The 144,179-nt window shown below is 39.2% G+C and overlaps 1 pseudogene; it reads right to left on the reverse strand.

Annotated features, from left to right (window-relative positions):
- Positions 1–29,443: 29,443 nt before the first annotated feature.
- On the reverse strand, positions 29,444–108,060 carry LOC129530334 (anosmin-1-like; annotated as a pseudogene).
- Positions 108,061–144,179: the final 36,119 nt, after the last annotated feature.

Below are 144,179 nucleotides of genomic sequence, written 5' to 3' on the forward strand. Positions count from 1 at the left end.
ATCCTGCAGAGTGTTTTCCAACTTGGTTCCATTCTCCGCATCACTTTCAGGTACACCAATGAGACGTAGATTTGGTCTTTTCACATAGTCCCATATTTCTTGGAGGCTTTGCTCATTTCTTTTTATTCTTTTTTCTCTAGACTTCCCTTCTCGCTTCATTTCATTCATTTCATCTTCCATTGCTGATACCCTTTCTTCCAGTTGATCGCATCGGCTCCTGAGGCTTCTGCATTCTTCACGTAGTTCTCGAGCCTTGGTTTTCAGCTCCATCAGCTCCTTTAAGCACTTCTCTGTATTGGTTATTCTAGTTATACATTCTTCTAAATTTTTTTCAAAGTTTTCAACTTCTTTGCCTTTGGTTTGAATGTCCTCCCGTCGCTCAGAGTAATTTGATTGTCTGAAGCCTTCTTCTCTCAGCTCGTCAAAATCATTCTCCATCCAGCTTTGTTCCGTTGCTGGTGAGGGACTGCGTTCCTTTGGAGGAGGAGAGGTGCTCTGCGTTTTAGAGTTTCCAGTTTTTCTGTTCTGTTTTTTCCCCATCTTTGTGGTTTTATCTACTTTTGGTCTTTGATGATGGTGATGTACAAATGGGTTTTCAGTGTGGATGTCCTTTCTGTTTGTTAGTTTTCCTTCTAACAGACAGGACCCTCAGCTGCAGGTCTGTTGGAATACCCTGCTGTGTGAGGTGTCAGTGTGCCCCTGCTGGGGGGTGCCTCCCAGTTAGGCTGCTCGGGGGTCAGGGGTCAGGGACCCACTTGAGGAGGCAGTCTGCCCATTCTCAGATCTCCAGCTGCGTGCTGGGAGAACCACTGCTCTCTTCAAAGCTGTCAGACAGGGACATTTAAGTCTGCAGAGGTTACTGCTGTCTTTTTGTTTGTCTGTGCCCTGCCCCCAGAGGTGGAGCCTACAGAGGCAGGCAAGCCTCCTTGAGCTGTGGTGGGCTCCACCCAGTTAGAGCTTCCAGGCTGCTTTGTTTACCTAATCAAGCCTGGGCAATGGCGGGCGCCCCTCCCCCAGCCTCGCTGCCGCCTTGCAGTTTGATCTCAGACTGCTGTGCTAGCAATCAGCGAGATTCCGTGGGCGTAGGACCCTCCGAGTCAGGTGTGGGATATAGTCTCGTGGTGCGCCGTTTTTTAAGCCGGTCTGAAAAGCGCAATATTCGGGTGGGAGTGACCCGATTTTCCAGGTGCGTCCGTCACCCCTTTCTTTGACTCAGAAAGGGAACTCCCTGACCCCTTGCGCTTCCCAGGTGAGGCAATGCCTCGCCCTGCTTCGGCTCGCGCACGGTGCGCGCACCCACTGGGCTGCGCCCACTGTCTGGCACTCCCTAGTGAGATGAACCCGGTACCTCAGATGGAAATGCAGAAATCACCAGTCTTCTGCGTCGCTCACGCTGGGAGCTGTAGACCGGAGCTGTTCCTATTCGGCCATCTTGGCTCTCCTCTACGCTTTGTGTTTTGCTGGAGCTGAACCTGGTGGCCAGAAAAGGCCCTTTGGCAGAAAGACACAGGTGCTGGGAGGTGGAAGACTGGAAGACCAGAGCAGTGTCCATGAAAATTATACAAATCAAGGAGATATGGGCAAGATATCTATACATCTATATCATCTACCTCTACAACTATAATAGTATCTATATCTATGTCTATAATTATATTTCTATCTATGCATTTGCATTTATTTATTTATTTTTTAGATGGAGTCTTGCTCTGTTTCCCAGGCTGGAGTGCAGTGGCATGATCTCAACTGACTGCTGCTTGTACCTCTCGGGTTCAAGCAATTCTCCTGCCTCAACCTCCCAAGTAGCTGGGACTACAGGCACATGCCCCCATGCCCACCTAATTTATATATCTTTTTAGTAGAGTGGGGGTTTCACCACGTTGGCCAGGCTGGTCTCAAACCCCTGACCTCAAGTGATCCTCCCACCTCAGCCTCCCAAAGTGCCAGGATTGCAGGCATGAGCCACTGTGCCCGACCTGCATTTGTATTTATGGATACATGTTTGTGTGCATGTATTTATACACATGCTGGCTGTGACTTAACCAAAACAAAATCCTATAAAGTAAAATGTCCAGATTTTACAAAACATTTTCATAAACAACAAAAGCTTGGTATCAAGAACACAAAATGACCTCAAATCCCAATCATTTGTAAATTGAGTGATCTACTTGTAAATTTAATAAAAACATTGTCTTAAACAATATTCAGATTAAAGGGAACGTCATAACAGGTATGTCAGTTATCTAGGAAGTAATGAAAGGGCTGATTCTGTACGCCAAAATCTATGATAAACCTGTTTATACTCACAAGCTTTCATTATTAAAATGAAAAAAGACTGAACATAAATGAAATAATTATTCAATATAAGAAACTAGAAAAAATAATTAAAATAGTAAAATAAAAGAGAATAAAGATAAAAATGGAAATTACTAAAATAGTATAAATAGTAGCCAACAGAAATATATCAAAACATCATTTCTCTGAAAATAACTATAAAACAGAAAAAAGTACTAGCATATTAGATTAAGAAAAAATAAGATGGCACAAAGAAATGAATGAGATTATGAATAAAAAGGCAATAAAATCACAGATTTAAAAGATTAAAAGAAATATTATAAGGCATAGTCTATGTACTTCTACGACAATAAATATGAGAATTCTGAAGTGAATGTCTAGTTTCTTGCAAAAATATTCAAACTGGCTTCCCAAAGAGGCAGAAAACTGAATCTACAAATAAAGGAAGGTGTTGAAAATGTAATTAAAGAGATGCCAGGTTAAAAAATAATATACATCAGACCCAGATGGTTTCACAGTTGTGTTCTACTTGAGCTTTAAAGAACAAATCATTTCTATGTAACATAAACTTTTCTAGGCTAAAGAAAAAGCTGGAAAATTGCCCAATTTCATGATGTTAGTGTAACTTTTAAGCTATAACTTGCTGAGTGGAAAATAGTGGAAAAAATTGTAGGATAATTCTATATGCTTATTGTGCATGATTAGATGCAAACATTCTAAATTACAACTCGATAGAAACTACTATATTCAAGAGAATGACCAATAATTTTAATATGGGATGAAAGCATGAATGAATGGCTTAAGATCATTTATTTTATTAAATTAAAGGAGAAAACCATCTGTTTATATTCATGGGAGGTGATGGTGGAAAGACATTTGGTAAATTGCCTAAAAATGTGAGGCTATTCCTAAAAAATCTCTAGGTAAGATAGGATTACAAGAACATGACCATTACTTAACAGCAAATATCACTGGGAAGAAAAAAGCAATTATATATTTCTTTAAAAATCAAGGGAAAAAATAGAGAATGAACACCAGTACCACTCTTACTTAACATGGCTTTGAAGATTCTTGATAAGGCAGAAAGATAAAGCAATTGTTAAATTATTAACATATATTTTAAAGCTACAACAATGTTTAGTTTGCAGATGCTGACATTAAATATCTAGAAAATTGAAAAAAAAATTAAAGGTACTTAAGAATCAGTGAGGCAGATTAGTAAGATGAATGATATAAGCCGTATATGTCAAAATTGTCTTGCATTTTATTCCAATAGAATAAATTTTAAAATTAGATTATATTTTTACTCATAATAGCAGCTAAAACTACACAATAATAAAATAGATTTTAATATACATAGATTTCATACACACCTATATATGTTTTTTCTTTTCATAGTCAATCATGTGTGTGTGTGTGTGTGTGTGTGTGTGTGTGTGTGTGTATAAAAATATATTTCCAGGAACTTTGTGCTTATAGTGAAGGACAAAGCCACATCCTCAATAAATGAAGAAATATAAAATATTCCTTGTTGGGGGAATGAAAAATAGTGGTGCAACCTATTAATTTAATACAATTCCAATGATTTCAAATAAACTATGTATTTGCACAAAGGATCATAGTTATACTTTGATTCCTTAAAAAAAGGGAAAATAACCATGCTTAGAAAATGCATCTATACTTTTCACACAGCAAATGTACTGAAAGATCTTCATTTGATTAAATAATTTTTCATGTTTGAATGGAAACCACAAGATCTGTATAACACACATGTTCTTAGAGTCTAAGAATGCTTCCTTGATACCAGCCAGTTTCAGCTAACATCTAGCAATTCTAGTATTCAAGTCAACTTGCTATAATAACATCAGGATACTTCATAAAGCAATTGTTGAAAAAAAAGTCAAACCCTGTAAAATATTTGAAGAGATTTATTCTGAGCCAAATATGAGTGATCAATGTCCCATGACACAGCCCTCAGGAGGTCCTAAGAACATGTGCCCAAGGTGGTCAACTTGGTTTTGTACAACAAGACTACAACTTGGTCTTGCACATTTTAGGGAGACATAAGACATTAATCATAACATAACATAACATAAGATATATACATCTTATATGTATATTGGTACCTTGGCTCAGTCTGGAAAGGCAAGACAACTAGAAGGTGGGGGGCTTCCAGGCCATAGGTAGATTCAAAAATGTACTGATTGGCAATTGGTTGAAAGAGTTATTAACTAAAGACCTGGAATCAATAGAAAGGAATGTCTGGGTTAAGGTAACAGGCTATGGAGACTGAGGTTTTATCATGCAGTTGAAGTCTCCAGGTAGCAGGCTTCAGCGAGAATAGATTGTAAATGTTTCACAACAGACTTAAAGAGTCTGTTCTATCAGTCTTAAGGTCAGCTGTGTCTGAATTGTAGAAGAGAAGAGGAAATAATGAAGCATGTCCAACTCCCCCTTCTTATCATTGCCTGAACTAATTTTCCAGGTAAATTTTGGAATTTCCTGGGCCATGAACTGGGGTCCCTTCAGATGGTTGGAGGGCTTAAATTTTTATTTTTGGTTTACACTGTATTGTAGCCGGGTATGCTGGCTCATTCCTTTAATCCCAGCACTTTGGGATGCTGAGGCAGGAGGATCACTTAAGGCCAGGGGTCAAGACCAGCCTGGGCAGCATGGTGAGACTCCTGTCTCTACAAAAATATTCGAAAATTAGGCAAGCACAGTGGCATGTACCTGTAGCCCTAGCTACTTGGGAAGCTAAGGTGGGAGGATTGCTTGAGCCCAGGAGTTTGAGGCTGCAGTGATCTATGATTATGTCACTTCACTCCAATCTGGGCAACACAGCGAGACCCTGTCAAAAAATAAAAAAAGAAAGAAAGAAGAAGAAAGAAAAGGAAAGAAGGAAAGAAAGAAAGAAAGAAAGAAAGAAAGAAAGAAAGAAAGAAAGAAAGAAAGAGAGAAAAGAAAAGAAAAAGACCTGCTGTATTGCCTCCGAGTTTATATGTTAATAAGTTTTATGTTCTGAAAATTAAAAAAAAAAAATCTGTCCTAAAAATTATGTCTGCCAAAATCAGGATTAAAAAGATCCTGAAGAAAGACTTCTCACTTTGCTAATATGTGCAGAGTTTGCATTTTATGAGTTCTATTTCATTCATTTACTTGGTTAATCAGTGATTTATGGTTGGCCAATGATTTCAAGATGAGATGAAATTTGTTAAAGTCATGAAAAGGCAAGCCATCAAACTTCAAGGGACTTCCATCTACACAGACCCTGAACATTGTCTTGATCATCTGGTGTTGCAAATGCCCTTTTGGTGGAGCTTAAATAAGATCAGTTGGACTGAGAAAGATTGCTTGATGTAGAGCCATTGAAACAAGCTGAGTGTCTTCCAAGTCAGGACATCCAATCCATCTCAGATGATAACCTTTTGCAAGGCAGGATGTCCAGTCCATCTCAGATGATAACCCTTCAGGCATCCATCCTGGTGAGCATTGTTTAACCTTCCCCTGTGGTCACAGTGCGAGCTAATACTGCTAGCTGCAAAGCTCCGTAAGGGTTGTTCCAATGCAGAGGCTCCCAGGAATTGAGGGATGAGATGAAAGTGGGTTCTGCATAATGGCCCGGGCAGTAATGCTGTTGTGAGAAACTCCACTAAACTTCAGGAGGAGAACAGAGCCAATGTTCAGCGACCTTCTTCCACAAAAGCTGGTGAAAAGTCCTTTTTTTGTTTGTTTTCTTTTTCATGCTACAAATTCACTTTGCATTTAATTCCAACCTCTGTGTTTGTTGGATATCTCTTGTCTACATCTATGGTTATTTCCAAAATAAAAAGTAACATGTTTAAACAATAAGGCACTTTCAAGGAAAAACAGACTTATTTCTACTGAATAAAAATTGTTCCCAGTAACAACCATGCCTAAAGAAGTTATAAATCTGTCTTTAATTTTACAATGATAAATGAAAAATGTTGACTTTTTCAATCAAACAGTTTATTGCAACCACCATACTATCATGAAGAATGAAGTCCCTGGAGAGAGGAAAGATATAGAAAATTGCAGAAAAACATGACCAGAATTTTTATCAATATATGTTTAAATCATACCTTGCCTCTGAAATTTTTGGTTACATGAACCAATAAATCCCATTTATAATTTTAAAAAAAACAAACAAACAGGTAATTAAGATTGTTTATTGTTGTTGGTTGTGTTAAACAATGAATGCAAAAACTAGTTTGCTGTAATATACAGATAACACTTAAATAAATGTGCCATTAATGGAAAAAAGGTGACTTTTTCCCAGGACCAACCTCTTGCCCTCTTCATTTCCATCTGATGTTGTTCAAAACAGTCCACTAGCAAATACAGTTGTTTTGTTGGTGGTGGTTGTTTTTAGAGACTGCCCATGCATATATACCTGTTACTACATGAACAGTTAAAAAAAAATAGGGAGAGAGAAATACTTCTTATTCAAAATAAGCTCTCATTATATTCTCCAGTGGCGTGACTCTTGTTCTTTCACCACGTTTCATAAACCTTCCTGCATGACCATCTTCACATTAGCGTAATTCTTGCTCTCTGTCTTTCCTCCTCCTCTGGATTTCCTGGGCCACAGGGAGAATCAGCATCTTCAATATAGATTAACGCATGTGGCCCTGATTCCATCAGGAGGCAAAGTGAGAACTGCAGGAAATGCCGGTGGTCTCTCCCTTCTGAATTATATTTTAGGTCCCCTGCAACAGTCACTAAGAAATCTATCTCTTTAGCAGGCACTCCATAATAGTGCAGAATGGAAGAGTTTAAAAAAGAAAAGAAAAGAAAAGGAGGAAAAGATGAGTGAGGATCCAAAGCTTTCTGAACAGGACATTAGTTTTTGCTGCCATGCAGTGTCCAGGAGACAGCTAAATGTTACAGCAGGACCAACCTCAGCCCAAACCTGGTTCCATTCCTCAGGGCAGGTCTGGTTCCTGCCGTCTTGAAGGTGAGAACACCCCATCTGGATTATGTAAGATTTCAGGCAAAATTATTTTATCTCCTTATAAATCATTGAGACATTCAACATTATTTATTTGTTAGTTCATGAATCTGATATTTCTGAAATGCTTATTTCCTTGGAGAAAAGGCTGGAGAATTGCATAACAAACAGATACACTGCCCTAGATAATTCTCAGCTCTGTATACTGGAGTTTGGATACTCCGTGGAAATGGAAATGCTACTGAGAGATATTTCCCTTCCTAAAGAAGTGTCTCCTCACACAGGCCTCACTTATCCACAAAGTGAGCTGGAAAATGCTCAAGAGTTGTTTTTATCACCCCCTGGAGGTAATTCCATAGGCAGTCCTAACCTGGCTGTACTCTAGTGATTGTTGTCTCATTTGATGGTCTTCAACGTAGAGTGAGGTTTATAAGAAAACAGATTAGATGTAAGAAGATAGTTCTGGAACTTCCACTCGTATTTATTTCTACCTAAACAGTTAAGGGAGTGATTAAGACATGCTATGGTGATTTGTAACAGTTGGCTTGACGTTGACTGCCCATTTGGTACTATGACAGTCACGATGCATAATTTTCTTGAAATTCGAAGCATCCTAAGGGCACACTTGTAGTCTGTGAACCACAGAGCAGCCTTAACTGGGCTTTTAATATGTTTAGCCCTCAACTTTCAGTGTCCTGTGACATATGCATAGTTAGGCAGATTTGTGCATTATTTCATCTAGGTTTAACTGATCTTGCCGACACAAAAAGAATATGTAGCTTACAATTTTCCTGGGAAAGAACTATGGATTCACAATATTTGTCCATATTTCAAGTCCAAGAGAGAAAGATAATAGCTCAGTTGATTCTTGGATTTAATTCTAATAGCAGATTTTCACGATCCATAGTATGAGGTGAACACAGCACCCATGTAATAAGATGGGCCGAGCAATTGCCTGCGGAATCTGAAGTTATCAAGAGCATTATTTGAAATGGAAATTAGCATCAATGATTGTTAGCCATGAACCTTATACCTCGAGATCATCTCAAACTGTATTATTAAGCCATCATAATTAGCAAGACAATTAGAAGTCAGCCCTCCTGGACAATATCAATGCTAATATATATTTTTAATGAAAACAAAAGGGAATATGTACCATTTGTAAATAAAAATATATGAAGTAATATTTCCACATTATAATTTCATCTCTTAACCTCGTCTTTTTTTCTACTTCTGTGTTGGTTTTACAGTGTAAATTATATGTGAGTACACTAACGCATACCTATACTTTGTAAAGTAAGAAATGCCAACCAATTGAGAATGAATACCTTAAACATTTCTACTGTTGGGAGTAAATGAACAAAAACTTTGGAGTCCAAGGATATGCTTGCTGGGAAACAGTCTAGGCATAGGAAGCCCACCTCCCTTAGTGTTGCACTCCACTAGTCCTGCTCTGTGAAGCTACTATTGCTTGCTTCAAGAGAGCTCTTTTTGGGTTTTTTGTAAAGGTATGTAGAAGCCAATAAATTCCCACAAATGAACCAAAATAATTATTAACATCCTGTACCAAGATTTTCCAAAATCCCCAAAATAATTCCCTGTAATGGTGTCGTTAAGTATTACCAATGCTAAGAATGCATCCTATTAGACAGGAAAACTAATCTGAGCATAAACTTGCATCCTCTTGTAATAAAATTAGGCTTTAGATACCTTAAGAACCTTCACCCACATCTATCCGGCCTCATTTGAAAATGATGGGAAGGTGCTGAAAAAATGGTTAAAAAAACAATCTCTGTTTCTCAGGTATTTAACTAAATTATTCAACCCAAAATAGAAATAGAAACAGGAGCTCCCTTTGTCCAATCTTAGATCTCTCCCTCTGTTCCCACTGCAGCAATCCCAATTCCATTACATAATACACACATCTGCCCCATACAGAGCCACTTAAATTTGACCTTCACACTCATTCCATGCCAGAATTAGAATGCATCCATTCTTGAAGCAAAAAGCAATGAACAGTCAGGCGCGGAGGCTCATGCCTATAATCCAGCACTTTGGGAGGCCAAGGCAGGTGGATCATGAGGTCAGGAGTTTGAGACCAGCCTGGCCAACATGGTGAAACCCCATCTGTACTAAAAATACAAAAAAAAAAAAAAAATGTAGTCAGGCATGGTGGCGCATGCCTGTAATCCCAGCTACTCAGGAGGCCGAGGTGGAAGAATCGCTTTAACCCGGGAGGTGAAAGTTGCAGTGAGCTGAGATCATGCCACTGCACTCCAGCCTGGGTGACAGAGTGAGACTCTTGTCAAAAAAAGAAAAAAAAGCAAAGACCAATGACCAGCATCTCTTTATATGCACCTTTGTTTTTTCTACAGGACCTAAGTAATAAAAGCTGAAAGGCTCTCCCCATAGTCTCACTATCTTTTTTAAAAAATAAGAATCTTTGGGAAACTTCAAGAGGACATTACATTGGGGTTGGAAATTAGAAAGCAATGAAGAACTGTGAGGCTTCAGTTGTGTTCAGTCTTGGACCGGTGAGGAGAGATGGGCCTGAAGCTCCCCGTGGAAAACCTGTGAGATTTTCTAACTATGGAAGCACCCAAAACGAAGATGATACCAAGGGTTATACTGATGGGAATTCCATTTCCCAGGCTCTCCAGTGCTCCCCTCTTATGGGCCAGCCAGTCTCCTAAACACTATTTATAAGGATGCGGTACAGAGAATTGTAACTGGCAGACCTATAGACAGACACTGGTGAGCTATCATTTGAAAGTGTACAATAATCACCTATATTAGTAATTCAACAGCTCAATCATAATACTTCAATGCACTGTTTTTCAGTTGCAAATCAAAACAAAATCATCATTACTGGCTAATAATAGGTGATTATTTTCATTAAACAAACTTAGAGTGTTTTGTTGGTTAACAGACATGGGGATCTCACCACCCACACCTCATGTAATATTTTCTAAACAACATCTAATTAAAAGATCACATGAAAAAAATGTATCTAACACCACGATTCGTCTGTTACAAAAAATATGCATGAGACAAGGAAAGACATAAAACTCTGCAAGTTGTTTTCAAGGTTTGATTTTAAAACAAAACCAAACAAAACCTTTACTCTTGCTTCCATTGTCAAATTGTTGTTGTTTTCTTTCTCTTTTCTTTTTTTTTGCACATTGGAATGTTTTCCACTGGGGGTGATAATGCAGCACAGCCATATTTGGTATGTCTGAGAGATGTGTCTGTCTTTTGTGAAAAACAAGAAGAGTAAATTTTTTCATAAGTGAAGTAGAAAAATAGATGAAGAATGATGTCTACAACATGTTGCATGTTTCAATAAAGAATGTTTTTCATCCTGGAGAAACACCTGTGCTCCAGATTGACAATTGCCAACTTTGATACTAACACCTGGAGTCAACTTGGCTTTATGTTAAAGACCACACTCTGAAGTCACCATACAACTTTGTCACTTGTTGGCTGGAGGAGCTCAGAGAAGCACTCAGCCTGTCTATGCCTCTTGCTTGTCTGTAAAACAAGAATGATGCTAAGACTTACTACATGCAGTGTTATGAGGATTAAATGATGATGCATTTAAAAGAATCATTTTAGCCCAATTCTGCCACATTAAAAATCACAAGGAATATTACCTCTTGTTTGTGTTAGGATTGTGGTCATTAATATTATGATCCTGTAAGGTATCAACAAGAACATCAGATACACATAGAGACAATATTAATTAGAATTTGTTGTTTGAAAGAAGGCATTTCCCAGAGCAACTCTGGGGAATCAGACATAAGCATGGGTCTTTTGGCACCTGGATAATTTTTTGTTCTGTGCAGGAGGAGTCAGTATGAGTTAAAGAAAACTATCCATTATTTAGGATGAAACCAACACACAAGTGCACATTTATGATAATAGTGAGTTAAGGTGGCAGATGGAATTCAAGTTGCTAATAAGCTGACTTTACAGTAGGGAAATTATTCCAGAGTATTTGGGTGGGCCTATTGTAATCACAAAAAGCCTTAAAAGTGCAAGAGGGAAGCAGAAGGGAAATTCAGTATAAGAAGGACTCAACCTGTCAAGTTGGCTTGGAAGATGGAGGAGTCTCCTTGAGCCAAGGAGAGCAGGTCACCTCTACAAGCTGGAAAAATCAAAGAAATGGAATTTCCCCTTAAGCCTCCAAAGGGAGGACAGCCCTGCCAGTGTGAGCTTGTCAGACTGTGTCCAGAAATGTAAGATCATAAAATTGTGTTGTGTTAACTCACTGTTAGTGGTGATTTGTTACTGCAGTATTATGAAACAGATATTAGCACTTATGATGTAATTAAAATCATTGTCTTTGCTGCATGTGGTAATGAAACTGCAAATGATGTAGATCACCTTGGGCTCCCTACTTTTAAGTTCTTACCCATCACACAGTACACACTACTCCTGGGTTTTGTCATAGCTATTTGTATGTATCACCTACGAGCCCCATATCCAGTCTTGGTAAGTCAAGGACTATATCTTTTCAGACAGTATCTCATCCCACCATTTATTAAAAGTATTGAACAGCCACTATGGAGAACTGTTTGGAGGTTCCTCAGAAAACTAAAAATACAACTACCATATGATCCAGCAATCCCACTGTTGTGAATATATGCAAAAGAAAGGAAATCAGTGTGTTGAGGAGATGTTTGCACTCTGAAGTTTATTGCAACACTACTCATGACAGCCAAGATAAGGAAGCAGCCTAAGTGTGTATCAATAGATGAATGAATAAAGAAAATGTGATACCTATAGTCCAGGCATGGTGGCTCACACCTGTAATCCCAGCACTTTGGAAGGCCGAGGCAGGTGAATCACGAGGTCAGGAGATTGAAACCATCCTGGCTAAATGGTGAAATCCCATCTCTACTAAGAATACAAAAAAAAAATATACAAAATATACCAAAAAAAATACATAAAAAACACTGGTCATGGTGGCAGGCGCCTGTAGCCCCAGCTACTCAGGAGGCTGAGGCAGGAGAATAGCATGAACTCGGGAGGTGGAGCTTGCAGTGAGCCGAGATTGCACCAGTGCAATCCAGCCTGGGTGGCAGAGGGAGACTCTGTCTAAAAAAAAAAAAAAAAAAAGAAGTGATACCTATACACAGTGGAGTACTATTCAGCCTTAATAAAGAGTGAGATCCTATCATTTGCAACAATGTGGATGAAACTGAAGGTCACTATATTAACTGAAATAAGCCAGGCACAGAAAGACAAGCTTCTCATGTTCTGACTTACTTGTGGGAGCTCAAAATTAAGACAATTGAACTCATGGAGATAGAGAGTAGAAGGATCGTTACCAGAAGCTGGGAAGGGTAGTTGAGGGGTGTGACAGGAGTGAGGATGTTCAATAGGTACAAAAAATAGTTTAAAAGAATGAATAACATCTAGTATTTAATAGCACAACAGGGTGACTATAGTCAATAATAATTTAATTGTACATTTTAAAATAACTAAAAGAGTATAATTGAATTGTTTGTAGCACAGATGATAAATGCTTGAGAGGATGAATGCCCCATTTTACATAAAATGATTATTACACATTGCATGCCTGTATCAAAACCACTTATGTACCCCATAAATATATACACCTATGATGTACCCACAAAAATTAAAAATTAACAAAAAGGAATGAGATCTTCTCACTTACAACAACATGGATGGAACGCGAGGACGTTTACATTAAGTGAAATAAGCCAGGCACAGAAACACAAATTTTGCATGTTCTCACTTACATGTGGAAGCTAAAAATTAAAACAATGAAACTCCTAAAGATAGAGAGTAGAAGGATGGTTAGCAAAGGCTGGGAAAGGGAATGGGTGTGGAGGGTGGGGATAGTTTGGAATGATTAATGGGTGCAAAAGATAGAAGGAATAAGATAGAAGCAATAAGATCTAGTATTTGATATGACAACAGGTTGACTATGTCAACAATAATTCCTTCTATATTTTTAAATAACGAAAAGAGTGGAATTGGAATATTCCTAACACAAAGAAAGGATTAATGCTTGAGGCGATGGGTACCCGGATTACCCTGGTTTGATTGTTACATATTGCATGCCCATATCAAAACATCACATGTACCCTATAAATATATTCACCTATGATGTACCCATAACAATTAAAAATTTTTAAAAACTAAAATAATTTAAGTATCAAATATGAACACAATTTTATTTCTCCCTTTTTAAAAACTTTTGTGTGATCTCTCCTTTTTTGAGCTAGCTTTTTCTTCCTGCATTGATATTCTACCCATGACCCCGCAATTCTACTATTCTAAATCATATTTCTCTGCTATCCACAGCCTTTTCTGGAATTGACTTACTACTCAATTCTGGATAACACTATTAGTGAGCAAAATGAAGTGAAAGAAAGTTTTCAATGACCAACATTAATGTGGCTGAAACAGGTTCAGAGAATCTGCTCAGATCCTCATCAAATCCCAGGAAAATCTCACAGACCTGGATTCCCCAGCACTGGCCTCAAATCCCTCAGGCTTTCTGGGCTTATTGAATCAGGGGCATTGGTTGTCCTTGAATAAAGTGTATAGCATGTCAACTACCAAATGCTTTGCTGCAGTTAAAAGAAATGAAAAGAGAAAGGGAGAAGTAACTGCAAAAATCCTCTACAATGCCATTCACGGTATAGAAAAATCTACAAGAGCGTGAAGATGTTAGGGGGTGGCAAATATCCAAACTACTGATGGGTCTGATGTGTTAAAATAAAAACGCCAGCCAAATTAAATTTAAAGGAGTTAAATTGAGCAATGAACGAGATTTCAGGGATTCCTTGTCGTCAGAACCAATTTATAGACACAAAAGGGAAGTCATATACAGAAACCAGAAGTGAGATAAAAAAAAACAACTGTATTGGTTACAGCTCAGTGTTTGCCTTATTTGAACACAGTTTGAGCACTTAACAGTCTGTAAGTGGTTGAAGTATGGCCGCTGGGATTGGCCAAGACTCACCTATTGTTACAGGTCGGTACTCCTGAGTTAGGTTTTTAATGTTGTCGACCTACTAAGTTAGGTTGCAGTTCATCCACAAGTACTGAAATATAAAAGTACCAAGTCCTTCTCAGGTCATATTTAGTTTGCTTTAACAGTGGCAACCTCAATTCTTGCCTCCTCAAAAGAAAGAAGAAATTCAACTGAGGGGCATAAGGCAGAAAAAGAGACTGAGTCAAGTTTCAGAGAAGGAGTGGAAGTTTATTAAAATGCTTTAGAGCAGGAAAGAAAGTACACTTAGAAGAGATCCAAGCGGGTGACTTGAAGGGCAAGTGCCCCATTTAACCTTGACTCTAGGACTTTATTTGCTAGCCTGCTTCTGGCATCTTGCACGCCTTTTCCCTCATTCTTCCTTAAGGGTGAGCCACACACATACTTGCCCTGGGAGGTGAGCATGTGCAGTGTGTTTAGGAAGTTGTGGGCATGCTCACCTGAGGCTTTCTTCCCTTTTCCAGTGGAATGCCCCCAGAAGGTCATATTCTGCCATTTTGTCTCCTAAGGCAAATGCCCAAACTCACTCCCAACTCCTGAGATTTTATTGGAAGCTGCAGATTACCAATCTCAACTGTTTGGAAAATTGCTTATCCCTGAGGCCTGTGATCAATTATTACTTTAGTGTGACAACTGTGAATTATCAGGAAATGGTCTCTCCATCGTGGGGCGCTGGCTGCCAATTATCATTTTAAGAGAGGGCCTTGTGATCACTGCCCAACCATCACCTGATGGTTGCCTCACATTCCTGATGGGAAGCACTCTCCTGCCACACTCATGCCTGGCTAACTACCTGCAGCAAAATTGTTGAGAACTTTCATTCTTAAGAAACTTAAGAGGGAGTCCATACAAATTATAAATGGAGTGATACACTAGACACTAATGGAGACACCTGGACTCTGACTTCCTAAAAGTGTTACTTGAGGAATTATTATAGGATTGGATGCCAAGCTCTATTTCCAGATTTACCCCCATGGCCCTGAGTGCCAGCTGAATTTTTAGTAAGCTAGGCCTTCAGGATAAATATGCATGAATCATTCCAACTACAATCCCCGGCCAGTCAACCACTCATCAATAAGCATGGTAGTGAGGACTAAACTTTGACCTCTTTTCATCTTTTGCCCAAATTCCTATCTAAGGGGCCTAAAGTGTCTGCCCTACAAACCATAACGTCTCATCAGAGGGGTTTTGTTTAACCCTGTATAACATGGCCTGCTTTCCATCCTGACTCTGGCATAGCATCACATGATAGATAAGAAAGGAAATCCAAGTATTTTAACCCCAAATGTGTTTATTTGCTGTATCTTGAAATAGCCCTGCAAAGTTGTCTCCTGGGGAAGATCTACATTCTATAGAGAATCCCTTTCTCTTTTCCAGGTCTTTTTCCTGGTCCAGGAGAGAATCAACTAAGAGGTTGACACCCTTCTAAATCTGATAAGAAACATTTACTAACATTTACTATCTACTGTCTCTGATGCCTGCTACCTGGAGGCTTCATCTGCATAATAGGAACCTTGGTCTCCACAACCCCTTCTCTCTCTCTCTCTTTGGTTTTTTTTTTTTTTTTTTTTTTTTTTTTGACAAAGGATCTCACTCTGTTGCCCAGGCTAGAGTGCAGTGGTGCAATGATAGCTCACTGCCGCTTCTTGTCTTAACCCTGACATTTTCTTTCTATTGATTCCAGGTCTTTAGACAAACTCTTTTAACCAATTGCCAGTCAGAAAATCTTTGCATCTGCCTATAACTTGGACACACTCCTGACCCTCCACTTCCAGGTGTCCCACCTTTCCAAATGGAAACAAAGTACATCTTACATGGATTGATTTATGTCTTATGTCCCCCTAAAATGCATAAAACCTAGTTGTATAGTTGTGGCCTGACCACCTTGGGCAGGTGTTCTCAGGGTCTCCTGAGGGCTGTGTCATAGACCTTGGTCACTCATATTTGGTTCAGATTAAATTTCTTCAAATATTTTACAGAGCTGGACTCTTTTCTTCAACAGTGGTCGGCCCTAAGTGCATCTCTAGGTTGGCAAAGCTTTGCTATGGGCTCAGATAAGTCTCCTCCCTTATGGCAGAAGTGAGAGGAAGGCCCCCTCCTAGCCCCAAAGCCCAGGCTTTGTTTCCTGTGACTAAAGGCTCCCAGCCTGAGGATCCTAGATACACATCAAGAGAGCTCCCTTGGAGCCAAGTCCTAAATGTCCTGTGAGGGGTTGGGGGAGGAGAAAAGACAATAACCCTGCAACAAAAAGCAAGCCTAGCACACGATTTCTTAAGCCAGTGAGAAACTAATGTGAAAAACTCTGTATAGACTCAACAGAGACTTCCAGGACATGTCATCCATCTCCCTAAAACACTCATTTCAAGTTCTCCATTGTGTTTTTGGTACTGTAAAATGTATGTTGATTAAAGCTGTTCTCATGTTACACAGTGAGGTTGCTTTTGGCCTCTGTGAGATGCCAAGCACCTTGGCAGGACTCAGAATCCACTCCCTGTGCTACTCCTCAGCATCTTCTTCACTTAGCATAGGTGCTGGGGTTGTCAGCAAATGAATGAAGCTGATGTTTTGGCTTTGGGCCTTGCCACAGAAAGCTGACATTTGTCCAAATGACAATACAACACCTGTAAAGGAACAGAAACAAAGGTACAAAGACGTCGCTATCTGCACAGTGGTGAAGCACCCACACCTGCACTTTGGAGACAGCTGTAGGGCTGGGATTTGCAAATCCTGGCACATGCACAGAATTGGGCTTTGACTTGGGTGTGGTAAAACTTCTGTTAGAATGCTAGGGGAAAGTCTCTTTGATAATGTGGGGTGGGGCATGACAACTCAGTGACATCTTCTCTCAAGCTTGGAACCAGAGTCACAAACCCAGATGTTTTGGTTGAAGGAAGTGTGGTAAGTGGATTTGATAATAAGGAAGGCATGAAAATGCTTTGCATGGCTGGTATGGGAATACTGGGGTGCCTTTTATCAACACTTACTTCTAACCTGACTACCTTTGGGAATTCTTTAGTAGTAAATAATTATTGTCTTAAACCATGGCATGAGATTAATTGGGGGAAACAGAAAATTATCTTCATGTGGAAAAGCAATAATAGCATGTCTTCAAACTACTCAGTCAATAAACATTTCTTATGTTGAGAATAATTATATATATATATTTCACATTTGAGATAGTTCATTCAATAATCACTTATTTCTATAGGAAATATGGTAAGAATATTGGGAAACATTTGCCCGTGAAAAATACCCACAACATGCGTTTTCAATTTATAGCCTAATTTGACCTGGCAGACATTTTGCACTCAGAAGCATGGGATTGAGCCAAATCTAACCTCACCACTTTTATTTTATCAAAACCTGGAATATTTCATCATAGCAAACCTGCAAAAGGGATTTCTTTTTAATTATCTTCTTAAAACATTTAGCGTTACAAATTCATCATGCGGTTGGCTATTTGCCTGGAAGTTATCACACATGGGAAAAATGCCAATATTTGCAAACCCCAGGGTGGTGAATCACTGCAAACAAAACTGATGACTATATAGAATAATTGTTGTCAAGCCTTTGACAACGTCCTGAAAAATGTGTCTCCTGATGTTTTCAAAATGTACTCTGAAATTAAAAAGTACATTTAACTTTCTTTGCAAAATGAAAATGTTTATAAATTATCCCATTACCTAGAGAAGGAAAAGAAGAGAGAAAAAGGAATAGCTTTTGTAAAAGAACTTCAGGGTTGGCTATATTCTTTAACATACATGCCAGTGGTCAATCCTAAGGAGTCTTGCAAGAAAGTTAGGTGTAGCCAAATTGCAGGTCTTCAGTTCTTCATGAAGAGTCTGGACAAAAACACATGGTAGTGATTGTCTCTCCAGCCGCATATTAGAATCAATTCAAAATCTTTCAGAACATCCCGCTGTTCAGATTCTGATGGAATCAGTAAAGTGTAGCTCAAAAAACAAAAACAAAACGGAACCAAAAACATCTCAAAAATATCAAGTCACATTGACATTTAACTCGCTCTCCACCTCTACATAGATAATATATTTAGTATCCTATATATTTACTATCATATACATTTCATATGTATATCAAATTTCATACTTATATGCATAGTATTCCATACATATATACACAGTATTTATACACACATACAACATATTTTATGATATATAATATTCTAATATATATAGTATCTCATGCATATATATAATACATAGTACTCTGCATATAAATAGTATTTCATGCAGAAGTACAGCATATTTCACACATATATCATCTATGCATGTATACAGAATATTTCATACACATATGCATATTTACCCGTACATTTATATACACATATATAAAACCATGTGCTTACTTGCTACAAACTATGTAGTATCTTTTGCTACTTGCCCTTATTGGAGGACAGTCTGACAGGCAGAAAAGATTAACGGTTAACTACAAGGACACTGGAACTCAATGGCCTGGGCTTATTTTCAGGCTCTGCCACTAGGTAGCTATACGACTTTGGGCTACTGTTTTTTTGTGTGTGTGTGTGTTTTTTTTTTTTTTTGACGGAGTCTCGCTCTGTCACCCAGTCTGCAGTGGTGCAGTCTTGGCTCACTGCAGCCTCTGCCTCCTGGGTTCAAGGGATTCTCCTGCCTCTGCTTCCCTAGTAGCTGGGATTACAGGCCACGCCACTATGCCTGGCTAATTTTTGTATTTTCAGTAGAGAGAGGGTTTCGCCATGTTGGCCAGGCTGGTCTCGAACTCCTGACCTCAGGTGATCCACCTGCCTTGGCCTCCCAAAAGTCTGGGATTACAGGCATGAGCCACCACAACCAGCCTGGGCTATTGGTTTAAATGATCTTTGCCTCACTGTCCTCAGCTTTAAAATATGGCCAGCCATAGGGTGGCTGTAGAAATGAATGAAGGAATGTCAGTAATAAACTTAGTGTACCTTACAATTAGTGGTTCCTCAGTAAATATTAGCTGTAGAGTTTAATTCTATTAGTGGTCTCTCAAGTAAACTACAAAAAGCTAAAGGCAGGGCCTTGTGAACCATCCTATGCCATACTGAGGTGGACCACCCTACAAAGGAATGTTAAGATGCTTCCCATTATTCATAATGAAGCCAATTGCATAAGATTGGCTGCTGTTTGAGATGGGGAAGGAAATATAGGGGATGAAAAGGTCAAGTCAGCATCCGTTTTGTATTGCATGATAGTCTGGTGCTGTAAGTATAATGACTGATTAATGCTAATTGGCTGTCTCTGTGACTGCCTTTAAATCACTACCAGCTGCCCCTTGAAAGCTATTTCACAAGGCTCAGAAAAGAGAAGTCGTTTCTACTAATAACACTCTACAGCATCCCAAATTATATTTGCCTAGCCCTATATTTTATCAGTATTTCTCAGGATAAATTCCGAATTATACTCAAAAGAAAATTGAAAGGAAGACGCCTGTGATAGCTCTACCTAAATTTATCTACATGTGTATGTATTTGCATGCATTTTCATGTCTGCATCTACATCTTTATATATAACTTAATCCAGGGAATTTGAGGAGAAAAACTTCAGTGTATTCTGATGCACTGAGATAAAAATGTGATGCTTCAATATGACTTTTTGCTTCTTCAGCTCTGCAAGCAGGAATGTTTCTAACATTTATCATTCAATAGCCTCTCATGGTCTGGAAGAGTGGTTTGCGGCACTGGGCACATATTAGAATCACCTGGGGACCCTTTAAACTAGCACTAGTGTGCAATGTCCGTACTTCTTTCCTGATCTTTAGGTGCCAGAGGACACTGGACTTCTTAAAAGCTCCCCTGGGAGTTCTATTAGGCAGCCAGTTTTGAAAGCCTCTGACCCAGGGTCAGAGTCATGCTAATAATCAGAGTCAATTGTGCAAAACTCAAACTTTAAGTATAACCTTAATCTGAAACTCGATTATTCTTTCTACTTTGGTCAATCTTTAGTTTTCTAGCCAATAAAGGATTTCACTGTTCTTTTTCTTTTCTCAAATCCATGTCTAGACTACAAATGTGCACCAGGATTTCTCTCAGTGAACTCATTTTTCAAATCTATAGATTTTACATACTCAAACATCTTGTTTCCTTGGACAAGATGGATTTTTCTAAACAGACTTGTTATGTGCTCAGCCACTTTATGAAAACAATTCACTGACAGAAATTGAAGATGGCATCACATGCATATTGAGTAGATCATTCCTAGAATGTTAAAGTTAAAATCAGCACAAAGTAAGTTGCACTCAGCCCTAGAGAAATGTGCAAAAATATGCCATACCTCCTGAAAACTAATTTATTTAAGTCATTCTGTGTCCGTTAGAGGTTTATCTACTTAAAACACCATGACTCATTTGTGTAAACAGATTGCAAATAATCTGTGTGTAAAATTGAATAGAACCAGGTACATGCAAACACCCACACACACAGAACTGTGTGTATATCAAACCTATGAGATCTGAATAAAGGATATGGTTTGTATCAATGTCAATTTCCTGGTTGTGATACTATACTGTAGTTTTGAAAGATGTCACCATTGTGGGAAACTAAATGAAGTGTTCAGGATAATTCATAATCTCTATTATTTCTTACAATTGCATGTGAATCTACAATTTTCTCAAAATACAAAGTTAAAAAAAAAAAGAGAGCGGGAGAGACTCCTTTAAAGAAGATTGGCAAATGACATAAGGCTTGGATTTGAATTTAAATTTCACAAAACACAGGGAGCCCTGGACTCCATATTGTTCCTTATCAGTTCTAGTTCTCCAAACTACTTCAATTTCGTATATAGAGTATATGTAACATTTACTCAATAATATTAACTCTACCGTGTTCCCATTTCAAAATTTGCTGTGGCATCTATATGAGACCTCTGGCCCTTAGTTATGATGCAAAAGAATTGTAGTCTTCAGTACTTATGTCTGTGGTTTCATGGTCTCTCCTTCTCTCCCCACCCTTATCTTATTCTTTCTTTGCCTTACTTTCTAAAGGCCCTCTTCATTCTATTTTGTTTCCATTCTTAGATTTTGCTTTTGCAAATTCTTCTCACTGTGTTCTCTGTAGATTAGAACCTTCTATTACACAGATCTTACATAAACTGCTCACTTTCCTCATCTTATTCTAAATTTCATTCCGTCACTGCCAGGGATTGAATATCAAGAAGTGTTGGTACAAATACAAGCAACTCAATTTTCTATTAGTTGCTCTAAATTGTTTTAGGGATTACAAACCTTCCACTCCCCACCTTAGTGATTTGGCATTTTAATTTTTTTATCTGATTAATTCAATTTTCTTTTTCTTCTTTTAAGTTTTATTTTAGGTTCAGGGGTACATATGCAAGTATGTTATATGGGTAAACTCTTGTCACAGAGGTTTGTTGTACAGATTTTTCCATCACCTACGTACTAAGCCTAGTACTCATTAGTTATTTTTCCTGATCCTGTCCCTCTTCCCACCTTCCACCCCCAAGTAGGTCCCAGTATCTGTTCTTCCCCTTTTTGTGTTCATGTGTTCTCATCATTTAGCTCCCACTTATAAGTGAGAACATGTGGTATTGGCTTTTCTGTTCCTGTGTTGGTTTCCTAAGGATGATGGCCTCCAGGGCCATCTATGTTCCTGCAAAGGAGATTATCTTTTTCCTTTTTTGTGGCTGTATAGTATTCCATGGTGTGTACGTACCATATTATCTTTACACAGTCTACCAGTGATGAGCATTTAGGTTGGTTCTATGTTTTTGTGATTGTCAATAGTGCTGCGGTGAACATTTGCATGCATGTGCCTTTATGGTAGAATGATGTATATTTCTTTGGGAATATATCCAGTAATGAGATTGCTGGGTCAAATGGTATTTCTGTTTTTAGCTCTTTGAGGAATTGCCACACTGCTGTTCACAATGGTTGAACTAATTTACACCCCCACCAACAGTGTATAAGTATTCCCTTTTCTCTGCAGCCTTGCCAGTACCTGCTGTTTTTTTCTTTTTAATAAAACACCCATTCTGCCTGGTGTGAGATGATCTTTCATTGTGATTTGGATTTGCATTTCTCTAATGATCAGTGATATTGGGCTTTGTTTTATATGCTTGTTGGCCACATGTATGTCTTCTTTTGAAAATTGTCTGTTCATGTCCTTTGCCCACTCTTTAATGACATTTTTTTCTTGTATGTTTGTTTAAGTTCCTTATCGATGCTGGATGCTGGGTATAAGACCTTTGTTACATGCATAATTTGCAAATATTTTCTCCCATTCTCTAGTTTGTCTATTTACTATGTTGGCAGTTTCTTTTGCTATGAAGAAGCCCTTAAGTTTAATTAGATCCTATTTGCCAACTTTTACTTTTGTTGTGATTGCTTTTGGTGTCTTCGATCTGACATTTTCAGACACACACACACACACACACACACACACACACACACATGGATTTTTCCAAGTACTGTTACATGACCATCTTCACAGTAACCATGAAGTGAGTGGCAAAATCCTTATTAGGTGGGAATATCAAGGCAGAGAAAGGATAGTCAGGTGCACTTTCTGTGTTTCTGCACAAGAGAAGGCACTATTTTTATTTTTATTTTTTTTTAGACAGGGTCTCATTCTGTCATCCAGGCTGGAGCTCAATCATGTGATCATAGCTCACTGCAGCCAATATCTCATGAGCTCAAGCAATTCTCCTGCCTCAGCCACCCAAGTAGCTGGGACTACAGGTGTACACTACCATGTCCAGCTAATTTGCCATTTTTTTTTTTGCAGAGGTGGGGTCTCTTTATGTTGCCCAGGCAGGCACCAAGTGATCCTCCCACCTCAGCCTCCCAAAGTGCTGGGATTGCAGGTGTGAGCCATCATGCTTGGCCTCTTACTCTTCTTTAAAATTTTTCTTGTATCCCCCTACAGCTTTTTCTCCTTTGATACCATGCTCCGTCACTGGGTGGTATATGTAAAAGTTGTCTCCAATTTACAACAAAGCTGTATTCTCAGGACTCATTTGTGTAAAAAAATACCTCCCCAATGGAAACAATACTAAAAATATTTCTTGGGTTTTCAGTCCCTGCCAGGACACTCTACTGGCCCTGAGAAACTGTTTACCCTGTGGTGTAGCTCAAGAAGTAAAAGAACGTGAAGGAAGTTGGATTCTTATTGCAAACTTCAAGCCCGATCTCTGGGTCAGTAGCCCCAGCTTCTCTGATCTTTGATGAAGAATGGAGGTTGGAGACCAGTGTGAGGTGCCCAAGCTGTGCAGCTGATTGGCTGGGTGAAGCCTCAAACAATGAGTGGATAAGAACTCCCAGGAAAACTCCCAGGAAATTCAGTCCTCAGGGACTGGGAAGAATCAAGCCTGGGGCCACTTGCATGGGTGCTCATGCTGTAAGGTGTGGCAGCAGCCATTGAAAGAAATCAAAATATTTCACCCCCAAATAACCCTTCTTTGACATATTTAGAGATGGCTGTTCAGAGGGCCTGAAAATAACAGCCCTACAAAGCTGTCTTTTGTGGGGGAAATTTGCATCTGAAGATGTAGAGAAAATCTGCATTGATGCATTGCTGCAGCCAGGCTTTCTCTGACACCCACTCCCTGCCCCCGTGTCTGGATCTAGGAAAAATTAACTAAAAGCCTGACACCTTTAAGGTCTGAAAGAAACAGTCACCATCTATTTTGTCTAAAGGCTGCGACCTGGGAGCTTTCATCTGCATAAAAAGACCACCTTTGCTAGTCAGGACTTCTCTTCTCTCCCTCCCATAAATTGTGTTGCCAAGATCCGAGCCTCCGTTCTTTCTGTAACCTCAAGATGGCATAAAATTGTCAAGCAATCCTCCACTGATAGCCTTGATAAGCTGCTTCCATATCTCTACTATTGTGAATAGGGCTGTGATAAACATGTATTCTTTTTCATATAATGATTACTTTTTCTCTAGGTAGATACTCAGTAGTGGGACTGCTAGGTCAAATGGTAGTTCTATTTTTAGTTCTTTGAGAAATCTCCATACTGTTTGACATAGAGGTCATGTTAATTTACATTATGACCAACAACATATAGGTGGTCCCTATGTACATAATGGAGTATTATTCAGCCATAAACAAGAATGCAATCATGTCTTTTGCAGCAACATGGATGGAATGGAGGCCATTATCTTAATTGAAATGATGCTGACACAAAAAGACAAATGCCACATGTTCTCATTTACAATTGGGAACTAAATAAAGTGTACACATGGACATAGAATGTAGGATAATTGACAATAAACACTTGGAAGAGTGGGAGGGTCAGAGGCTGAGAGAGTGGGAGGAAAAAGAAATTACTTAATGGGTACAATATTTATAATTTCGGTGAATACCCTAAAAGCCTTTATTTCTTATGCTTTTTTTCCTTAGGCATTTTTTCCAACTCATCAGAAGTTATGGGTCAATTGCATGTCAAAGTGGGGATGTACAAGCCTCTCAAAACTCTGCTTAGGTAATGGAGATTTAAAGGCTTATAGTGTAGTACGTAGTATTGAAAAACAATTGAGTAGTATTGAAATACAGGTGAATGCTTATTGGCATTGCATATATCTGCAATTTTAGGAGTAAATATTGGTGGCAAAAGGAAAACAGCTTAAAATTGTATATCCTTGACTTAATATACCACTGAAACCATCAGGAGTTACAATTGTAAACATGATGATAGAAATCTAAAGTGTTGGTTGTCAAACTCCAATATACTTTCATCAGGATGAAGTGCTGTCTTGTTAACATTTACCAGACCTCAAATTCCATTAACACTGACATGGAAAGAGAGCTTTTGAATCTCCTTGGCAGCAGTAGCTGTCCATTTTTCTTCTTAAATTCAATAAAGTTTCTTTTCTTTTCTTTTTTTTAAGTTTGGAGACAGGGCCTTGCTATGTTGCCCAGGCTGATCTCAAACATTCAGGACTCAAGTGATCCTTCAAATTCAGCCTCCGAGTAGCTGAGACTACAGGTGCATGCCACTTGCCCAGCAAAAATGTTTCTTTAAGAAATAAATGAGTCGACTCCTTGGTCTGGTTTATGGATACTTTATTATTGAACCAGTTTGTACAAACTCTAACATAAAAATTATGAGTCACAGAATATCAAGACTATTTACAATTTTTTTGTTTTTTACAAAACATTTTTACAAGATTACTTCTCTCTAAATAACATGACAGACATACACAAAAATCCAACTTTTTTTATTACATACATAAATAAATATTGACTTTAAATTACCACTGTAAGGAACATGAATTCTACAGATGAAAAGGTAGCAGTTTTGTTATCTGCACACTACAATATAATTAAGTAAAGGGGAAAAGTAACTTTATATAGACCTCTGTTAATCACTCCATAAATCATATAACTCACTAAAATATTCAGTAGAGGTAAGACAGTCATGACGATCCTCTCCATACCTGACACCGAGTCTGGCCATGCAAAATCACAGGTAAGAGTCAACATATTTGTATATCTGTTTATATCTTATAATAAACTTTAAAGTACATGAAACAGATATTTAGCCATTGTGTTCTGCCTATAATAAGAAAGTTTATATAATAAGTTTTAGAGTTATTTGCAACCATAGAAATGAGTAAACTTGAAAACCCATGGCATAAGAAAGGGCATTAAATAAATAAGACAATATCACAAATAACATTTACACATACATAGGGCAAAATTACTATTTGTACTTGTATGATACAGACACGAGTCAAAATTCCATCTTTTAATTAAGTTGTTTAGTGGACATAAAAGACACAGTTGAGGCTTTTGAAGTCAACCATAATAACTTCTTAGCTGTCCCTTAGTTTTTGGGACTTGCTCTAGAAATTTACTGGGTTTCTTATAAAGGGCAAATTCTCATCTATTCAGTAAAGATCATTCTCTAGCAATGGTTCTCAACCAGAGGTACCATCCCTCGAGCAGTAGCTGGCAATATCTGGAGACATTTTTAGTTGTCTCAACTTGGGGCAGGGTGCAGTTGGCATCTGGTGAGGAGAAAGTGTGGATGCTACTAAAAACCTACAGTGCACAAGACAAACTCTGACAACAGAGAACTATCCAGCCCCAAAACTCAACAGTGTTGAGGTTGAGATGAACCTCTGTATACAGTCGGCTATGTATCTAAGGTTTTCAGGACACAGATGTATTTCTAATCTTTGAACTTCGTTTAATACACATTACAAAAAATTACCTGCCATAAACCTTATCTTCTCTACTATCTCATATTAAAACAGTGAATGACTGAAAAGAGCACATGTTGGTTTGCAAACATCATTCTATGGAGTTCCAGGTAGAAAAACAGGGTAACACAGATAAATTCATCATTAAGGAGCAAATGTTGTAAATAAAAATAATGCATGTAACTGCAATGTATATCAAATTAACCACCTGTATTAGATGACAATATTTTTGATGAGCTCAATTTTTTAAACAGTCAATACTATTACTGGATATATTTTTCTCACATTAGAGAAATGAATCTAATTTCAATAAAATATATTACAGAATTAGGCACCAAAACTATGTTTGTTAAAAAGCATATATTTTATCCTTTATTACAGCCATCACATTTTTAAAATTCAAAAAATTGTAACTATATTTTTGATCATTTGAATACTGGAGCTTATTAAAATCCATAAGAGGAACACATTTTTTACTAGCCCATTAATAGCATTTTTCTTCCAATAACACCAATAAAATTTAAATTATTTATTTATATCAAAATTAGAAGCCCATAAGAGATGCTTTAGATTCTTTTAAGGGAGATGTAAGCTTCAGAATCACCATCTGAACTAAAAATATCGTTCCGAGGTCTATTACCCAGACAAAAGAAGCATGATTAAATTTTATAAAATTAAATTTATGTAATAATTTAATAATATTTTGTATCTATGAATAGACTCCCAGCATTTTTAACTATGTAATAGTACAGAAATTTGCTGGCATAAACATTTGGATTTGTACATGACAAGTTCATGCAAAAGATCAATGGATAGCCAATAATGAAAAATTTTAATTTTTGAAATTTTAAGAACTTGAAATTCAGGTGCTGGTAATGACACCAGAATAAAACATAGTTTTAGAGAAGCTATCTATGGTATCCATTTATTCAAGCTTAGGGATGTTTTCAAATGAAGACTGTTTTCTATTTTTGCCACTCAAAAATTCTTAGAACCAGGTAATTTCACAACTCAATGTGATAAATCCATCCCAGCCTGTGACAGGAGCTGCAGCGAACCATTCAGAACCAACATGAACTTTCATTCTGAGGTGTCCAAATTTATGTTACTTGCACAAAGCTGCAAAACATTCCTGGAATATTCACTTTTCAAATAATTTAACACACAGGAAATGGGTTTCAATATCTATTATCAGGTATCCATGTTTATAAATGTGTTTCCTAAAGACATGCATCAACATCAGAAAAGTTATTTTCCCCGCATTTTAATTTGCATCTGCTTTTAGACACTGCAGTGAGGCCCCGTGGAGTACAGTGACTTCTGAGTTATCCACTCTTCCCAGGAATGGCCAGGCATCTGCATGAATTCAGGAAACAATAAAACAACAAGAAGCAAGTACCATTGTCAAAACCTAAGGATAATGTTACTGATTTTCTTCCAGTTTTACTTATGTAGGTAAAGACATGTGGACACCTTTCTTTTACAGTGTTCAATTTGATAAATTGCTCTTTTATCAGAATCAGCATTGATGGGGAAAATATATTATCCTTATAACTTTTAAAAGAGCTGTATCTTTACTCACTATTGGTGAGCTATGAAAACGATTTCTCCAGGGATTCATGCTCAAGGTATATTCATGTATATGCATGTGTCTGTGTGTATATATATGTATATGTACATATATTTGCATATATATATACACATGCATTTATAATTATATAGACATGCATATCTATGCACATTTCAAACCAGGTATGTGAGTATTCCTTCAAGAAAAAATACAGTATTAAATTAAACTTCTCTGCGTTTTAGGTTGTTACAATATACACTGCAACACTCTATATTGATAACATGTTTTGACTTAAGTTCGTGCTACAAGGCACTAACCTGTAGCATAAAACATTTCCAAAAACTAAGATATAATAGATTTGAAAGCATATGGGTGAATTAAATGCAAATAACTGTCCTTCTCTATCAATCAAAGGCTTCTTTTAAACATTACCAATAATATTCTAGCACACAAAGACCTTTCTTTGATTAAGAAAAGGCAAATCTCTGCAAAGATTTAAACAAGCTCAATAGTTGGGATTTTTTCATTTGAAGCAAGAAGTTTTGTGAATTTTCAGATGGTGAAACAAAAGTGCAGCAAAAGCTATTAGCCGCATTGAGGAAAATAAGGGAAAATATAAATATGATAACATATCAGGAAAATCTCTCACAAAATGGGATCAAATATTAAAAGGCATCCCCAAGAAATAATTTTCATTTCTCCAAGGTAAAATCTGGTTAGCGGCTTATTTCATTGAGTTCCTCTGCCTTGGGTGTCTTTTGTAAATCACAATTTGTAGAGGGAACTTTGATTTACCTTTGCATAAGGAGCAGCACAAGGTACTTAAAGTAGGAGCATTTTTAGATTTAAATTCGCTGGTATATTTTAGATTACACATTGTCATTTAAAAATCACCTAAGATAAAAATGATCTTAGGAAAGATTTGAATAAACAAAGCTGTATAATCTTAGTTGATTTTTCATATCGAATCAATAATTTAGTCAAAATATATTTTATTGATTAGATTTATGCTTAGCATTATGTGTGAATTGTGTATCTGTTACTCTACTTTTTGGGGCAGAATTTGGTGCTCCAAATTCAGGGAAAACTGAGCTCTGTTGTAATTCAATAGAAATGAGCGACACCATACATGAAAACAAAATTTAGCATTAAAAAGGTCTATTCTTCATTTTCTCCATGCTTGTAGGGAACTGGTGTCTGTCTTCACCAATCTACTGTTTCTCACTTGTCTCCAGATGCGTCCGTGATTGACAGAAGTTCTTCCTGCACTAAAGTCACATAGGAGAGTCCGGGCCTCTGAGCAGTTCCCACTGCCTCTGGAAGTGTGCATGTCTTGTGGCCGAAGTTCAACAAGCTTACACATCTGTGCAATTTCAAAAAATCGTTTTGAACAGTTTAGTATCTTTCTGGAGAAGGCTTGTAATGATGTGGATGACGATGCATAAGATGAGATCCTAAAAAGTGACAAAATATGTCAGTCACATCCATTTATATGTATCAAATAATTGACAGAATTACTTTTATTTGTAGAAAAAGCACGAGACCCTGGAAAATGTTCCTTCCTATGACCATGTCTTTCCTATTCCGAATCTGAATGTACAACCACACTCCTTCTCTCCTTTTCCTGTTTTTCTCTTCCTCTTTGATGCCTTCCCAAACCATAAAATAACAAGAAAAAGAAGAAAAGCTCCTTTCCTTAAGCTCACACTTATCCAATCAAACCATAATCCTTTTTTATTTGCTCAAACAAGTTTTAAAAATTATCAAATACTTTTGTTAAATGGAATTTCTTTTTTTAAATTTTATTATTATTATACTTTAAGTTTTAGGGTACATGTGCACAATGTGCAGGTTAGTTACATATGTATACATGTGCCATGCTGGTGCGCTGCACCCACTAACTCGTCATCTAGCATTAGCTATATCTCCCATTGCTATGCCTTCCCCCTCCCCTCACCCCAATACAGTCCCCACAGTGTGATGTTCCCCTTCCTGTGTCCATGTGATCTCATTGTTCAATTCCCACCTATGAGTGAGAATATGCGGTGTTTAGTTTTTTGTTCTTGCGATAGTTTACTGAGAATGATGATTTCCAATTTCATCCACGTCCCTACAAAGGACATGAACTCATCATTTTTTATGGCTGCATAGTATTCCATGGTGTATATGTGCCACATTTTCTTAATCCAGTCTATCATGGTTGGACATTTGGGTTGGTTCCAAGTCTTTGCTATTGTGAATAGTGCCACAATAAACATACGTGTGCATGTGTCTTTATAGCAGCATGATTTATAGTCCTTTGGGTATATACCCAGTAATGGGATGGCTGGGTCAAATGGTATTTCTAGTTCTAGATCCCTGAGGAATCGCCATACCAACTTCCACAATGGTTGAACTAGTTTGCAGTCCCACCAACAGTGTAAAAGTGTTCCTATTTCTCCACATCCTCTCCAGCACCTGTTGTTTCCTGACTTTTTAATGATTGCCATTCTAACTGGTGTGAGATGGTATCTCATTGCGGTTTTGATTTGCATTTCTCTGATGGCCAGTGATGGTGAGCATTTTTTTATGTGTGTTTTGGCTGCATAAATGTCTTCTTTTGAGAAGTGTCTGTCTGTTCATGTCCTTTGCCCACTTTTTGATGGGGTTGTTTGTTTTTTTCTTGTAAATTTGTTTGAGTTCATTGTAGATTCTGGATATTAGCCCTTTGTCAGATGAGTAGGTTGTGAAAATCTTCTCCCATTTTGTAGGTTACCTGTTCACTCTGATGGTAGTTTCTTTTGCTGTGCAGAAGCTCTTTAGTTTAATTAGATCCCATTTGCCAATTTTTGCTTTTGTTGCCATTGCTTTTGCTGTTTTAGACATGAAGTCCTTGCCCATGCCTACGTCCTGAATGGTGATGTCTAGGTTTTCTTCTAGGGTTTTTATGGTTTTAGGACTAACGTTTAAATCTTTAATCCATCTTGAATTAATTTTTGTATAAGGTGTAAGGAAGGGATCCAGTTTCAGCTTTCTACATATGGCTAGCCAGTTTTCCCAGCACCATTTATTAAATACGGAATCCTTTCCCCATTGCTTGTTTTTCTCAGGTTTGTCAAAGATCAGATAGTTGTAGATATGTGGCGTTATTTATGAGGGCTCTGTTCTGCTCCATTGATCTATATCTCTGTTTTGGTACCAGTACCATGCCGTTTTGGATACTGTAACCTTGTAGTATAGGTTGAAGTCAGGTAGCATGATGCCTCCAGCTTTGTTCTTTTGACTTAGGATTGACTTGGTGATGCAGGCTCTTTTCTGGTTACATATGAACTTTAAAGTAGTTTTTTCCAATTCTGTGAAGAAAGTCATTGGTAGCTTAATGGGGATGGCATTGAATCTATAAATTACCGTGGGCAGTATGGCCATTTTCACAATATTGATTCTTCCTACGCATGAGCATGGAATGTTCTTCCATTTGTTTGTATCCTCTTTTATTTCATTGAGCAGTGGTTTGTAGTTCTCCTTGAAGAGGTCCTTCACGTCCCTTGTCAGGTGGATTCGTAGGTATTTTATTTTCTTTGAAGCAATTGTGAATGGGAGTTCACTCATGATTTGGCTCTCTGTTTGTCTGTTATTGGTGTATAAGAATGCTTGTGAGTTTTGTACATCGATTTTGTATCCTGAGACTTTGGTGAAGTTGCTTATCAGCTTAAGGAGATTTTGGGCTGAGACAATGGGGTTTTCTAGATACACAATCTTGTCGTCTGCACACAGGGATAATTTGACTTCCTGTTTTCCTAATTGAATATCCTTTATTGCCTTCTCCTACCGGATTGCCCTGGCCAGAACTTCCAACACTATGTTGAATAGGAGTGGTGAGAGAGGGCATCCCTTTCTTGTGCCAGTTTTCAAAGGGAATGCTTCCAGTTTTTGCCCATTCAGTATGATATTGGCTGTGGGTTTGTCATAGATAGCTCTTATTATTTTGAGATACTTTCCATCAATACCTAATTTATTGAGAGTTTTTAGCATGAAGCGTTGTTGAATTTTGTCGAAGGCCTTTTCTGCATCTATTGAGATAATCATGTGGTTTTTGTCTTTGGTTCTGTTTATATGCTGGATTACATTTATTGATTTGCATATATTGAGCGGGCCTTGCATCCCAGGGATGAAGCCAACTTGATCATGGTGGATAAGCTTTCTGATGTGCTGCTGGATTCAGTTTGCCAGTATTTTATTGAGGATTTTTGCATCAATGTTCATCAAGGATATTGGTCTAAAATTCTCTTTTTTGGTTGTGTCTCTGCCCAGCTTTGGCATCAGGATGATGCTGGCCTCATAAAATGAGTTAGGGAGGATTCCCTCTTTTTCTATTGATTGGAATAGTTTCAGAAGGAATGGTACCAGTTCCTCCTTGTACCTCTGATAGAATTCGGCTGTGAATCCATCTGGTCCCGGACTCTTTTTGGTTGGTAAGCTATTGATTATTGCCACAATTTCAGAGCCTGTTATTGGTCTATTCAGAGATTCAACTTCTTCCTGGTTTAGTCTTGGGAGGGTGTACGTGTCAAGGAATTTACCCATTTCTTCTAGATTCTCTAGTTTATTTGAGTAGAGGTGTTTGTGGTATTCTCTGAAGGTAGTTTGTATTTCTGTCGGATCAGTGGTGATAAGCCCTTTATCATTTTTTATTGCATCTATTTGATTCTTCTCTCTTTTCCTCTTTGTTAGTCTTGCTAGCAGTCTATCAATTTTGTTGATCCTTTCAAAAAACTAGCTCCTGGATTCATTAATTTTTTGAAGGGTTTTTTGTGTCTCTATTTCCTTCAGTTCTGCTCTGATTTCATTATTTCTTGCCTTCTGCTAGCTTTTGAATGTGTTTGCTCTTGCTTTTCTAGTTCTTTTAATTGTGATATTAGGGTGTCAATTTTGGATCTTTCCTGCTTCCTCTTGTAGGCATTTAGTGCTATAAATTTCCCTCTACACACTGCTCTGAATGTGTCGCAGAGATTCTGGTATGTTGTGTCTTTGTTCTGGTTGGTTTCAAAGAACATCTTTCGTTGTGCCTTCTTTTAATTATGTACCCAGTAGTCATTCAGGAGCAGGTTGTTCAGTTTCCATGTAGTTGAGCCGTTTTGAGTGAGCTTCTTAATCCTGAGTTCTAGTTTGATTGCACTGTGGTCTGAGAGACAGTTTGTTATAATTTCTGTTCTTTTACATTTGCTGAAGACAGCTTTACTTCCAACTATGTTTGTCAATCTTGGAATAAGTGTGGTGTGGCGTAGTGCTGAAAAAAATGTGTATTCTGTTGATTTGGGGTGGAGAGTTCTGTAGATGTCTATTAGGTCTGCTTGGTGCAGAGCTGAGCTCAATTCCTGGGTATCCTTGTTAACTTTCTGTCTCATTGATCTGTCTAATGTTGACAGTGGGGTGTTAAAGTCTCCCATTATTATTGTGTGGGAGTCTAAGTCTCTTTGTAGGTCACACAGGACTTGCTTTATGAATCTGGGTGCTCCTGTATTGGGTGCATATATATTTAGGATAGTTAGCTCTTCTTGTTGAATTGATCCCTTTACCATTATGTAATGGCCTTCTTTGTCTCCTTTGGTCTTTGTTGGTGTAAAATCTGTTTTATCAGATACTAGGATTGCAATCCCTCCCTTTTTGTTTTCCATTTGCTTGGTAGATCTTCCTCCATCCTTTTATTCTAAGCCTATGTGTGTCTCTGCACATGAGATGGGTTTCCTGAATACAGCACACTGATGGGTGTTGACTCTTTATCCAATTTGCCAGTCCATGTCTTTTAATTGGAGAATTTAGTCCATTTACATTTAAAGTTAATATTGTTATGTGTGAATTTGATCCTGTCATTATGATGTTAGCTGGTTATTTTACTCATTAGTTGATGCAGTTTCTTCCTGGTCTCGATGGTCTTTACAATTTGGCATGATTTTGCAGCAGCTGGTAGCGGTTGTTCCTTTCCATGTTTAGTGCTTCCTTCAGGAGCTCTTTTAGGGAAGGACTGGTGGTGACAAAATCTCTCAGCATTTGCCTGGCTGTAAAGTATTTTATTTCTCCTTCACTTTTGAAGGTTCGTTTGTCTGGATATGAAATTCTGGGTTGAAAATTCTTTTCTTTAAGAATGTTGAATATTGGCCCCCACTCTCTTCTGGCTTGTAGAGTTTCTGCTGAGAGATCTGCTGTTAGTCTGATGGGCTTCCCTTTGTGGGTAACGTGACCTTTCTCTCTGGCTGCCTTTAACATTTTTTCCTTCATTTCAACTTTGGTGATTCTGACAATTATGTGTCTTGGAGTTGCTCTTGTGAAGGAATATCTTTGTGGCATTCATTGTATTTCCTGAATCTGAATGTTGGCCTGCCTTGCTAGATTGGGGAACTTCTCCTGGATAATATCCTGCAAAGTGTTTTCCAACTTGGTTCCATTCTCCCTGTCACTTTCAAGTACACCAATCAGACGTAGGTTTGGTCTTTTCACATAGTCCCATATTTCTTGGAGGCTTTGTTCATTTCTTTTTACTCTTTTTTCTCTAAACTGCCCTTCTCACTTCATTTCATACATTTCATCTTCCATCACTGATACCCTTTCTTCCAGTTGATCACATTGGCTCCTGAGGCTTCCACATTCTTCATGTCATTCTCAAGCCTTGGATTTCAGCTCCATCAGCTCCTTTAAGCACTTCTCTGTATTGGTTATTCTAGTTATACATTTGTCTAAATTTTTTTCTAAGTTTTTAACTTCTTTGCCTTTGGTTTGAATTTCCTCCTGTAGCTCGGAGTAGTTTGATCATCTGAAGCGTTCTTCTCTCAACCAGTCAAAGTCATTCTCCATCCAGCTTCGTTCCATTGCTGGTGAGGAACTGCATTCCTTTGGAGGAGGAGAGGTGCTCTGCTTTCTAGAGTTTCCAGTTTTTCTGCTCTGTTTTTTCCCCATCTTTGTGGTTTTATCTACTTTTGGTCTTTGATGATGGTGATGTACGGATGGATTTTTGATGTGGATGTCCTTTCTGTTTGTTAGTTTTCCTTCTAACACGACCTTCAGCTGCAGGTCTGTTGGAGTTTGCTAGAGGTCCACTCCAGACCCTGTTTGCCTGGGTATCAGCAGCGGTGGCTGCACAACAGTTGATTTTTGTGAACTGCGAATGCTGCTGTCTGATCGTTCCTCTGGAAGTTTTGTCTTAGGGGAGTACCCAGCTGTGTGAGGTGTCAGTCTGCCCCTACTGGGGGATGTCTCCCAGTTAGGCTGCTCAGGGGTCAGGGGTCAGGGACCCACTTGAGGAGGCAGTCTGCCCATTCTCAGATCTCCAGCTGCGTGCTGGGAGAATCACTGCTATCTTCAAAGCTTTCAGACAGGGACATTTAAGTCTGCAGAGGTTACTTCTGTCTTTTTGTTTGTCTGTGCCCTGCCCCCACAGGTGGAGCCTCCAGAGGCAGGCAGGCCTCCTTGAGCTGTGGTGGACTCCACCCAGTTCGAGGTTCCCTGCTGCTTTGTTTACCAAAGCAAGCCTGGGCAATGGCAGGCACCCCTCCCCAGCCTCGCTGCCACCTTGCAGTTTGATCTCAGACTGCTGCGCTAGCAATCAGTGAGACTTCATGGGCGTAGGACCCTCTGAGCCATGTGCAGGATATAATCTCCTGGTGCACTCTTTCCTAAGCCCATCGGAAAAGTGCAGTATTCAGCTGGGAGTGACCCAATTTTCCAGGTGCCGTCTGTCGCCCGTTTCTTTGACTAGGAAAGGGAACTCCCTGACCCTTTGCACTTCCCAAGTGAGGCAATGCCTCGCCCTGCTTCGGCTCATGCACAGTGTGCTGCACCCACTGTCCTGCACCCACTGTCTGGCACTCCCTAGTGAGATGAACCTGGTACCTCAGATGAGAATGCAGAAATCACCCATCTTCTGCATCTCTCACGCTGGGAGCTGTAGACCAGAGCTGTTCCTATTTGGCCATCTTCTATTTCCGGAGAAGAATCTTAAAGCCCTGTTAAATGGAATTTCTATAAAGGAATATCAGAAAAGCATTTATCCGACAAAAATTTTAGAGGCTATCAAGCTCTTCCATTGTGATAGTTTTTGTTTTTCTTCAAATTATAAGCATAACAAATTGTCAATTATAAGCATACCAATCTATCATTTAAAAAAACCAGAGTTAAAACTATGACTAATTCTCAATGTTTTATCCACACACTAATCATCAGACACTTTTTTAAAAAATTTAAGCTAGAAAATAAAGTAAAAGAAGTATATAATTTAAAAATCAGAAAGAGGCTGTTTTGAAAATCTAGGTGACAGTTTTCTTTTTAAATTTTACTTGATTTAGCAATAAAAGGGTGGACTTGGGTCAATCATGAAGAAAATTCATGACATTTATTACAGTAATATCTATGTAACAAGAACATAAGTTCCTTAGTAAAATATTATTTCCTATATTGTGATATTTGAAAATCTTGATTTACAAATATTTCAGATTGATATGTGACTATAGATTTTTTTCCCATATGTGCTTACGGTTTAAAAGACAAGGAAAAAAGCATGCATTATATAGGGAAAAGTGCAAGGAAGGAAAAAAATGAAGGACAGAGGAAAGGAGAAAAGGAGAGGGAAGGAAAAAGGGAGGGAGAGAGGATGGAGAAAGCAAACAAGGAAGGAATAAAGAAGGGAGAAAATGGGGAAAGAGGAAGGGAAGGAGAAAAAAGAAAAATTAAGCATCAACTATGCAATTTATACTACAGGTGCCTGGAATAGAATCTAGTTAGTCAGTACAAACAGGGAGAAAGACTTTCAGATGATGACAATTTCCCTATCTCATAGAAACCTGTAATAGTGTATTTATTTGTTTTCATTTTCTAGCAAGATTTTTCTCTATGTCCACAAGACCTGACAGGATGGCTTAATGCCCTTGCACCCCACTCACTGTGTGCTGAAGAGGGTGGGAGCTTCCACATCTGGAACGTCTTGAGGGTGGCCGGCCCCTCCCCTCCTGGGGTCAGTACTTGCACTTCCAGTCAATAAAGAGTAGATGGTCTCAGATTGGGCACTGTTAGGACATAGTGATCCTAAGGGAACAATATGAAAGAGGATGCTCACCGACAACCTTTCAGAGACAATGCACAGTGCACAGAGAGCTTAGAACAGTTTTTCCCCCACTGGAGAATATCATACAGAGGCAAGTTTGATTGCTTTCTAAAGGCATAGTATAATTTATAGACTATTTCTCATTTGTAGGGGTTCTCTGCCATATGGTTTCTTAGCACCTCACTCAATTCTTGGCAGACTAAGACACTTGGCAGAGTTAAAATATGCTGAGGTGCCAGTTCTTAGGGCTCACTCCTTGGGTTTTATTTATTTTTTTTATTCCTTAACATAATACTTTCCCATGGTTTAAAGTCTTCAGCTGCACATCTTGTGATGTGAACTCTTGATAATCCAAATTTCAGTGAATGAGCCAACTGTTTTTCTTAAAACACAATATCTGTCAATGCCCATAACTGAAAATGTTTATTTTTATGCCAACACATTCTTCTCAAAACTCAATAATACCTAGTATATTTATAGGATAAGTACTCTCTAATTCCATGGAGTTTTTCCTTCTGAGATTTAAGTTGTGTTTCCTTCCCTCCCCACCACCCCTTTTTGGATTTTGTAATGGTAGTTGGCTATTCTAAGGGCATTTTCAGAGAAGTTAAAATCCCACAGATGATTTTTTTTTTTTCTGAAGCCAAGGAATTAAGTGGACTGGGAGACAGGCCAACTCATTACAGCCTCGAGCCAAATTTGAAGTTGAGGGGAAGACAGACAAACAACAAGTTTTTTTTAGCTATTCCCGCCCTCCCCAATTCAACACTTCAAACAGGCCATGCCCACTGGGACCAGAGAGACATGAGGTTAACAAAGATATCAGAAAATGGCTTAATCACTTATATACAAGATAGGGTAAGGTCTTTCCATGAGTTAGCTCTAGCCATCAAACTTTATCTAGATGGCAGCTTATGCTACTTCTTAGCTATGCAGTCACATTTGTGTTGTGTTAATACTTGCAAAAGATACACTCAGAAGAAGAAAATGCAAAAATAAGACTCAATAGTACAGCACACAGAATGACAGAGGTAGCCACCTCTGAAGGTCAGTAAAAAGGAGCAGTAGATACCAATGACATGGACATAGTACAAGAGGTGGGACGTATGGAAGGCAGGATCTGGGACTGTGAAATAATGCTGTTGGGTAGGCTGTTCTGTCTGCTTTCTGTAGTGACCTCAGCCCAAGTCACTTGAAACCCAGTCATGGGCTGATAGAGATTGGCCTTGGCCATCTTCCAAGAAAAGTGACTGGTGGTGTTCACATCCTGGAAGACGAATGAAAGAAAGTTTATCAGGCTTAGCTAGCACCTTAGAAAGAACATGACCTGCAGCAATGCAAGAAGGAAAACCAGGATTAGGCAACTGAAGAAGGTGTGCCCATGGGATCCATTGTAGGAATTTTTGGCAGCCAGTCTATGGGATGATATTAATAGAAGCAACGTGATCTTGTTCTTTAAACATGGGTTCAGACAATCACCCCCTTTGACATATGGAGATAGGTTGAGTAGGAATCTCCTCACTCTGACTTTGTACTAAATGCTCCTTCCAGTCTTTTGGGGATCATTTTTAGAATGCTTTTTTGAAGATGGAAGCAGGAGAGCAGTTTAGACCCTGGCAAGACTTAACTATTTCTTAAAGAATAGCGTTGACTGAAGTGAGAAGGTAAATATTAAAGCTGTTAGAAGAGTTATTAAATTCAAGGGTTTTTTTGTTTTGTTTTGTTTTGTTTTGTTTCAGCTCTTTTTTTATTATACTTTAAGTTGTAGGGTACATGTGCACATTGTGCACGTCAGTTACATATGTATACATGTGCCATGCTGGTGTGTTGCACCCACTAACTCGTCATCTAGCATTAGGTATATCTCCCAGTGCTATCCCCCCCCTTCCCCCCACCCCACCACAGTGCCCAGAGTGTGATATTCCCCTTCCTGTGTCCATGTGATCTCATTGTTCATTTCCCACCTATGAGTGAGAATATGAGGTGTTTGGTTTTTTGTTCTTGCGATAGTTTACTGAGAATGATGATTTCCAATCAGAGGTGAGATCTTGCTGTGTTTCCCATGCTGGTCTGGAACTCCAGGGCTCAAGTGATTGTCCCATCTCAGCCTGTCAAAGTACTGGGATTTCAGGCATGAACTACTATGCCTGGCCAAATCTAGTGCATTTAAAAGAGTTTTTCCCACTGCAAGACAGGGACTTTGGCTAGGAGAGGGGATGGAAGGTACAGATGTGAGGTTTGCTAGGTTGGCATGGAAGGTTGTGAGTATAACCCACACAGCAAAAGGGTGGGGAAAAATGAAATAATTATATCAAACTTTCCCAAAACACAAGCAGTATCTAAATGTTTGCCTTCATTTCCAAAGGGATAACATTGCTATCAAAGGACATCTTTCCAAGGCTGTTAGGCTTTAAAGTAATACATTCATTCCTACATCTCTTCCCTCCACATTGGGCCATCATAGCACAACTTAGAAAGAGAGGCACTTTTGGTATTCATGGTCTTGTGAAACACAGTTTGCCAAGGTTTGCAAAGTGCTGCTGACACCTTAGACCTAGATGTAGAAGTCCTTCAGGTGATAATGTACCTGCTTTGCCCAGGCAGCCAACAGGCTTGTGGCTCCTCCCCTTAAGAGCAGAACATGGTGGAGTAGTGAAGAAAACAGCTCCTGCCTTGGAGTGACCTTTTGGCCGTATTGGTTGGATAGTCACCTTATACTTGCAGGAAAATGACAGATGTTGAAGAATTATATAACTTCCGTAGAGCAAGAGAAAGAGAATTATGCTAGGAATAAATCTCATTAGGGATTAAAAAACACTGGGAAGAATTGAAATCATATTCCATCCAATAAGAATGTTTGCCTATATACTGTGTGTAATATGGCTTTTATAAAAAGTACAAAGCACATACTGTCCACATTTTGATTAATGACAATTGTGAAACACTCCCATGGCTGCGGGATATGCCTTCTAGAATTAAACAGAATTGTAATAATTCCTTATCAAAGCAGGCTACTTCTAAGGTCACAATCAGCATTTTTGAGCTGGTAGCAGTGCAGGTAGTGGTGTAAAGCTGTAAATACAAATCTAACTTTTTTCAGTTAGAAAAAACTAATGCAGGCTTCTCTGAGACATAGAATTAGTTTATATGTAAGTTTTTCTGTTAAAAAATGATGATACTCTTTAGCAATGTAATTTTTCCCTTTTTTTGGAGTGCTGTTACAGTTTTCTGCCATAATGTTGTGATTAAACATAAATAAAAGAAAGAGGCTAAATGGTAAGGAGTCAGGGGCTAAGAATATAACTTTATGTTAATGTCAAAAGATGACATTTCCTGTGATAACTGGTGTGTATCTCTGTTTCTTTCATATTTGGCTAAGTGGCACCTATCCATTCTGTTTTGTATTTACCAATTCTTAATGTATACGTATAAAAGTGCAGATGGATAGCTGGGCATGGTGACTCGTGTCATAGTCCTAGCTACTCGAGAGGCTGAGGTGGGAGGATCGCTTGAACTCAGGAGTTTGTGACCAGCTTGGTCAACATAGTGAGACTCCATGGTTTTTATGTGTGTGTGTGTGTGTGTGTAATTATTTTAAGAGAGAAAAAAAGGTACAGATGGAACATCTCTGGTACTCATTGGATCATGGGTAGGGGATCTTGCTAGAAAGCAGCAGGGTTGACGGGAAAAACATGAGACAAGAATTAAAATCAAAACTGAGGCTTGAGTGATTTACTTAAGTGAGGAGTGGAAGTGGTTGCAGGTGACAGAGCACTGAATGTTCAAAAGAGACCAGGAGTGACCTCCAGGTGTGCTGGCCCTTCATCCAGATGGTGACAGGAGATGGGGTGCACCTGACTCTGCAGCCAGTTAGCACAAACAGTGAATAGGAAACAAATCAATCTGGACAATGCAAGCCCAACCCAAGCCCAAGCCAAGGCCATCATGTCTCTTTGGGAGTCTGAATTGCTTTTCTTTGGAAATAAATCTGCTCTTTATATGGGACTGTACTGGAATCCAAGGTTAGCTATTAAAGATCCTGTTTCACAGATATTTCAAGATTGCTTTCATGTTGCATAGGAGACAGACATCTGCAGCAGTAAGTGAATTAGTGGATGCTCCATTGTAGCATAAAAACAAATTATAATAATTGTATCTATAGGTTTAAAACTAAATACAGATAAGTTCTAAGCCCCTAGAAGGATAATTTTTCTGGAGTTTGATTTTTATTTCTGCTGGATACATTACATCTGCTCAGCAAATAATTGTTACCACTTTCAGAGTTCCTAAAGATGATAAGCCTAGGATTGGGGAATTGCATTGACATAAGCCCAGTTCTGTAAGGTTCTGAGGCACACACATACAAGTAAAACAAAAACCTCACCCCTCTGCCCACAAAAATATTAATAATTCCCGCTTCTGTTTATTGCTTTCTCCGCTTTTCAAATCGACTTCCTTATTTAGAATGTCTGTTTAATTATTTTACTGAAGGTCACAAACATTGGAGCTAATTTAAGGATAAATAAAAGGAGAAACTTTGCTGAACATGAGACAAATTAAGTCCAGTAAAAAAGAAAAAGAAGCTGTGTATTTCTGAAAATCCAGTGACTTGTTTTATCTCACTCTCTTAAAATTATGCCAGCAGGTATGGTTCTTAAAATATTGTTCTTGCTTTAGAAAATGTTCAGAACAAAAATATTCTAGTTATATGTCACAAACCAAAACATTCTATGTTTGGGGACATATTTTTGGATTTTTTAAACTGTCCTGAGGTATTACATATAAATTGCCATAAAAGTGTATTATACACTTTGTATAATACAATGACCTCTTAAACATTTTGTGTTGGTTTGTTGATTCTAATCTATAATTCATGTATTCACCCCAAAATACTTGGAATAACATTTTGGGCAATATTGACAGAGTTACTATCCTCAGAGAGTTTAATGTTCTCTTAAAGTTAAAAGTCAAAATATTGGTGCATGCTATACAGGACAGGGAGATTACTTCACTAACTGAGCTGATGGCAGTTAGGGACATGGTGCTAAATGACAGAGTCACATAGAAATCCACTTGTACAATTACACCTTTAGATCACGGTGACATGTCAAAATTCAGAAAATAATTCAAAGTTTTTGTCCAGTTAAGATGAAGCACACAGATACTCAGACATATTTCCCCCTGAAATATGGAAGTTCTTTAAGAACTGTGTCTTTAATCTCTGCACTTTAGGTTTTGCTCCATGTTGATAACAGAGTAAGCTCCCAGTGCAATGGTGTGAATGGATAAAAGAATGAGTGAATATAATGACCATTCTGCTTTCCACTTCTATCAAGTCATTACTCAATAGCTGATTTGTGGGAATGAGTTATCTGTTTGACATGTCTAGTTTGTACATCCTCCTGTCTAATTATGTTCACAGATCAAGTTGGCCTAGAGATCATGTCCTTATGAGGGTCGTGCCAGATGATGTCTCTGATCCGGTTGTTCTGTTGTGGGCACATGCTTCAGGAAACCATCGCACATGATATCAGTTGACAGTGGGATCTATAATGCCAAAACACACAAACAAAAATAATAGGCTGGATGTTACATTCCAGGCAGCCTGGGGTTCTTTAACTTGAGAGGAGAAAAGGAGAGGAAGTGAAACTCTACAGGTGACCAATAAATGCACAGGTGAGCCAAAGGAGGTGAGATTCTGATTACTTAATAATTATAATAATTAATAATTCTAAATACTTAATCATTAAGAACAAAGTAAGGGAAAAAGGTAATATACTGCCAAGGGAAAATCTGTGTTGAAGTGCAAGTACTAAGTAGAAAAAAAATTAGTAAAGTCATAGCAAAATGATTCCAAAGATGTCTTGAGAATAACCTAGCCATGGTTTTTACAGTAAGCAAAGCCCTACAATGAAAGGCAACACCTAGCAACAGCTCTCGTAATTCCTGTTGTAAGAGACAATCATAAGAAGTTTCTCAACCCTACTTTTTTTTTTGATAAAGATGAGATACTATTGAATCCACAGAAAAACAAAAACATTGCCTTCACACTTGCAGAACTGGCTATCCACATTTATTTCCTGTTACGTATTGCCATAAAGAAGTTCTTTTGTCAAAAGGATAGGGACGTATGCTTCCCACTCTCCCTTAACCAAGTGCATCGTGGCATATCTGTATGGCTGATCCTTACTCAAATATGACTTGGTGTTCTCAAACACAGGCCAGCAGACTGACCTTTTGAACACGTTTATTCTCAGGGCAAGAGGAATATTTTCTCTACATTTCTTTACTTTGGACAATAAAGTGAGGGGAAAAAAGAGAAAATAACGGCAAGCAACTCAATGAGTGTGGGAAAGCAGTCCTTGACAGTCTCGGGTTTATTAATCACCCCAGTGTGTCCGAGGGGTGTGAAATGGCACCAAATGGCACGATTTTGCAGGAGATTTAACATCTTGTCCCCAACATCATGCCAAGTGTTTGATGGGGTTTTTCAGAGGAGAAAACTATTTGATGAAATTGGGTTGATCTAGTGGGAACTTTGCTTTGAGCACTTTGGAAAAAGAAAAGAAGCACTTTAAATCAGAGAAAGCAGATAGAAAAGTGGGCACTCAGGGCATTTAGTTAAAAGAGAAATCATATACTAGAGGCTTTAATTTTTACATAGCAGACATCAAGCTTTTATTTTTTTAAAAAAGAATTATAGGCTATGCACAAGGCTGAAGTAAATCACTGAGTGTGTTCATGTTCTTCCATTCAACAGCAATGAAATAATCAATCACACAGGAGTGGCTGCTGCCCTCCTGAATTTTACATAGTAATGGGGCCAATAATAACAGAGGATAAATACAATACATAGATAAGATAGATATTATGTTAGAAGGTAATAACTCTACATACAAATACAGAAGGTGGCTGGGCACGGTGGCCTGTAATCCCAGCACTTTGGGAGGCCAAGGCAGGCAGATCATGAGGTCAGGAGTTCGAGACCAGCCTGGCCAACATGGTGAAACCCCCTCTGTACTAAAAATACAAAAATTAGCCAGGTGTGGTGGCAGGCGCCTGTAATCCCAGCTACTCGGGAGGCTGAGGCCAGAGAAGCTCTTGAAACCGGAAGGCGGATGTTTCAGTGAGCCGAGATATGCCACTGCACTGCAGCCTGGGCAACAAGAGCGAAACTCCGTCCCCCACCCCGCTAAAACAAACAAACAAACAAAAAACAGAAGGTAAGGGCAGTAGAACGGATTGACAAAAAGTGCTGATTTTATATAAGGCGTCTAGCGTGTGTTCAATTCTGAGTCAAGACTTGAAGAAGGTGTAGCAGTGGGTAGTGGCACTGCAGAGACCTGCGGAAGGGTGTTCTCAGCCAGCCCTGTCCAACAGAACAGGCAGTTGTGATGGAAATATTCGATCTGTGGTAAACACTAGTCACCTGTGCCTATAAAGCATTTCACACGTCCTCTGATTAACAGAGGAATTAAATTCTTTATTCTGTTTCATTTTAATTAATTTAAATTTAAACAGCTGGGGATGGCCATGGTTACAATATTGGGCAGCTTAAATGCTCTAGCAGCAGGGAATACACAGCACGTGCCAAAGTGCTGACATGAGAACGCAGCATGACGGATGACTGAGGGTCTTTGGTGCAGAGCAGTCAGAGGACTTGGGGTGGCTACATTACAGCAATACGAGGAGACTTGGCTGCCCTGCGGATCCTCCATATCCTAAAAATCCTTTACATATTTTACAATGCAATTATATTTTCATAGGAGGCAGCATCAAGAGTGACACATGGGGCACTCCTTTTGGGTTCCCTCCCTTTTGTTAGCCCTAAATCTCACCATGTCTGAGTTCACTGCACTTTCATCTTCTCTGTGTCACCTCCATGAATCACTTCATTGATTCCCATGGTTTGAAAATTTTTTCTGCTGACAGCTCCCAAATGTCTACTTCCACCTGAGCTAGTCCCTTGAAGAGCTGATGCTCCCTCCTTCATCTCCCATGTGGAGGCTTTCCAAACTCAACTTTGCTGTAGCTACCATGTTGATTTCTGCCGGGCATGGTGGCGGGTGTCTGTAGTCCCAGCTACCCGAGAGCTGAGGCAGAAGGATCGCTTGAAGCAGGGAAGTGGATGTTGCAGTGAACTGAGATCGTGCCATTGCACTCCAGCCTGGGTAACAAGGGTAAAACTTTGTCTTAAAAAAAAATAATTAAATAAAATAAATAGCCAAACACTTCCTGAAGGGCTGTATATGAAAATTCTGTGCTAAATGCCCAGTTGATCTGGTTCCTTAGCTTAATTCCTTCCACAAATAAATGACATTACAAAGAAAGTACTTGACAAGTATTTTTAAGTGATAAAAAAATTTTCTTGTAATATGCTTCAACTATGGTTCAAAAGTTAGATGGTCCTAATTTTCTTTTCAAATAGATGTAACTCACAGTGTCTGGCATAAATAAAGGGCTCTAAAATTTTTCATTAAATGTGAATTCCTCAGTTTGCAAAAGTCTAATAACCAAGAATGATAGGGTTATTGACATTAGAGCTCTGAGAAAGAGGTAATCCTTGGGTTCTCCAGAATAATAATTGCTGTAAAAAGAATTGTAAGTCACAGCACTAGGGAAGGGGGCACACACTTAGAGAGGTGTCACAGAATGCCAATTCCATCAGGGTAGGGATTTCTGTCTGCCTCTTTGCAGTGTTTTAGCATCGGAAATGGTGCACTGCATACAGTAGGTGCTCAATAAAGTTTAGTTGAATGAAGTCCTCTCATGGATCAATGCCTCATACTCTATCTGTAAACATGATCTGGTGAAACAGAACTTTCTGATGTACAACTAAAATAAGAATTTTTGAGTATCACATAGGCATTTCTGCTTAAAATAGAAGCATGAATGTTTCCTCTATGTCTGAGCTAACTTTTCACATTTATGTTGTAGAGACACAAAGTCTAGAGCCAGAAAACATCAAGATGCAGTGGCTCATGCCTTCAACCCCAGCGTTTTGGGAGGCTGAGGCTGAAGGATCACCTGAGGCCAGGAGTTTGAGACCATCCTGGGTGACATAGCAAGACCGCACCTCTACAAAAAATATATTTTTAAAAAAATTAGCTGGGCGGCCAGGCACTGTGGGTCATGCCTGTAATCCCAGCACTTTGGGAGGCCGAGGTGGGTGGATCACCTGAGGTTGGGAGTTCGAGACCAGCCTGACCAATATGGAGAAACCCTGTCTCTACTAAAAATACAAAATTAGCCGAGTGTGGTGGCGCATGCCTGTAATCCCAGCTACCTGGGAGGCTGAGACAGGAGAATCGCTTGAACCTGGAAGGCAGAGGTTGCAGTGAGCTGAGATTGCAACATTGCACTCCAGCCTGGGCAACAAGACAGAAACTCCAAAAAAAAAAAAAGAAAAGAAATAAAATTAGCTGGGCATGGTTGTGCATGTCTGTAGTTCCAGCTTCTTGGGAGGCTGAGTCAGGAGGATTGCTTGAGGCCAGGAGTTTGAGGATGCAGTGAGCCATGATCATGCCACTGCACTCCAGTCTGGGTGACAGAGCAAGACCCTGTCTCTATGACAAAAAAAAAAAGAAAGGGAAGGGAAGGAGAAGAAGAAAGAGAGAGAGAGGGAGGGAGGGAGGGAGGAAGGAAGGAAAGGGAGGGAGGGAGGAAGGAAGGAAAAGAAGGAAGGAAGGAAGGAAGGAAGGAAGGAAGGAAGGAAGGAAGGAAGGAAGGAAAGCAGGCGGACGGGTGGGCAGGCCAGCCAGAAAGCTTAAAACACTTGTTTATTCTATTATTACACAGTAAAAATGAACTAATGTAAATGTAGTAGTAAAATTACTAACAAAATTAGCTAAGTGAAATTGTTTTAAAATAATGTTTGTTCTACAAGTGCAATGTTGAAAATATTTATTTTCTCCCAGAGCATTCACTATTATAACCCAACTACTATGTGTATTAAGAAAGAAAGCTAATGTTTGACGTTTAATTCATTTATCTATGAAACTACATGCTACATCCTAATAACTGAAACTGTCTCTGAAAAATTTTGAGGGAAATGAATAGATTTGGGCTTTTAGGTCCCTAACTCCAAGTCCAAAAGCATGATTTTGCCCACCAACACTTTCAGGAAATATGACGTAGAAACTCATTTCTGTTTATAATTAAGTTTTGATTAATGAACAAGATTCTTTTCTTCCTTCATTTGCCAAAAGCATTAAGCCCTTTTAGATTTTCAACTCTATGTGTCCACAATTGGAAATAAATTATCATTCAAAAATATTCAGCTGCTTGTCAAGGAGTTTGAAACCACTTTAGATGGGTCTATTGAGTTTCATACAGAGGAGATAATTTCTCATTTTACAAAGTCAAAAAAATCCAGAAAATCCAGCCAAAGTGTCCTTTCCCATGACAGAAACTGTGCTGATATTCACATTCCATACAGGGCTCCTATGCTAGTAATGCTGAGTCCATTTCAAAGGTCTCCTTTCCTACATGTGTGATAATTATGAATAAGAGCATGTTTTATGAATGTCTGGGGAAACTTTGGTTTGGGATTCTGTAGATCATGTGGTGAGTACATAAAAGTTTTCTGTAAGGAGGAAAAATGTGGAATAAGTTTGAAACACATACTTTCCTCTTCATTGTTCTTTGGACTTCCCAAAGCTTTCTACCACTCCCTTCTATCATGTGTTCAACATCATGAGCTCTGCTACAATTAATATGTTCATTTGGCTTTCAGTTTTAAAATAACAAGGGAAGTGGGAATGGATAAAATTTAAGAAAAAGGACTCTTTGGAAAAATACAAAACTCTAATTAGAGCATGAGCTGTTCTCAGCTCCTAATAGTAAGTGAGTGTGTGATACTATGGAAATCAACTAACATTTGCAAATCCCCTGACAGTAGATTGACCATAGCTCCAGTCAACTCCACTATACTGTCACACAGCTACCTCCTGAGCTACAAGTATGTACTTCTGACTGCCTATGACATTTTCTGGCAATCATGCAGTTATCCCAAATTTGACACATCAAAACCAAATTCTCCATATCATGGAGACATATCCCAGGAAACATATCATAATTCTACTGCTCACAGTCTTTGTTAGTCAAAGTACTGTTAGTCATTCAAGCTAGAAGATAAACACTCCATTTAGATCCATTTCTCTTTTTCTCTTCAGCCAAGTCTTAATATCCACGTGGCCATACATCCTGTCTTTCCTGGGAGAGTTACAGTCTATGTCTGTTGGTGGGGAATAATGTTTACAAATGCCTCCTTATTCTCAGATAAATCCCAGTTCAGACAATAAATTATGTGGTCACTTGTGTAATACTCTTACATAACTCACCAACCTTCCTCCTCTTACTGCTGTCTTTAATTCATGATCTGATTATTTCTTGTCTTGGCTACTGAAATTAACCGACATACCCTCTCTGAACTTTTCCAATCTATTCTCCTTGCACACTTGTTTTGCTAACATCTCCAAGTCCTACTCAGAACTTCCCCTGCTACTTCACATCCCTCTCCTCCATGTAGAACAAAATCCAAGCTTCCTGGCATAATATATAAGCTTCTCCATCACTTGACATTGATCTGTCTCTCCAGCTTCACACAGTCACTTCCTCAACCTCACCAATACTTGACATTCCCGATCTTTCTCCCAGCTGCACCTCTTCATTTCCTGGGCCAGAAGGGTTCATCTTCCCTTGTCAAAAGAAGTAATCCAGCCTTTAAAATGTACCTTAAACTTTACCTCCTCTGTGAAAATTCCTCTGCATACATCAAAATCTCTCTGCTTTCAACTACTTTGGCTGTTTATCCAGACTGCTACGAAGAATAATGTCTTATTATGTGGCAACTGCATATCTGCCTAAGCTTCAGAACTTCAGGTTCCTTAAACGTAGGAAATCTCTCTTATCCATCATTGTATTCCCATCACGTGGCACACAGCCTGGCATAAAGTCGGTAATTTGTGTCCATTTGCAAAAGAAGACAAAAAGTAAATGGAAGTGCACTCATTGATATCTAAACTAATCCAAAGGTGTTTTTTGTTTGTTTGTTTGTTTGTTTTTTGTTTTTGACGGAGTCTCGCTCTGTCACCCAGGCTGGAGTCAGTGGTGCGATCTTGGCTCACTGCAACCTCCGCCTCCTGGGTTCAAGAGATTCTCCTGCCTCGGCCTCCCAAGTAGCTGGGACTACAGGTGCACAACCCCTTGCCCGGCTAATTTTTGTATTTTTAGTAGAGACGGGGTTTCCCCATATTGGCCAGACTGGTCTCGAACTCCTAACCTCGTGATCTGCCCGTGTCGGCCTCCCAAAGTGCTGGGATTACAGGCATAAGCCACCGTGCCTGGCCAATTCAAAGTTTTAAAACTTCACATTTTCAAATGAAAGTTGAACATACCATTTTTGGATGTATTAAAATGCTCATCTAAAGACTTTACTGTTTGCAATGTTTACTGTATATCTGAAGGATTAACTTAAAAGAGCAACCAGACCTTTCTTCCCTTTCTTTTTTTTCTATATTTCCTTCGTCACTTTAATTGAAAATGAAAAGATTCTGCCACCAGCTGTCAGACACATGATTTTTGTAGGAAAATTAAGCTCTATTTGTTTTTACACCCTATTATTTTGGTAAAGGGCTTAGCATACTCAGTAGAGTCATAAGTATTCTGTCTAGATATTTTTACACAATGTTCATATCAGATTCCAAACTCTTTGGGAGGAACTTCCTAAATAAGGTAAAAGCAAAATGCCAAATTCCATATTTTTGCCATCCTTTTGAAGGGAATCCATACCAAGTGTTTTCAAGAACTTCCTATCACTTCAAAGAAAGTTTTAGCATGAATACGTAGAGAGGGCATGAGTTGAAACGGCAGGGAGCAGATGCGTGGTCTACAAAAAAATCCACAGAACAAATCCTGACATGTCACTAAAGATGTAGAATGAATCTCTAGCTCTTGAGTAAGCGGTAAAACTATAGCCACAATAGTTTTGACTGGATGCTACAGTGTCAACTGTTGAAGGCCACTGAACAGAACATTCTCTTTTGGAAATATACTTGACATCAGTTATATCTTTGGAATCAAGGTTTTGGCCAGCCACAAAGAGTGTTCTCTGGCCAGCATGGGTATGTACTTATTAGATGATGGCTTAATGTTGGTCTGCAGTAGGTAGCATTCCTGGATGTTAATGGAGCTCAAAGGCTGGAAATGGGTATGAAGAAAACAGATTGAACACTAACTGACTGCGAGGCATTTTGATTCATGAAACAAGTCATTACCGACAAATAGAGGCTAGTTTACCTCTGTCACAGGAGCTCATCACTCCCAACTTCTCATTTGTGGCCTAGGGTCCAAGTCACTAAACATCAGTCAAGTCAGCATCACTTTTGGAACCCAAATCAAAGTCACTCCTTGCCTTTGGATCTTGTCTCTTGTATCAAGTCCACAATTTCACGCATCATAAATTGGATAATACTATGGACTCTAATATTGATTAATAAATATTGACACAATTCTCTGCTTATGGTTTCCTTAAAGATTTTGGTATTTGAGAAAACCACGGATATTCTTCACATTTATTTCTAACTTTGAGTTATTAAAAGTAATGCGTGTGTATATATGCATATATGTGTGTATATGTGTACATATCTATGCCAACAACCATGTTTCCTATTTGTCATGCATTGAAATCATTATTGTATGGGAATATTGGTCATATTACTGCCTGCTGATACAGTGCAGTGAAGGTGAATCCCTTTTCTTCTGCCAAATTTAATAAGATGCCTAAATTTTGTAGCACCTGTATTGCAAATTGGACAATTAAATCATATCTTAAAGCACTGCTCCTTGTTTTTCACAAAGGAGAAAACATTAAGAGTCAGTCCTAAAGCAACAGCAAGCCTTAAAAGGCTGGGCTCAGAGGCTCTTTATGTCTGTCCTGACATCCTGTCCTCTCTCTGCACTACAAGCAGTGCCGTAAGAATCCTCACACTGAAACATGTAAGGTGTCTCCTTTGTGTCAGGCACCGGTCCAACCAATCTGGATGTGTAATCTCATTTATTCCTCACAACAGACCTAGGAGGTGATCTATAATGTATCCTCTAGTTCATCATGTTAATATAATAAAGAAGAAAAATGTAGATCATTTCACTAGATGAAGTAAGAATATTTGATAAAAACCAGTATCCATTAACAACAAAAACTTTGCAAGTAAGAAAAGTAGGGGATGGTATTAATCTGACCAGGGATGTCTTCAAAAACCTTACACTTAAACATCATGCCTAATATCATTGCTTTTAGTCACCATTGTACTGAAAGTCTTTGCCGGTGTTAAGGCAAGGGAAAACTTAAGGTGTCAAAGATCTGGAAATGAAAATATAAAATTCTTATTATTTACAGACTAGGTGGTGGTTTTTGTAGAAAAAATGCAAATGCATCATCAGACAAAATGTTGTAATTAACAAGATACTAAAACAATATTGCTGGATTCACAGTCAATATATGAATATAAAATATATTTACAATATAACAACAACAAAAATCAGAAAGTAAAAGTGAAGAAAAAGTATGTCATCTACAATAGGATAAAAATAAATAAACACAAATAACTTGGAATAATCATATTATAAAGTGTCATACTCTATATCCAATATATTATGTAACATTATTGAGAGAAAAATTTAAAAGTAACACACTATGTTTGCAGATTGGAAGATATTTTTAACATCCAAATTCTTCATGGATGAATTGAAATCTCAATAAATATCTCAGGAGGCTTTTGTGAAAATTGAAAAATCAATTCAAACATGTATATAAAAATGCAAAGGGGCAAGAATAGTTGAGACAATTTGAAAAAGAAGTAAAAACTGGAGGACTATCATTAGAAATATTTATAAATCTACAGTAGTTATGTTAGTAAAGTATTGCTGCAACAGTGTAAAAATATTCCAAATGACTCCATAGAAAGTCCAAAAATTAACTTGCACATATATGCATTAATTAGGGCAAATGACACATAGTAGAGCTTTGGGAAAAATAATCATTTTTAAAATATACAGTGAGATAATTGGAGAAGACAAAAAGAAAAAAAAAAAAGAACATTGACCCTCTACAACAAAAATCATCTCTGGATAAAAGAGCCTAAGAATAAAACGTGATATGATTTGACTGTGTCCCCACCCAAGTCTCATCTTGAGTTGTAGTTCTCATAATCCCCGTGTGTCATGAGAGAGACCTGATGGGAGGTAATTGAGTCATGGGGACAAAAGTTTTTCCATGCTGTTCTGGTGATAGTGAGTAAGTCTCATGAGATCTGATGGTTTTATAAAGCACAGTTCTCCTGCACATGCTCTTTTGCCTACCACCATGTAAGGTGTGCCTTTGCTACTCCTTTGCTTTCTGCTGTGATTTTGAGGTCTCCCCAGCCATATGGAACTGTGAGTCCATTAAACTTCTTTTTCTTTATAAATTACCCAGTCTTGGGTATTTCTTAATTGCAGTATGAAAATGGACTGACACAAAAGGTGAAACAGTAGACAAGAAGACAAGAAAGGAAAATATCTTTGTGACATTTGTATGAAAAAGGATTTCCTAATGAGGACACAAAGAACACTAAACCTAAAGGAAACAAAATGACAAATTGCTCATCTCTAAAATTAAGAACTACTAAGAAAGTTAAAAATTCAAGAGAGGATCAGAATGGAAGAAAATATTTATGAAACCAACAAATGATTCATACATACAACATAAAAAACACTTTTGCAGGACATGTTAGCTAAATAGTTGAAAGAGTCCTTCAAATAAGATAAATGCAATTGCCAGGAAACTTACAAAAAGGTGCCCAACTCCTTGGAGATCAGAAAAATGTGGATTCAAATAACCATGGGGTATCACTACACACATACCAGAATGGGTAGACTTACAAAGATGGAAAATACCACATGGCAGAGAGGATGTGGAGCACCTGGAACCATCATACCCTACTGGTGAGAATGTAAACATGTAAACTGGTACAACCATCTTGGAAAACAATGTTTTCTAAAGCTTGTCCTACCTTACAATCTAAGAATCCCACCTCTATGGAAGAATACGCATCAAACAACATGTGGTCATAGGGCATTCACAGCAGTACTGTTCTTTTTTGTTTGTTTGTTTGTTTTTTCAGATGAAATCTTGCTCTGTCACCAAGGCTGGAGTGCAGTGGCATGATCTTGGCTCACTGCAAGCTCCGCCTCCTGGGTTCACACCATTCTCCTGCCTCAGCCTCCCAAGTAGCTGGGACTACAGGCGCCTGCCACCATGCCTGGCTAGTTTTTTGTATTTTATTTTTTGTGTGTGTTTTTAGTAGAGACGGGGTTTCACCGTGTTAGCCAGGATGGTCTCAATCTCCTGACCTCGTGATCCACCTGTCTTGGCCTCCCGAATTGCTAGGATTACAGGCATGAGCCATCGCGCCCAGCCAGCAGTACTATTCTTAATAGCTCCACCTGGGAACAAGTAAATCCATGGCTGTAAAGATACATAGATCGAGGTATATTAGGGACATCCAGGCAGCACTGTCAAATAATGAATTATTGCTTCACGCAACAAAATGCACTAATTTCTCATAAAATTCTCATGGCAAGAAGACAAATACAAGTATAAATTGTATGATTCCATTCTGATAAATTTTAAATATAGGCAAAAGAAATCTTGACTTTTAAAAGTCACAATGGTAATGGTTACTATTTACTTTTTTACTTTTTCAATAGCACACTTTTACATTTTCATTACATTAGATGTTTAAAATTTTAATAGTATTAATAAAACATGTTATATTTTTTTAATATGAATATATTGATACATAATTTTAATCAATCAATACAACTTATCAAATAATTTTCTTATTTAATATTGATATTATTAATTATAACATGGACATATAATATTAACATAATCTCAATGCAATAAATATTGAATAAACTAATTTTAATTAACATTATAGGAATAAAATATGTTAATATTAATAATATTATTATTTTAGTTGCAGAATGGATTTCAGTCACTTGAAAGAGAATTCTAGAATAGGAACCACTCCACCACTAATACCGCTTATGGCACATGGCCTATCAATAACTTAAGTAAAAGAGAATTTCAGAACAAGAAGAATTTGAAAACCTAACTCTTAAAACAATCTATTCTGCTTATGTTTTTTAAAAGGCATAAGAGTGAAAAATAAAAAAAATATGTTCAATAAATTCTAAAAGTACTACCTCAATAATAGAAAAATAAATATTCTAAGACCAAAAGAAACAAACAAAAAGAATTCATGCTAAACATAAATGTTCAAACAAACAAAATCTATCCTAAGGATAAATACATTCAAACCTTAATTAGAAAATAGAAATTCTACAGGAACCAAAATGTTTTATTGTACTGGAATAATGACATGTTGTGATATTAAGATATACCCATACAAAGTAGCATTTATAAAATATTATGAAAAATGCATGACAATATAGCAATTCAAATAATGTTACACAGGAATATGTGTGTATGATTTACACACACACACACACACAGTGAAAGACAGATGCATAGAAAATTTCTGAAAGGAAACCTACTACAGTGTTGTTTCAGGAAATGACATTTAGCTTCTCCTATTTTCTAAATTATTTGTATTATGGATCTGTTATAAAAATAAGAAATAATTTATAAGCAACTCAAAATATGCAAAAATAATTTTGCAACTTAAAATAATGAAGATTTTGAGTGTTTTGGATATAAAATCAGCCAATCAGCCCTCTGGGAAAGAAATGAAGACAGGCTAATATCCCTGAAATGAAAAATTTAAGTAACTGACTGTTGTGGATTTCAAAATATGAGAATTGTCAACAAATTCAGACTTAAATAGATCATGACATTAAAAAAAATAGTGTTTCACTGTTTTGTTCAAAGACTGTTTGCCTTAGTATCAGTACTGTGGCTTGATAATTATTTCTTCAAAGTCTCTACATTACTGTGCTGTTTAAAGCAAGTAAGAAATAAGTAAACGATGTTTATGTATCTTCTGTCTTCTTCTAATAGACTTTAACTTTCATTTGGCCATCCTGATAAAAGAGAGCTCTGATTTCCAGAAGGCAAGCGGATCATTGTCTTTGAAAAGGGGGCTGTGTTTGAATTTTATCTTTTCTAGTTTTTGCAAGCTGTTCTTCTACAACAAAGTACAACATTCTAAGTTACCTGTTAAAAATAATTATATAACCTGATATTAGTCCCAGTGTACTTCATTTTGTCCTGTTATTTATTAATATTCAGGGTCTGTTTTTTTTTAAAGTAAAAGATAATGTAACTGCTTATTCTTTCATGTTCGAGTTAATGAACCTCCGCTTGGAAATCCACTGGAATACTGAAAGTATATTACATGTAATCCCCAGAATTTAAATTGCTAAGTAATATGCATTCACCAGGCTTGAAAGATGTTCTGACATAAATCATAAGTATAAATAATATTTCTCATTATAGACTTTGTTATAGTTATGAGGAAAATAAAATAATATTACAATACCATGTCATGAAAACAGTGGATAGGTTTTCATGGAAAACCTATATGCAATATGGAAGTATGAGCATTATACATCAACACTTGGTATGGGGCTCTAAACAGAAATATGATTCAATTTTGTCAAATAATAAACAGCAAATTGCATCTACTCAGTTGACAATGCCCACTTCAGCTTCGGCACTCAGCAACCAGTCTGTGTGCCATTCAGATTAGTTACAAGACATCCAAATTCTGACAGACATTAAAGTGAAACTTTAAAATATCCAGCAAATGAAATGAAATGCAATGGCAGCAGTATATCAAGTTAAGCAATGGAGTGTAAGAATCCATTCTTTCATTCATTATATCATTCTGTCAGCAATTCTGAGCACTTCCCAAGAGCCAGGCACTGAGCTAGGAGTTGCAGAGATAAAGATATTGTACCTGAGAGGCTCTCAAAATACCACCAGACAAATCTGCTCTAATGATGGTGCGCCGGCAGTGAGCTTGACCAAAGGCACCTGCCCAGTGGAAGAGCATCAGTCTGACCAGTCAATTTCTGTTCTTAGAAAAAGTGGCCACAAGTTTTCTGAGGAATTAAGTCATGGCAGTATAACTGCTTCCATATGACATGGTATTTTGTGAAGACACCAGGAAAGATGAGGTGAGGGATGTTCACATGTTCATTATTGCTTGCTTTTTAAAAGCATAAAATTGTTTTTCTCTATTGTCCATTTAAAAATGTATTCAACACATTTGTTGCAATGCTAGGACAACATAAAATTGAAGAAGGATTTGAAGCCCTGTGTATCTCATATCCAGTGGGAGAAAGAGACATGCTACTAAAAATCAAAATACCATTAAATATTTCTTTGAATCAGACATTTCAGTCCATGCTTTCATTCTAACTATAGGACATTTCTTACAGTATTGTTGTGTAGGGTTATGATCCGACTCTAGTTTTCATTTGCTTTTTATTATTCTGTTTTAATTTAGCTGTATCTTTCTCCTTAGTGCCATTCCTTATTCCCCAAATCTGCTGGTTTTCTTTGTATTTGTACTTCTGATTGCTTTAGCTCAGAATGCACCAGCACTGAGTTTCTTTCAAACTACTTTGCCCTTGTAAACTTCTCAGAAGCTCTCCTTGGTGAACATGTTCCAAAGTAAATCAAAACACACCACTATTTTGTGCTCCTGTATTTTTCAGTTTTAAGTATTCTTTTTTTCTTTAATTTGTTCCTCAAACTCAACCCAGAAGTCGTCTACAAAATGAAGCTCACCCTAACCTTCCTTGGATGGCCACTGCCTAGCTCAGAAAACACACACATGGTAGCTGCCTAATGTGTATTGGATGAAATGAAATGAATAAATCTATGAATTGATGGTTCTTTATACCAAATATACCAAATGCTCATTTACCTGGGGCTATTTGGGATGTTTTATTTATGCCGATACAGTAATCCTTTGACATGAGCTTCAAGCATGTTGCAGGAAGGGCAATAAACCTCACCTTTTTTGTTGTTTGTTTTAAACAGAATCTCACTACATTGGTGGCTCCCGTGATCCTCCTGCCTGAATGCCCTAAGTTGTTAGGAGTCTAGGCACATGCCACTACACCTGACTTTTGACTCCAGGTGTGTTCCTTGGGGGCTTGGTTGGGGTGGTGAATAGTGAACACTAATTTATATTCATAGAGCCATTCTATAAAATTAAGCAGGGGTCAGTAAACTTTTCCTAAATGGCCAGATAGTAAATATTTTAGTTCTGTGGATCATACAGTACATGTTTTTGGTTTTGCAGACACATCTCTCTCCCAACTACTCCATTACTGCTCTGCCACCAAAACAGCCAGAGATTATATGTAAACAAATGTGACCCTGTGCCAATAAAATGTCACAGATTATTAAAATCTTATTTTCAAAACTAGGCAGGGCCTGGATTTTGTCTGTGGGCCATACTTTCCAGACCACTGAGAAAGAGGGATTAGCATACACTAAAGATGAAAAAATCAGCACTCAAAAATACTAAGAACTGGTCCAGTTTCACATAATTTAAAGAGTGAAGGTTAGATTTAATCCCAGGGCCATCCGATGCCAAAGTTCTGTTTCCATCACCACGTACTGAGTCTTACAGAGTACCCATTTATATGGTTTAATAATTAGAACATGAAAAAATTCCCTAGTCCCAAATCTCTCCCTCAGTTACTCCCTGAATTTAGAGGTTGCATACATGGAAATTCTGCCCTTTGATGCAAGACTTCTCTGCTTTCTGAATTCCAAATGGCCCTCTGAGAGATAAAAGGGTAAGCTGTGTTTATTTTATGCCTATAAACAATGTGTTATTGAAACTCTTCTAATAAAAGCAGTGAGGTTTGCATTTTTGGGCAGGTGAGAGGAAGACAGAAAGATGAGATGGGGAGAACACGTCCAACCCGGGGTAAGAAAAGATCAGTCAAGGAAAGCTGTGGACCCCAGAAGATAATCTACATCACCTCAATTTTTCCTGACACTGGCATGCCCAGTGAATTGTCTGTCCAATGGACCAGATGAAAGGAAAATAAAAATGCACATTTGTTTGATTTGCATTTAGGCTATTTTAGCTTAAAGAGGTCAAATCAATGTGTGGATAACTGAGAATCATTTACTAAGTTGCTACTTTTTGAGAGCCAGTGTAACCAATAACATAAGAAGCTTAGAACCCAGGAAAAGAGATAAGAACCAGCCATAGAAAACTCATAATTACCCTAGCCAAAGTCCATCACTTTCTCAACACCACCGTGGAGTTAAGGAATCCTCTTAGTTGTACCCAAAGTCTTCATGATATAACTATCTTTTTCTTTTCTTTTAAGGGTCAGGGTCTCTCTCTGTCTCCCAGGCTGGGTGCAATGGCACCATCATGGCCCATTTAAACATTGAACTCCTGGGCTCAAGTGATTCTTCTGCCTCAGCCTTCCAAGTAGCTGGGTCTATAGGCATGTACCACCAAGCCCAGCTATATTTTTTTCCTAGAGACGGGGTCTCACTATGTTGCCCAGGCTGACCTCCGACTCCTGGCCTCAAGCAATCCTCCCATCTTTGACTCGCAAGCTGCTGAGATTACAGGCATGAGCCACTGTGCCCAGCCAGGATCAGCAGTTATGTTCCTAATGATCTGTGATATTGAGAATTCACCAGCAGATAACTAAGATAGATATCGAATTTAGATGAATACTAAGTTTTCATACTATGTTTAACCTCACTGTATATCTCGTCTTCCTACTTGCTAGACAAATTTTAATCTTTAATTATAGACATAAAAACATATTTCTATATGTCTCAAGATTGAACCATTGTTGCTTTACTAAAATGATTCAAGAGGAGAAATCCACTAAAAATTAGTGTTGCTGACACATGCAAGGAAAAAAACAGAAAAACTACAACATAAGGAGTATGACCCTGACTTTATAAGAATGTCTCATCTACTTTCAGTAATAGGCAAAAATGGAATAACATCATAGCTACTATATTCTGAAAAAGTTACGACATCTGACTTATACTCTTTGATAGTCATAAAAATTAAGAAAATCAAATATGTATACTATTTTTCAAACATCCAAATTTTGATTAATTTTATAGATCATCAAGAGATTCATAGTATTTTCTCTCCCATCCATTCTTGTTTTGGAGAGCCAGAAAAAACTTCCAGTACCATGAGGCAACTATAAGATACCTGGAACCTGTCAAACTTGAAAATATTCCTCCTGCCTCCAGAAAAACAAGATACCTTTCCATTAAAGATAGTGTTATATCATACTTCCTTCAAGGGACTCTTTCATAAAACTGCATTAACATTCAGCCTTTTCTTGCATAATAATGTTTATCATTAAAACACCTAGTAACCTGCAGACCTGGAAAAATATAAGTCAGAAAGCAATTTATATACTGACACTTACTACTCTTCTTCCTATAAAATGTAATTTCCCTTGCTTATACTACAATGTTGTAATTATCCTTTACTTCTAGTTGCTTCATGATGAAATATATAATGTTCTTATAAAAGTAATAGACTAGGGTTTATGAGATTATATATCAACATTGGGATATAAAATCCTGTCACACATTCAACTGTATCCTACATAATCTGTTGTAAAGTCAGTCTCTGCTGTGGAATCACCTGAGACACAAACAGTACGTGTTACTATAGGTACTTTGCACTATGGCTTCTTTTTTAAAAAACTTTTATTACTTTTTTGAATCTACGTAAAAGGAATTAGTCCTTAAAATAAAGTGGTCTTTGATAGGTTAGCTATCATATCTCTTAATTGGTCAGGTAAGGTATTACCTAGTTTTAAAAGATAATTAGCAAAGGACCTTAGCACAGAAAATCAGCCAGTCAAATAGATTTCTTTCATTTAACTGCCTATTTCATTCATTTCACTGCCATAATTCTAGCGTCTCCTCACCTGGCTAAAAACTCCCACTGGCAAAAACAATTCCTCTGGAATAGTCAACCAAGTGAAAACACAAATTCTGGGAAGACACAGTTAACACATGCAAATGGCTTACAAGCGATGGCCAGTCTTGGTTGTTGCAAAATAAGAACAAAATCCATTTCCTTCTCTCTTCTCCTTTAGCATTTATGACCTCAGCAGATGAAATCTTAAGAAAGCTGTAGTGTTAGAGTGTGGCATAGAGCTGGTGGAATGGAAAGACAGTTGCATTCAGCTGAGTTACAATAAATTTACTGAGCTCTTACTATGTTCCTGGAAGATTCAAGAAAGCTGTGGGTCTTGAAAAAATTTGCAGGACCTAGAAACAAACTGAAGTGAATAGGAAGTGGTAAAAGGAAGTCTCCCAAGTTTCTAGTCAGTAGCAACCTCAGGGGAGACAAGAGATGCATGGGAACAATAGGCTTTGTAAGTGGAGGGATTGAGTTCAAGTTGGAGTATGTTGAGTCTGAGATGCCTGTGTGACATTCAAATACAGTGACCAGCTATAGATATCTGGTATTAATGGAGAAGTCAAGGCTGGAGCTGAGTCATTGGGAAGGGACGATGAGTAGGTAGTAATTAAATTGTCAGAGCAGACAAAATAGAATCCTGGAGAGCTCCAATGTCCAGAGCTGGATGGAGGCAGGAGATCCTACAAGGAAACTGAGAAGAGGTACAAGAAAAATAAAACATCTGGGAGTCAAACATACAAAGGTCAGGATGTAACAATGGGGAAAGCATAATTAAACAAAGACAAACTCAGCAGGAAGGTTCAATATAATTATAATGGAAAACATCCACCAGGCTTAGAAATTAGTATGGGCAGATTTGGTGGAAAGTGACATTGAAAAATAGATTGCGGAAACTTGAGAAAAAAATATAGGAAAGGGGAAGATAAGACAGTAGCTAGAATGAAGCCAGCATCAAGGAAAAGGTTTGCTTTAGAACTGGAAGCTGAGTAGATCAAGCCAGTGGAGAGAAATAGGTTGCGGTTGTAAGCAAATGAGGAGATAACTAATTAACTTGGTTTCAAAAATATTTTTGTTGCAGTGTTTGTATGCCAGGGATTATGATGGATGCCATGACCACATATATAGATAATCCATGGTCTCTGATGTAGATGAGATTTGACTTCAGTGGATGCAGGTATCTGAGTTGGGAAGGAATGGGTCTAGAAACTACATGGTGAAGTCCACCACAAGCAGAAGGAAGGATGCCTCCACCTTAGAATACAGAAGACAGGAGAAGATAAACATGGACATAAGAATAGATATGTTTATATTTATGGGGAACTGCATGGCTTACTGAGAGGAAGGGATTCAGACTGGACTGTGCACTCCATGTAATACATATGTTCATATTTATGGGGAACTGCATGGCTTACTGAGAGGAAGGGATTTAGACTGGACTGTGCACTTTATGAGCAATGTGGCTTAAAGGAGAGAAAAAGCTTTATAATCATACTTGACAGGGTAGAAGAAGGAGCTAATTAAAGAAGATCTCCCCAAGCTAACAGGGTTGTGTGGGGATACCCCAGGAAGAGTGAAAAAACTGTGAATATGATACAGAGATCCAGAGTTCCATAAAAGTTTTGTCTGTGAGCTGGACCATGACCGGGCTCTAGACAATGTAACCTCAACAAGGACAAGTAGAGGTTGGACTTCTTTTCTCCTTGCTCTTGGTTCTGGGAATAAGCAAATATGGTTATGGGAATTTGCAATCCCTACCAGTTTCTAATGGGGAAAGAATGTTGTTTATTGGAAGAACCAGGAGGCTAAAAAGCATACAATAGTTGAAATCCCCACCACCAGTAGAAAAAGACAGCACTTGCATTTAGCTGGAATTTAAAGAATTTTGGCTAAGTAGGGGATTGAGAAGGAATATGGAATAATGTAGTGAAGGATCAAGTTTTGGGGAAAGTAAGAAGTGAAGATAACTGGGTAACTGTCTTGAAAATGGCATTCCAAAAAGAGAGAGGTCTATCATCAGATTGATATTTTCTAAAAATTACCTTGCTCTCTAAAGAATGGATATTTAAGAAAGAACAGAAACATAAATACTGATTAGGAGACTATTTTAATTTACAGGAAAGAGAGGACAATAGATTCAACAAGGGAAATGATGGGACAGCTCCTGCAAATAATTTAAAATTAGAGAAAAGTGGACTTCCTGAAGAATTGGGTTTCTGGAGAGAAACAACTCAGAGAATAATGAAGAATGACTTCTGAATGTCTGGGTTGAGAAAAAGGGTGAATCTTGGTGCCATTTATTGATATAGGAGAGCCCAGGGGAGGAACGGGTATGGGTGAAAATCCAGAGCTCATGCATGAACATTTTATTTGAAATATCTACCATCAAAGTGGAGATGTTGAGTGGATGTCTGAAGGTAGGTCACTGGAGTTTAAAGAGTGGTTAGGGTGAGAGGGCAGGGAGTCATCAGATGGTGGTTAAGCCTCTGCAATTTAGAGATGAATGACAGCTGAAGAGGAGAGACTGGCCGCCCACCCACCTTCATTCTTTCCTGGTGCTGAGTTCTCTGCCCATGCAATGTGCTTCTCTAACTCTCTACGCTCATCCATGCTGCGGCATTGTGTGGAATGTTGTCTATTCCTTGTGAGCCCACAGGTTGCTTACTCTTCAGGACTTCATGAAGGGTGATGTGACACTCATTCTCCACCTTCTTGTTGGTCATTTCTGCTTCCACCGTTTCCTGTAGTTCTGTCTGTATGCAACACACAGATCTTTGTTATTATTTTACATATTTATCTCTCAAATTCAAAATCAGGCACTTTTAAGGTAGGGTGAAAATGTATCATAGTGCTGGAAATAATGTATATGTTTCTATACGTGTGTGTGTGTACATTTGTATAGGTATTTGAGTGTTCAGGTGTATTTGTAGACCAGTGTATGTATGCATATGTGTACATATATAATACACCTATGTACACTCTATATTTATAGAAAATTATGGAACATATATGCTATACTATATATATAGTCTATATAGTATATTACAGCATACAGTGTGTACATATGTGTAATATAGTATAGTATTCCTAGCATTAGACACACTGATGTCATAATTCACAGATCCACAATTTCAATGTGATAAGCAGATGGATGAGTGGATTAAAAATGAATGATGTTACTAAACACACAAATATTTCCAAGAGAACTTTTAGGTAAAAGCTACATTGTACCGAGACTCACATAAAAATTAACCATTTCAAATCCATTTAATCTCCAAAGAGACCATTTCTCAAACAGATAGAAATCTTTGGTTCTAGACCATTTTGGGAAGCATTATTTCAAATAAACCTGCCTATTTGGATACTACATTTTCCCAGTGGTGGAAGGTAATTATAAGCAAAGCCTGTGCCTCACGTTGCAGGGCCATCACTGCCTTTCCTAAATTCAGACAAATGTTTAACATATTCCCTTCCCCTTCTGAATGAGGCCCACTACCCTGATCAAAGGCAGCTGCAATGACAGGGTCCTGCTAGCCTAAAAATAATCAACATCAAAGAAGCCCCTGAGACAAATGCCTCCTCCCTCCTACTCTCATTTAATTTGTCCCGGTTCCCCAAAACCTTATCAGGAGCCTCTACATGGCAGTTCTAACCAGTATCCACATCAAGCCAAAAACATCAAGAAACTTATTCTCTGACTTAGGTATGAGTGTCATATAAGACTCTTCTTTTGTTTTGCTTAGTTCCCAGGAAACATACTAACATATTAGGTCTGAAAAAAAGAAACAAGCAAAAGAAATATGGGAAGGATTTATTAACTTCACTCAATGGAATATTAGATAACATTTCAAGCAAAATTTGACCAGTGTAGTATTAAGAAAAACAGGCATGCCACATGTTTTGTGGCTCCCTCTCCATACCTATATACACACACACACACTATTCTCAGTACTATGAAGTATTTTAGTCTCTGGCTGTAAAGTACCCAATTTTAATTTGGGAGGTAAATATGTAAAATAATTGCACAAAGATATGTGTATTGTATACATAACTACAGAAACAGTAGAAGCAGAAATAACATCAACTTATAACAGTTAAACTGTACACATTCTCCTTAAAAACAAGTATGTATATGTACAAGTCATGTAAACATAAAAATAGTCAATCTGTTAGAATAAGATATCATAAATTTTCTTAAATTTCCATTAAAACAGCAAAACTGAACCTACAATAGAAAAAAAACCATAAGAAATAACTCAAAAGTCAAACTGTTTTGTATGTCGTAGTTTAAATACTATAGTCACATGCATGTGGGTAAGAAGATTTGCCATGTAATTATTCCAAATCAAAAACTCACTCTCCCTCCATTGTGCCCTGATATAATATTGTGCCTGTTAGGTCATGATCAGCTCAAACAACATAACACAGTCACTCACTATCGTTGGCTGCATGTGAGGATGTGAAGTGAAGGGACACCTTTGCACTCTTCAGCTGTGTCTGTTCCCAGTACGTTATGGTCTGCAATTCCACAATGTAGTCACAGTCTGGCTGAAGTTCTCCAGGATCACAGAATTTTGAAACTAGAAATTAAGAGAATGTACCCAAACTGTATTACAACCTTCCACATCTCTCATCTTCATTGCAAAATCTCATGTGTCATTATGAAACATATCAATTTCTGATTTATCTTTTACTAACTTTTCTTTATGTTCGGAATGTGAAAATCCAATTTTACTGATGATCAAAATAACCTCAGGCCAGGTGTGGTGGCTCACTACTGCAATCCCAGCATTTTGCCAGGCCGTGGCAGGAGGATCACTTGAGCCCAGGAATTTGAGACCAGCCTGGGCAACATAGCAAGACACCGTTTCTACAAAAAAAAAAAATTAGCTGGGCACACTTAGCTGGGCATGGTGGTGTGCATCTGTAGTTTCAGCTACTTAGGAGGTTGAGGCAAGCAGACTGTTTAAACCCAAGGAGGTTGAGGCTGCAGTGAGCTGTGATTGCACTACTGTACTCCAGCCTGGACAACAGAGTGAGACCCTTTCTCAAAAAATAGAGTAAAATAAAAAATAAAAATAAACTTCATGGAACGGCCAAATGTATTTTGAAAATAATGTTTTGAAAGCAACTATTCCATCCTCTGAGATAGTATTGAAATGAATCATTTTGAGCCCTCTCCTCTATGAAACATTACTTCTCAGAGAAAAGACAGCTGTTTAGAATAAAGTAACAGAGGTTTATGTTGCCACATACCTGGAAAAATTATGAATTGGCATTAATTGTAATTCTTTGATATCTGTTTTGAATTTACTAAGAGCAAATTTCCACCAAAAGCTATAACAAAAAAAAAAAAATCAACCTGAAAAAATCCTTCAAGACTTTCTTTCATAATGCACTGGGAAGGGGCCTGGAGGGTGGGACCTATCAGCATTTCATCATGTCACTTTTTGTTCTAGATGCCTAAGTGATTTCCCTAATTTCAGCTCTTTCAGCTCATGAGATAAGTGTTCACTACCATTGTCACTTGTAGCAAAATCCTTCAATATGAAAGATGGAACTGTCATAAAATTTTGTAATAATAAAGTGAAAATAGTATAATGGCTAAATATCAACGATATGGACTTTTTGAGACATGTTTTATAGTTCTAAAGGGAATAGATATTTAAATCTTTACAGCAAGAAATAGTCTTGCTATCTTTGTATTTCTAAACATTTATTTATCTATGGAATTCAACTTTACATGTGATGGGAAAAGGTGTTTTTGTAAATTTTATAACAACAACATAAAGGAATGTATAATAAAAGGAATCCAAATAACTATTTTTATGCAGTAAGCATTCCAAATGATAAAAGATGTTTGCTATCATAAGAGTCTCATTGAATAAAATGGTTCAATGAAAATTTTATTTCTTGGCATCTGATGAATAAACCACTCTAGAACCCCTTAACCAATGAGAAGAACACATTGTGAGACATGTCCTCCCTACAGTGTTTACTGCCCAGTGATTGGATTACAGATGGAAACACCTCACAACAGAAAAGCCTAAACATTTGCTCTTCCGTTTATAAGGATCTCTCTCTCAAAAATAAAAAGAAAGAAACAAAACCTAAAAGTAAAAAAGTAAAGCACATTTTGCATGTATCATTTTCTATGAACAGATAGGTAAGATGGGGATCATTTAAACAGTTCCTTTGATTTCCAGAGTTGTGTCTGCCATTTAGATAGGAGTAGGTCAATGGTCTTGTGTCTGGAATTGGTGGGTTCTTGGTCTCGCTGACTTCAAGAATGAAGCCACGGACGCTCGTGGTGAGTGTCACAGTTCTTAAAGGTGGCGTGTCCGGAGTTTGTTCCTTCTGATGTTCTGATGTGTTTGGAGTTTCATCCTTCTGGTGGGTTCGTGCTCTTGCTGGCTCAGAAGTAAAGCTTCAGACCTTTGCAGTGAGTGTTACAGCTCTTAAGGCGGCGCATCCAGAGTTGTTCATTCCTCCGGTGGGTTCATGGTCTCACTGGCTTCAGGAGTGAAGCTGCAGACCTTCGCAGTGAGTGTTACAGCTCATAAAGGCAGTGTAGACCCAAAGAGTGAGCAGCAGCAAGATTTATTGCAAAGAGCAAAAGAACAAAGCTTCCACAGTGTGGAAGGGGACCCAAGCAGGTTGCCACTGCTGGCTCAGGCAGCCTGCTTTTATTCCCTTGTCTGACCCCATCCACATCCTGCTGATTGGTCCATTTTACAGAGAGCTGATTAGTCTGTTTTGACAGGGTGCTGATTGGTGGGTTTACAATCCCTGAGCTAGACACAAAAGTTCTCCGTGTCCCCACTAGATTAGCTAGATACAGAGTGTTAACACAAAAGTTCTACACATGCCCACCAGAGTAGCTAGATACAGAGTGTCAATTGGTGCATTCACATACCCTGAGCTAGACACATGGTACTGATTGGTGTGTTTACAAACCTTGAGCTAGATACAGAGTGCTGACAGCTGTATTTATAATCCCTTAGCTAGACATAAAGATTCTCCAAGTCCCCACCAGACTCAGGAGCTCAGCTGACTTCACCCAGTGGATCCTGCACCAGGACCACAGGTGGAGCTGCCTGCCAGTCCTGCGCCACACGCTCACACTCCTCAGCCCTTGGGTGGTCGATGGGACTCAGCACCATGGAGCAGGGAGCAGCACTCATCCAAGAGGCTCAGGCTTGGCAGGCTGCAGGTCCCAAGCCCTGCCCCACAGAGAGGAAGCTAAGGCCCGGTAAGAAATTGAGCACAGCAGCTGCTGGCCCAGGTGCTAAGCCCCTCACTGCCTGGGTCTTGTGGGTGGGCTGGCCACTGCAAGTGCAGGGCCTGCTGAGTGTATGCCCACCGGGAACTTGTGCTGGCCCACAAGTGCCCTGCACAGCCCTGGTTCCCAGCCGTGCCTCTCCCTCCACACCTCCCTGCAAGCTAAGGGAGCTGGCTCTGGCCTTCATCAGCCCAGAAAGGGGCTCCCACAGTGCAGTGGTGGGCTGAAGTGCTCCTCAAGCACAGCCAGAGTGGGCACCAAGGCCGAGGAGTTGCCAAGAGTGAGCGAGGGCTGTGAGGGCTGCCAGCACGCTGTCACCTCTCAATCCCCCCTCTAAACAGGACACCCCAACTGCTGTTGGGAATTTGGCTGATGACCATTCTAGCTACTTCCTGCTGGACAGGAGTGATGAAGGGGCCCTGCAGTTGTAGTGTCCTCCAGAGGGGAGCTCTCCAAGCCAGTAAAAGTGCCAGGGGGTCGGTCCAGGGGTCCTTGGTAGAAGTTGTTAGTTGAACTCCTTTGGGGTTCCATTTGTAAGACCATCTGTAGCTTGATGGCCTCAATTCTAGAGGAAACAAATTTGACAAGCAGGTTAAAAATACAGGGTCCAAAGGCAAGTAATAGCAAGACAGCTGCCATGGGATCTAGAAAGGGGAGAAGTCATGATGCCCAACTCCAGAGGTTGGTATAAGAGTTTGAAAGACATTGTCTGATTTCAGAAGCCTTTTCCTGTAAACACCAGGTGGCATCTCGTACTATCCCTGACTGGTTAGTGTAAAAACAACACTCTTCCCCTAAGAAGGTGCAGAGTCCTGCTTTCTCAGTAGTGAGGAGGTATAGGCCTCAGCAGTTTTGGAGAGTCACTGCTGCCAAAGAGTCTATTTGGGATTGTAAAGTAAGAATAGGTTTTGTTATTTCTTGCAAACTGTCTGAGAAATCCTTTGAGAGTGTGTAGTAGCAGAATAATGAAGTAGATAAACCAGCTATTTCAGTTCTGGTAGCAGTAGCCATTCCTAACCCTATAAGCAGGGGTATTGGTTGTATGGCTCTGTGCTGACGGACTTGAGCTTTGAGGGGTACTGATAAGTTCTGATTTCCTGGGGCAATGTTAATGTTGGGACTTAGAAAGACTAAGGTGCAGGTGCCTGTCCAGTTAGTGGGGAGGCAGATATAGGTCAACATTCCACATAAGAAGAATATGCCTTGGCTGGGTAGACAGAACTGGTTATGTATGTTAAAAAGGTGTGTGAGTTTGTTTTCATTTTCCCATACTCCTAGAGTACTTGCCAAGGTAGCTCCAGTGAGTGGCTGGAAAGGGGTGTTGGGAGAAAACTGAGTGGCTCCCTGAGTTCTATTTTCCCATTGGAGAAAAAAAAGTTTTGTATCCACTAGGATCCATTTGAGAGAGTGATTGAAAGAGGGAATGAGAAGGCATTTACTAGTGGTGGCGGCACTGCTGCAGGGAAAACGAGATCATTTTATCTAGTCTGAGTTAGAGGTAGGAGTAAATTACTGTCATGAGGAAGGAAGACAGAAAGAAGGTTGATGTGATTAGGATTTTCATTCTGTCAGGAGCTAGAGTATATAGTCCTACCACAAAGAGTATGGTTAGTGTGCTGTTTTCCCTTAACTTTTTTAAGGAGGATGGGGTCTTTCCTCAGGATCAGTGATAGGAGCCTTTTTCATCTGGGATGTTTCCTTCCGAAATAGGAGGTGCAAGTCCTCCAACGGTTCACAGGTGTATCGAGGCTGGTCTGGCTGATCTTGGGACTGCTGAGCTGATGATCCCACAGGTTCCTCAGGGGATGTCCAAAGTTTAACTCAGGAGTGGTGAATCAAAGATTCCACTCCTGCCACGTTAACTGCAGTGGGAGTAGAGAGGATTACCAAGTATGGTCCTTCCCACAAAGAGTCCAGAGATGGGGAGGTAGAGGGAAGAGATTTGACCAACACTAGATCTCCTGGTTGAAACAACTCTGTTCCCTTTTCTCTGTGACAACCTTCAGGTAGGTTTTTAAGGTTTTTGTTGATATTTTGCCAAAGAAGTTATATCTTTCCCCAAGTTGGCCATTTCCTGATCAAGTAGGAGGTCATTTGTGAGAAAAGGTCGCCCATACAGCATTCCATACGGACTAAGCCCTATTTTGTGGGGAGAATTTCGGATTCTCAATAGGGCCATAGGCAAAAGAGTAAGCCATGGGAGGTGAGTTTCTTGTGTTAGTTTTCTTTAGTGCCTCTTGAGCATTTCATTTGCCTTCTCGACTTTCCCTGAGGATTGTGGCCTCCAGGAGCAGTGAAGATGATATTGTATCCCTAGTGCCCTGGAGATTCCCTGAGTTATCATGGCTTTAAAAGCTGGACCATTGTCACTCTGTAAGCTTTGGGGAAGCCCAAATCTAGGAATTATTTCATGAATTAGGACTTTAATCACTTCCTGAGCCTTCTCTGTCTTGCAGCAGAAAGCTTCTATCCAATTTGTAAAGGTATCAACACAGACCAACAAGTATTGAAATCCCTTTGACTTAGGCATATGGGAGAAGTCTAACTGCCAGTCGTTTCCAGGATAGAAACCTATTCTTTGTTCCCTCAATGGGGCCTTATCATGAACCAAGGGATTATTCTTTTGGCACACCTCACAGGCTTTGACTACCTGTTGGATGGTCTGGAGGAGATTTGGTCCTGTAAATAGGGATTTGGCCATTTGATTAGTGTTTTCAATACCTATATGAAAAGTTTGGTGGAGGGTTTTAAGTATTTTCCACTGGCTGGCTGCAGTTATAAGTACCTTTCCTTCTTCTGTTACCAACTACCCTGAAGGAAGAAAATTATGCCCCTGTGAAAGTCCCCATTCTGTTTCAGTTAGGGAATACTGGGGCTTAATCTCTTGGAGGGGGTTGTTCCATACCAAAGGTCCTTCTGTAGGTATTTCTAATAAGGGGTTCCACCTGGTAGCAATATTGCCTCAGCATCTGCCCAACGGTTTCCTTCTGCTTTCTTTCCTTCATCTTTCTGATGGCTTTGGCAGTGTAAGACTGCCAGTTCCTTGGGTTTTTGCACTGTGTGCAATAACTCTATAATTTCCTTGTGGTATTTAATGGGGGTTCCCCCAGAGGCTGGGAACTCCCTCCTTTTTCATATTGCATCATGGGCATGTAGGATTAGATAAGCATACTTGCTATCTATATACACATTTATTCTTTTTCCCTTTCCCAGTTATAAGGCTCAGGTAAGTGTCACTAGTTCTGCTAACTGGGCACTGTTTCCTAGGGGAAGAGGCTTACTTTCAAGTATGGTTACATGGCTAACTATTGCATAACCTGCCCTTCATACCCCATTCTCCACAAGTGAACTTTCATCAGTATATAGGTTAAGATCAGGATTAGTTAAGGGAACTTCTAAGAGATCATCTTGGGCAGCATAAGTCTGGACTATAATTTGTTCACAGTCATGCTTAATCGTTTCCCCATCCTCTGGGAGAAAAGTGGCAGGGTTGAGGGCCATGCATGTGCATATTTGAAGCACTGGTCCCTCAAGGAGTAGCACCTGGTATCTAAGGAGGCAGTTGTCTTATAGCCATAAACTTCCTTTGGCACCTAGTATGCCATTTACCTCATGAGTAGTCCAGACAGTGAGATCCTCTCCTTGTATTATTTTGATAGCCACTGACACTAAGAGGGCCACTGCGGCAACTACCTTTAAACAGTGAGGCCAGACTTTTGCTACTGCATCTATTTCCTTACTTAGGTATGCCACTGGTTGTGGGGTTTTCCCACGAGTCTGAATAAGGTCTCCAAGAGCTATCCCTGCTCTCTCTGTGATGTATAAAGAGAAGTTTTGTCCTGTGGGAAGGCTTAAAGCTGGAGATTGCACCAAGGCCTGCTTTAAGGTTTTGAAGGCTGTTTCTGCCTCTGGTTACCATTCTACAAGATGCCCTCTGGGTTTCTTTACTTACAGTATAGAGGGGCCTGGCTATCCTGCTGTATCCAGGGATCCCTAGTTGGCAAAAGACGGTAATTCCAAGGAACCCCTGCAACTGTTTTAATGTTTTAGAGTGAGGATAAGCCAATATAGGCTGTATTCATTCCATGCTGAGGGTCCTGGTCCCTCTGCCTAAGATTAGGCCTAGATATTTGACCTGCTGTAGGCAAAGCTGGGCCTTCAACCTAGACACATTGTACCCTTGATTAGCTGGAAAGTTCAAGAGATCTAGAGTAGCCTGCTGGCATGAGGCTTCCAAAATGGTAGCCAAAAGCAAATCATCCACATATTGAAGGACCAGAGTGCCTGGACTTGAGAGGTGGCCTAGATCTTGGGCCAGTGCCTGACAAAACAGATGAGGGCTATCCTTAAATCCTTGGGGTAAGATCGTCCATGTTAGTTGGGATGTGTGGTCTGTGGGATCCTTAAAAGCAAAGAGGAACTGGAAGTCAAAGCAAAGAGTGCAGGGGAATACAGAAGAAGGCAACCTTGAGGTCCAGAACCGTCAACAATTCTGCTTCCTCTGGTATTTTAGAGAGCAAGGTATAGGGGTTTGGTACAACTGGATATAGAGGAATTACTGCCTCATTATTGAGTCTAAGATCTTGCACTAGTCTCCACTGACCATTCAGTTTTTGTACTACTAGAATTGGGATGTTGCAGGGACAGCTGCATTTCCTTACCAAGCCTTGAGCTTTCAAATATTTAACAATATTCTGTAATCCTTTATGAGCTTCAGGCCATAAGGGATATTGCCTTTGGTAAGGAAAAGTGGTGGGATCTTTTAACCTGATTTGGACTGTGTGGGCATTTTTTGCCCTTCCAAATTGTCCTTCCAATGCCCAGACTTCAGGGTTGATTCCCTCCTCAAGTAGAGGACAACAAATGTGTAACTTGTTCCCCATATTCATGTAGATAATAGCTCCCACCTTGGCTAATATATCCCTCCCTAATAAGGGTGTGGGACTTTCAGGCGTAACAAGAAAGGCATGTGAAAAGAGCAAAGTCTCCCAGTTACAACTGAGGAGGTGGGAGAAACACCTGTTTAAAGGCTGTCCCAGGATTCCTCAGATGGTAATGGACCTTGAAGACAGTCGCCCAGGACAGGAGATTAATACTGAGAAGGCCACGCCAGTGACCAGGAGGAAGTCAATTTCCTGGCCCTCAATAGTTAAACACACCTGGGGCTCAGTGAGGGTGATGACATGAGCTGGCACTTGCCCTGGGCACCCTCAGTCCTGTTGTTGGATCATCTGGTTGGGGGCTTCTGACCCAGGGAACCTTCATCCTTTGGGGTAGTGCACCTTCCAGTGATTGCCTAGGCATAGTGGACATGGACGAGGGGGCAGCTTGTTTCTCATTGGACAATCTTTTTTAAAGTGTCCTAGTAAACCACACTGATAACAAGAACTACCAGGTGATTCCCCTGCTCCATTTTCTGTCCTCTCTGAACCACCAAGGTTCGTTTGTCTGAGTGCCTTGACTAAGGCTGCAGCCTTTCTATGATCTCACTTTTCCTTTTGGGCCTGTTCCTCTTGGTCCCTATTATAGAACACCAAGGTTGCCAGGTTTAATAATGTCTCTAGATTTTGTTCAGGGCCCAGGGCTTGCTTTTGGAGCTTTCTCCTGATATCTTCAGCTGATTGGGTAATAAACATATCTTTTAGAATCATTTGACCCTCGAGTGATTTGGGTGACATGGAAGTATATTTTCTTAAGGGCTCTCATAGCCACTCAAGGAAGGCAGAAGGATTTTCTTCCTTTCTCTGAGTTATGGTGGACATCAATGAATAATTCATGGGCTTTTTCTAATTCTCCTGTCCTTCTGGAACACAGGTCAACAGATAGTTATGACTCCAGTCCCCATGATCTGAGTCAAGGTCCCAGTGGGGATCCATACTGGGGATGGCTTGCTGACCAGTAGGGAATTTGTCCCTTTCTTCGGCTGTCATTCTATCATTTACTTGACTAAGATACCAGGTATCTCCAAACTCTCAGGCTGCAGCTAAAGCCACATCCTTTTCATTAAAGGCCAGGGTTTGATCTAACAGTAGCATGACATGTCTCCAAGCGAGGTCAAAAGTTTGCCCTAGACCCTGTAGGACAACTATGTACCTATCAGGATCATCTGAAAATTTCCCCAGGTCTGCCTTGATCTGCTTTAAATCAGAGAGGTAGAAGGGGATATGTACCCAGGTTGGGCCAAATTCTCCTCCTCCTACAGCTTGAAGGGGACATAACTGATAGCCTGGGGGTTTTTGTGGTCCTTTGGAGATTTCTTTTCTTATTTCCTTCTGGGTAGGGGAGATTAGAGGAGGATTATCATTAATAGGAATGTGAGCTATAGGGAGGCTAGGATATGGGGGTAAGCTGAGAGGTCCTCCTGTGGGATGTAAATTGTAAGCTCTGCATAGTTGTGTATTCTCCCTCAATGAAAAGAAAGCTTGGACATAAGGTGTTTCACTCCATTTGCCTTCCCTCTTACAGAAAAGGTCAAGCTGCAGGATAGTATTGTAATTTGTACTTCCCTCAGGTGTCCATTTTTCCCCATCAGAGAGAGAATATTGGGGCCAAGCTGTAGTGCAGAAAAAAATCAGTCACCTCTTTTTCAGGGTTTGTGGGTCAAATTGGTCCAATGGCTTAGGATGCATTTCAAGGGACAGCCTATTGCTGCCTGAGTGTTTCCCATCTGAAAGACAAAACCACCCATGGTTTTGGTTTGTTTTGTTTCTTCCCCTGCCCAAGAACCCACAACGGTCCCTGGACCCTGCTGATTGGAATAGCTGTATTCACCGATGCAGCAGCAGAAACAACCCCTGCCCAAGAATCCACAACGGTTCCTGACCATGCTGACTGGAATAGTTGCACTCACCAACGCAGCAGCAGAAACACTAGTTTTCCTCCCAGACCAGATGGAGGACCAGGGAAGGTCGGATTTAGCAGCCCTTACTGACACATTCTCGAAAACCTGCACCCTTGCCTGTCCTCCTAGACCACAAGGAGGACCAACCGAGAAAAATCGGATTTAGTCGCCCTTACCGACATATTCTCAAAAACCTGTTAGAGTCCTAAGCGTTCTCCTGTTAGTATTGGGACTTTACCCCTGTCCTATAAAGATGTTATGCCCCCAAAATGAAGTGGAGGACCATACCTTGAGGGAGGGAAGGGATCTCCAGGGTTGGAAGAGTGACAACTTTTGTCTTCACTTGTATGAATAGGAAGGATACAATTTCTGAGGCTCCCCATATCCTAGCTTCAGGAATAGCTTTCATTAGGCCTGTTAGTCTGAGGAGGGATCCTAAAATTCCAGGTAGTCCCCACTACGATGGGGCTTTGGGCAAAAATTATGTCTTCTGACTGGTAAGCCTGGGTGCCTAAAGAAGGTAACAGAGTCCTGGAGTTTATACTAGAAATCATTCTTATAGGAGAAACTAGAAAACCACCAGAGACAGGTAACAATTTTTAGAAGCAGGACTAACCTCGGAGAAGAGAGGTGAGAGGAAGTTTGTCTGGCAAGCATTAGGGCCCAGAGGGCAAGGGTCAGGACACATAGGATAGATGGGTGAGTCTCGCTTGGGCGACATGCTTTGAGAGTTCCGCTCATGGCCGCAGGGTCAACCAACTTGTTGTCGGGACCCTGGAGCTGCATGGCTTTCCTCTCTATCGACCCTCAGCGCAGCCCAGAAGTACAGGAAGAGCAGAAGCTGGTTCTGAGCAAACCAACGGTCCCAACTCCGAAAAGTCTGGGGGTCGTTAGAGAGCCCTTTCCCAGAAAGCATGACACCTGTGTCTTTAGTCCAGCGGCCATGCTAGTCACTTTTAACTGGCTGACAGGTGCCCGGTATTTAGTCCCCGAATTCTAAGGAAAAATAGGACAGAATAGCAAGCAAAAGGGGTCTGACAGTACTCACTGCATGGCGAAAGGCAATTGTCTCACCGCTCAGCAACAGGTGATGGTCTCACTGCTCGGTGATAGTCTCACCGCTTGGCGATTGGTGATGGTCCCTTCGTGGTCACCAAAATCTGTCCAGAATTGGTGGGTTCTTGGTCTCACTGACCAAGAAAGAAGCCGCAGACCCACATGTTGAGTGTCACAGTTCTTAAAGGCGGTGTGTCCGGAATTTGTTCCTTCTGATTTTCAGATGTGTTCGGAGTTTCTTCCTTCTGGTGGGTTCACGGTCTTGCTGGCTCTGGAGTGAAGCTGTAGACCTTCGCAGTGAGTGTTACAGCTCTTAAGGTGGCACATCTGGAGTTGTTCATTCCTCCTGGTGGGTTTGCCGTCTCACAGGCTTCAGGAGCGAAGCTGCAGACCTTCCCAGTGAGTGTTACAGCTCATAAAGGCAGTGTGGACCCAAAAAGTGAGCAGCAGCAAGATTTATTGCAAAGAGCAAAAGAACAAAGCTTCCACAGTGTGGAAGGGGACCCAAGCAGGTTGCCACTGCTGGTTCAAGCAGCCTGCTTTTATTCCCTTATCTGGCCCCACCCACATCCTGCTGATTGGTCTATTTTACAGAAAGCTGATTGGTCTGTTTTGACAGGGTGCTGATTGGTGCGTTTACAATCCCTGAACTAGACACAAAAGTTCTCCATGTCCCCACTAGATTAGTTAGATACAGAGTATCAACACAAAAGTTCTCCATGTCCCCACCAGAGTAGCTAGATACAGAGTGTTGATTGGTGCATTCACAAACCCTAAGCTAGACACAGGGTGCTGATTGGTATGTTTACAAACCTTGAGCTAGATGCAGAGTGCTGACTGGTGTATTTACAATCCCTTGGCTAGACATAAAGGTTCTCCAAGTTCCCACCAGACTCAGGAGCACAGCTGGCTTCACCCAGTGGATCCTTCACCCGGCCGCAGGTGGAGCTGCCTGCCAGTCCTGCGCATGTGCCCACACTCCTCATCCCTTGGGCAGTCATGGGACTGGGCACCATGCAGCAGGGAGCGGCACTCATTGGGGAGGCTCAGGCATGGCGGGCTGCAGGTCCCAAGCCCTGCCCCGCGGGGATGCAGCTAAGGCCCAGCAAGAAATTGGGCACAGCAGCTGCTGGCCCAGGTGCTAAGCCCCTCACTGCCTGGGGCTTGCAGGCAGGGGCAGGCCACTCCAAGTGCCTGGCCCACCGAGCCCACGCCCACCCTGAACTTGTGCTAGCCCGCAAGTGCCCTGGGCAGCCCTGGTTCCCACCCACGACTCTCCCTCCACACCTCCCTGCAAGCTGAGGGAGCCGGCTCTGGCCTCGGTCAGCCCGGAAAGGGGCTCCCACAGTGCAGTGGGGGGCTGAAGGGCTCCTTAAGCATGGCCAGAGTGGGCTCCAAGGCCGAGGAGGCGCCCAGAGCAAGCGAGGGTTGTGAGGGCTGCCAGCATGCTGTCACCTCTCAGTCTAAATGCAGTTGCTTCTACCTAAAATATAAAAGGTGAAATAGGTGGCATGCCCCCTGCATTCTGTGAACTTCCTCGGTAGAAATGAATGGGAGGGAAGCTTTCCTGCATCCATGGCATCTCTCAGTTTCGCAGAGGCCTCTTTTCAGGCCAGTTGCCTTGAGTGGAAATACCCTTTGTGAGAAGAGCATTCCTTCCTCCAGTTCCCACTCACCCCATCCGTAGTCTTTCTCCGCTTCTTCTTTGTTCGTACAAGAGACTTACTGCTGATTGTCCAGCTCCAAAAGACATTGTAGTGATGCACAGGGATGTCCGGCTCCTCAGGGAGATCCCAAACTATAGTGACGGTCACACTCCCATCACTGTTGACGGTGGAGTTGGCCAGCCGGAGGTTAGCCGGCACTGGTGGGGCAGATGTATCTGAAATCCCAGAACAAAGACACATCATATGACTCCACAAAACTAACATCTTTGGACATGTAATGACTACATGGTCAACACGTGAAGCGTTGCTTTTTATAAGTAGAAAAGCTGAAAACAGCAGGGGGCATGATGGCTTATGTCTATAATGCCAGCACTTTGCAAGGCAGAGGCGGGCACAATCTTTTGAGTCTAGGAGTTTGAGACCAACCTGGGCAACACAGTGAACTCTGTCTCCACAAAATATAAAAATATTAGCTGGGCATGTTGGTGCATGCCTGTGGTCCCAGCTACTCAGGAAGCTGAGGCAGGAGGATCATTTGATCTGAAAAGGTTGAGGCTGCAGTGAACTGTGATTAGCACCACTGCATGCCAGCCTGGGCAAGAGAGTGAGACACAGTCTCCAAAAAAGAGTAAAAGAGAGGTGAAGCTGAAAACAAGTTATTAAGTAAGATCTTCTTGTTCAGCCTCAAATAAAAAATCTAAAAAATGGTAAGATAAATTTGTCTGGTCCAAATTTGTAATCCAGAAGGATCATTTTAAGCGTTTCCATACCAAGACAACCCAGCCAAATTTTTAATGTGCTGAAATTGATACCTTTTGGTAAAATACAGTAAAATTCAATGTGGGTGAATTGACATTAAATAGGTAAGCAACAGAGAATCACCTTTGAATACTCTAAAAAGGAAAAGAAATTCAGCTCACACAAATAATTGTGTTCACCTTAGTGGCCCTGTAGCTAGTGATTTTTGCATCAGCTAAGAGTAATAGAGATCAGAAAAAAAACTGCACCATTTTTTATCCACACTGCACACTGGAAGACTTACCAGTAGCATTCATTTTTCTGATTGTACCGTTTCTGGTTTGTCTCATAAATGAAAACATTTTCAGATGTCAAGAGAAAGGTGAGGTGCTGGAATTACCACCTCACAAATCTCCATTGAAAATACGTATTTGAATAAGACTAAATATAGCAAAGCTGGAGGGTTTTTACTTCATTTTCTGTTAAAAATTGAGCAAGTGGAGATGCTTCTCACCACCAGTGATTTACAGAGGGTTTCATTTCAAGACACTGTCACAGGAAGATGCTGTCAATAATTCTCATTATAACAGCATGTGTGTTGGGGATTCAAAAAAGTCATATCTAACTTGATATAAATGAAGAAGACTGGAGAAAAAATATCCCATGTTTTTACTTTCAGTAGTTTGTAGTTTTGAAATGATGGAAACATAAGTTATTTTTTGAAAGTTCTTGCTTTCCTCTATGAAATATAATGTGTGGACATTTAGTTAGGTTACTTCTTTTATTTTCTAGAAAAGAAAGCTTCATAGTTTTTTTTAGATAAGAGGTTAATTGAAAGCATATTATGTGATACTGTTAGTCAAGTCACTCTCTCTCTTTCTCTTTTAATTAACTTTTAAATTCCAAGGTATATTTGCAGTCTATGCATGTTTTTTATGGAGGTAAATGTATGCCACGGTGGTGTGCTGCACAGATCAACCTATGACTTAGATGTTAAGCCCAGCACTCATTAGCTCTTCCTGATGCTCTTCTTCTCCCACCCCCATCCCCAGCGGGCCCTACTGAGTGTTTCTCCCCTCCATGTGTCCATGTGTTATCATCGTTTAGCTGTTCAGTTCCCATTTATGAGGGAGAACATGCAGTGTTTCATTTTCTTTTCCTGCATTAGTTTGCTGAGGATAATGGCCTCCAGCTCTATCCATGTCCCTGCAAAGGACATGATCTCATTCCTTTTTATGGCTGCATAGTATTCCGTGTGTCTATGCACCACTTTTTTTTTTTTATCCAGTCTACTGTTGATGGACATTTGGGTAGATTCCATATCTCTGCTATTGTGAATAGTGCTGCAATGAACACACATGTGCTTGCATCTTTATAGAAGAATGATTTACATTCCTTTGGGTATATACCCATTAATGGGATTGCTGGATCAAATGGTATTTCTGAATCAACCTGTTCTTATTCAATAACAGGAATCTCTGGAATGTCCAACACTTATACTGAGATATGCTGATTCCCTGAGTGCAGGTGGGACCCAGGAATATTTCATATGAAACACACAGGTAATACTGAGGTAGATGACCTAAGAAAACTCATCTAGTAGGGTCAAAAGTAGACAAGTACTACATCAAGTGGCTACAAACCATGAGGTCTGAACATCACAATGTGTAAGGACGAAATATTTGTTCCTATTCTTATTAGGACTGGAAGCACCCCAACCTGGAAGTTTGGCAGTGCCATCTGAGGACTCCCTCAGTCATCAATATTGACAACACTGATCACTTTCTTCTGTTAAAAATGCAGGCTTCACTTGGTTTTCAGGACACTAATAGATTTTCATTCAGTTTCAATGGAAGCTACTTCTCAGCTCCATGCTCCATGATCTTTAACATCCCATCTTCTCTAGATAGGAGAGTGTTCTGCATCTGAATTCAGGGGTCTCTCTCTTCTCATCTACACTCATTCCCTAGGGATCTCATCAGATGTCACACTTCTAAAAACATCTTTGTGCTGATGACTTTTAAACTGATATCTTCACTATAGACCATGCCCCTGAATGCAGATCTAATCATTCAAATATCAATACTCAAAAAATATCTTCCAGCAGCTCTATCTGGAGGTCTCAGAGGCATCTCAAAACTAATGTGTCCCAAAGCAAAATCACGATCCCTATACATAGCCCACCACTAATACATAGCCCACCACACACAGCCCACCACTGACACCAACTCAGTACATGGGAATTGCTCTTTCCAGTTGCTCTGGCCCCAACCCTTGAAGTCATACATTTATTTTGCAGTCACATCCCTTGAACAAATTGTGTTAGCACTACCTTCAAAGTGTAACAGAAATTTAACTGCCTTTCACCACTGCCAATGCCCTGGGCCAAGCCAACATCACCTCTCCCTGATTACTGCCAAAAGCTCCCCACTGCCTCCTTAGAGGTTTTTCTGAATACAACAGCCTGATGATTCTATACTGCAAGAGACCATCTCATTCCTGTGCGCAGAAGTTCCTTACTTGGAGTAAAACCACTAGGAGTCTCCTGAATGCCCTACAACCTGTGCCTCAGTTACCTCCCAGAGCACCTTTCATTTTATCACCTCTGCCCCTCAGCCCAGTCACACTGGTTCTTGGAAAGGAAAACCATGATGCTGCTGAAATTTTCCTGTCTATTTGCCTAAATGCTTTCCCTGGTGTCTCCATGACTGGCTCCTTTTCCTGTTGAAGGTCTACTAAATGTGACCCTATTTAAAATAGCTACATATGCTTTGTTCCATTTACAAAAAAAAAAAGTCACCATGATGATGCCTTGCTTCATTATTCTCCAACCCCTTATTACTCACTGTTACGGTAAATATTGAGTGTCAACTTGATTGGATTGAAGGATCCAAAGTGTTGATCCTGGGTATGTCTGTGAGGATGGTGCCATGGAGATTAACATTTGAGTCACTGGACTGGAAAAGACAGACCCTCCCTCAGTCTGGGTGGGCACCATTCTAATCAGCTGCCAGTGTGGCCAGAATAAAAGCAGGAAGAAGAAGTGGAAACTTTAGACTGGTTTAGTCTTCTGGCTTACATCTTCCTCCCATGCTGGATGCTTCCTGCCCTCGAATATCAGACTCCAAGTTCTTCAGCTTTGGGACTCAGACCTTTGAATGCAGATGGAAGGCTGCACTGTCGGCTTCCCTACTTTTGAGGTTTGGGGACTTTGACTGTCTTCGTTGCTCCTTAGCTTGCAGATAGCCTATTGTGGGACCTCACCTTATGATTGTGTGAGTCAATACTCCTTAGTAAACTCCCCTTTATATATACATCTATCCTATTAGTTCTGTCCCTCTAGAGAACCATGACTAATACACAAACTGACTTATTAGGTACCTTGTTTGCTGTCTGCTTCTACTCACGATAATGAAAGCTCCCTGAGAGGAGGAATGTTTGCTTGTTTTTTCACATCTGTATCTCCAGAGTCCAGAAGAGTACCTAGAACACAGTATGTGCTCAGTAAGCAATTGCTGAATGAATAAATGAAGGACAGGCTTCTAAACGTTAGCTTTGATTTGTAATGTGATATTTCAGTTTCAGGTTCAAACCCTTTCAATCAGAATTGCTAAATCACAAGATCCTAAAGTGAATTGCAAAATCAAAGGAGTGTTCTTCCCAGTTTGAAATAAAATAATTAAATCAACGCCCCTTCCACTGGTGTAGGAGTTAATCTTTAATCTACAAAAGGGAGCTACCAACCTTCCTGGGAGGGAATGAACTTACAAGTGAATCATCACTTCAAGGCAAGAGAAGAATTAAAATGTATAAAGATAATAACAGCCATTTGTGTTCTCAGCAATGTACCTGGATATCTACATGCTGAAAATAAGTAGTCACATGATTTTTCCAGATATTCTAGGTTCATAAGGAAAACCTCAAAATCATATCCTCTTCTAAAGAAACTCCAATATTTAAGAGGGTCACTGTTACTAGGAATTTAATCATCTTCTTTAATTTATTTCATTCATTACATCATTTCCTGCCCTGGAAAATTTTGCTTATTGTAATAACCCAGAACAATGTCATCTAGTTTATGAAACATTGTAAAACACGAAATAAAGCAATTTATGAAAGCAACTTTGAGAAAACAATGCTTTCAAAGATATGAATTAATAATATTTTCTTGTCATTTTCTCAAAAGGAAGGCCCATTTTGAGTTGATAATACCAAAATGGCACACTTCCATTACCAAGATGACGCACTCCCATCTCTTTCTCCCTCAAAATAATCACTATAAAATTATAAAATCAGGCCAGGCATGGTGACTCATGCCTGTAACCTTAGTGCTTTGGGAAGCTGAGGCAGGAGGACTATTTGAGGGCAGGAGCTCAAGACCAGCTTAGGCAATAGCAAAAGACCCTGTCTCTACAGAAAAAATAAAATTAGCTGGGCTTGGTGTCATGTGCCTGTGGTCCTAGCTATGCAGGGGGCTGAGGCAGGAGAATGGCTTTAGTCTGGGAGTTTAAGGCTACAGTGAGCTATGACTGCACCACTGCCCACCATCCTGGATAACAGATGAGATTCTGACTCTTAAAAAAAAAAAAGAACAAAAAGAAAACAAAACCAAAAAAGAATGATAGAGATCAGCTGTTTATTGCTGCGATCCTCCTCTGTAAACCAGCCATTCATTTATCCACTTATTCACTATGGGGTTCAGGTGAGACAGGGTCAATCCAGTTTCTCTAATCAGAAGCATTTTACTCAATCCTAACAAGTTTCTATATTTAAGCCATTCTCTGCCTTAAGAATTGGTTCCCTACATTATGAAACAAGGTATATTCATTTGACTGAATTATACAGAATGTTTTCTTTCATTATGCATTATGTTTTAATTGTTTTAGAATTTTGAAATGTAGTTGGAGATTTCCATGTGAAATTTATATATATATATACACACACATACATATACACACACACACATATATAGATATACATATGCATAAATAGACAGTGGCTGATGAAAGCCAGAGAGCCAGGGAGGAAACGCTATATTCTATGTTATTATAAAGCCCTAAGAAATTTTACAACTTATTTCACATGTTTTTAACTGGTGAGGGCTTTAGGGGTCAGAGAGGTAAACAGATATGTCCAAGATCATTCACATCATTGATGGCAGAACAAGGAGAGTGACAACAAAAATGAGAGAAAGATGGGGTGGAGGGTATAACAATACACAACTCTAGGTGCCACACTCTACATGTGTTATATTCCACTGTCATAATGAGGAACAATGTCCCTATAGAATGTAAAAATTCTAAGCCTTTTAATGGGAAAAGTGTCTGTTACAATAGTCTAGTGCAGGCATTGATATAGGCTTTTTCCAGAAAGGGCCAGATAGTAAAGAGTTTAGGCTTTGTGGACCATATGGTCTCCGTTACAATCACTCAACTCTGCCCTCACAGCTCAAAAGCAGCCACAGACAATATGTAAACAAATGAGGGTGGCCATGTTCCAATAAAACTTGATTTGCAAAACTAGGTTGCAGGCCAAATTTAGACCCTGGGCCACCGACTGCTCTCCCCTGATTAGGAAAATTACAGAGTGTGATACTATTAGGTTTAGGAACCGATGTGAGCACTGTTTATTCCTAATTTTACAAACATACAGTTGTATTTTGTCTATTAAATGTTAACATTATTGTCTTCATTTTAGAGATGGTGAAATTGAGGATCATAGTTTGATTCACTACTTCAAGAACAGAGTTTGATTTTACTACCTCTTCAAGTGAGAGGATGGGAGTCACACCACAAGACCAGTGCTCTCCTAACCCTTCCTCTGAGTCTCAAATATGGGCATTTTCCCCCATCTCACTTCTCTTTCTGTTTGATGCCATCTCCTTCCTTATGAACTTCACAATTATCTGCAGAAACACACTGCAGAGAGCAAGAATATTTTCAGAGATAACTGAAATAGAAAGGCTGTATTAGCTCCTTCTATGCTATACAATTTGTGTGATTACCAGTGTAAAATATGCTACATATTTAGCATGTATACCCAATTTCAGCCTTGAAGAAAAATAGTTCCTTTTATTGACGATCATTTGTGGTGCTTTCAGCAGCAGAGGATAAAACATTGGATTTCAGAAAGATAAATTTCAGGTTTCATCACTTAACCTCTTGTGTTTCATGACACAAACAGGCAAAGTAATGAGCATGAAGGTTTGACACGATGGAAGGACTATAAGTCTATGTTGCATAAAAGTGATAATAAAATCACTTATCACCCTTGGAGAAATGCAGGCCTATTAGTGCCCTGACATGGAATCTCATGGGAGAAGACCACTTCTGCTTGTCCCAGGAGAAATGCCATCACTTTTTCTGCAGGAGGCTCCTCTGGATTTTTGAGATAACACTATTTGTTAAATACAGGAACCCATGCCTGCATATTAAAAAAACAACTAGGTAGCATGCAAACGAGGCTATAAAGAGGGCAACGATTACAGATCATCAAACAGAAACATGCACATGCACACACAGAGAACAATACCCATTTCAAAAAATGAATGTGGACTTTACTTATTTCATTTCTACCAATAATGTCTATAGATTAAACTTCCCACTGAAATGCATCATAAGAATACCTTACAAGGTATATAACTTTTGTTAAGTGTAGTTATATTTTAAAAACAATAATATAACTGTGTCGCATAGTTTTAAACTAAATACAAGTTTTGTTCTAATAATATTTAACCTTTTCTTTTTTCTTTCCAAACTTAGCAGTTGGGGTAGTATTCCTTCTCCATTAAAAAAAAAAAAAAAAAAAAAAAACTTAGCAAAACTGCTGAAGCTACACTGAAGGCAAATTTCCAACTATTAAATAGTTTCAAGACATATGTACAGCCAAGCCTTTTGCCCATTGGAAATAGTACATCCCAAGCCACTGTGGAACAGAGTAAAAAGTCGTGTGCCCCCACAGGGCAACATGGAACTTTATTACCACCAGTGACATCTGCTCTAGTTTTGCTGACACAGTAACGCATGTGTGGAGTTACATCCATGGGATACTTATATGCTGTGAAAACAATGCTGTCTGCCTCCTTTTCCTTTGTAATGTATCCTACATACATAGGGAAATAAGGAGAAAAAGATAGATGAAGAACTTGGGATTTGAAGAGAAATGAATATGATGACTAAGATATTATGCTAGGTTAAAGAAAATTTAAGTTAGATTTTTACATGTTTCTTCATAAGATCCCTTAAAAGTGTGTTATTTTGTTATGTCAAATTGATAACTAATTTCAAATGAACAAACATGTTTGCCTGCTTTTGGCAACATACCAAAAAAAATGAATTTGGATTTTCCCTTGTACAATCCACCAAATTGCTACTCTTCCTTCTTTTACTACCCATATTGACACAGAAATGTGATCATGGTAGCCAGAAACAAACACATTATTTCCCAAATTCAGCAAACTAGTAAATACTATTTTTTACTAGGTAGCAGCTACTTCACAATATATACTTCCAATACTAAGCATGCAATGTATGTATTTTTTTACTCATTTAATAAGTATCAACAACATCAAGGAAAGGTTAAACACCAATTTACTGAAAAAAGATAAGCAACTGCAACATGAAGCACACAGTATTTTTGTATGTGTAACCCTGACTCCAAACTGGTTATTCATAAAGTTTGAGCTCTCTATTGGTTAGACATTAGTGGTCTTCTCATTCCAAGAAGTGGGCAATAATGTAAAGCTTGTCAAATGTGGGGAAATGAGAAAGGTGAAAAACAAAAAAAAGAAACTAGAAAGGGATGCCTGTTTGATTACCTCTGTACCTCCTTAACTAACATTGTGTCTGGGCTCGGGGCAAGATCTGCCAGCATGCAAACAGGATACACTAGGAACAGCTGCAGACAGTGACTGACTGCACTGGTGCTAGAACACCATAACACTATTAATCCCCTCCAGTGAGGAGCTCTGAGGTGTTTGTGTTTCACAAACAAGCTTTCTATATTAGGCTGACACATCCCAAAGGCAGTAACAGGCAAAGCCCAGACCCAGGCGAAGTCTTGATAACATTATCAAAGAAGCCAGGGCTCAAAGGATTGTGCTGTGGAGACTCCCAGCACTCCCTCAATATAGGGAGAAGAAAATAAATTTTCCTTTCCCCCATGATATGAGTAAACGTATGAGTTTATACATTCCTGTTTTCTGTAACTAGTAACTTCAAGTATTCTGTTTTACCTAAGCAGCAAGGTGAAGGTTATAAGACATGCCTGAGCAGGCCTGGGCTGTGCTCATCTAGGCACCATATTGAAGGTTATGAGACAAACCCATACAAGGCACTAGAGCAAGCCTAGGTAACAGCCTTACGGACTGCACAGCAAGAGTCACTTGTAATTCTGAGTTATGAACCTGTTACTATTTGATTAACGGCCTTTGTTCTGCCTCTGTATCCTTGCTTTCATATCACTACACTTCATGCCACTGTAAGCTTGTTTCAAGCTAGCCCAGCCACTTTTTGAAGTGTGTATAAAAGTCAAGCGATGTCTTTGCTCTAGGCCCAGTTTTTTGGATGTTAATCCGCTGGGTCTGAGCGCATTCAATTAAATTATCCTGTTTCACCCCATGGTCTCTTTGGACCTCCTTCATTCCAGCAACACTTCTACACCCTGCTCTGCTTCCCTTCTTACCTACCACATTCCTGGATCACCTCCTAACTAACGTGCTCACACTCAAAGCCTTCACTTGGATCAGCTTTTGAAGGTGTCTTAACTTTGGTGGGCAATCTTTATTTGTCAGACATGCATTTCAAAGCGGCAAATATCAACTTACATAGGAATATGCAGACACATTAACACCTTGTGCTCAGAGGATTTATGCTGTTTGTTCCAAATGGAATGGGACAGAAAAGTTTAGGTAGACCCTAGGATCTGGCAGGACTGATGGCTCAGGAATGACCTGTGAAGGTAACTTACTTGGTACAAGGAAGTAGTCCCACATTCTTAATAAAGAGATGAAAAGTAGAAATGAGAACTAGGCATTAATCTATTAAACTATTATTCATTTTTAATTTTGAAGCCAGTTTCCCTTCTCAAGTACCAGGAGGAAATACAGTATAGTTAATTTAAATAAGCAAATATAAAAATTATCTGAAACTCTTACAAAAATTAATGATTTTGCCCATTCTATATTCATGCATTTCTTCTGGTAGAGAGTTAGCAATAAAAATATTCAGAAATGTTATTCACCAAGAAGAGGAAAAGCATGAAACTAATTTACCAACCTATGAATAACTTAGAATTTACTATAAAAACAGATGAGTTAGGTCTAAGTTATGTGCAAATAAATGGGTTAAGAAAAAATTAAATAGCCAATCCATTTTGGCAAACATAGACTAATTTTGTATTTTAAAATAACTATAAGAAAGATAAGGACAAAAAGTCTGGCTTTTCTCTGAAAATCAGCTTTATAGCTCATGAATCCCAAGCAGTGAATCTAAACTAAATGGAACTCATTTTATCTATTTTTTTTTGTTTAATTTTACTTTTATTTGCTGAGGTATTCATAGCAGATGAAAACAAACAAACTAACAACACACACACACACAAAACCCTTCCCCCTTTCCTTGACACAGCCTGAAGTTGTCAAGCCTGGCTCTCTATCTAAATCAAATACAACAGAAAATTGCTTAGGCTTTGCACAGATGGCTACATTGGAAGTGGTCATTGTTTTTTTAAAGTAATTATAAACCACTGGAAGACTGGCACAGTTTTAGGTCTGGAGCAAACAGGTATAAATGGGCATTTATTGGATGAAAATGCACCATTTTTTGAAACATAGCAGTCATTGCAGTCATCATTAAAATGTTCTAGCTCTTCAGGTGGACAAATACTCAAAATTTACATTTCCATATGTCTCAATTTGAGGTGCATCCCAAGTGTTAGTTCTTGTACTCTTATATATCAAAAATGTAAGCACTGAATTCATAGTAGATTCTGTTTTCAGTAAAGATGCATCACAGAATGATAGGAATTTAATGAATCAATAAAATGGTGGAAGACACTCCCTCCAGTATATGTCTAAAGGAGACTTAACCACTTCACTAACAAGATGGTGGCACCTCTTCCTACCTTCCTCAAGCTCATCAAATGTAGAAAACAGCCTCACTGGGAAAAAAATGTCTTTAACAACTTTTTTGAAATATGTAATTTTCATACTATAAAATTGTCTCATCTTAAGTGCTCATTGACTTTTTAGTACTTACTTTGTTGTGTAGCTATCACCATCACTGGGTTCTAGAATGAGTCCATCACCCCAAAAAGATCAATCCTTCATGCCTTATTAATAAAATTTAAAGATAGAAACAACAACAAAATTTTCTGCCTTTACCTTTTCTTTTTATTACTCATGTTTCATTTCCTCATATATTGAACAAAGATTTGTTGGGCAGCTACTATGTGTCAGGTACTGTTCTAGGCAGTGGGAATAATAAGTAAAAAAGAAAACACATCTGGTCTTATGAAACACAGAAACAGACACACACATTCATCCTAATTGGATGCAAGGAGAAACAGTGGACAAGATTAATAAGCAAAATACTAAGGCAGGGTAGACAGTCATAACAGAAAATAAGAACAAAAATACAACACGGGAAAGTGGACTTGTTTGCTTGTTTGTTTATACATATAAGTAGCATGGCTAAAGATGGTTTTGCTGGAAAAGAGGTATTTGTATAAAGAAGGTGAGCCAGACAGCCTTTCAACAAGCTGAAGGAAGAGCATATCCCCAGTCCAGGACCAAGCAAATGCCAATATCCTGAAGCAAGGGAAAGATTATAGTATTCAGAGAACACAGAGGAGCCTAGCATGTTGAGCAGGAAAACAGGGAGGGTAGCGATGAAGTCTAAGAGGAAGGAGAAAGGGGGGTCAACTGGGTCGTAAAATCCATTGTAAAGAACACAGCTTCTACTCTGAGTCAGATGGGGGAAGCTGCTGGGACATGTTGAGCAAAAAACTGACGGGAAGTGGCTCAGATTTTAGAAGGATCACTCAGGTGGCTGCGTTGAGAGAGGACTAAAAAGGAGGGGATCCAGAAGTGGAAATCCGGAAGCAGGGATGAGAGGCCTGGGTCTGAAAGCCAGGATCCGGAAGTGGGGATCCGAAAGCAGGAATGAGGGGCCAGGATCAGGAAACAGGAATCCAGAAGCCTTAAGGCAGAAGCCAGGAGGCAGAAGTGGAGATGTGATTAGGAAGCTAATACAATTCCCAGTTAAAGACAGAACTGAGCTGATTAGGGGGAACATGGCAGGTGAATTAAGGCAGATCTGAGGATTTGCGGTGGCTTGCAGAAAATGTTTAGAATCGAGAATGACTGCAGGCCTCTTTTGCCACAAACTGCTGCAAGAGCAGCATTGCCGATTACTCAAATGGAGGCTATTGAGAGAAAGAGTGCTTAAGGGGATGCTCCTATTTCCCAAAAGGGAGTAATCATTTATTGATCACTGTGACTGCTATGCTTTTGGCCTTTTTAAAAAAAAAAAAAAATTAGGTTTTTCTAAGAAATAGATTAAGCACCAAACTGCAGGATACTCCCCGTCCCATGGGATTGCAGTTCAGATACATGGGTAATAAAGGAAGCTAAAGACACAAAATTAACTTTATTTCTAACTTTAAATTTTCCCAGTAAGGTATAAAGGGCATTATTGGGGTGATGGACTCATTCTAAAACTAGATGATGGTGGCCGAGGCGGGCGGACACGAGGTCAGAAGATCAAGACCACCCTGGCTAACACAGTACAACCCCATCCCTACTAAAAATACAAAAAATTAGCCAGCCGTGGTGGTGGGCGCCTGTAGTCCCAGCTACTGAGGTGGCTGAGGCAGGAGAATAGCGTAAACCCAGGAGGTGGAGCTTGCAGTGAGCTGAGATCGCGACACTGCACTCCAGCCTGGAGGACAGAGCGAGACTCCGTCTCAAAAAAAAAAAAAAAAAAAAAAGAAATAGAAAAAACAGAAATTAGATGATGGTGATGGTTGCACAAGTCAGTAAATACTAAAAGTCACTGAACTGTACATTTGAAGATTATCGGGGGACCTGCCCCGATAATCGCGTAGGTTCTTTTCTATTTTCCTAAGCGTCAGCTGGCTTGAGAAATCAAGAGACAGAGTACAAAAGAGAGAAATTTTAAAGCTGGGCGTCCGGGGGAGACATCACACGTAAAACCAGCAAGTTTTTATTAGAGAGTTTCAAAAGGGGAGGGAGTGTACAAATAGGTGTGGGTGACAGACACCAAGTACTTAACAGGGTAATAGGGTATCACAAGGCAAGTGGAGGCTGGGCGAGATCACAGGGCCTCAGGACTGAGGCAAAATTAAAATTGCTAATGAAGTTTTGGCACCATTGTCATTGATAACATCTTATCAAGAGACAGGGTTTTGAGATCAACCAGTCTGACCAAAGTTTATTAGGCGGGAAATTCCTCTTCCTAATAAGACTGGGAGCGCTATGGGAGACTGGAGTTTATTTCACCTCTGCAATCTCGACCATAAGAGACAGGTATGCCCTGGGGGAGCCAGTTCAGAGACCTATCCCTAGGTGCACATTCTCTTTCTCAGGGGTTCCATGCTGAGAAAAAGAATTCAGCGATATTTCTCCCATTTGCTTTTGAAAGAAGAGAAATATGGCTCTGTTCTGCCCGGCTCACCGGCAGTCAGAGTTTAAGGTTATCTCTCTTATTCCCTGAACAAATTGCTGTTATCCTGTTCTTTTTTCAAGGTGCCCACATTTCATATTGCTCAAACACACATGCTGTACAATTTGTGCAGTTAATGCAATTATCACATAGTCCTGAGGAAACATACATCCTCCTCAGCTGACAGGATTAAGAGATTAAAGTAAAGACAGGCACAGGAAATCACAAGGGTATTGATTGGGGAAGTGATAAGTGTCCATGAAATCTTTACAATTTATGTTTAGAGATTGCAATAAAGACAGGCATAAGAAATTACAAAAGTATTAATTTGGAGAACTAATAAATGTCTATAAAATCTTCACAATCCACCTTCTTTCTTCTGCCATGGCTTCAGCCGGTCCCTCCATTTGGGGTCCCTGACTTCCTGCAACAGAAGATAAGTGAATTTTATGACATAAAAATTATATTTCAATAAAGTTATTTAAAGCATTTTTCCCAGTAAGGATCTTTCGACATTTGGTAAAAATGAGAAACAGATGTGGCCCCACCTTGTTAGTGGTTAAGTTGGCTTTAGAGATCATAAAGGGAATGTCTACCACCTTTTGTCTGATATGTTAAACCTGTCATTCTGGGATTTTCTATATTTAAAATATAATGGAATCTTCCATTAATTCTGTGCAGACATTTTTTGGTTTGTAAGATTTGAAGAACTAAAGCTTGGAATGTTCCTCACAATGAGATACATGGAAGTGTGAATTTTAGGTGTATTTGTAACAGTGACAGAACAACATTTTAATGATAACTGCAATAGTTGCATTTTCCTTAAATAAAAGTCCACTTAAATTTGGGAGATACAGTTCCCATTCTAGATTATTAAGTTGCTCCGATATACCAGAAAGTGTCAGAACAGCTTGACCTTCCTACTCTCCCCCAGATCCTGGCCCTGCCAAAAGATCTCTGCCCAGATCATGAGAATAGCAAGGCTGTATAATGAATCATGGGAGCAAAACCACCTGCTCACCTTCATTAGACAAGAGGTGCCACCACAACTCTTACAGGAAATTATTACAGCATCTGTCTCTAGAGGCTGGGAACAGCTTCCATCTGATGTCTGAATTTGCAGTCTTGTTCATAGAGCACCAGCCCAAACCCTGCAGGCAACTGAACAGATGGTAACGCATTTTGACCACAACATGTCTGGATCACATTTGAACCATAAAACTTAAGGTGATGCATTCTGAAACTTTTTATTGATTACTGCCTACTAACCCACAATTAATTACTTCACATGCCTCATTAAATTTTCAGATCAGTTGGAGACAGAGTCTTAAGACAGGGTTTGATGTCTTCATTCACAATTTCACTTTAAAGTTTGCTTGGTTCATGAATCTGCCTCCTTAGGAGGAAAAGAAAAAGAAGCCCCCCCCCCCCCAACATTTTTAAAGGCTTTTAAATGTAAACGGTTACATTATTTATTAATGTCACCATCAATAAATTTATGTAAAATAAAACAAATTTAGTTTCTGCATAAGAAGATAACTTGTGATTAGTGGGAGAACAAGATAACTAATCTATATTTGTGAAACCAGATCCTTAGAAATTAGTCAAGCAGATGTCTAAATTTGGAAGGTACACAGCCATATGGACACAACTAGAAAATAAACCTGCTTCAACTGTCACAGATTAACTGCAAATGTAACACACTGTTCATTTGTTTCCACAGAGATTTTAAAATATCATTGCAGTCAGAACTGAAAAAAATTATAGCAATGATTAAATTACTCGGGAGGGGTTTAAATTCTAAGTGTTATGAAGCAAAGGGAGGAGTCAAATTCGCTCTCAATTTAACAATCATTTCAAGGAAGACTATTTTGTCTAGAATAGCTTAAATTCAGTCTTTCTCTTTGAAAATCAACTGAATAGTGCTTAATGCAAAATATCTTTAACCAAAAACTCAACAGATGTTGATAATGAAAACCCCCCGCCACTTCAAAGTTTTTAAAAAAAAAACTCCCTTATGTTATCTTCTGTGACATACTGCAGGCAAAATTCCAAGTTGTCCTTAACCATAAATGTGCACAGTACCTTCAAACACATCTGGTCCCATTCTTTAAAACAGCAAAGCCACCTGTTGAGTCTTAAGACAGGGTTCATAAATATGAACATGGTGACAGTGAATCTATATTCCATGTATGTATGTATTTAAGACTGACCTTTGGAAGAATGGAAGTGTTTGCTGGGGGCAGTGAAGCCTCGAGTTCCATGCACATTCACAGCAGCCACTCGAAACTGGTACCATCAGTTGGGTTTTATGTCAGTCAGTTGAACTCGCTTGTCTGTGGTCTGAGGGGACATTTCACAGAGCACAGGGAACATGTCACTTTTTATTCTCACATGTTGGTTGGATCTGTTTAGAAAAATACACTAACCTATCAGCCAGTGCAGCTGAGCCTGTTTTCCTTCTGATAAGTGCTGCTTATCATGCCCAGTTATGAAGAAAGCTATCAGGGATCAAGGAATCACTTATATTTCACCCAAAAGAATTAAACATCTCTTGAAGTCAAAATCTCATGACAAGAGCTCGGGCTATTTGTAAATCTGGTGATTAATTACAGCATTTGAGAGATTCAATCAACAGAGAATATTTATGAGTAGCCATTGTTACATTATAGACAAGAAGATGAAATCACCTCCAGGTTACAGAAAGAAAATATTATTTTAACTCACATGCCAAATATAATTATAAAAATAGCTATAACAACCCACATGCTTAAAGACCACTAACAATTTCTGGAAGTAAATTATAAACTGAGCCACTGTTTAAAAAAACCTTTGAGTAAATCACGTAACGTCTGTGAAGAACCAGTCTTGATCATAAAGGGTGAAATGTGTTAGCATGTATTTGTTCAATAAAATGCCCAGAAGGGGAAAAAAGACACTGGGGAAGATCAGTAGGTTTTGCTGTCTCTAGTGCTACAATTTTAAGATATCAAATAACTTTAATAGTCTTCATAGTATATACCTGCTTTCAACAATGTTCCGTGTTTAATTTCCATTGGTAGGATCTTGAAAACCTTTGCCTTGAATTCCAAAAAATAACCACCTACAGTCTGTGCCTTCATCTACACCAGGTGCTGAACTCAACTTGCTCTTTGGATGAAACTAGGGAAACAGGATTGGATGTAAACATTCCTACACTTCTGTTTATAATAACTGAGGTTATAACAACCTCAGCTTATAAAAACATGAAAACGACTGTCATGTTTACATCAATATCTAAAATAACATTTCTGAGAACAAAGGAAGAATATGAACTCTTACATGTAACTTTCTACCTGCTTTGGCAGACTTTGAGAAAAGAGTTTCAACTTCATCATTTAGAGTTTCAGCTGTGAATTTAAAAAGCTTAAAGTCGGCATGGTATCTACAGTGTTTAGCAGACAAGGAGGTATTACATGTAGCATTAACAGGATAAAATAATAACAACAACAACAATAAAAGAGCTTTTGTCTTTCCAAAAATCTTTTGGAGACAAAAGAGATTATCTTATTTTCAGTTATTTTCATAAATCTTCAACTAATTTGGAGAAATTTCAAATGAATCTGTACCATGATTTAGGAAAGTATGGCATGTAAATCAAATGGAATTTCAGGCTGTATTCTGAGTAGCTTTATGTTTTATTGAAGCAAAGTTTTTTTATAAAATAAGTATAGAATAAAATTACTGGGCCGGGCGCGGTGGCTCACGCCTGTAATCCCAGCACTTTGGGAGGCCGAGGCGGGCGGATCACGAGGTCAGGAGATCGAGACCATCCTGGCTAACATGGTGAAACCCCGTCTCTACTAAAAATACAAAAAATTAGCCGGGCGTGGTGGCGGGCGCCTGTAGTCCCAGCTACTCGGGAGGCTGAGGCAGGATAATGGCGTGAACCTGGGAGGCGGAGCTTGCAGTGAGCTGAGATTGCGCCACTGCACTCCAGCCTGGGCGACAGAGCCAGACTCCGTCTCAAAAAAAAAAAAAAAAAAAAAAAAAAAAAGAATAAAATTACTGGATTGATTTGACCAGTTTTTTTTTCTAATTTAATGTTGTTGTTGTTTTACATCAAACTTCTTACTTATTTTGGGGTTTTTACATTGTTTTATTTTAGTGCTTAACCCCTTTGAGATAGTGCTATTTAGAAAATATTCTTCTTGCAAACACCTAAATAATGACATTTATTTTTCATTTACTAACAACCATATAAATGACCTAATCAACTTAAGGTGACAATTTTTTCCTATAGACATAAATGTGGGAAGGCATTTTCATTGTCTAAATGCATGGAACAGTTTCATATTCAGAATCTGTTACTTTTTACATCCATGTATGGTTTCTTGTGTGTGTGTGTGTGTCTGTGTGTGTGTGTGTGCATGTGGTGGGAGGCAGCAAGTAGCAGCTGGTTGTGCTTTTAACGGCTCGTAAAATGAAGAAAATAAAGAACATTTCGCTTTTCTCATCAACAAGACAGAAGACAAAGACGCAGTGTTAAGATAAACTCTGGGAGTGTTGCCATGCAGATGGTGTATCAGTTTTTAAGCTGACTAAGACAAAGAAGAAATCACTGGTGAAGGTTTATGGGCTGCTGGCTATGTCCCAATAAGTAATTTTGTAATACAAATCTTACCGCATGCTCCTTAAGTCTGGGTGGGATAAAGGAATAAAGGCAGGAGAAACAGAAGAGAAGGCATTTAGATGATTACATGTCAAATTAGTCCTCATAAAGTTTCATTTCCCTTACTCTAATTGGCTTTGAGTTTGGCTGAGGGAAATGTGGTTCTTGGAGAAAATACATGTGAACAGATTATAAAATTATCTACCTTCTATGTATATTTTGGAGAAATTATTCCAATGGTTAAGCCTCTGAGCATATTCGTTTGTATCTGTGAACCTCATCCTCTCTTTAGCAGACCTTTATATTGTTTATTCCCTATCTGAGTAAGTAATTTCTGTAGTCAAGCTATTTTGAGGCATAGCAAGTTAATTTTATGTGCGGAGGTATGTAGCAGACACTACCTCCAGGATGAAAATCAAAGTCTATATGAAGCTTTTACCTGTACCACTGTCTGCCAGTGAGTGACATTGTCTTCTCCAGGATGGATTCCATAATTCCACCTTCTTTGTACCACAAACATCACAGCCTCAATAGGAATATGGAATTTGGAGGACCACTTATCTCCAGCTGTCCAGATGGCAGTTCTATAAATCGTAACCCTTCTCTGGGCTTCAGGGGGACACCTGAAACAGGATCATATCAATTAAAACAATCTGCATGTGACTCAAAGTATAAGCTGAGGAAGAACAAATCTGGAAGAGATGAATCTGATCTAATGACAACTGAGATTTCCTTTCATAAAAGTGGCCTCTTCATACAGGGTTTCACTTCTGAAGTCTTCTGACACTCCATTCAGCTATTTGCTCCTTTTTGTTTTAACTTTTTTTTTTTTTTTTAGAGAGTATAAACTGATTCCTGATTCTGAACAAGTGATTTATTCCTTGGTAATCTCTACAGTAGTCATTTCATGTGCATTCTTCTGAACAAATAATGTTATAAGGTTGTTTCACTTGAGGTTAACATGGAATTCACACTATGAGATCATTATAAAGCATTTCAAGTCATTTTCCCATTTTTTAATATGCTCTGTGTCTACTGATACATTCTAAGGTCATTATAACGTGGTTTCCAGATTTGATCTTCCTTCTTTCTCAGGGAGTTTTCCATTTAAGGAAAGAAAATGCTGCAAAGTGAAATCTCTTCATGTGAAATCTACTGAGTGATTTTCAAAGCTCAAGTCTTTTAGATTCTGCAATGACTGCTCAAGCACTCCATCATAGTCTTAATGGAAAATAATGAATTTATAATGTTTGGATTTTGCATGAGTGAGTGCACTGCTCCAAAAGTTTCTCACAGGTGTCTCATTTTAAAGTAGTTAATCATTCTGATTTCTTTCTCACCTTCTGTACATGCAAGTTGTCTGGCAACTGATATATCGAAGAACCACAGTTCAAAATAGCAGACATTTCCGAAAGGGAATTTGTTAAGAAATTGGTAATACTAATAGACTATGCAAAACTAACTGAATAAGATAGAATCTATGTTACCATGATGGTGAATGCCATCAACAACAAGAACACCAATTACCATTAATATCATTTTCTGTCCACAATGGTCATTTGCTGAAAGCACTGAAAACTCATTTGAAAGGCTAGTTAACAATGCTTGATTTCTTCTTCTATTTTGTAAGTTTAAGCGCAGAAGAAACTGGAAAATGTGCAAACACAAAATGCAAATAATGTTTGATACATGCTGGTGACATGGCTGAATTTCAACTCCTCTTTCATTTTGATCTTAATTCATGGTAAGCCTGGTTTAGAAAAATTTTAAAGTCATCAAAGATTTAGATGGATGGAGTTGAATAATTTTTAAAAAGCATATTTATATATGGTCAAAGTCGCTGATTTTCAAAAAATATTTTTTAGAGAAAATGTTTACCATGCTTACTGCATTCTCCTTTTTTATTGCTGATGGGTCATGGCTGAGTAGCAACCTTTAATTTACAATAAATTTGTCTCTCCTGATCCTTACTGTGAATTTGCGAAGTGGGTAAAAGCTTAATTATCTACTTATTGAATGGGAGATATTTGAGTCTAAGGAAGATTAAATAAGTTGCCTGGGGCTACGATCTGATCTCAGTTTTCTCTCTGAAATACCTGCTTCTTTCTACATTTCATAATAGAAAAGGCCACACAGAGAGACAGAAGAAAGAGATGGTTTTGATAGATATGCAAATCCTTTGGATATTTTTCTTCTAAGATCCTCAGCTTTCTTGGTGGATCTGGGACTTCACCAAGTCAATCTTTGACTCCTATTCTGCCATGACATGCATTTCTTTCAAGCTTGTATCCTAAACTTTTCTTCTCAGTGCATAATCATAGCAATGGGGGTACCTTGACTTGGATGATTAGCATATTGCTGCTAAGCAAATGTTTCTCCAATCTATCCCTAATCCCTGGCTAAGCTGCAGACCATCTTTTCCACCTGCCTGCTGAATTTTTCTGTCCCAGATATGTCTTTTCTACTGGGATATCTATCTTTATGACAACTTTATTCTTTAGGATAGCTAAGGGATCTTAGAATCTTTTTGATTTATTCTTGAAGCTAACAACATTTAGTTGTTTTATTGTATAATACATTTTCAAGAATCCACAAATCATTGTGTCGCCATGGTGGTCACCCAACTTTACTCCCCTCCTTGTTCCGACCTTCACAACAGCCTTTCAACCTATTTCCCTGCACCTGAATCTCTTTTACTAATGACCCCTTATTGGTACTTTGTGGTTATTTTTCTAAAGTAGAAGTGAGGTTCTCTCCTTCAGTTTCCCAAACTCTTTCATTGTATCCTATTCTCTACAGAATGAAGAGAAACATCTTGACATCCCCTTCAAGGCATCCATCTTCATGATTGGCTAGCATTTTATTTGTCAGTCTACCTCCCAGTATCTGTTTAATTTTTGTCACAGATATTATCTACAAACCCAGCTTTCCTAGAAACACATTGCCAGGTACTTCATAAAACCATGGGCTGTTTGTGGTGTTTATTTTTTTTCACTCTGAAATGTCTTGCCTTCTGCTTTCTAACTAAAGACCTTGAATATTTCCAGGCTCAGAAAAAATGCCACCACTCTGTGACACATCCCCTAAATTTCTCAATCAGAAATAAAGGCTTTATTCTTTTGACCACTTCAATGCTGAACCTCTAACTGTCAAGACATGCATTTAACTGCTTCTTGCTGCAGCAAAGTCATTTAATGATGCCAGTTTTCCCATTAAGCCATAGCCCCCATAGGTCAAAAACCATGTCTCCTTCATTCCCACACCTCACAATGTCCCAGAAGAGAAACTTCTGCAATAGCAAATGTTCAATGAACAGCCTATATTTTACTGAACAAATAGCAAAACTCACTTTCTTACTCTTCCTCCAAGAATATGTGGAAATAAGAGCCTAGTGCAATATTTATGCTAACCATTGCAAAAATGATAATCCCTACTTTGCTTGAAAGTCACCAAGGGAAGGGTGAAGATTTATCATAGTTATTTTGTACTGCCGTATTTATCATACATTGTTTCAAGCAACTCAGATCTCTTTTCCAGCGTGGTCCTGTTACTCACATGTACATTCGCTCTGCTTTTTACAAAAATAAATACCAGAAAATAAAGCAATGCCAAAATGTTTACAAGATAGAACATTTTTATTGCATTGACCATAGACTAACTCATTACAAAAATAAATAAAAGATCAATTCCTGATAGGATAGAAATCCCAAAGTTAATTGATTATTGGTTTTAATAGAAGTAGCTCTCTATATTTTGTGTCAAGAAAAAAGCCATCAAAATTTGTTCAGAGTGATGAAAAACAAATCTTAACAAAGTGATCATTTAGTATCATTCTTGCATTGAAGGTTGGCCAGCAGATGCCAGACAAATAGTTCTACAGAAGGGGTATGTGGATAAGAAGAGAGAGAGTAGCCTCAGATAACATTTCATTATTTCCTTGATTCTTTGGTGTACAGTAAAAAAAAAGATGACCAGTTCTTCAAACTAATAGAGCACATTCTCTGAGACTTCCGAATTTACTTTGCTCTTTGGCTTTCCCGTGTGTAATCCTCTAGAGTAAATACAGCTACAGTAAATACTCTAGCCTATGAAGAAACCTTAACTCACCAGAAGCCAGCCCAAGCAGCCCAATCCCCTCGCAGTAAGGTTTTAATCTTGAATGGCACTTACGGACCAACAGCCTTAAACAAATGTATTGAGCACAAGGGTGATGTCTGTTCAAATTTCTTCATTTAAAAATCTCTTTAATTACAATGAAGCATGACCCTGAAATACGCATGTTAAGAAATGGTCCACCTGCTTTGCAAAAAGGTCAGTTGGCTCCTTTGATTGGAAGTAGCTCTGGCACTCTGCTAGAATTGTGAGCAGATGAGGCTCAGCCCCTCTCAAGACCTCCAGCCCTCACTGCCGGTACACACAGTACTCAATGGCTGAACCAGCATCCCAACTGCATAACCAGATGTGTAGACTGGATCTCTTCTCAATATATTTTCTATTATGTAAATGATTAGCATTTTTCTCTTTAAAATTATTTTTCGACAAATTAGTCATCTGAAATCTAAACTATTCTGTTGAAAAATTTACAAACATTATTATATGGCACGTGCAATATGTAACATCCACTTTTTTTTCTTTAAAATGCAAAAAAAATTCTGTGAAATCAAGAGCAGAAAGCCAATGCTTTTTAAAAATGCTGAAAATATATGAATAGAAAAATCAATTAGGATAAGCAATCCACAGTTGCATACTCATTGTGAGATTTTACTATTACTATTAATTTTTTATCATGGGTCTAAATGATATTAAAATGTAGCAAGATCCATTGTTACAGTGATTTAATCACCACTTGATATCTCTTATAAAGATAATTAGAACCTAGAATTTGTATTTATAACACATTAAGGTATTGGGCCACTTAATTCAAAATTGTCGAAAATTTATTGGTGAGAAGTTATATAAATCCACTTATACAATTGGATTCATTATACAACTGAATCTATTTATACAAATGAAGTTTAAATATTTTACATATTGATTATTTGTGGAAATATTAAATAAACTCTATGATCAGGTCTGTTTGAAAATAAACAGATTGACATCAAAGGAAGATATACATAACTGCAAGCCACAAATTAGTCTCAATCTTTATATTTGTAAAATTTTTTAACTTTTCTCTCTCCCTGCCCAAACCATTTTTGCCACAGTTAGAAGCCAAGGGAGGCCATGGGATTTGGCAGCAAAATAGTAAAACACACACCCTCTAGAAGAAAGATTGTCTCACCAAGCCATAAAATAGACTTAGAAAGTAATAGAAATAGAAAGGAAAAAGGAAGTGCCCCCAAATGCACTCATTTGTGTTCTACCTGTAGAAGATAAGCCTTTTAAACTTTCTACAACTATATGAAGGTTTGCATTTCATAGAACTAGTACCAGCAGGCATCTCCAATTGTGTTAATATTTCCAACCCTTCATTTTGATGCTAATAATTTTATTTAAAAAGTAAAAGAAAGGATCTCTGCTGTTTATTTTAAACTATAACACTAGTCTATGAAGATTAACTTACTTCCAGCCATCGGTCAAGCGTGGTTCTTACAGCGTAACACAAACTCAGTGCTCAAATATAATAGGAGGCTGGGTGCAATGGCTCATGCCTGTAATCCCAGAACTCCGGGAAGCCAAGGCAGGTGGACTACTTGAGATCAGGAGTTCAAGACCAGGCTGGCCAACATGGCAAAACCCCATCTCTACTAAAAATACAAAAATTAGTCAGGTGTGATGGTATATGTCTATAATCCCAGCTACTTGGGAGCCTGAGGCAGGAGAATCACTTGAACCTAGGAGGCTGAAGTTGCAGTAAGCTGAGATTGTGCCACTGCCCTCCAGCCTGCACAATGAGAGTGAGACTCTGTCTCAAAAAATATGTATATGTTTATATACACACACACACATACATACACACACATATATATAATATGGAATTTTGTTGATCATCATTTCAAGACACTCATTGCTTTTAAAAACTCAAGAGACCAGTATATAAAGCTCCTGAAGCTATAAAATCAGTACTTTCCATTTACCCTTTGTAAACTACAGCAGACTAAACAGAAAGTATGTATGGGTTTTTATAATTTAAAAATATTTTTAAATATTAATTCAATGAGTAATAAAAGTAAACACAGTACAGAGGTCAGTAAATGACAATATATTTAAAGGTTAGGAAAACAATTTGCCCACTTAAAGAGTATTGTGCTAATGACAATCTCAGTAATAAACTACTGGACCATGTGGAGGCTGGTGTCACATGTATACTTGCACCCCAATGCCAATTACAGATGACAGCAAATTGTAGGCACTCCATGAACATGTATTCAACTGAAATGCGCCAATACTTCTCCATGTATGTGATAGCAGCCCCTTTTAAAAGTAAACCGGTGGGTGGGCATGGTGGCTCACACCTATAATCCCAGCAATTTGGGAGGCTGAGGTGGGCAGATAAAAAGGTCAGGAGTTTGAGACCAGCCTGGCCAACATAGTGGAACCCCATCTCTACTAAAAATACAAAAAATTAGCCACGTGTGGTGGTGTGTGCCTGTAATCCCAGCTATTCAGAAGGCTAAGGCAAGAGAATCACTTGAACCCAGGAGGCAGAGGTTGCAGTGAGCCAAGACTGCACCATTGCACTCCAGTCTGGGTGACAGAGCAAGACTCTATCTCAAAAAAACAAACAAATGTAAACCAGGGAAAATGTTAAGAAAATGTTATTTTGAATCTCCAAACAGCACTATTCAACAACACTTTAATACATGTTAATTAATGAATGAGAAGCTAACGAGGAACTTCAGGTTTTCAATCTGTCCCATAGAATTTGGTTCTCCATATAGCACACTCTGTATCTAGTTTTATACACTTCATCTCTACAATGTAAAACAATCCCACATTATTCACTAGCCTAAAATGATTCAGAAAGTAGTAATTTTTTAGATTAAAAATATTCTATATTGACAAATCTTTTAGTTGGCCTATTAGAGAGACAGATATGTAATAGATATAGATATATTTTGGGACAAGGTCTCACTCTGTTGCCCAGACTAGAGTGCAGTGGCATGATCATGGCTCAGTGTAACCTCGAATTCCTGTGCTCAGGTGATCCTTCCATCTCAGCCTGCCAAGTAGCTATGACTACAGGCACATGCTACCATGCCTGTTTAATTTTATTATGTTTGCAGAGATGGCAATGTCTTGCCAGCTTGCTCAGGCTACTCCTGAACTACTGCCTCAGCCTCACAAAGTGCTGGAATTAAAGGGGTGAGCCACTGTACCAGACCTTAGTTGGCCTATTATATAATAATGCAATGATGCTCAGTGAATGTTTTCATTAGGGCTCCATAGATTCAAAATAAAAATGACAGGAGAGCTAGCCCAAGTAAGAACAGATAGATGTTAAATCTATTTCTGCTGCCTACTACCAAAATCACTTAGGCATAGCCTGCAACCTCAGTTTCAGCAGCTGTGAACAGAGAGCAGGACTAGTTAATCTCAACACACCATGACTCTCACTCTTACCAAGGAAAACAATTACACAGACCTAGCAGAGACAGAGAGAGTGGGGGAATCTTATTTCACATTAGTTTGTTTGGAGCAATAAGAAGGCATCTTGGAAGTAGGAAAGACAGTGATCACGAGTATCCTAAGATTGCAAGATTGGTTTCTGCGATGACTGCGCACAGGTTTTCTCCTCGCAAAGCCAAGCGATGGGTTGGAATGGACATATTCCCTGGGGCTTGGGGATATCTGACCTCCTCTCCTCTTCTGAGAGTGAAGAAGCAGCTGGACTCCAGGTTGGGAATGGCAACAGGGACTTCAAGTGGCTCATTAGCTAAGATGGTGAAGGAGTTGTTATGGGCTCTATTTGCCCTCGTTTTACACAAACTAACGTATTCAGAGCCACTGTCAAAGGTCCTAGGACATGAAAATCAGCCTTCCTTGAGGGGCTGCTGAAGAAAGCAAGAGAAAAATATCTACCTGCACATATATATCTTTTTGGCAAAACAACAATCTATTGACTTGATGGTCTTCATTACGCAAAAGTCATTGTCAGGTCAACAGTCTGTTTATTCTATTTGTAGCTGATTCCCATTGATTATCTCTCTCTCTCTCTCGCCACAAAAATCTAAGAGCTAATTTGTTGTAGAAGAGTGACTTCAGTACTTTAACAAAAGTCCATCCAGTTTTGTTAAATGTAGTTTTACACTGAAAGTGTCTTTTTATACTTAATCATTTATTCTGGTCCTTTCTACAGTATTCCCTTTATTTTCAAGTGAAACAGGCAGAATTGAAATTCATACTAACTCTTCAATCCTTTTATAAACATGCATATTTTAATTTATATTATCTCTTTAAAACACTACAGGTTTTACAACTGGTTTTAAAAAGACCATTCCAAAAGCATCCTATTTTTATGGTGAATGCTACTCATACATAGCATAATCTTTAATGACAAATAAGATTTCATAATGAGAGATGCTTTAGAAGTTAGATGGTTTTAAATTTTGCAAAAGTGATTTGCTGTAGTTTAAAGAAAGAGGCATGAACACAATAAAACTTTAAAACTATTAAAGAAATATTACTTGGTAAGAAGAGAAAAGCAGCGATTATTTAGAATGTGAGACACACTACTTATGGCATGTTTCCAATAATAAAGAAAAAACACTGGATGAATTACATGGATTTCAGAGAAGAATATTCCCAAGTGAGAGCTAAAAGAAGATGGGATAAATACCTAACTTCTAAGAGATGTGCATGAGTGTTAGAGTAACACGGACTTCCAAAAATAAGCAGTCAGCACATAACTCAAAGCTGGTATTGATGAATACTGTTTTACACACATTTTTTAAAAGACTACCAGTATTTAGAAACAATATGGATTTGGCATACGTGTGTGAAAGACACAAAGAGGGAAAGGTATCTATTAATCTCTGTACTTTAATGAATACTGCCTGCTGACTGACTCTATATTAGGGGTCCCCGGCCCCTGGGCCTCTGAGTAGTGGTCTAACAGTCTGTGGTCTGTTAGGAACCAGTCCACATAGCAGGAGATGAGTGGTGGGTGAGTGAACAAAGCTTCATCCATATTTACAGCCTCTTCTCATCACTCACATTACCACATGAACCTCCTGTCAGATCATCAGTAGCTTTAGATTCTTACAGAAGCGGAAACTCTATTGTGAACTGCACATGTGAGGGATCTAGGTTGTGTACTCTTTATGAGAATCTAATACCTGATGATTTATCATGGTCTCCCATCACCCCCAGATAGGACCATCTAGTTGCAGGAAAACAAGCTCAGGGCCCCCACTGATTCTATATTACGGTGAGTTGTATAATTATTTTATTACATATTACAAGGTAATAATAATAGAAATAAAATGGACAATAAATGTAATGTGTTTCAATCATCCCAAACCATCCCCTGCCCCCTCCCCCCATCAAGGTAAAATTGTCTTCTAAGAAACAAGTCCCTGTTGCCAAAGAGGCTGGGGACTGCTGCTCTATATTACTCTTTATGAGACCCAAAAAATTAACAAAACGTTATATGTCATAGTGTATTTTGATTGTATCTCAAACTATACATAATACAATGGAATCAGCTTGGCTTTTAAAAGACCTTAGTCCTGGCCAGATGTGGTGGCTCACACCTGTAATCCCAGTACTTCGGGAGGCTGAGGCGGGCAGATCACTTGAGGTCAGGAGTTCAAGACAAGCCTGGCTAACATTGTGAAATCCATCTCTACTAAAAAAAAAAAAAACAAAACAAAACACACACACACACACACACACACACACACACAAAAACTTAGCTGGGTATGGTGGGGCATGCCTGCAGTCCCAGCTACTTGGCAGGCTGAGGCAGGAGAATCTCTGGAACCTGGGATGGGGAGGCTGCAGTGGGCTGAGGCTGTGCCACTGCAGACTGCACTCTAGCCTGAGAGACACAGCAAGACACCGTCTCAACTAGAAAAAAAAAGAGGTTAGGCCAGGCACGGTGGCTCATGCCTGTAATCCCAGCACTTTAGGAGGCCAAGGAGGGTGGATCATGAGGTCAGGGGATCGAGACCATCCTGGCTAACACAGTGAAACCCCATGTCCACTAAAAAAACAAAAAATTAGCCAGGCGTGGTGGTGGGTGCCTGTAGTCCCAGCTACTCAGGAGGCTGAGGCAGGAGAATCGCTTAAACCTGGGAGGTGCAGCTTGCAGACAGCCCAGATCGTGCCACTGCACTCCAGCCTGGGCAACAGAGTGAGACTCCATCTCGGGAGAAAAAAAAAAAAAAAAGAGCTTAGTCCCACTTACAGAAAATGACAAGTAGCACTTGATATTAAGGAGCTAAGTGCTCTAGAAATGGCTTTTGAATATAAACTATTGCATCTGCTAAACTGTTTGATAAATTGAACTCCATTGTCTAGAACCTCAAGGTACTAATCAAAATATTTAAGATCTGTACAATGACACTAGGGTTCTTGGATTCTATCAGCAGAAAAAGCACAACACCATTATATTTATAGTGCATTTTTCAAGTGTGCATCTCCCAGGCTATTTTCCAGGGATTTCAATCAATTTATTACTCCAATGTACCCAGTAGAGCTTACTTGAATCAGTCTGACTGGAGAAAAGACAAATAAAGACAAAAACCTTCCTGAATTGTTGCTGTCCATCGCGTATGTCAAATTAAAAAGAATTAATATGAATGACTTGCTCTACCCCAAGTCGAGTTAATATCGCTAATATTTATGGGTCCATGAATATGTTAAGATGTCTGTATATGATATAAAATACATTTTCCTAAGATTTTATGTTTTGTGGACTTTTCACACTTACAATGGACACCCTTCCCTAGGCACACACAGATTTCTCTGGCACTGCATGTCTCTTCACACCCCCAGTAATGCCCCTTATCTTTGTACAGAGTCTTGGGTACTTGGTAGGTGGGTCCACACCCATTCAAAGAACATTTCTTGATCCCAGAGCACTCATTGTCAACTTCGCAGCTTTCAACGCAGGTAGCCACAAATCCACTGGCTTTCTCAGGAGCTGGACAGTCCCCCTGCTTCACCAACAGGGTGTATTTGAGGAACTCACAACTGGTAAAGCATTCATAGTTCTCCTTGGGGGAGAGAGGCTAAGTCAAAGAAGAATTTTTTTAAAATATTCCATTAAAGACACAAAGTCTGATTTCCAAGGCATCTGAAAGGAAGTTCTACATTTTTTCCCCATCAAGCTTTTGCTTGAATGTTTGACAAAATACATATATTGGTTTTCTCCTATCAAAGTGACAATTTATGCTGATTCCTCAAAGGAATATAATCCATAAGTGATTATTTTATATTGTATGCCAACACACACACACTGTGTATATGCACTCACATTCACAGATCACATATTCCACCTTGGTTCCAAGATGTTTGTCAAAAAAACTGATTATAAATAACCTGTTCAGTACAACTTGAGGGCCCTTTTTGGATTATATACACTACATATATTTTCATTTTATAACAAGCCGCTCTCCCTAATTTTTTCTTTCTTTTTTTTTTTTTTTTTTTATGGATAAGGTCTCGCCTTATCACCAGGCTGGAGTGCAGTGGTACAATCACAGCTCATTGCAGCCTTGAAATCCCAGTCTCAGGGAATCCTCCTGCCTCAGCCTCCCAGCAAAATAGAACTAAAAGCACAAACCACCATCCCAAGCTAATTTTTATTTTTCATAGAGATGAGGTCTTGCTATGTTGCCTAGGGTGGTCTCAAGTCCTGGCCTCAAGCAATCCTCATGCCTAAGCCTCCCAAAGCCATTGGGATAACAGGCATGAGCCTTCATACCTGGTTATTTTTTCATATATATTAATATTCATCAAAATAACAGTAGTTCTGTAAAACTTTACAGTTCTCACAATGGTAACATATTTGTTGGGATTATATAGTAGAGTTGTCTAGGCCTCCTAATTGAACATATTTCAATAATTTCCAGTCTTTATTGTTAATATGAAATTGTCAATCAGTTGTGCAGTAAAACAATGTGAATCTGGTTTAAAAATCAGCCCACACCTATGTTATCTGTAAAATAGTTGGGATTTGAACAGCATCTTGCTGAGGACATTTTGGTTGAGCCCAGAATCTATCAACCATTAGTGAGAATAGCATGCCCTGGACTTATTAGAGGAATGTATTATTTAAAAAGTCTGAGTAATGTCAAAGAGCCATTTTTCAAATGCCTCTTTTTCATTAGGAAAAAGTTATCCCTGCAATCAGAAGATAATGGCTTCTTTCTGCCACGGAATGGAGGAGTTGCTGAGACTTCTAAAAGCTGCCCCACCCAGGGAAAGAAAGAGGAAAGATGCTCTCTGTGCTCTTGCCCTCTTTTTTCCTTAAGGAAGACAACAGTCAAGACAGCTCCACAAGCCCCAGCCCTAACCTTAACTACCTTTTTGCTTTATAGAAGATAGCAGAAAAGATGAACGCCATAACTTTAACTTTTACCCCAAGCCTCCTTTTATCCTTACGGGAGATGGTTTCCATGATAACTACTATTCCATTAAAGACACATGAAGTCTTCTTGAATGTTTGACAAAATAGATGTGTTTGCTTTCTTTTATCCCATCAAAGTGGCATTTTCTCCTATCAAAATGCATTTTCATGTGGAACATCTGTGCACAGCCAGGTTAAATTTCACTGCCTTTCTTCTACCTAGGGGTGGCCATGTTGTCATGAATGGAATGTAATCAGCAAACTTCTGTGCCACTGTGGGCCAAGGCTTGCAGGTGGTAGGGGGTGGCACCCCCATGTTCTTATTAGCAAGATGTGGGTGGCACCACAGCTGTAGAGACTGGTGGGGCCACAAGAGGAGAGATGCCAGGATGCTGTCTGCCCGCATGGAGGAAGACAGCACCCTGCCGGGAATTGTGCCTTAAAGTGCTCCATGGGCAAAAAAGCAAGTATGCATGTTTTGAACAATTGTACATGTCAAGCTCCATTTGTGACAACAATTCAGGCTACCTGAACCAATGCAAATGCCATGGTTCCCCAACGTTGGAAGTGGAAGTTGAACAAGGAGGACACTTTCTGTTTGTGTGATGTCACAACAGGTTTAGGAATATAAGAAATAAATGTGGTGGCTTTGGTGAACAGAAGTCCAGGGGGAGAATAGGAACATCATGCAGCTCACCACCAGCATTCTGAATGATGCTCCACAGTGATCCCTAACCAGGGCTTATTACTGGTAACATCTGGAAACACATGGGTTACACCTGAAAAATACCTGGGAACACTCGCCTGTGTGCTACCTGCTGCTCCTCCCTGATGACTAAATATGGCTCTGCACCATCATGACACCTGGGTAACACTGGGTCATCCCTACCATTGCCTGGTAATGCCTTGGCAACACCTGGAAAACACCTGGTAAGTCCTGCCCATGTATTGCTGCTGCTTCTCAATAGTAGTTGAATATAACTCCCTACCACCAGGTTACACTTACTAAACCTGCCAGCATGCTGTCAGCTACTCCTCACTGCTAAATGAGCATGACTGTTTAGTCAGATAGGTGTCTGGTGGCACCTAGGTACCCTGGAGACAGGGGGTTATCTAGGAAAGACATGGTGAAAGATTTGCGATATTAACCAGAGTATTTCACACAATGGTAGAGGTATATTAATTAAACAACAAAACAAGGCCATGCATGGTGGCTCACATCTGTAATCCTGGGTGGCAGCACTTTGGGAGGCCGAGGTGGGTGGATCACCTGAGGTCAGGAGTTCAAGAGCAGCCTGGGCAACATGGTGAAACACTGTCTCTACTAAAAATACAAAAATTAGCTGGGTGCAGTGGCACCTGTCTGTAATCCCAGCTACTCAGGATGCTGAGGCAGAAGAATTGCTTGAGCCCGGGAGGTGGAGGTTGCAGTGAATTGAGATTGCACCATTACACTCCAGCCTGATGACAGAGACTCCATCTTAAAAAAACAAAAAAACAAAAAAAAGGAAAAAAGAGAAAAGAAAACAAAAAAGAACAGCAGAGAAAAGAAAACAGAAAAGAAAAGAAAACCACCTCACCATTATCAAAGTCTCTAATGGGAGGTGGGAGATTGGGAGGACAAATGTTTCTAACTCTTTTCCAAAAAGATAGCTAGTTCACTAATTTTAGTCTATGATTCTCATGTTCATGATGACTGGAAATGCCACTGAAGACTCAAAACATAACTTCACAAGGGAATATCCCAGCAATCCCAGGATAACTTCAATTTCAATGTAAATTATTCTCCACAGTCTCACATGGTTCTTTTTCCCAAACAATGTTGAATTAAAATATATGTAAGAGTTAAGACAGCAAATGTTATATTATTTGCATTTTACCAGAATTAAAAAAATAAATAAAATGGACAGAAAGTTTTTATACTATGAGAATGTGTGCAACACCAAATACTATTGTTTGGTAGTGACAATAATCTTTCTGACATTGCAAATTTAATGGATGACAAAGCAACAGTACTTCATTACAAGTTAAATACAATTAAATGCCTGTTCTTTTCTTAGATTAATTAACAAAAGGAAAATGGCAGAAATACTAGCTAGAAAAAGTATAATTTCAAGTTTTGAATTGGAATTGTAGGTATAAGATAAAGATGTTTGTTAGTTATTAATCATTTATAAAATGTGAAAATAACATGAATTGGCTGTACTAAAATTACTTTTCAATTTAAGAACTTTAAGGTAAAGCTTAGAAGAAAAGTCATGGTGTCATTATTGAGTTATGACAAATTTGCAGCTAAGTAATTAAAAAGAAACTTTACAAGCATTTAAAGCATCATCAATTCTCAAGGCTTTTTCTTGTACTCTCTTTTACAGTTCATTTTTCTGTTAGCTGTTAGATGTGTTTTACTTCACTGAGTTTTGAAGCTCTAAATTTAGTTTCAAATATAAGTAATCAAAGAAATATGCTAACAGATTTATGACAATTGTGTAGTATTTGCCAACTTTCTTCTTTCAACAAAACGTACACATTATACCCACTGAAAGAAAATACTTAGTTTCCAAAATCACTGGCCACTGCCTCAGGGCTGAGATTTCCAAGTAGAAATATTTGTTTCCTGCTTGGTAACTTGGAAATCACAAAGACTTAGTTTGCATCACACATAATGAAATCAACTCAGTTCATAATTCTTCACCTATGAAAATAGAGCATGAGTCAAGAGTCAGATAAAGTTTGGATCCTCTATTCATAGGTTATTCTAATTATCTATATGCCAACTGCCACACCCTTGAACTTTGAGAGACAGGAAAACAGAAGCTGTGCTTCCTTATCTTCGTTACTCACTGAACTACTGGGGCAGATGTAAATACAAAAAATAAACAAAGACAGTGAGCTAGAACAGTTATGAAGTGTGTGTTCCCAATGACCAGAAAAGGAGAATGATCATAATTAGCCCAACAATTTAGATCTTCTAGTCAATATGAGAGTTGTTTTGTACGGATATTCATTTTTTTCCTTTTTGGTAAGAATTTGAAAATGTTTTTATGATTATTTTGGGGATCATAGAAACAAATATGTTCATCTTTGCACTCAAGGTTTATGGACAGGTATATAATCTTGAAATAATACAGGTTACATTATGAATATTATATGAAGTAACACACACAAAGATTTAGAGACTGTTGTGCATAGTTGGCCCACAATACACACTCAATAAGAGTTAAGTAATTTGTGTCTTTTTTTCACTGTTACAAGTTTACCCTTGAACATTTCAAATTTCTTCTGGCATACTGACAAAATTTTTAAGAGATCCAAAGACAGAAGGTATTATCTACATTTTTCTGCAGTGTGTCCAGCCACTAGAATCCAAACTACTATTTCCAGATTAAGCACTGGAATCTGCATCTAAGAAATTGCAACACATAATTAAATGAAGTTCATCTTAGAGTAGTGTGGATTTGCTACAGGAATCTTACAGAGGAGCTTTATTTAACTGTTCTTTGTTTATTTGTATCAAAGGCAAATTTTGATGCTGTCTATTAATTATCTTCCATAATTCTCTTGGATTAGGTTAAAAAATATTATTTGTCAGGATATAAATTAGAGAACATATGATATGTGTACACAAGGTCTCTCTCTAGGTCATTAATCATAGTTTAATGAGAATTTACTAACTGAATGGAATAAGGAGAGAAATGTGCATAGCTCAGAGAAAATGCTGTGTGAATATTAATACTCTAAATATAAAGAAAATGTATAAATCGGCCTCCAGTAGGAAATCCTGTGAACAAAGATAATTTAAGTGTCATAAAAGTATGATCATTAAGCATGTAAAATTTCATGTAATAATAAAAGTTAATTATTTAGAGACAAGAGGAATGTGAAAATATTGGAAAAGGACTTATTCAAATCAGTATGCATGTACTACCCATCAATTTTATGGTAAATAAAGACATGTGTGACAAGAGATATATATGTGGTCCATGTTCTATTTCCTGCTAGTACAATTATATATAACAGCATGAAGACAAGATAGTAAGACAATGAAATGAGATGAAAGGGGATAGAAGAGAGTTAAAAACAAAAAATGTAAAATATGAAAAAAACCATAAAGTTAAGAAATAAACTAGAAATATCAAGGATCACTTGCGGTCAGGAGTTCAAGACCTGACTGGCCAATATGGAGAAATCCTGTCTCTACTAAAAATACAAAACTTAGCTGGGCATGGTGGCACATGCCTGTAATCCCAGCTACCTGGGAGGCTGAGATAGGAGAATCACTTGAACCTGGGAGGCAGAGGTTGCAGTGAGTTGATATTGCACCACTGCACTCCGGCTGGGTGACAGAATGAGACTCTGTCTAAAAAAAAACAAAAAAAAAAAAAAAAGAACTATCAAGGAATTACACAGAAAAAACTATAAACAAATAAACAAAGAGCAGGTTATGTTCTAGGAATAATTGAAAAGAACAAGCAACACTGGAATGTATCTTGTGCTTCTGAACTCCAAAGGGAAAACTGTCATTTTTCAGGCATCCAGGTAAAAAAGGCAAACTGATTATGGGAAAGAAAATATGATTGCTACCAAATGTCTCCCTACTAAACTTAGTGTATGAAGCTAACAAAGAAATGTCTATATAATTCTGAGGAAAATAAACTCTGTGAGAGTGTGTGTGTTTTTTGGGAGGAAGGGCAGGGGGCACTATGTAACATGCAATGGCAAAATCTGGCCATTCCACCATAAACAGAAAACAAGAACAAATGGGCTAGTACCATAGTAAAATAAAGTAATACTTACACAAGGAAGAAAGTTGTCCACTCCAAGTATACTTCAGATATAACTGTAGGTAAAATTTCTCATGCACAAACTGAAAGAAAACACTATCTGTAGATCCTTTTTGAAAGCAAAGATACAAATTAAATTTACAGGTAGTCCCAGCAACTCAGGAGGCTGAGGCAGGAGCATGGCCTGAACCCAGGAGGCAGAGCTTGGAGTGAGTGGAGATTGAGCCACTGCACTCCAGCCTGGGTGACAGAGTGAGACTCCTTCTCAAAAGAAAAAAAAAGATGGGGGGAGGAGTCAAGACAGCCGAATAGGAACAGCTCTGGCCTACAGCTCCCAGCATGAGTGATGCAGAAGACTGGTGATTTCTCCATTTCCATCTGAGGTACGAGGTTCATGTCACTAGGGAGTGCCAGACAGTGGGTGCAGGACAGTGGGTGCAGCGCACCATGCACGAGCTGAAGGAAGGCGAGGCATTGCCTCACCTGGGAAGCACAAGTGGTCAGGGAGTTCCCTTTCCTGGTCAAGGAAAGTGGTGACAGACGGCACCTGGAAAATTGGGTCACTCCTACCCGAATATTGCGCTTTTCCGACGGGCTTAGCAAATGGCGCACAAGGAGATTATATCCTGCACCTGGCTCAGAGGGTCCTATGGCCAGAGTCTTGCTGATTGCTAGCACAGCAGTCTGAGCTCAAACTGCAAGGCAGCAGTGAGGCTGGGGGAGGGGGGCCCACCATTGCCCAGGCTTGCTTAGGTAAACAAAGCAGCCAGGAAACTCGAACTGGGTGGAGCCCACCACAGCTCAAGGAGGCCTGCCTGCCTCTGTAGGCTCCACCTCTGGGGGCAGGGCACAGATAAACAAAAAGACAGCAGTAACCTCTGCAGACTTAAATTGTACCTGTCTGACAGCTTTGAAGAAAGCAGTGGTTCTCCCAGCATGCAGCTGGAGATCTGAGAATGGGCAGACGGCCTCCTCAAGTGGATCCCTGACCCCTGACCCCTGAGCAGCCTAACTGGAAGGCACCCTCTAATACGGACAGACTGACACCTCACACAGCCGGGTACTCCTCTGAGACAAAACTTCCGGAGGAACGATCAGACAACGGCATTCACGGTTCATGAAAATCCACTGTTCTGCAGACACCGCTGCTGATACCCAGGCAAACAGGGTCTGGAGTGGACCTCTAGAAAACTCCAACAGACCTGCAGCTGAGTGTCCTGTCTGTTAGAAGGAAAACTAACAAACAGAAAGGACATCCACACCAAAAACCCATCTGCACATCACCAGCATCGAAGACCAAAAGTAGACAAAACCACAAAGATGGGGAAAAAACAGAGCAGAAAAACTGGAAACTCTAAAAAGCAGAGTGCCTCTCCTCCTCCAAAGGAACGCAGTTCCTCACCAGCAACGGAACAAAGCTGGATGGAGAATGACTTTGATAAGTTGAGAGAAGAAGGATTCAGACGACCAATCTACTACAATCTACAGGAGGAAATTCAAACCAAAGGCAAAGAAGTTGAAAATTTTGAGAAAAATCTAGATGAATTTATAACTAGAATAATCAATAGAGAGAACTGCTTAAATGAGCTGATGGAGCTGAAAGCCAAGACTCGAGAACTACGTGAAGAATGCAGAAGCCTCAGGAGCTGATGCGATCAACTGGAAGAAAGGGTATCAGTGATGGAAGATGAAATGAATGAAATGAAGCAAGAAGAGAAGTTTAGAGAAAAAAGAATAAAAACAAATGAACAAAGCCTCCAAGAAATATGGGACTATGTGAAAAGACCAAATCTCTGTCTGATTGGTGCACCTGAAAGTGACAGGGAGAAAGGAACCAAGTTGGAAAACACTCTGCAGGATATTATCCAGGAGAACTTCCCCAATCTAGCAAGGCAGGCCAACGCTCAGATTCAGGAAATACAGAGAATGCCACAAAGATACTCCTCGAGAAGAGTAACTCCAAGACACATAATTGTCAGATGCACCAAAGTTGAAATGAAGGAAAAAATGTTAAGGGCAGCTAGAGAGAAAGGTCAGGTTACCCACAAATGGAAGCCCATCAGACTAACAGTGGATCTCTCAGCAGAAACTCTACAAGCCACAAGAGAGTGGGGGCCAATATTCAACATTCCTAAAGAAAAGAATTGTCACCCCAGAATTTCATATCCAGGCAAACTCAGCTTCATATGTGAAGGAGAAATAAAATACTTTACAGACAAGCAAATGCTGAGAGATTTTGTCACCACCAGGCCTGCCCTAAAAGAGCTCCTGAAAGAAGCACTAAACATGGAAAGCAACTGGTACCAGCCACTGCAAAATCAAGCCAAAATGTAAAGACCATTGAGACTAGGAAGAAACTGCAGCAACTAATGAGTAAAATAACCAGCTAATATCATAATGACAGGATCAAATGCACACATAACAATATTAACTTTAAATGTAAATGGACTAAATGTTCCAATTAAAAGACACAGACTGGCAAATTGGTTAAAGAGTCAACACCCATCAGTGTGCTGTATTCAGGAAACCCATCTCACATGCAGAGAAACACATAGGTTCAAAATAAAAGGATGAAGGAAGATCTACCAAGCAAATGCAAAACAAAAAAAACGCAGGGGTTGAAATCTTAGTCTCTGATAAAACAGACTTTAAACCAACAAAGATCAAAAGAGACAAAGAAGGCCATTACATAATGGTAAAGGGATCAATTCAACAAGAAGAGCTAACTATCCTAAATATATATGCACCCAATACAGGAGCACCCAGATTCATAAAGCAAGTCCTGAGTGACCTACAAAGAGACGTAGACTCCCACACAATAATAATGGGAGACTTTAACACTCCACTGTCAACATTAGACAGATCAATGAGAAAGAAAGTTAACAAGGATGCCCAGGAATTGAACTCAGCTCTGCACCAAGCAGACCTAACAGACATCTACAGAACTCTCCACCCCAAATCAACAGAATATACATTTTTTTCAGCACCACACCACAACTATTCCAAAATTGACCACATAGTTGGAAGTAAAGCTCTCCTCAGCAAATGTAAAAGAACAGAAATTATATCAAACTATCTCTCAGACCACAGTGCAATCAAACTAGAACTCAGGATAAAAAATCTCACTCAAAGCCGCTCAACTACATGGAAACTGAACAACCTGCTCCTGAATGACTACTGGGTACATAACGAAATGAAGGCAGAAATAAAGATGTTCTTTGAAACCAATACGAACAAAGACACAACATACCATAATCTCTGCAACACATTCAAAGCAGTGTGTAGAGGGAAATTTATAGCACTAAATTCCCACAAGAGAAAGCAGGAAAGATCCAAAATTGACACCCTAACATCACAATTAAAAGAACTAGAAAAGCAAGAGCAAACATTCAAAAGCTAGCAGAAGGCAAGAAATAACTAAAATCAGAGCAGAACTGAAGGAAATAGAGACACAAAAAACCCTTCAAAAAATTAATGAATCCAGGAGCTGGTTTTTTCAAAGGATCAACAAAACTGATAGACCGCTAGCAAGACTAACAAAGAAAAAAAGAGAGAAGAATCAAATAGATGCAATAAAAAATGATAAAGGGGATATCACCACTGATCCCACAGAAATACAAACTACCATCAGAGAATACTACAAACACCTCTATGCAAATAAACTAGAAAATCTAGAAGAAATGGATACATTCCTCAACACATACACTCTCCCAAGACTAAACGAGGAAGAAGTTGAATCTCTGAATACACCAATAATAGGCTCTGAAATTGTGGCAATAATCAATAGCTTACCAACCAAAAAGAGGCCAGGACCAGATGGATTCACAGCCGAATTCTACCAGAGGTACAAGGATGAACTGGTACCATTCCTTCTGAAACTATTCCAATCAATAGAAAAACAGCGAATCCTCCCTAACTCATTTTATGAGGCCAGCATCATCCTGATACCAAAGCTTGGCAGGGACACAACCAAAAAAGAGAATTTTAGACCAATATCCTTGATGAATATTGATGCGAAAATCCTCAATAAAATACTGGCAAACTGAATCTAGCAGCACATCAAAAAGCTTATCCACCATGATCAAGTGGGCTTCATCCCTGGGATGCAAGGCTGGTTCAATATACACAAATCAATAAATGTAATCCAGCATATAAACAGAACCAAAGACAAAAACCACATGATTATCTCAACAGATGCAGAAAAGGCCTTTGACAAAATTCAACAACCCTTCATGCTAAAAACTCTCAATAAATTAGGTACTGATGGGACGTATCTCAAAATAATAAGAGCTATCTATGACAAACCCACAGCCAATATCATACTGAATGGGCAAAAACTGGAAGCATTCCCTTTGAAACCTGGCACAAGACAGGGATGCTCTCTCTCACCACTCCTATTCAACATAGTGTTGCAAGTTCTGGCCAGGGCAATTAGGCAGGAGAAGGAAATAAAGGGTATTCGATTAGGAAAACAGAAAGTCAAATTGTCCCTGTTTGCAGACGACATGATTGTATATCTAGAAAACCACATTGTCTCAGCCCAAAATCTCCTTAAGCTGTTAAGCAACTTCAGCAAAGTCTCAGGATACAAAATCAATGTACAAAAATCATAAGCATTTTTATACACCAATAACAGACAAACAGAGAGCCAAATCATGAGTGAATTCCATTCACAATTGCTTCAAAAAGAGTAAAATACCTAGGAATCCAACTTACAAAGGACGTGAAGGACCTCTTCAAGGAGAACTACAAACCACTGCTCAATGAAATAAAAGAGGATACAAACAAATGGAAGAACTTTCCATGCTCATGGGTAGGAAGAATTAATATCATGAAAATGCCCATATTGCCCACGGTAATTTATAGATTCAATGCCGTCCCCCATCAAGCTACCAATGATTTTCTTCACAGAATTGGAAAAAACTACTTTAAGGTTCATATGGAACCAAAAAAGAGCCCACATCACCATGTCAATCCTAAGGCAAAAGAGCAAAGCTGGAGGCATCACATTACCTGACTTCAAACTATACTACAAGGGTGCAGTAAGCAAAACAGCATGGTACTGGTACCAAAACAGAGATATAGATCAATGGAGCAGAACAGAGCCCTCAGAAATAATGCCGCATATCTACAACCATCTGATCTTTGACAAATCTGAGAAAAACAAGCAATGGGGAAAGGATTCCCTGTTTAACAAATGGTGCTGGGAAAACTGGCTAGCCATATGTAGAAAGCTGAAACTGGATCCCTTCCTTACACCTTATACAAAAATCAATTCGAGATGGATTGAAGACTTAAATGTTAGACCTAAAACCATAAAAACCATAGACGAAAACCTAGGCATTACCATTCAGGACATAAGCATAGGCAAGGACTTCATGTCTAAAACGCAAAAGGAATGGCAACAAAAGCCAAAATTGACAAATGGGATCTAATTAAACTAAAGAGCTTCTGCACAGCAAAAGAAACTACCATCAGAGTGAATAGGCAACCTACAAAATGGGAGAAAATTTTCACAACCTACTCATCTGACAAAGGGCTAATATCCAGAATCTACAATGAACTTAAACAAATATACAAGAAAAAAACAAACAACCCCATCGAAAAGTGGTCAAAGGATATTAACAGACACATCTCAAAAGAAGACATTTATGCAGCCAAAAGACACATGGAAAAATGCTCACCATCACTGGCCATCAGAGAAATGCAAATCAAAACCACAATGAGATACCATCTCACACCAGTTAGAATGGCAATCATTAAAAAGTCAGGAAACAACAGGTGCTGGAGAGGATGTGGAGAAATAGGAACACTTTTACACTGTTGGTGGGACTGTAAACCAGTTCAACCATTGTGGAAGTTGGTATGGCGATTCCTCAGGGATCTAGAACTAGAAATACCATTTGACCCAGCCATCCCATTACTGGGTATATACCCAAAGGACTATAAATCATGCTGCTATAAAGACACATGCACATGTATGTTTATTGCGGCACTATTTACAATAGCAAAGACTTGGAACCAACCCAAATGTCCAACAATGATAGACTGGATTAAGAAAATGTGGCACATATACACCATGGAATACTATGCAGCCATAAAAAATGATGAGTTCATGTCCTTTGTAGGGACATGGATGAAATTGGAAATCATCATTCTCAGCAAACTATCGCAAGGACAAAAAACCAAACACCGCATGTTCTCACTCATAGATGGGAATCGAACAATGAGAACCCATGGACACAGGAAGGGAACATCACACTCTGGGGACTGTTGTGGGGTAGGGGGATGGGGGAGGGATAGCATTAGGAGATATACCTAATGCTAAATGACGAGTTAATGGATGCAGCATAGCAGCATGGCACATGTATACATATGTAACTAACCTGCACATTGTGCACATGTACCCTAAAACTTAAAGCATAATAATAATAATAATAAAGAAAGGAAATAAATGAAAAAAAATATATTTACAAAATAAAGAATAAACAAATTGGAAAAGAATTAGTAAAATCAGTAATCACATTTATACACACATAAATATGAAACTGAAATTAAATAAAATAAGAATGATGGCTAGGAGAGAGAATTTGCTGTAATAAAATTAAGAATTTTAAAACAATAATATGTTAGAAAAACTGATAGGTGGAAAGAGTGGTGGGGAAAACCTATGCATGTGACTTATCATGAACTTAATATTAAAACATTAGTAAATAATAAAACAAACATGGAATTCAAAGAGTAAGAATTCCAACCTTATAATGTCTTTTATAATCTTTTCTAATATTTTGGGGCTCTTTGTCTTCTCTTGCCTTCAAGTAATATTAAACTTTAAGCATTTATTTGAAACTAGTGTGCACAAAGCTTCCAGGAGCTGTCCTGTGGCCAGCCATTTAAGTAGGCATTAGGATTGCAGTCTTGGCCTTGCTGTGTTAACACTTTCCTGTCTGGTAAACCATGGCTGTTTCTATGTGGTAAATCTGGAGTGATGGTTTGGTTTTACTTTTCGGTGCAGTTTGTTTTATTAATATTTAATGGGCATGTATAGTTTCTATTAAAAACAAAATAGTATACTTGGCTGGGTGTGGTGGTTCATGCCTGTAATCCTAGCACTTTGGTAGGTCAAGGCAGCCAGATCACTTGAGGCCAGGAGTTTGAAACCAGACTGGCTAACATAGCAAAACCATGCCTCTACTAAAAATACAAAAAATTGGGGGAGGAGCCAAGATGGCCGAATAGGAACAGCTCCGGTCTACAGCTCCCAGCGTGAGCGACGCAGAAGATGGGTGATTTCTGCATTTCCATCTGAGGTACCGGGTTCATTTCACTAGGGAGTGCCAGACAGTGGGCGCAGGCCAGTGGGTGCACGCACCGTGCGTGAGCCAAAGCAGGGCGAGGCATTGCCTCACCTGGGAAGTGCAAGGGGTCAGGGAGTTCCCTTTCCGAGTCAAAGAAAGGGGTGACAGACGCACCTGGAAAATCGGGTCACTCCCACCCGAATATTGCGCTTTTCAGACCACCTTAAAAAACGGCGCACCACGAGACTATATCCCACAACTGGCTCGGATGGTCCTACGCCCACGGAATCTCGCTGATTGCTAGCACAGCAGTCTGAGATCAAACTGCAAGGCGGCAGCGAGGCTGGGGGAGGGGCGCCTGCCATTGCCCAGGCTTGCTTAGGTAAACAAAGCAGCCGGGAAGCTCCAACTGGGTTGAGCCCACCACAGCCCAAGGAGGCTTGCCTGCCTCTGTAGGCTCCACCTCTGGGGGCAGGGCACAGACAAACAAAAAGACAGCAGTAACCTCTGCAGACTTAAATGTCCCTGTCTGACAGCTTTGAAGAGAGCAGTGGTTCTCCCAGCACACAGCTGGAGATCTGAGAATGGGCAGACTGCCTCCTCAAGTGGGTGCCTGACCCCTAACCCCCGAGCAGCCTAACTGGGAGGCACCCCCCAGCAGGGGCACACTGACACCTCACACCGCAGGGTATTCCAACAGACCTGCAGCTGAGGGTCCTGTCTGTTAGAAGGAAAACTAACAAACAGAAAGGACATCCACACCAAAAACCCATCTGTACATCACCATCATCAAAGACCAAAAGTAGATAAAACCACAAAGATGGGGAAAAAGCAGAACAGAAAAACTGGAAACTCTAAAACGCAGAGCTCCTCTCCTCCTCCAAAGGAACGCAGTTCCTCACCAGCAACGGAACAAAGCTGGATGGAGAATGATTTTGACGAGCTGAGAGAAGAAGGCTTCAGACAATCAAATTACTCTGAGCGACGGGAGGACATTCAAACCAAAGGCAAAGAAGTTGAAAACTTTGAAAAAAATTTAGAAGAATGTATAACTAGAATAACCAATACAGAGAAGTGCTTAAAGGAGCTGATGGAGCTGAAAACCAAGGCTGGAGAACTACGTGAAGAATGCAGAAGCCTCAGGAGCCGATGTGATCAACTGGAAGAAAGGGTATCAGCAATGGAAGATGAAATGAATGAAATGAAGCGAGAAGGAAAGTCTAGAGAAAAAAAAATAAAAAGAAATGAGCAAAGCCTCCAAGAAATATGGGACTATGTGAAAAGACCAAATCTACGTCTGACTGGTGTACCTGAAAGCGATGCGGAGAATGGAACCAAATTGGAAAACACTCTGCAGGATATTATCGAGGAGAAGTTCCCCAATCTAGCAAGGCAGGCCAATGTTCAGATTCAGGAAATACAGAGAACGCCACAAAGATACTCCTCGAGAAGAGCAACTCCAAGACACATAATTGTCAGATTCACCAAAGTTGAAATGAAGGAAAAAATGTTAAGGGCAGCCAGAGAGAAAGGTCGGGTTACCCTCAAAGGGAAGCCCATCAGACTAACAGCGGATTTCTCGGCAGAAACCCTACAAGCCAGAAGAGAGTGGGAGCCAATATTCAACATTCTTAAAGAAAAGAATTTTCAACCCAGAATTTCATATCCAGCCAAACTAAGCTTCATAAGTGAAGGAGGAATAAAATACTTTACAGACAAGCAAATGCTGAGAGATTTTGTCACTGCCAGGCCTGCCCTAAAAGAGCTCCTGAAGGAAGCGCTAAACATGGAAAGGAACAACCGGTACCAGCCGCTGCAAAATCATGCCAAAATGTAAAGACCATCGAGACTAGGAAGAAACTGCATCAACTAATGAGCAAAATCACCAGCTAACATCATAATGACAGGATCAAATTCACACATAACAATATTAACTTTAAATATAAATGGACTAAATTCTCCAATTAAAAGACACGGACTGGCAAGTTGGATAAAGAGTCAAGACCCATCAGTGTGCTGTATTCAGGAAACCCATCTCACGTGCAGAGACACACATAGGCTCAAAATAAAAGGATGGAGGAAGATCTACCAAGCAAATGGAAAACAAAAAAAGGCAGGGGTTGCAATCCTAGTTTCTGATAAAACAGACTTTAAACCAACAAAGATCAAAAGAGACAAAGAAGGCCATTACATAATGGTAAAGGGATCAATTCAACAAGAGGAGCTAACTATCCTAAATATATATGCACCCAATACAGGAGCACCCAGATTCATAAAGCAAGTCCTGAGTGACCTACAAAGAGACTTAGACTCCCACACATTAATAATGGGAGACTTTAACACCCCACTGTCAACATTAGACAGATCAACGAGACAGAAAGTCAACAAGGATACCCAGGAATTGAACTCAGCTCTGCACCAAGCGGACCTAATAGACATCTACAGAACTCTCCACCCCAAATCAACAGAATATACATTTTTTTCAGCACCACACCACAACTATTCCAAAATTGACCACATAGTTGGAAGTAAAGCTCTCCTCAGCAAATGTAAAAGAACAGAAATTATAACAAACTATCTCTCAGACCACAGTGCAATCAAACTAGAACTCAGGATTAAAAATCTCACTCAAAGCCGCTCAACTACATGGAAACTGAACAACCTGCTCCTGAATGACTACTGGGTACCTAACGAAATGAAGGCAGAAATAAAGATGTTCTTTGAAACCAATGCGAACAAAGACACAACATACCAGAATCTTTGGGATGCATTCAAAGCAGTGTGTAGAGGGAAATTTATAGCACTAAATGCCCACAAGAGAAAGCAGGAAAGATCCAAAATTGACACCCTAACATCACAATTAAAAGAACTAGAAAAGCAAGAGCAAACACATTCAAAAGCTAGCAGAAGGCAAGAAATAAATAAAATCAGAGCAGAACTGAAGGAGATAGAGACACAAAAAACCCTTCAAAATTTAATGAATCCAGGAGCTGCTTTTTTGAAAGGATCAACAAAATTGATAGACCGCTAGCAAGACTAATAAAGAAAAAAAGAGAGAAGAATCAAATAGACACAATAAAAAATGATAAAGGGGATACCACCACCGATCCCACAGAAATACAAACTACCATCAGAGAATACTACAAACACCTCTATGCAAATAAACTAGAAAATCTAGAAGAAATGGATACATTCCTCGACACATACACTCTCCCAAGACTAAACCAGGAAGAAGTTGAATCTCTGAATAGACCAATAACGGGAGCTGAAATTGTGGCAATAATCAATAGTTTACCAACCAAAAAGAGTCCAGGACCAGATGGATTCACAGCCGAATTCTACCAGAGGTACAAGGAGGAACTGGTACCATTCCTTCTGAAACTATTCCAATCAATAGAAAAAGAGGGAATCCTCCCTAACTCATTTTATGAGGCCAGCATCATTCTGATACCAAAGCCGGGCAGAGACACAACCAAAAAAGAGAATTTTAGACCAATATCCTTGATGAACATTGATGCGAAAATCCTCAATAAAATACTGGCAAACCGAATCCAGCAGCACATCAAAAAGCTTATCCTCCCTGATCCTGTGGGCTTCATCCCTGGGATGCAAGGCTGGTTCAATATACACAAATCAATAAATGTAATCCAGCATATAAACAGAGGCAAAGACAAAAACCACATGATTATCTCAATAGATGCAGAAAAGGCCTTTGACAAAATTCAACAACCCTTCATGCTAAAAACTCTCAATAAATTAGGTATTGATGGGAGGTATTTCAAAATAATAAGAGCTATCTATGACAAACCCACAGCCAATATCATACTGAATGGGCAAAAACTGGAAGCATTCCCTTTGAAAACTGGCACAAGACAGGGATGCCCTCTCTCACCACTCCTATTCAACATAGTGTTGGAAGTTCTGGCCAGGGCAATCAGGCAGGAGAAGGAAATAAAGGGCATTCAATTAGGAAAAGAGGAAGTCAAATTGTCCCTGTTTGCAGACGACATGATTGTTTATCTAGAAAACCCCATTGTCTCAGCCCAAAATCTCCTTAAGCTGATAAGCAACTTCAGCAAAGTCTCAGGATACAAAATCAATGTACAAAAATCACAAGCATTCTTATACACCAACAACAGACAAACAGAGAGCCAAATCATGAGTGAACTCCCATTCACAATTGCTTCAAAGAGAATAAAATACCTAGGAATCCAACTTACAAGGGATGTGAAGGACCTCTTCACGGAGAACTACAAACCACTGCTCAATGAAATAAAAGAGGATACAAACAAATGGAAGAACATTCCATGCTTATGGGTAGGAAGAATCAATATCGTGAAAATGGCCATACTGCCCAAGGTAATTTACACATTCAATGCCATCCCCATCAAGCTACCAATGACTTTCTTCACAGAATTGGAAAAAACTACTTTAAAGTTCATATGGAACCAAAAAAGAGCCTGCATCGCCAAGTCAATCCTAAGCCAAAAGAACAAAGCTGAAGGCATCACGCTACCTGACTTCAAACTATACTACAAGGCTACAGTAACCAGAACAGCATGATACTGCTACCAAAACAGAGATACAGATCAATGGAACAGAACAGAGCCCTCAGAAATAACGCCGCATATCTACAACTATCTGATCCTTGACAAACCTGAGAAAAACAAGCAATGGGGAAACGATTCCCTATTTAATAAATGGTGCTGGGAAAACTGGCTAGCCATATGTAGAAAGCTGAAACTGGATCCCTTCCTTACACCTTATACAAAAATCAATTCAAGATGGATTAAAGATTTAAACGTTAGACCTAAAACCATAAAAACCCTAGAAGAAAACCTAGGCATTACCATTCAGGACATAGGCATGGGCAAGGACTTCATGTCCAAAACGCCAAAAGCAATGGCAACAAAAGCCAAAATTGACAAATGGGATCTAATTAAACTAAAGAGCTTCTGCACAGCAAAAGAAACTACCGTCAGAGTGAACAGGCAACCTACAACATGGGAGAAAATTTTCACAACCTACTCATCTGACAAAGGGCTAATATCCAGAATCTACAATGAACTCAAACAAATTTACAAGAAAAAAACAAACAACCCCATCAAAAAGTGGGCGAAGGACATGAACAGACACTTCTCAAAAGAAGACATTTATGCAGCCAAAAAAACACATGAAAAAATGCTCATCATCACTGGCCATCAGAGAAATGCAAATCAAAACCACTATGAGATATCATCTCACACCAGTTAGAATGGCAATCATTAAAAAGTCAGGAAACAACAGGTGCTGGAGAGGATGTGGAGAAATAGGAACACTTTTACACTGTTGGTGGGACTGCAAACTAGTTCAACCATTGTGCAAGTCAGTGTGGCGATTCCTCAGGGATCTAGAACTGGAAATACCATTTGACCCAGCCATCCCATTACTGGGTATATACCCAAAGGACTATAAATCATGCTGCTATAAAGACACATGCACACATATGTTTATTGCAGCATTATTCACAATAGCAAAGACTTGGAACCAACCCAAATGTCCAACAATGATAGACTGGATTAAGAAAATGTGGCACATATACACCATGGAATACTATGCAGCCATAAAAAATGATGAGTTCATGTCCTCTGTAGGGACATGGATGAAATTGGAAACCATCATTCTCAGTAAACTATCGCAAGAACAAAAAACCAAACACCGCATATTCTCACTCATAGGTGGGAATTGAACAATGAGATCACATGGACACGGGAAGGGGAATATCACACTCTGGGGACTGTTGTGGGGTGGGGGAAGGGGGGAGGGATAGCATTGGGAGATATACCTAACGCTAGATGATGAGTTAGTGGGTGCAGCACACCAGAATGGCACATGTATACATATGTAACTAACCTGCACAATGTGCACATGTACCCTAAAACTTAAAGTATAATAAAAAAAAATACAAAGAATTAGCCACGTGTGGAGGCACACACCTGTAATCCCAGCTACTAGGGAGGCTGAGGCAGTATAATAGCTTCAACCTGAAGATGGAGGTTGCAGTGAGCCAAAATTGTGGCACTGCTCTCCAGCCCAGACAACAGAGTGAATGAAACTCCACCTCAAAAAAAAAAAAAAAAAAGATAGTATACTTTTAAAAAAGTAAGCAAAATGGCCAGGTGTCTCTTTCAAAGAAGGCATCTAAACACTAAGTAGGCATGAAATTAAAAAAAAAAAATCCATTCAAATATTACTAATTTATGCTCAGAAATGTTAGTATAATTTGCCTGGAAACCCAATTATAAATACCATTTTGTTAGATGTGATTGCAATTAATTGGATTCCCAGGCAAATGATAGACATTGGCCATGAATAATATAAAATTAGGAGAAAATCAGAAACATGCATATTAGGGAAGTCACTTTTCTACAAGTACATACCCTCTTCTTTCAATTATAGTAATCTTTACTTATGTTTATCTTGGCTTCCTTCTTCTTGGCCTAGCTTTTCTATTTATTTTGAAAACAAATGTGTCAACTTGTATGAGTCAGCAACACTTCAGAATCTTACTGAAAGATTTCTAGAATATCATGAGGCACATAATAGTTCAAGAAGTTCACAAATCCCAGAGAATTAGGGATGGTTTGGGTACTTTAGTTAAACTATGATTTCTTTCCTTCCCCTACTTTCTGCATTTGTTAGTAGTAATTATCAAAATGCCAATGCAATGTTCAGCCCACTGAACCATTTGTATATTGTTATAGACCAAACTGGCATTCTAGGTACTAGGTACTAGGAATCTAGTGGTGAACAGATAAAACTGTGAAAATGATGACCCGCTATGCTTATAGTTTACACATTTACTACCAAACAGGTAAAAATTATATAACAGTTTAGTTTGCATTATAATAATCGTACATGTGGGAAGTTACAGATATAAGCATGAGATCAACAAATAATTATATAAACAAAAAGTTTAAAGAAGAGTCATAAATACTGAAAATGATTTAAGGAGGTAAAAGTGATGTGGAAAACTGAAGAAAGATGGAACAGAAACAAAGAACAGAAATAGCAAATGAGAGGGAACAGAAACAAATACAGCATGTCCCCTTCAGAGCAGGACAAATTCATAAGATAACTGCTATATAATTTAGAGGCCAAATTAATTTTGCAAGTGTAAGTTTCTTCAAATATAAAAGGAGGATAAAATATTATCCTAAGCCTTAAATACATCGTCCAAAACACGTAGCACAGATACTAGCACATAAGAAAGGTGCAATATAAAGGTGCAATCAGTGCTAGCCACCTTTATTAGCATCAGAATTTTTTAAAGACAGTTGTAGAAATTTTACAAGAAATAATGAGAATATATATAAATTAATTATAGATGGCCTAAAATCCTCAGATAAGTAATTTCTTTTAAAGAGGAGTAAATTATAAAGTTGTCAAATATACTTGTTTACTCTTTGATTCATATTATTCAGTTTCAAATAGGTTACCATCTCAAAAAATTTCACAAATACGGTCAAATTCTACAAACTCATCACATCCATCCAAGTTACAAAAAGAAAAATGTTTCATATTTTACCTTCTTAGAGATCTTCCTTGAAATTTCTTATTTCTTTGTTTATACACTACTGTATTATATCACTATTGGACTGGTTGGATCATCACAAAATGAAATAGAAACTAATTGACATGGCTGGGCTTTGAGTTCCCACCCAAGTCTCATCTTGAATTGTAGTTCCCATAATCCCCATGTGTCAAGGGAGAGACCAGGTGGAGGTAACTGAATCATGGGGGCACTTTCCCGCATGCCGTTCTCATGATATTGAGTTCTCAGATCTGATAGTTTTATAAGGGCTCTTCCCCCTTCACTTGGCACTTCTCCTTCCTGCTGCCTTGTGAAGAAGGTGTCTTGCTTCCCCTTTGCCTTCCACCATGATTGTAAGTTTCCTTAGGCCTCCCCAGCCATGCTGAATTGTGAGTCAATTAAACCTCTTTTCTTCATAAATTATCCCGTCTTGGGCAGTTCTTTATACCAGCATGAAAACAGACTAATACTCTAATGCAAGTGGAACATCCTGATGTTCCCTTACATGAACAAGTAAGGGAAAGTGCAAATTCCAAAAGTTAAGGGACTGGTTCCCAGGGGACTTTACGTAGTATCTGGAGACATTTTTATCCCTCACAACTGGAAGGAAGGTGTTATTGGGACCTAGTGGGTATGACCTGAGATTCCAAAATAGATGTTCCTTTATCAACTGAGAGGTACGCTAAGGTTAAATAACCCAAGTTACCTATGGGTAGACGGTTCAGGGCCTGGTTGCCATGTTACATTTCTAAGTTCCTACAGCTGAACTTGTCAACAATTGCAGCTATCGTAACTCTAGTTTACAACTCAGACCTCTACAACTCTCTAATTGGACAGAAGACTGGCCTTACAAAGATTATTTTCTGATAAGCAAGTGCAGACCATAAGTCAGTTTCAGTTAACTTATAGAGGCTGTGCACAAACTTTGTATAGTCTTATAGTTCACCTTTCAATGTAATGAGCCAAATTCCATCTCATTTTAATACTAAAACTTTGCACAAAAGTGAACATTGGATATATGTTATTTGAGAGTATTTTAAGAGAGTTAGCCAAAGCTTTAGAAGAAAAATGCCCAAGGAAGCTTCAAGAGGGAGCCCTTTTCTACCACAATAATGCCCCTGCTCATTCCTCTCATCAAAGAGAAGCAATTTTGCCAGAATTTCAATGAGAAATCATTAGGCATCCAACTTACAGTCCTGATTTCTCTCCTTCTGACTTGTTTTTGTTTCCTGTTCTTATAAGAATCTTTAAAGGGTACGTATTTTTCTTCAGTGAATAATATTTTTCAAAACCTACATTGACATGTTTAAATTCCCAGAACACTCAGTTTTTTAGGGATGGACTAATTGACTGGTAACATCAAAGCTTGATGGAGCTTATGTGGGGAAACAAAGTTTATATGTTTTATTTTTAGCTTTTGATTACATTTTTCCATGAACTTTCTGAAGGCCTCTTGTGTGCAGCCACTTTCTTCAGACATTGGACAATAGTTGGCACAAGACAAGAAAACCTAAAAAGACACAAATGGATGAATTTCAATTTTGCCAAAAAAATGAATGATTTTGATGCAGTTTCAAATCTACAGTGCAAGGAAGGCTGATCCCAAGATAGTTCTGCCATATTTTCAACTTGTGGAGAAAGAGACTAAAGATTGAGGCTGAGATGGCCAGCTCTTGTGGGTAGACTATCAAGCAGGATGATACTGCATGAAGAGAGAAACCGGGAGAGGTTCAGAGGGACCTCTTCATTTTTAGCTGAATACTGAGCTTAACATGCATGGCTTCAAACTGCATAAGTCTAGGGAAAGAACAACCAGACATCAGTAAAGGAAACCGTTCTAACCACATTTCAAACAGTCAACGTGGAGAGAATGCACAACTCATGAAGCGCTGGCTAGAATCCTCAGAAGGATATCACTTTAGTAATGGGATAAATTAGGCGTGGTCTAAAGGCTACTCTAATCTTACCCTAAGGAACTTGAAAGAAACCTCAAAATAAAAAAAAAAAAATCATCTCAAAAGGAACTTAATTACATGCTACAACAAAGTCTAAAGCTTTCTAGAAAGATATAGCAAAATTCAAAACCCAAAAATTTCAGATCCAACCAAAAGTAATTCACTGTGCAAATACGAAGGAAATTGTGGCACATAAAGAAAGTGGGAAAAATAAGATCTACAGAAGCAGGACAAGACATTATAGAGGTGATAAAATTAACAGCAAAGGACATTTAAAGGCTATTATAAATATGCTCCATATTCCCAATAATGTAGAGGAAAACATGGACATAGGGAGGAAAGGAATGAAAGATACAGAACAGAGCTGTGTAGAACTTCCAGAAGTAAAAAGGAAGAAATGAAAAACATGCCAAATGGGATTTTTAAAATATTAGACACTATAGAAGATAAGATTACTTAAAAGAAAAGCAAAGACACAATGATTAAAAAAAAAAAAACTATCAGAATGGGCTGGGTGCAGTGATTCATGCCTGTAATCGTAGCACTTTGGGAGGCCAAGGTGGGAGGATCACCTGATGTTGGGAGTTCGAGACCAGCCTGACCAACATGGAGAAACCCCTTGTCTACTAAAAATATAAAATTAGCTGGGTGGGGTGGTGCATGCCTGTAATCCCAGCTACTTGGGAGACTGAGACAGGAAAATTGCTTGAACCTGGGAGGTGCAGGTTGCGGTAAGCAGAGATCACGCCATTGCACTCCAGCCTGGGCAACAAGAGCAAAACTCCATCTCAAAAAAAAAATAAAAAACCATCAAAATGAAGCAGAGGGTGGAAAATGACCAAAAAGAAGCAAACAAACAAACAAACAAAAAGATCATAGACTCATTGACCCATGAAACAAAACAAGCTGGTCTAATATGTATCATTAGAGTCCCAGAAGGAGAGAAGAGAGAAGACAGGACAAATAAATAATATTGAACAATAAATTAAAAATTTGATTAAAATGTTATGTCTATAGTTAGAGAAATCTCAGTTACCCCTAAGCAGAAGAAACAAAGATAATTCAATCAAAGTATATTTAATCATATTCTTCGTATGCCAGATACAGAAAGAAAGTCTTCAAAGCAGATAGAAAAGTAAAAGACACTTCATAAACAGTAAAACAAGAATAAGAATGTGAAAGATTTTTCAGAAAATATGCATGACAGAAGAAAATGAAACTATATCTTTAAAATACTATTTAAAAAAAAAAATCAACCTGAAATTTCATACTCACAAAATATCTTTAAAACCTGAAGATGCTGAGGCAGGTGGATCACGAGGTCAGGAGATCAAGACCATCCTCATTAACACTAACCTTCTGCTAAAAATACAAAAAAATTAGCCAGGCTCAGTGGCAGGCCCCTGTAATCCAGCTACTTGGGAAGCTGAAGCAGGAGAATGGTGTGAACCCGGGAGGCGGAGTTTACAGTGAGCCGAGATTGCACCACTGCACCCCAGCCTGGACAACAGAATGAGACTATGTCACACACACACACACACACAAAACTGAAGATGCCTTAAAGACTACCTCAGATATACAGAAGGCGAATTCATAACAGCTACCCTGATTACAAGAAATGTTAAAAACAAAAGGAAAATGATAACAGATGAACGCTGGGGTCTACACAAAGAATGAATAGTTAGTTCGAGAAATAATAAATACATGATTATATTAAAAAGATGACTTTTCTTGTTTCTATATCTCTGAAAGAAGATAAATTTAAAACACAAATGATAAAAATGTGATGTGGAGCTTGAAACAAATGTAGAAGAATGATTTATGACACTAATACAAACGAAGGTAATAAACAATGGAAGTATACATTTATAACAGGTTTATATTATGTATGAAGTCATTCAAGACCAAATATACTGTGTTCCAAATAGCAATTCTGAAAAAATTCAAAAAGATAGAAATCTGAAGTATTGTCTTAATAAAAGATAACCAGAAATCAATAGAAAGATATCTCTAAAATTCTTCAAATATTTACAAAATAAACCATACTTTCATGTGAAACTCAAAAGATGGAATCACAAAACTAATTAGAAATTTTACCCGTGTAAAAACAAAAACATGCTATAACACAAAATGTAGGTTTGCATAGGGGAAAATTTATAGCATAAAGTTCTTATATGTGAAATGAAAATAAGAGCTCAACTATCTAAGTTCCTACAATAAGATAGTATATAAAGGTCAAACTCATCAAAATTAAGCAAAAGTAAAAAAATAAATAAATAAAGACCAAAAATCAACAGCATAGAAAATGACCAAAATGAAGAAAAGCAATAAAAGAAAAAGTTATTTTTTAAAAGAGCACTAAAATTGACAAAATTCTATCCAGATGAATCAAGAACAAAATAGAGAATACATAACTTATTGATGTCAGTATTGCAAAAAGGTTCATCACTACAGACCTAATAAACATCAAAATGCTAATAATAAAGGTGAATTAGGCAATATGAACTAACTTATTTTTATTAATGCCATAACTTGCTTCAAACAGTTCACTTTCTACAAAGCCTCAGGCTATAAATGCTACTAAAAAAGAAATAGAAAACATTAATAGCCTTATGTCTACTAAAAAATTGAAATAACATATAAAAGTCTCAATAAGTAGACAAACTTTAAGCCCATATAGGAGCAAGAAGGAAACCTCTCCTCCTACTTTTTTTATGTGTGTGTGATGGTATCTCACTCGGCCGCCCAAGCTGGAGTGCAGTGGTGCAATCTCGGCTCACTACAAGCTCTGCCTGCCAGGTTCACACCATTCTCCTGCCTCAGCCTCCTGAGTAGCTGGGACTGCAGGAACCTGCCACCATGCCCGGCTAATTTTTGTATTTTTAGTAGAGACAGGGTTTCACCGCATTAGCCAGTATGGCATTGATCTCCTGACCTCGTGATCCGCCTGCCTTGGCCTCCCAAAGTGCTGGGATTACAGGCGTGAGCCACCGCGCCCAGCCAAGAAATATTTTCTACTTAGTAAGAAATATCTTCTAAAGGTTGTTGTTTCAAAGGAAATTTTTTCTCATAATACTTAATATAACATTTCTTTTAAATTGGCAGCATTGGGCTATTTTTTTGTATACTCTTCTACAAATGATAAAGTGAAAATGCATTGTATTAAATATATGTCTATATGTATGTACACATTTGTATTGTTAAGTTGGGTCCTTATCTCAGTGAATCCAGCAGCACTAGGATACATCCAGTTTAATCACTCCATTAAAATACATTGACTAAATCTGTTAGATTCTGACATGAGAGTTTCATAACAGAAAATGAAGTTTACTTAAACATACATGCATATAACTTATTACTATATACATTCTAATTAATGATACTACCCAGACTCCATTGTTCAAGAATGACTGTAATAATAAATACTAAGATTGTTGAATAAATGAACTATATACACAAATAATATATAGCTATATATAGTATATATAATATATATACACACATAATATATAAAGTATATATAGCATGTATGTACATATGGGATATCTGTGTGTGCCTGATTGACAGTAGCTATACCTCATGGTTGAAAAAAAAAATGTTACATTCATTTGCATGGAGATTTGATTGTCAAAATTATATTTAATGCAAATTGTAATTGTAAACATGAATGAATAGTCATGTATAGTCAAATGTCAGCATCTAATATAGGCAGGGCCCTAGCTCTCATACATTCATGATTATTTTCATTATATGTTTATTCTAATAATGAATTTCATTATTTATATTCATTGTTGATAAATTTTCCAATTACAGTAGAAATTCCCAGTTAAATTTCAGACATATATAATGTAGAATTCAGGATATACAGTGTACCAACACTACTTTTTCACCATATTTTAGTAAGCACCTCCTTATTTTAAAATACAGTTATAGTTAGAATACACACTGGAAGACTCTACGAAAAAACTTATTTTCAATATCCATTGCCAATTTTTTAAATCAAAGATATGTATGAAACTAACTGTCCCTGTGCCAACTGTCAATTCTGTATAACAATACTGCTCAAAGTATGATCAGTGACTGGTATTATGGGCACCTCTTGGAGTTTATTTCAAATGAAAACTCATGGGCCTTCTTCTCAACCTACGATGAGAGTCTCTGGGATCAGGGTTCAGAAATCTCTCTTAACAAGTTCTACTGAAAATTCTGATGCTTACTAACCTTTAAAAAGAACTGCCATCAAGTTTGAAACACAATGAACATTTTCTTTATGGAATAAATATTTGTTGGATGTTTCTTGAGTGGAATGACAAAGACTTACCTTGCAAGTAGCTGAATCTCTGCCCATGAACAATCCCCAGACCATTTTCTTTGGAGTAATGTGTCTTCTTGTTTTACATAAGTTTCATTAATAACATATATTTCTTATGATAATATTTTAGATTCTATAGTCAATAATGTTGCATATGAACAATCCATTTTTAATTATTTTAATTTTCAAAATTTTGAGCTCTTTAATTTTTTTCCAAGATATGTGAGCCTGTCCCAATTTACAGTGCTTACCTCTCCAAAGCATGTTCAAAAACAAGTTCTTTACCAGTATAGCAACACCAAAAGAAAGCCAATTTTCTAGTAGCAGTGAAACATTGTTTAAAAACTTATCCAACTTACATAACTTGCGAGTTCCTTAAAGAGTTAATTTTGTTACTTATGGCATATCGACTTTGCTTCAAGGCAAAAATATTTAGTGGTTATTTAATAAGTATGCTTAGACCTAAATCTTCCCCAAGACCATCTGAAGTGAACACATGGCACTCCTGCCACTGGCAAAGTAAGTCTTTATCATTTCACTCAAGGAACAAACATTTATTCCATAAAGAAACTGTTAAATGCTGTGTGGCTAACAATGTCTGAAAATAGGCGTGTGATTTTTGTTTTCTCTCACTGCTAAAAATATACATTATAAAAATATGCTGCTACATGAGTACACAGGTGCATTTTCACAACTGTAGACATCAGTGCAGAAAAAGTCTCAGGCCTTTGAAAACTCCATGATCCCACATAGCCAAGGTCCTGACAGCTTGTGGAACAGTCAAATACCATACACAAAACAAATATCACTTACAAAAATAGGTATATTTCTCGAATGCTAATCAAAGCAATGCATAACACACTTGTTTTGCTCTTAATCTAGAATCTCTGGCTGCCAAGTGTAGCATCGGTATATGTAATTCATTTAAAGCTCTAATTTAACTGCATGCCTGCTTCACTTCCAATAGCTAGTAATCAGCAGTATCTAAAGACATTTCTGAAAATGTTATTAATGAAAGCCAACATTTTCTTTTAATAATCCTCCATGAAATCTCTCTGACAACACAACCTATATGCAATCATCTGAGTAAATGTTTGCAGGCTAAGTTTGCCAAAAGTCTATTTCTTTCTAATACACTGGCCATTAAAAAGAAAAAAAAAAGATTTCAAGAAAATCTAAAGTGATGCAGGAGAAAACAATGACACACTTTCTCTCACACTTCGCATGGAAGAAAAAACTTCCTATTTCTCCAAACAATTAAAAAGATACATAAAAGACAGAAGCCCTGCCAGAGATGTTAGAACCCAAAGGACTATATCTTTAACAGGGGCTGGGTAAAATGTGGCCAAGACCTGCTGTGCTGCATTACCAGGAGGTTAGGCATTCTTAGTCACAGGATGAGACAGGAGGTTGGCAGGACTGGTTTCACGAGATACAGATCACAAAGACCCCACTGATGAAACAGGATGCAGTAAAGAAGCCAGTCAAAACCCACCAAAACCAAGATGGCAATGAAAGGAACCTCTGGTTGTTTGCATGCTCATTATGCACCAATCATAATGTATTTGCATGCTAAAAGACACTCCCACCAACACCATGACAGTTTACAAATTCTATGACAAGGTCTAGAAACTACCCTATATGGTCTAAAATGGGAAGGAACTCTCAGTTCCAGAACTCCCCACACCTTATCCAGAAAACTCATAAATATCCACCTCCTATTTAGCATATGATCTAGAAATAATGATAAGTTTACTCAATCAAGCAGCCCATGCCATTGCTCTGCCTATGGCATAGCCACACTTTTATTCCTTTACTTTCTTAATAAACTTGCTTTCACTTTACTCTGCAGCCTTGCTCTTGAATTCCTTCCTGCATGAAGCCAAGAACCCATGTGGCCTCTCCGGTTGAACTTCAATTTTGGAGTTCACCTTGTGACAACCCCACATATCTCTTCCATAAGAGAAGTGAATATTAGACAAATAATACTACCAGTCAACAATTACTTTAGAATTTGTTACATATCACACATATAGGTGCTATGATCAGGTACTGCCTACAACTACCCAAAATAGTAACCAAAGTTCATATTTTTAGCAAAGGTTTCAGGCTTTTAAGTTTTAGGATGATGAACTAAAATCATTACTTCTGAGGCTACTTCGATTCCAATGAAGAAACAGTTTAAATTTGAAAGAAAAACTTGTAGATTGAGAGAACTAATCACATAATATATAATCATTTGGCAGGTAGATACTAAGTATGTTTTTACTTAACCTAGAACCTTCACAGATTATGGACCACTTTTACAACTATTTATCTAATGTAGTCTGATCACAACACATCTATGAAAGTATGTAAAATAAAGCACTACTGGCCAGGTACAGTGGCTCACGCCTGTAATTCTACCACTTTGGGAGGCTGAGGCAAATGAATCACTTGAGCCAGGAGTTCAGGACCAGCCTTGTCAATATAGCAAGACTTTGTCCCTACTAGAAAGCAAAAACATTACCTGGGCATGGTGTCAGCCCCCCAAATTGTTGGGACTATAAGTGAGTGCCACCACAACTGGCCAATTTTTATATTTTCAGTAGAGATAGGGTTCGCCATGTTGGCCAGGCTGGTTTCAAACTCCTGGCCTCAAACAATCCACTTGCCTCAGCCTCCCAAGGCGCTGAGATTATAGGTGTGAGCCACTGCACCCAGTCTTTCTGTCCCTAAACGCAAAAACAAAAAGCAAAAAGAAACTGGATGGCAGGCTGGAGGAGAGACACTTTCACACTTTGGCCAGGCTTTCAAGAGTGGCAGAGGTAGGCAGAAATGCCCTAGAATGTCATGGAAAATATGAACAAGAGCAGACATCAGCTTCATACCCACTGAAAACAGGGGAGCCAGCATGGAGGGGAAGGGGCTGCATTCCTGCACACAGCATGAAATCCATCCCTGAAAATGACTTCCAAGATAGCTCTCTGGGTAACATTGTCTTGGTCCACACACAAAAAAAGGTCTCAAGTGGACACACCTGGACATCGTCTTTGGGAGACTGGCTTAGGTTTGTTGGTGCATTCCCCATTCCTCTACCTTCTCCTGACTAGGCATCAGACTGAAGTCTGAATGGCCCTTGCACATACTTCTACTTGATGAGTTATTAATACTAACCTTTACTTGCGCCATGAACTTTAATGACATGCCCAAGGTCATCCAACTTGCCAGACTGGGACTAAAACCCACCTCATTCATTTCATCCTGGCTCCATTCTCTACTTCCTTCTCTCCTACAGATAGTTCTTATGATCAAGAAATATGGCCAGGGATGGTGGCTTATGCGTGCCATCCCAGTCCTTGAAAAGGCCAAGGTGGGAGGATTGCTTAAGGCCAGCGGTTCAAGACCAGCCTGGGCAACATAGTGAGACCCGGTCTATAATTTAATAAAAAGTTTTTTAAGAGAGATGTATATAGACTTTAACCCAAAACTATGCTGTAATCTTTAGAACACAAAGACTGCTTCATGCTTCATATGCAAACATGCCCTAAAGAATGTATACAGTATCCTGTAAGTAGCCTGTCTTTGATATATATTTATCACAATAAATAAAACTTTAATGGCCCAGAGAGGGCTACAGGCCAGGGCAGGTCTAGAAGCAGAACAGCAAACAGGAGGACAAGAGAACCACAGCAGTGCAAACTAGAAGACATTTTGAAGTAATACACTGCAGGTTACAGGAGTATACAGATCAGCCAGGTGAGAAATTATGAGAATATAGATGGATGGGTTAGTTTTCTAGCAATGCCACAACAAAATCCCATAGATTGGGCTGCCTAAACAACAGACATTTATTTTCCCACAGTCCTGGAAGCTGGAAGTTCAAGATCCAGGTGTGGGCAGGGTGGTTCCTCCTGATGCCTCTCTCTTGGGCTGTAGACACCATCTTCTCCGTGTCCTCACCAGGCAGTCCCTCTGTGTATGTCTGTGTCCTCATTTCCTCTTCTTATGTAGTGTTTTAGTGCATTTTGGGCTGCTATCACAGAATACATAGACGCAGTGCCTTATAAACAACAGACATTGAATCTCCCACAGTCCTGGAGCCTGAAAGTCAAAAATCAAGATGTGGGCAGGACTGGCTTCTCCTGAGGACCCTCTCCTGTACTTGTACACTCTGTCTTCTCCCTGTGTCCTCAAAAGGTCATCCATCTGTGCATGTCTGTATCCTCATCTTATAAAGACACCAGTCCTGTTGGATCAGGGCCCACCTTATTCACTTCATTTTATTTTATGACTTTAAAGACCATTACTCCAAATACAGTCACATTCTGAGCAACTGGGGGTTAAGACTTCAGCATCTGAATTTGCAGGGAAGACTGACTATAGCCCATTAACAGCAGATTTTTGGAATGTTATTGCCTGTTTGATTTTAATGAGGAAAGAAGACTATTTTGTAGAAGTGCAGTGAGGTCTGAGCGACTGCAATATGCTGATGAGTTTCAAGTGTCAGGCACACATAAGCTCGTTTTTTAAAAAAACATTTTTATTTCCATAGGTTATTGGGGAACAGGTGATATTTAGTTACATGAGTAAGTTCCTTACTGGTGATTTGTGAGATTTGGGTGCACGCATTGTGTCTGAAATTAGTGGGTTCTTGGTCTCACTAACTTTAAGAATGAAGCCACAGACCCTTGCAGTGAGTGTTACAGTTCTTAAAGATGGTGGGTCCGGAGTTTGTTCCTTCTCATGTTCGGATGTGTTCAGAGTTTCTTCCTTCTGGTGGGTTAGTAGTCTCACTGGCTTCAGGAGTGAAGTTGCAAACTTTCACGGTGAGTGTTACAGTTCATAAAGGCAGTGTGGGCTCAAACAGTGAACAGCAGCAAGATTTATTGCAAAGAGTGAAAGAACAAAGCCCCCACAGTGCAGAAGTGGACCCAAGCACCTTGCAAATGCTGGCTTTGGCAGCCCGCTTTTATTCCCTTATCTGACCCACCCGCACCCACATCCTGCTGATTGGCCCATTTTACAGAGCGCTGATTGGTCCGTTTTACAGAGAGCTGATTGGTTCGTTTTACAGAGGGCTAATTGGTCCATTTTGACAGGGTGCTGATTGGTGCATTTACAATCCCTGAGCTAGACACAGAGTGCTGACTGGTGTATTTACAATCCTCTAGCTAGATGCAAAAATTCTCCAAGTCCCCACTAGATTAGCTAGACACAGAGCACTGATTGGTGAGTTTACAAACCTTTAGCTAGACACAGAGTGCTGATTGGTGCATTTACAATCCTCTAACTGGACATAAAAGTCCTCCAAGTTCCCACCAGATTAGCTAGATACAGAGTGCTGATTGCTGCATCCACAAACTCCCAGCTAGACACAGAGTGCTGATTGGTCCATTATACAATCACCCAGCTACACATAAAAGTTCTCCAAGTCCCCACCCGACTCAGGAGCCCAGCTGGCTTCACCTAGTGGATCTGGCACTAGGGCCATAGGCTACCTGCCAGTCCCACATGGCCAGCCTGCACTCCTCAGCCCTTGGGTGGTCGATGGGACCGGGCAACGTGGAGCAGGGGGCAGTGCCCGTCAGGGAGGCTGGGGCTGCGTGGGAGCCCACTACAGGGGGGCTCGGGCATGGCAGGCTGCAGGTCCCGAGTCCTGCCCCATGGGGAGGTGGCTGAGGTCTGGCAAGAATTCGAGCATGGCGCAGGTGGGCCGGCAGTGCTGTGGTACCCAGCACTCCTTCCCCAGTTGCTGGCGCCAGTGCTAAGCCCCTCACTGCTGTGCCGGGGGTGGCAGCTGGCTGCTCCGAGTTCGGGGCCTGCGGAGCCCACGCCCACCCAGAACTCACGCTGGCCCTCAAGCGCTGTGCACAGCTCCAGTTCCCACCCACACCTCTCCTTCCACACCTCCCCGCAAGCAGGGAGCTGGCTCCAGCCTCAGCCAGCCCAGAGAGAGGCTCCCACAGTGCAGCAGCAGGCTGAAAGGCTGCTCAAGCACAGCCAGAGTGGACACCGAGGCTGAGGAAGACCCGAGAGCAAGCAAGCGCCCTAGCACGTTGTCACCTCTCACCATCACCCAAGCAGTACACACTGCACCCAATTTGTAATCGTTTATCCTTCATCCCCTTCCCACCCTTCTCCTGGACCCCCAAACTCCACTGTGTCATTCTTATGCCTTTGTATCCTATAGCTTAGCTCCTACTTATGAGTGAGTGCACAATGTTTGGTTTTCTATTCCTGAGTTATTTCACCTAGTATAATAGTCTCTAATCTCAACCAAGTTGCTGCAAATGCCATTAATTCATCCTTTTTATGGCCGAGTTGTATTCCTATCTATCTGTCTATCTATCTATCTGTTTATCTACCACAGTTTATCCCTTTATCAATGATAGGCATTTGGGTTGATGCCACATTTTTGCAATTGCAAATTGAGGCACACATAAGGCCTACTAAGTTAAAACAATAACAATGAAAACCTCCACAAAGGTTCAGGGTGTCAGCTCCCAGAATACCACCAACCAAAGACAGGCAAATCAACCGTGGGAGCCGAGCCCTTAAACTTCCACTGTCCTAGTGAGGGACTAAGTGGCTAAGTTGTCTGGACTTCCTGGTTCAATAGGGACTTCCCTAAGGGGACTTTCCCCTAAGCCAAAATAACTCACAGCTGCAAGCTAAGGTATTGAAACTTCAACCAATCAAAGGGGACTTTCCTGTACGCCAAAATGAGTCATAGCTGCAAGCTAAGGGATTGAAACTTCAACCAATCACATAGGGAGTTTAAGCTGTAGCTGCAGCGTGATGTTTTTAACCAATCAGGCCCTCTAACCCACAAGCAGATAGAAAATAAGCTAATTATATAGGACAGAAAAAGGGAAAGAGGAGGGGTCACAAGGGGACATAAGCATAAGACAACCAAGCCAGAGACAGCAACACTTTGGGTCCCCTTCCACGGCTTGGAAGCTTTACTTTCACTTCGCTTTACTTTTGCTTTCGCTTTACCTTAGCTTTTGCTTTCGCTTTACCTTAGCTTTTGCTTTAATAAATCTTGCCCTGGCACACTCTTTGGGTCCCCGCATTTCTCTAATCGAGCTGTAACACATGCCACTGCAGTCCATGGCTTCATTCCTTGAGGCCCGTGAGACTAGGACCCCTTCGATCAAGAAAAACCTTTGATTGGAAAACTTGTCATCTTACTAGCCACAAACCAACCATTTGATTGGTCAACTTTGAGCCGAAAGGTTTGAGATGAGAGAGGGGAGTCACGGTATCAAAACGATAAGTCTCCAGACTCTAGTAGGAGTTCTGAGTTGCTCTCCTTTTCATCTTCCTTCTTGCTTATCTTCAGCTGCTCTCTGCCACCTGATAGCCTTTTGCCCAGGAGGTAAGAGAAGGCAAAGCCGTCTCTCAGTAACTGGAGATGTCTGGCTCTGTGTGCAGGAAGTTAAGGGACACTTGGTGGTGACTTCCTCCCTCAAAGCATCACAGCAAGTCCTTTCATTGCGGCTGTGCGGAAATAGCCAAAAGAGAAAGGGAAAAAATCGTTTTTTTCTGTTTTTTTTTTGTTGTTGTTGTTTAAGTTCTAGGGTACATGTGCACAACGTGCAGGTTTGTTACATATATATATACATGTGCCATGTTGGTGTGCAAACAATCATCTCTTAGGAAGACAACGGGAAGACCAGGGGTGTGGAATGGGAGTAGGATGACCTGGCACAGTGCAGGTCATTTCTAGGACTAGGAAATTATGGTATGAGATACTGTAAAGGTGGGTGCATGACTTTATGTGTTTGTCAAACACCACAGCATATACAAAAGCAAGAGTAAACCCCAATGTAAACTATGGATTATAGTTAATAGTAATGTATCGATATTAATCCATCAGTTGTAACAAATGTATCACACTAATGCAAGATAACAGTAGGGGAAGTATCAGGGAGGAGGAAGGGAGGGCATGGGAAATCTTTATTTTCCACTCCAAATCATCACGTGGCTGATGATATTCAGCATCCAGTAGACCTCATGGCGTCTGAAATGGGCTGCCATAGCAGACCCAAAACTACTGGAAAAAAAAAAAAAAAAAAGCCTATTATTTTCTAAATCCCAACTTGCTTAATAGACTTACATACATGATTAATATGATTAAAATATATGTAGTATTATGTATGCACATTATAACATGTGCAATCTCCTGCGTAATATTTAAGGATACCTCTAAAAATTTATCACAAGTACAAACTTTGTTGAAATTAACAGTCATTCAAAGAAGGTGGATGGGTTGAGTTGATATGGTAGATGAGAAAGAAAGCACAATTTAGAATTCTGTATAGAAGTCTTCTGAAAAACAGATGCACAAGAACCAATTGCTTTAATTATCTTACCATCATTTGCATAGGGTAGACACACCAGTTTGCATATACTAATAAGTATCTTTCATCCAAGTACAGCTGACATGAAGGTAGCTTGCCCAATAGATAAACAAGGAAAGAAAAGTAGAGAAAACATTTACTAACTTTTTTATTCATAAATTCTACCCCTTCCCCCCTCCCCCAAAAAAGTGTTGGAACTATGTGATTACTTCCACTCAAAGTATCCTTGTTCCGTTTGTAAATCTTGTGAAGTAAAAAAAAAAAAAAAAAAGGAAAAAAAAATCAGGAGTGGTTCCCCATCACCAGCATCTGGGATCATCACTTCCTTCTTCCCCTGAGTTTATAGTATCTATCAGCATATCACCTAAGATATACTAGAACACTTACAGAAATCATGATCTCCTTATGTTTCTGAAGCCTCATGGACCCACAAGATAAAGTTATCTTTTTCTTTTTCTTTTTTTTTTTGTTTTTTTGAGACGGAGTCTCGCTCTGCTGCCCAGGCTGGATTGCAGTGGCCCGATCTCTGCTCATTGCAACCTCCGCCTCCGGGGTTCACGCCATTCTCCTGACTCAGCCTCCCGAGTAGCTGGGACTACAGGCACCTGCCACCATGCCTGGCGAATTTTTTGTATTTTTGGTAGAGACGGGGTTTCACCATGTTAGCCAGGATGGTCTCGATCTCCTGACCTCGTGATCCGCCCGCCTCGGCCTCCCAAAGTGCTGGGATTATAGGCATGAGCCACCACACCCGGCCAGAGTTTTATTTTGCTAGTCGTTATTTTGGAGAAGAAAAGGGCAGGGAGATGATGGTGATGGATGAGGCCAAGAGTGGGGATTGGAATCAGTATTGGTCCCATTCTTCAGCCTCTGATTCCAACTGCTGTACCATCTAACATTCATCATGTTGAATTCTCACTGAGGCCAACATTCCAGAAGATGTCAGTCTTCATCTCTCCAACCATGCTTGCTAAATTACCACTGACAGGAGCAACTACAAATACTCCTAGGGTCAAACCCTGGAAGAATCCCAGCAACATGCCAAAATGTCGAACTTACCCAAGAATTTTCCTAGATGGCCATAAATACAATTCTGGACAACTCAAATTTACATCTCTATTCCTCATTGTTTCTGAGCTAGAGACTTCAGATGTCCACCTGTCTGTTTAGTAGCTCCCCTTGATAATCTCACAGGCTTAAACTTATCATGCCCCAAATGAATTTTAACAGGGCTTCCCTTTATCCTTCCAGGAAAAGCCCAACTTCTCCTCCAATTGGCTTCATCAAAGTAACTGGTCTTTCTCTGCATTTTCCTAAGAAACTGGCATCAGAACGGATGTTTCCATCTCCCTCACTTCTTGTATCCAACCCTGGCCAATTTTGCCTCCCATCTCCCGAAATCCAACTGCCTCACTCTGCCTTCACTGCAGCCTCACCTGACTGAGCTACCCACCTTTTCTGCCTAAATTGGTGTGTTTTTTTGGAACCAGACTCCCGCTTTCCATTCTCAGCCTTCTTCATCGTTCCCCAAAATATCTTTTGTCAAATCACTCCCCTGCTTATAACCTCTCTGGATTCCATCACTGCACTTTATACAGAATATAAAAGACTTCATCCTCTAAGGTCCTGTCGCCAGGTGTCTTGTCATGATACAGCAGCTTCTTAAACTTTTCTAAAGGTGCCAAATAATTTTTTGCCTCAGTGCCATTGCACGTGCTCTTCCCTTTAGGTAGAAAACCCTACATATCCTCAGAGCACTTTTGCAATAATTCCTGTCTTCTATCTTTCTTAGCCTAGTACCCTATTTTCCTGAAATCACATGATACAACGTGTACTAATTGAGCAAATACTGCCTTCGTTATTTTTTTAAGTCTTTCTATGTTTAGTATACTAATTCTGCTCCATGAAGTACAGAGTCTATGCCTATATGAGTAGCACCTTGCATAAAAATCTCTGGCATATAATAGGCAAACACAATAATGTTTTTAAAAAGCAAATGAATAAATGGCTGAGTTAATTATGTTAAACAGGAGAAATGGGTTAGCTATCAGAGTTTATTCATTCACTAAATGTTTATACCATATCCCAGTATGTCACAGGAAGGGAAAAGTATTTCTCGTAATATTTAAGTGTTTATAATTCGTGAGGTGATGTAAAGGTACCTGTTACATATGAGAGAAACTGATTCCAGAGGAAAGAAAATTGAAATACTAGATTCTCACAAATACTTCCATTTTTCCTCTTATGATGTATCTATTAAAGTTTATGTAATATGCTCTAAGGAAAGTGGTTTGTATTTCCATAAATAAAAGTTGCTTCATTTAAATATTTCATGTTCAAATATATTTTTCAAGAGAACTAGGTCAAAGCATGTAAAAATAAGATACAATAATATTTGTAG

This window comes from Gorilla gorilla, chromosome Y (genome assembly GCF_029281585.2).
Source record: "Gorilla gorilla gorilla isolate KB3781 chromosome Y, NHGRI_mGorGor1-v2.1_pri, whole genome shotgun sequence".
In the NCBI taxonomy this organism is placed as follows: Eukaryota; Metazoa; Chordata; class Mammalia; order Primates; family Hominidae; genus Gorilla; species Gorilla gorilla.